General features: G+C 49.3%; 3 protein-coding genes and 1 long non-coding RNA gene across 7 annotated transcripts; 3 read left to right on the top strand and 1 right to left on the bottom strand.

Moving 5' to 3' along the window:
- Positions 1-9,410: 9,410 nt before the first annotated feature.
- On the top strand, positions 9,411-36,281 carry PTTG1IP (PTTG1 interacting protein). Of its 2 annotated transcripts, XM_054468582.2 has the most exons (6): positions 9,411-11,586; positions 19,753-19,805; positions 24,340-24,448; positions 29,514-29,685; positions 30,616-30,662; positions 34,254-36,281. In XM_054468582.2, exons 1-6 carry the CDS (start codon positions 11,472-11,474, stop codon positions 34,298-34,300), a joined length of 543 nt encoding a protein of 180 aa, XP_054324557.1. In that variant the 5' UTR covers positions 9,411-11,471; the 3' UTR covers positions 34,301-36,281. The 2 variants fall into 2 exon arrangements, with proteins under 2 accessions (XP_054324557.1, XP_054324558.1); XM_054468583.2 differs by lacking the exons at positions 24,340-24,448; positions 29,514-29,685; positions 30,616-30,662.
- A 22,129-nt stretch (positions 36,282-58,410) lies between these two features.
- SUMO3 (small ubiquitin like modifier 3) lies at positions 58,411-79,703 on the top strand. The gene is made up of 4 exons (XM_054468539.1): positions 58,411-67,241; positions 71,208-71,336; positions 76,203-76,274; positions 78,278-79,703. The coding sequence occupies exons 1-4, from the start codon at positions 67,221-67,223 to the stop codon at positions 78,365-78,367; spliced, it is 312 nt and encodes a 103-aa protein (XP_054324514.1). The 5' UTR covers positions 58,411-67,220; the 3' UTR covers positions 78,368-79,703.
- An 895-nt stretch (positions 79,704-80,598) lies between these two features.
- On the bottom strand, positions 80,599-83,435 carry LOC129022406 (uncharacterized). The gene is made up of 2 exons (XR_008496406.1): positions 82,662-83,435; positions 80,599-81,562 (listed from the first exon to the last, which is right to left on the bottom strand). It is a non-coding gene; the product is annotated as an uncharacterized LOC129022406 (long non-coding RNA).
- UBE2G2 (ubiquitin conjugating enzyme E2 G2) lies at positions 83,388-118,549 on the top strand. 3 transcript variants are annotated; one of them, XM_054468537.2, is made up of 6 exons: positions 83,388-83,606; positions 99,532-99,567; positions 99,662-99,707; positions 110,177-110,295; positions 113,921-114,061; positions 116,113-118,549. In XM_054468537.2, exons 1-6 carry the CDS (start codon positions 83,564-83,566, stop codon positions 116,223-116,225), a joined length of 498 nt encoding a protein of 165 aa, XP_054324512.1. In that variant the 5' UTR covers positions 83,388-83,563; the 3' UTR covers positions 116,226-118,549. The 3 variants fall into 3 exon arrangements, with proteins under 3 accessions (XP_054324512.1, XP_054324513.1, XP_063515709.1); XM_063659639.1 differs by lacking the exon at positions 83,388-83,606 and adding an exon at positions 93,706-95,283; XM_054468538.2 differs by lacking the exons at positions 99,532-99,567; positions 99,662-99,707 and having other exon boundaries at positions 83,483-83,606.
- The last annotated feature ends 416 nt before the right edge of the window (positions 118,550-118,965 follow it).

The raw sequence follows: 118,965 nt of genomic DNA, 5'->3' as shown, positions 1-118,965 counted from the left end.
GTCTACACCTCCCCTTCAGCCGTCTACACCTCCCTTCCAGACGTCTACACCTCCTCCTCCAGCCGTCTACACCTCCCCTCCAGCCATCTACACCTCCCTTCCAGCCGTCTACATCTCCTCTCCAGCCGTCTACCCCCCTTCTCCAGCCATCTACACCTCCTTCTGTCTGTATCTACACCTCCCCTCCAGCCATCTACACCTCCCCTCCAGCCATCTACACTTCCTCTCCAGCCATCTATACCTCCCCTCCAGCCATCTATATGTCCTCTCCAGCCATCTACACCTCCTCTCCAGCCGTCTACACCTCCTTTCCAGCCGTCTACACCTCCCCTTCAGCTGTCTACACCTCCTCTCCAGCCATCTACACCTCCCCTCCAGCTGTGTCTATACCTCCCCTCCAGCTGTCTACACCTCCCTTCCAACTGTGTCTACACCTCCCCTCCAGCTGTATCTACACCTCACCTCCGGCTGTGCCTACACCTTCCCTCCAGCTGTCTGCACCTTCCCTCCAGCCATCTACACCTCCCCTCCAGCTGTCTACACCTCCCCTCCAGCCATCTACACCTCCCCTCTGGCTGTGCCTACACTTCCCCTCCAGCTGTGTCTACGCCTTCCCTTCAGCCATCTACTCCTTCCCTCCAGCTGTCTACATCTCCCCCCCAGCTGTCTATACCTCTCCTCCAACTGTGTCTACACCTCCCCTCTGGCTGTCTACAGAGCCCCCTCTGCCTCCCACTGGGGTACTCAGAGGGGAGGGAGCCAGTACCGCTTTAGTGGAAGTGTGGAAACAGCCCTGGGCTGTGCCAAAGCTGCTCACAGCCCCAGAGCAGAATTCAGCACCAAGCTCCACACAGATCCTGCCTGAGAGCTCTGGACACAATCAGGCTGCTGGCCATGGCTGCAGTTGGTGAATGTCTCAGTGTTAGCACAGGAAGGCCCTTGTCCTGGGAAACCCCTTACTTTGTCTGGGCAAGCAACACAGCTGGCCACACTGCCAGGGCCACTGCAGACCTGCAAATGGGCACATGTGGGTGGCATCTGCTTTAGGTCCCCTACTTTAAAATTCTAACTGTGGCCAGGCACGGTGGTTCACGCCTGTAATCCCAGCACGTTGGGAGACCCAGGTGGGAGGATTGGTTGAGCTTAGCAGTTCGAGATCGGCCTTGAACCTGAGGCTGTTAAGTTAGCAGCTGTTAACAAGAGTCACACAGCACACCTGGTGACCCAGCCTTGAACAGTGAGACTCCATCTCTACTAAACATTAAAAAAAAATTAGTAGTGTGGTGGCACATGCCTGTAGTCCCAGCTACTCGGGAGGATGAGTTAGGAGGACGGCTTAGGCCTGGGAGTTGGGGGTTGCAGTGAGCTGTGATTGCACCACTGCACTCCAGCCTGGGTGACGGAGAAAGACCCTATCTTAAAAAACAAACAAACAAACAAACAAACCAAAAACAAACTTCTAACCGCGTGATAACCTCTTACTGTACAGGCCTGGGAGCCTTTACCTGTGCAGGTGGGAGGAGCTAGAAATGGCCAGATGCCCCATCACTGCCCACTTCCCAGCTCAGGGTCCTCCACCCAGCCTGTGCCTGGGGCTTTAAATGCCCCTGCCCTGTCAGAGAAGGGCTGCCGTGACTGGTGTTCAGTGTTCCTCAGGGAGGCTGCTGTGCAGCCAGGGTGGACACCCGCTGGCCTCGAGCCTCAGTTCCCCAAGGTTGGCCTGGGCAGCAGAACAAGCCTCACCTAGAAGCCTGTCAGAGGCGCATTCTCGGCCTGGCCCCAGACCAGCTAGCAGCACTCCGGGTGGGCTCAGCAATCTGGGCTTTGCAGGTCCTCCAGGGATACTGATGCATGCTGTAGTTCGAGAACCACTAGACAAAGCTAGGAGATGGAGGTCAAATTGTTGGCATTTGCTGGGCGCAGTGGCTCACGCCTGTAATCCCAGCACTTTGGGAGGCCGAGGTGGGCAGATCATGAAGTCAGGAGATCAAGACCACCCTGGCCAACATGGTGAAACCCCATCTCTACTAAAAATACAAAAATTAGCTGGGTATGGTGGCGCGTGCCTGTAATCCCAGCTACTCAGGAGGCTGAGGCAGGAGAATCACTTGAACCTAGGAGGTGGAGGTTGTGGTGAGCCGAGATCGCGCCACTGCACTCCAGCCTGGCAACAAAGCTAGACTCCATCTCAAAAAAAAAAAAAATTGACATCAAGGTATGGTCTACAGGGGTGAGTGCAGGGTGGTGATGCCCTCTCAGGAAGGAGGGATGGGGGAGGGTGACCTCAGGTGACCCAGGCAATCAGAGGGCCTGGCCCAGAGCACGTCCAGCAGAGATCAGATGCCAGCCCTGCGTGAAACCCTCCTCACAGGGTTACTGAGAACTCTAAGGTAGGCTTTGGGCAGAATTGGAGTTAGGCACTGACCAGGGTGTGGCAGGCACCACCACCCAACTCACTGCAGCTGCTAACTTAACAAGAGTCACGCGGCACACGGACCACCTGCTCCCCGTTGTTCCTACAGGTGGAATCTCTGAGCCTGGACCTTTTAAGCCTAGAATTGCTTAAGGTGTTTCCCACACCCTGAATACCAGCAGAACAGCTGACGCCAACCGGTCTGAAGGCCCCACCAAAGAACCGACTCAGCTCAGCAATGTGGTTTCTTCATCCCCCATCCTGTGACTTCACCCCTCATATTCACCAATCAGCGATCCCCACGCTTCAGACCCCATCACCTGCCCAGACCCCGGAAAAACACCATCCCCAAGCCCCTCGGGAGGTGGGTTTGAGGTTTCCTCCCGTCTCCTCGCTTGGCTGCCCCATGCGTCTTAGACCCTTTCTCTGCGGCAACTCCCTCTGTTTCAGTGTGTTGGTATATCACCGCACAGTTGGCAATAGGCCCTGAGCCAGGGTCCTAGGACACATGTGCCCCAGCTCGAGATCCATCTCGGTGATTGCAGCAAGGGCCTGGATCACCCCCAGACGTGCCTCTAGCAAGACAAACTGTCAGATGCCCTCAATCCATTTTGTGGTTTTTCTGACATTTTCCTGCCAGTTTTCAGAAGGTCTTTTTGACGTTCCAACCTTGTTCCAGGGAATTCAGGGGAGCTCCTGAGACACGGGAAAGAAGCACGGACTCCAAGGGTGAGCCCCCAGTCCACGTCCAGCTCTACTTCTTCCTGGCTGCCTGACCTGGAACAAGCTGTGTTTTGTCTTGTCAAAAGTACAGGTGGAGGGATCACTAAAGTCTGGCCCTGGAAGGATGCAGAGAGGCTGGCACAGGAAGTGCTTTGAGAATCGTAACTGCTTGCAAGGGATTGGCAACCGGAACTGTCTGTGCCTTGGTCAAGGACAAACTCCTGAGCACAAGAGACCCTGCGTGGCACAGACCAGCTCTGAAGCCATGAAGCTGCCAACCGTGTGCAGCTGCACAGGAGTCCTCCCACATACCAGGGGTGCAGTTTCCACATCATTGCTTAGTCCCATCATGGGAAATGAGCTCTGGCCTGTGGGCCCAGCCCTCTCTCCCTCCCTCCATGCCTCACCCCAGACCCTGCTGATCCCTGCCTGTCCAAGGCTCCGCACTGTCTAGCCCCTTCCAAAGTGAGTCCAAAGTCTGGGACCTTCAGGTGCTCTCCTTGTTCTCCCCCGTGTTAAGCACCTGGTGGTTTAATGGGTTGCCAGAAGCTTCACTCTTTTTATGCAGCCTCTCTGGAAGTAACTCTTTCACCCACTAAGGAATGTACTCATGATGACCAAAAAAAAAAATTCCAACTGCACAGACACTTAACCACCAAATAAACCCGCTGGTGGAAATCCCCGGCAGGTGACTCCAATATGCACAACTAGGTGGGGACCCTGGAATTTCCCCTCTCTGGCCCCAGTCCACTGTGGCTGTCTGTGCCTGTGGACAGTCCTCTCCATGGCTCTGGGGCTCGGCTGTCATTTCTCCTAAGTTGATACCATTGTGATTGTATCAGTTTAATTCCCTAACCATCTTTCTTCATGGAAAGACACATGCACTTTTAATTCCAGACTGCTCTAAGTAATCATCCTGTTTCTCTAAAGAGTCATTACGGTTGTACTTCCTGTACAATGTGCCGTTTGGTCATTCCTCTGAGCTTGAAGCTCTATGACAATTGAATATGTATCTTTGGATTGCAGACATGTTAAATTACACAATGCCCCCCATTTCCTCTTTTTAAATCTTGACTTCTATGTGGTTAAAACAGGAACTGGGGTTATACCACGCATTTTTTGAACTTCTGCATTGTTAAGTTGTCCCAAAACTTAGCTATATTTTAAAATGCCAGTGTGCATTGTTTAAAATGTGGTGATTCACCGAGTTTCGGTTAATGTTTACAAACACCTAATGTCCTTCAAATACCATTAAATTAGCATTGTGTGGTTGTATTGTTTCAGGGGCATAGTTCTAAACTAGACTTGTGTTTATTCTGTTTCTGCAAATTGATTTTTTTTTTTTTTTTTTTGAGACGTAGTCTCACTCTGTGGCCCAGGCTGGAGTGCAGTGGTGCGATCTCAGCTCACTGCAACCTCCGTCTCCTGGGTTCAAGAGATTCTCCTGCCTTGGCCTCCGAGTAGCTGAGACTACAGGTGTGTGCCACCATACCCGGCTAATTTTTGGATTTTTACTAGAGACAGGGTTTCACCATGTTGGCCATGCTGGTCTCCTGACCTCAAGTGATCCACCTGCCTTGGCCTCCCACTGTTGGGATTACAAGCATGAGCCACTGTGCCTGGCCTGCAAATGGATTTTTAAACATCTTCTGATATAATAGAAGATCCCAATGAAGATGTAAAGTATTTGAACTGGAAGACGTGGGTCAGAGACAGTTTGCTGTCACTAAGGTCCCTTTGCATCCACTTTATCCCTTTACGCTGAGCCTGAGCAAACAGGACAAACATAAAAAATGATTGTAATTTCTAGAATAAGTTAACAGTTTTTGTCACTAATTTTGCCAAGATCCCAACCAGCTATTTAGCCAGTTGTTTAGAGGAGGTTTTGGCTCTGAAAGGTTGGTTTATGTGGGTTTCACATCGGCCATGAATTTAGTGATGTTATTTGGTTTATCTGGGATATAGACACAGCTTCTAGTTTTATGATAGCACAGGTTACCCTCGAGCTGCAGTGAGTACGTCTAAAGCCATATGGTTTTATAATACAGATTTTCTCCGGTAAGTTTATCATTTAATCATGAGATACCTGGCTATATCTTAAGGCCTTTTGTGTATAACTGGTGAGGGCCTCTACATGTCAAGTAATGCCTTCAATACCCAGTTATGGCAGAAAGATGGAAGCTAAATGATGATACCAATGGAATACAGGATGAATCTGACGAGACTGTAGATGAGGAAGATTGGTGAGTGTGAAACGGTAGGAAATATTTGACCTTGTGACCAGCATAACCCAAAGAACACTGTCCTAGCTGTCCCAGGGTATCACCTTCTGGTACAAGAGCCCATTTAGGGGGCTCAGTTTTCTTTGTTTTTGAGATGGAGTCTCACTCTGTCACCAAGGCTGGAGGGCAGTGGCGCAATCTTGGCTCACTGCAACCTCTGCCCCCCGGGTTCAAGCAATTCTCCTGCCTCAGCCACCTGAGTAGCTGGGATTACAGGCGCACCACGATGCCTGGCTAATTTTTATATTTTTAGTAGAGATGGGGTTTCACCATGTTGGCCAGGCTGGTCTCAAACTCCTGATCTCAGGTGATCCACCTGCCTCGGCCTCCCAAAGTGGTGGGATTATAGGTGTGAGCCACCGCGCCCAGCCGAGGCTCAGATTTCTTTAGACGGGAGATGTGAATTCAAGGGTTGTCTTCTAATTTTATGGTGAAGGCTGGTCAGGAGTACCTGATAAGGTCCATAGCAGGTTGCAGAGACTTTTTTAAAAATGTCATTTCCAATAGACAAAATCTGGTTGAAGTCTGCGGTCCTTGAAATTTTTGTTTCCCAGGAGCTCACTGTGAAAAGATTATTTTTGCCAATTATAATTTTTCATTAATTGTTTTGCAAGGGCACTGCAATAGCTGAATATGTCTCCCTTTAATATCATAGACGTACAGTTTCTTGGAGATAATTTCATGGGTCTGCCTAATTTTGAACAGTGATAACTGGTGTTTACCTAAAGGGGTCAACCTCTGATTAAGCAGAACCAGTAGAAGAACTTCTGACCAAGGAATTTAAAAAGACTTGGTTAATTTTGCCAATTGCGTTTTGATTATTCCATTGGTGCATTTCACTAACCCAGATGACGGGGCGTGGTAAACGCAATGGAAATGCTGGAGGGTGGGCCAAAGTTTACACACTGATTGAATCATCCATCCAGTGAAGTGAGTTCCTCTGTTGCTACAAGTTCCAGAGGAACTCCCCAGATTGCAATACCTTTTTCTACAGCAATTTTACTCACTGCTAAGGCCATTGCTCTTCTGCATGGAAATGCCTCTGCCCAGTGAGAAAACACGTACATTGTTACCAGAACATGTTTGTATGTTTCTGAGGGTGGCAACAGCATGGAATCTAATGGTCATACCTCACAAGGGCCTCGGGTAAAGGGAAATGTCCTTATAATGGTTTTCCTGGATTATATTTCAGGGAACTGGGGCAATGATTGTCTATTTAGATCTTTGTGTTTGTAGAAAGCAAAAAGTTCCTCTTCCAAGTTTCCCTTCTTGTTAAAGAATAAATCGTAAGTGTTAAAAATAATAGTTTCTTTTAAAAACTAACTTCCTTCAAGCCTCCTGGCTTTGTGCTAGTAACTGCTTGTTAAGCCCTATCCTGTGTAGCTGTTACACATGCTCATGGGCACGTAGTACATTCTATGTCGTTGAACCTGAACCAGGATATTTGTGCTGGACCTGCTCACAGGCACATTCCAGCTCGCAGCCTATGCCCCTTCCCTATTTGTCATAAGCAACTTCCTCTTTTCCTTTGTCTTTCCATTACTTTTACCTATTTAGAAAAGTTTTAAACTGTTAGCCAATCGGGTTTTAGTTTAGATTGTGAGGTCTGGCTCCAGCCTATGGAGACAGAACACAGTAGCAGGGCCAAACTGCGGCAGGGATAAAAATTGCTTCCCTCCTTTGTTCAGGTGTGCTCTCGCCATTGTTCTATCTGTGATGAGCACCCTTTCTGCAGGAAGTAAAAATGGCCTTGCTGAGAGAATTAAATTTATGTTCGAGTGCTGTTTCTTTGCAGCACTGGGGAACAAGCATTCTGTTTCTAAATAAAAATTTTTACATATAACAGTGTTTTAGGAACCCCTAAAGCATCTACACCACTTTCGTGTATTATACAAATAATAGAATGGAAGGTTATAATTTGTATGCCCCAAAGGCAGAGCATTAGCAAGGTCACGTTTGATCATTCCGAATGTTGGTGGATTTTCTTCTGCCGACTCTAAAGTCCTGGCATGTCCTGTTTTAAGAGAGCATATAAGGACTGAGCTTTAAAGAAAAGTTTGGGATCCAATTTCTATAATATCCTGCCAGTCCCCCACACCCTTTTGTTTCTTGGTTGTTGGTGGTGGAAGGCTAAAATTCCTTTTGGTCTATCTAGATTAATAGAAAGTCTTTCTTTAGATATTAAGTGGTCCAAGTACTTTGTTTTTTATAAAATTGAGGTTTTTCTTTAGGAATTTTATGTCCCCTTAGGGCTGTTGTAATGAATGTATCCCATCTTCTATAAAAGCTTGCTTATCTTCTGAGCAAAGGAGTAAACTGCCCATGTATTGTAATAAAAAAATTTTTTTAAGAACAAGTCAAAAGACTGGGCCCAGTGCCTCGCGCCTGTAATTCCAACACTTTCGGAGGTCGAGGTGGGTGGATCACCTGGGGTCGGGAGTTTGAGACCAGGCTGACCAACATGGAGAAACTCTGTCTCTACTAAAAATATGAAATTAGCCAGGCGTGGTGGCGCATGCCTGTAATCCCAGCTACTTGGGAGGCTGAGGTGGGAGAATTGCTTGAACCCGGGAGGCAGAGGTTGCAGTGAGCCAAGGTAGCGCCATTGCACTCCAGCCGGAACAACAAGAGCGAAACTCCATCAAAAATAAAAAAAAAAAAGAACAAGTCAGTATGTAAGAGAACTGTCTTTGCACCAGTTGGGCTCTCAGTGTAGCCCTGAGCATGGCTGTCTGTGTGTATTGTCTGCCTTCCCAAGTAAAGGTAAAGAGAAATCAACACTTTCATCCACAGAACTACTAAAGGATGTGCTAATGAGTCCACTACACTGAAGGACTTTGATCAGGGTAGCCAAGAGGATTCTTCCAGTATCAGTGGAAGACTGAGCATATTTGATCAAGTACTGCCTTTAGTAGGTTTTGTAATTCTTCATTATTCAATAATTCAGTGTCTTTTAAGGCAATATGGATTGCAATTGGGTTAGATTTTGAAACTTTTTTTATGTCTAGTAACTCAGCTTTCTCATCTAATTCTAAATACGTCTTCCCCCTTTGGGAGAAAGAAACATGGGTATTATAATTCTAAGAAGTCTCTTTTTATAAGATGGATAGCAGCTGATAGAACCAGAAGGAAAATGTGAGTCCCTTGTAAAGGACCTAGTTGAAAAGCTATAGGCTGAGACTTATGTGTCATTACAGGAGTATTAGTGACACCTACACTTTGAATTTTTTTTTGACTCCAAGGAGTGGAACCTTGTAACAAGATGGGATTTATTACAGACAACACGGCTGCTGTATCAGCAAAAGCTTATGTCAGCAATGAGAACTTGTGTTAACTATTTTAAATAATTTATATAGCCAGGCGCAGTGGCTCACGCCTGTAATCCCAGCACTTTGGGAGGCTGAGGCAGGTGGATCACAAGGTCAGGAGTTCGAGACCAGCCTGGCCAATATGGTGAAACCCCGTCTCTACTAAAAATAGAAAAATTAGCTGGGCATGGTGGCGCATGCCTGTGGTTCGGGAGGCTGAGGAAGAGGAGTCGCTTGAACCTGGGAGGCGGAGGTTGCAGTGAGCCAAGATTGTGCCATTGCACTCCAGCCTGCGCAACAGAGCGAGACTCTGTCTCAAAAAAAAAAAAAAAAAAAAAAAAAAATTTTCCCAAAGTAGAGGCAGGGTCACACACTCAGGTATTTAAATTCTCTGGAAAAACCAGTAGGGTCCTGGTGAGCATCAGGAAATTCCTTGATTATACTTTTAAGTTCTACCTTTGACCATAACTCATGAGCTAGGGCACGTAGTTGTCCCCTATGAGAGACACTGGCTGTTTGAGAAACGGCCCCAGAACAGGAGAAGGAGGAGGAAGAAAGGCGGGTCTGGGCGAGGTAACTCAGACAACAAAGGATAAAGAGAATGAGCTGAGGGAGGAGGGGCAGAAATTTCAGTAGTCTTTTTAAATTCAGAAATTATTTTAGATAATTTTTGTTTTTCTCTCATAAATACCTTTATTAGAACTTCTTTTGGATGCTTCCAAATACCATAAAAAATAACTCTCCCAAAGATTCTGTTTTATCCTGGAGCCAGCGTTTTCCAATTGAGCAAACAAGTAAATTAGCTTGGTATTCCAATGGTACCCGGCTTTGGTCACTGAAATGTTTTTTCTCAAGTTATGTGAGACCATTTTTCTAAATACGACAAGAGGTGGCGCCATAAGCACTGCACATGAATCCAGCCGGAGTTTCCAAAGATGGGTCCTTCCTGAAGGAGAAAGACTTGTTTTGGATGGACGATTGTCTATGAGTTCTCTTAAGTGACAGAAGACTGTAAGGGAAAATCTGGTTACTCAAGAAGAAAGTTTAGACATGTCAATTGAACTCAGCTCCAGAGCCTGGCCAGTTTTAAGGATTACAAATTTTGCTTAAACCACGATTCGCTTCTTCTTTTCAAAGAGAAACTACCTTCCCCTTCTCCAAATTTGAAGGAGAAAAAAGGTTGCAAACTTTAGCAAGTAAGACGAACAAAACCGTAACCTCGAAGGATAGTGTAACCATACACCTGCAAACAGCTGACTCTTTGGAGAAATAACAAACGAAACTCTTGCCTTAAAACCAAGCTTCACTTCCAGCCCCATCAGGTGTGGACCTGGGTAGGCGGAACAGAGTCTGAACCTCAGCCCTGGGAGGCTGCCAGAGACCCCGGCCAGTTCCCAGGCGGTCGGGTGAACCAGTGCCAGAGAAGTGGCTCGGATCACAAGAGGCTGGCCTCGGGGCCATCTGCAGGCGCCCAAATCCCAACCTAAAATCACCACAGGGTCAGAATCTAATGTAAGGGGGGTTTATTGAAAGGCAGTTGGAGGCTGGCCCACCCGGAAACACCAGCTCCAGAGGAACGGAGTGCGCCCTCGGAAGCAGGGAGGGGAAGGGTGCCTTCGGGCAGGCAGAGGCGGAGGCTTTTAGCAGGACCGCGGTGTCTTTCCTACGAGGTGGGCGCAGTCCCAGCATTTGATGGATGACGGGCAGTGCCTGTTTCGGGGAAGGGTACATTTAACCTGTCAGAGGGTGCGGAAGTCACGGTTTCCCGTCTTTTGGTCTAAGCAGTGCAGAAAACAGGGGAAGTTCATCTACAAGGGTCATGAACTAAGAAGGCAGGAGGTTTCTGTCCCCGGCACCGGCGAATCCCGGACCCGAGAAAGGAGCTACGGGCGCACGGAAGCGGGCGGCCCCGGCTCTCGCGGGGCTTAAAGCGCGCAATGTGTTCAGGTTCACACCTCTAAATGTATTTTTGCCATTTCTTAAGTAGACTTAAAAATGTCCGTCACTATTTAGTCCTTTTATCAACCGAGGGGCCCGGAAGGCCGCAGCGAGGGCGTCGGCGAGAAGCCAGGGAGGAGAAACGGCGCTTCTCTCGGGAATTTAGGTGGCAGCTTCAGCAGCACACATTTCAGCCCATTCTGGGGCCGTTTCTAGTGTGGTTAACGTACAAAAATAAACAAATCCTCGAAAAGCCCCACGCGGACATCGGCCGGAGCCCAGGGCCGGACGCCGCGGTGTGGAGCGAGGGCGCCGGCGCGGACTATGAGGGCCCACCCGCACTTCGTCCAGGGCTCACTTAAGAGCAGCGTGAGCAGCGCTTGGGGCCGCCGTCCAGGACGCCCGCAGCCCTTTAGGATGGAGGCCACCGTGACCTCCGCTACCGAAGCACCGCGCTCCCCTAGTCCCCTCGGCCGGTCGCCCTTCCCCGCCGTGCATGCGCAGGAGCCGCGGCGAGCCCCTCGGTCACTCCTCGCCCATCCGCGCCGCGCAGGCGCAGTGAGCCTCAGCCGCGCTCTCCTCACTATCAGGCGCCTTTCCTCCATCGCGCAGGCGCACTGAGCCTCAGCCGCGGCGGGAGGGGAGCCGGTGGCGAGGGGGCGGGGCGAGCTGCTTTTTGAGGCTGCGCACTCGCATGGCCCCGCCCCTCAGGTCCACTTCCGGCGCCGCGGCTGTTCCGGGCGGAGACCACTTGTGCTAGAGTCGGAGTTGTAACGCTTCACTGACTGATAGAGCGACCGGCCGACCATGGCGCCCGGAGTGGCCCGCGGGCCGACGCCGTACTGGAGGTTGCGCCTCGGTGGCGCCGCGCTGCTCCTGCTGCTCATCCCGGTGGCCGCCGCGCAGGAGCCTCCCGGAGCGGGTGAGGGCGCCGGGGTTTGGCGGCCGCGGGAGCTGCCGTCGCGGCTGGGGCGCGGGCCGGGGAAGAGCCGTCTTTGTCTTTGTCTTTGTTTTGTCCAGTCGCTGCGGCAGCTCCTCGCGCGTGGCCGCGGGTTGGCCCTCCCCTAGCAGGCGGGACGCTTGGCACCTGCGGCCTCCCTTAGCCTCACTGCGACCCCAAACAGCTCTCCTCGGGTTCGATCTCGAGCCGGGAAGCCGGCTCACGACGTGCTCGAGGTCTCACAGCTGGTCGGGGGCAGGCCGGGATGGCGGCCGCAGGCCCTTGGAGGGTGATGGGGGCCGCGGCCGGTGTGTCTACAGCCCCCGGCGTTCACGCCGCCACTCCCTCCCGGCCTCAGTTCCATGCACAGCAGCGAACGCTCGCACTTATGCCTTAGAAAGGAAGGCGTCCCCAAAACCAGGCTGTAGCATCTGATTTTGAAGTAAGATGATTGCGGTTCTACGCTGTCCAGACCCGCAGGTGGCATTCTTCATCGTTTATCCCGTCTGCGCCAGGCCCTGCGGCCACAGTGGTGACCGACAGACAGAGCTCCTGTCCAAGAGGAGCTGAGTCCCCGGGAGGCTGACCAAGAAAGAAGCAGTGAGGGCGCGGGGGCTGGGGGAGGAAAGTGCATGACAGGAGACTCAGAGTTCCAGAAACCGGGAGTGTTTATAGAGGGTGGCTTCCTGTGGGGCTGGGCCTCCAGGGCCTGGTGGGCTGCGGGAAAATCCAGCAGGTTCTAAGCTGGAGAGTGTCATGGTTGGACCTGTTTCAGAATGTCATGCTGGCTTCCGTGTGTGGAGTTTCCAAGTGACCACTAGTGGTGGGGAATAGTGCCGCCTTAACTTCAGTTTCCTGACCCTTACGATTAGGGTTGACCTGGGCCCAGCTTGAGAGGCTAATACTTTTCTCAACTCTTGCTAGCCCAGGCTCTGTCAGGGTCTGTTTAGCATAGTAGAGCACCTTTTCTTTTTGTGACCTTATGGAATGTTTATTCCGATGCAGGATTATTTGTGTTTCTTCTTCCCTGCCTCCAAGTGTACTTAGGGTTTGTGACGTTAGCAATGCAGCTGCCTTGAAGTTTGTTAGTCAAGGAGGCCGGTGGTACCGTACTGGGAACTTTCGGCCCAGATTGAGTTCTAAGCGCAAATGTGCAGTGAATACATTTCCACAAACAGAATGGGCGTCTGCAGGCAGAGTGTGTGATTCACTGGAAACTGTATCAGTGGCTCGGGGGTGTGTTTGCTTGCATTGTTAAAGTGGGAGTGTCAGGAAAACAACCATGAGGTTTTGTTTGACTGTGATTCCTCCTGCTCTGCACTGCTGAAGGGTGCAGAGATGGGTGTGGACAAGTGGAGTGGACAGTGTGGGAATTAATCCGGAACTGCCATTCGGTGTGTCAGCTGAAAAGCACTTCCTTCTCCACTTGGAGGCTGCACTTGGTTGCTTCCACTTACGGTCATCACCAAGTCCTGGTGGTGGACTGTTGTTTCTCTCACTGGGGACCCCTTGGAATAGGAAGAATGGTGCCGTGTCATGTTGCATTCACTGCCCAGGTGCCCTTGGTGTCTGCGTGCCCCTTGTCCTTGGAGAGAGGGGCTATTTATAGCCTGGAGAACTCCCCTCTTCCCACAGAGTACTTGTTTAGTGTGAGATTTTTACTGCTTGTCATGGTTACAGGAATGTGACCACAGTACTGATGTTTAAAACGTTTTGTCTCCTTTACAAGGACACTGTGTGAATTTAAAGAATACATTATACCAATCCAAATCCAACACTTTTAAGCATCTTTTTATGTGTTTTGATGGAGGAGAGACATTAAGAACCCATGGTGTATTGAAGATCTTTAGAGCAAGATTCTTGAAGTTAAACCTGGATAGGGCTTTTGGACCCCACTTTATTTGTGTATGGGGTCAGACTCAATCCAAGAGCTTCATCTGGTGGAAAGACGACCCCGAAAAGGAGCTCAGACTGCTGTGTGAGGGCTGGCGCAGTGGTGGCCAGTGCAGGTCCCCGAGGTGGTGGGTCCCACTCAGCTGCTCCTTACAGTGGGGACTCCTGATGTGGAGGGGGTATCTGTAGTTCTGCCCCTGTCACCCTGAGAAGCGTGGCTTTCTAACTGTACAGAGTGCTACAGTGTACATAGGGTTCACAGTGTTGATATATACTACTTGTCTTCAAGTCTTTCTTTTGAAATAGTGGAGTTCCCAAGAACATTTTTTGGTCTCCATATCTGCCCTCTTTTCTCACCTGGAATTGACAATGTTCTCCATGGCTCTGTGACAGTGCAGAGTGGGCACCATGCCCCTTTGGCCGCTCGTTCTGCTGATGAGCATGGAGACTGCAGCCTGTGGCCTGCAGTGTGACAGGAGCATGACGAGGAAATACGTACACTTGCTGGTGTGTTCCTTTGTGCTTAGTTTATTGACTCACCTGAAACTTCAGGAAAGCACTCAAATGGGTCATGGAGGGTTGGTGTATCCTGACAGAAGAAAACGTTATTTGTTGTTGTTGTTTTTTTCCTTTAATTTCTGAAACAAATGAGACTGAAAGGTCTTTAAAAATTGATAAATGGAGTCTAAGTTGAAGCCTTGCAGTCATAGGACCCAGAAGTCAGGGCAGTCACAGTCAGTGTTAGACTTAAGCAACACAAGGGCAGTTTTTATCTCTGGTTTTCTAGCACATGGTTTTTCTGTATCTTGTGATGAGATAAGAGATAGTGATCTCTTAGAGAAATAAACACTGCTTGTCTCTGAAGCAGTAACAAATGATTCATGCCTTTCTTTTTTTTTTTTTTTTTGAGATGGAGTCTTGCCCTGTTGCCCAGGCTGGAGTGCAGTGGCGTGATGTCAGGTCACTGCAACCTCCGCCTCCCAGGTTCAAGTGATTCTCCTGCCTCAGGGATTACAGGCGCGTGCCATCACACCTGGCTAATTTTCGTATTTTTAGTAGAAATGGGGTTTCTCCATGTTGGCCAGGCTGGTCTCGAACTCCTGACCTCAGGTGATCTGCCCACCTCGGCCTCCCAAAGTTTTGGGATTACAGGTGTGAGCCACTGCACCCGGCCTTTCTTTTCTTACTATGCAAGATGATGTGTTTTCAAAGAATAGAATAGAATGACCTTTTTTCATCTTTGATGTTATTTTCATGAGGACTGTAAACGTTGGTGTTTTCCCCCTTATTGAAAGCCCGCTCTGTTCTTGGCCTGCTGGGAGCAGGAGGAATGTTGGGCGGTTTTTCTCTCCCTCTTCCTCTCATGCCTGTCCGCTGACTCAGACTGACCGGTAATCCAGAGGTCTGGGGGTAGATGGAGTTGATGGTGTGTGTTTTGGAGCTCAGTTCTTTTAGTTCACATAAGACCTGGTTATCAGAAAGAAGCTTTAAAAATGAAAATCCCCATGGACGAGAACGGCATCATCCCTGTCACTTGTAGCCACTGTTGGGCTGAGGAGAGGAAGCACACGCACCCTTCCTCATAGATGACTTTTCAGAAAGGACTGGAGTGGGTGTGTTGGGCATACCCTGTGTCTCCTTGCCCAGACTGTATTTAGAAAGACCTCAGAGGTGCAGAAAGTTGAAGGAATAGTGCAGTGAAGTCCTGGATGCCCTTCCGTTCTCAACATTGGCTCTGTTTGCCTTAGCACTCTCTCTCTAGATCTTGTTATTTTTTAAATTTATAATACAATTGTTTGTGTTTTATTTATTTTTAAAAATTGATTCAGCTGGGCACAGTCGCTCACACCTGTAATCCCAGCACTTTCGGAGGCTGAGGTGGGAGGATTGCTGGAGGCCAGGAGTTCAAGACCAGCCTGGGTGACATAGCAAGACTCTATCTCTACTTATATTTTAAAAATGTATTGTAAATTGACAATCACAATTGTATTGCCTGTTGTTATTTTGACCAAACCATTTGAGAGTAAGTTACTATTGTGACCCTTTATCCCTACATTCTTCAGAGTCTATCTCCTAAGAAGGAGGCTGTTCTACATAACTGAAATTTATATAATTATCAAAATCTGGACATGTAACATTGAATACCTGATTTAACTTACAATCCGTATACAAATTTTACCAGTTACCCCAACAGTGTCCTGTTCCCCTACCCCCTGAAATCCAGAATCACAAGTTGCATTTAATTGTTGTGTTTCTTTAATCTCCGTTGATCTAGAATAGTTCCTCTTTGTTTTCAGAAAGTCAGTTTGTGGAAGGACCCTCAGTGGGTCTTACCGGATGTTTCCTTTGATTCGATTCAGGTGCGCTTTGGCAGGAGCACGGCACAGTGATTCTGTCCTCTCAGTGTCCTCCGTGGGAGGCACATGCTGTCACTTTGTCCCATCATCATGTTTTTCTGGGTTATGGTGGAGATAACTGATCTCTTGAAAGGTGCCACCTTCTCTCCATGAGTAATGACTCACCTGTGGGGAGGTGCTTTGAGACTGTCTTGTCAGTCCACAGGCAGACCCAGTGGTCTTGGCATCTTCGGGGGCAGACCCAGTGGTGTTGGCATCTTCGGGGGCAGACCCAGTGGACTTGGCATCTTCGGGGGCAGACCCAGTGGACTTGGCATCTTCGCGGGTAGACCCAGTGGACTTGGCATCTTCGGGGAATTCTTTCCTGCATTAGTGTTGGCTGTGATGATTGTAAAATGGAGGCTTCTCAACTCATCATTTCTTCAGCATTTGCCACTCGGCCTTCTCTTTATTTCATGTCAGTATGGCTTCTAGGGGTTAGAGTTCATGACTGTTACCATTTATTTTGATGTTCAGTTGGCCTAGATTTGGCCAGAAAGACTCCCTCCAGGCTGGCTTCTGGGTCCTCTTGCCATTCGTTCATGTGTGTGCCACTCTTGGGAACTGCACACTGTCTGTGGCTCATCTTGTCCACTTTCTGCCCCACTTCTGGAATCAGCCATTTCTCTGAGGAGCCCTGCTTCCAGCTGATGGGGAACAGCATCTAGAAACCACGACCTGGGCACCAAGAATACACCTCTGCTGCTGGGTGTTGACCTTTCTAGGCCCTTTCAGTGGACAGAGCTAGGAGTTGAATTTTAAAACCAAGAGTTCATCATGGTGCCCGTCACATCGCAACACCACGGGGGTCTTTGCCCACCATCAGCCCACAGTTGCTCCTTCCTCCCACAGTGCCAAGTCGCTGGGGACTTCGGAACGTCAGCAGTGCTGTTCTTATCAAGGTTTCCTATAACCCTGCCTCTCAGCAGTGATTTAAGAAATTAAGGCTTTTCACTCAGCAGTGCTGTTCTTATCAAGGTTTCCTATAACCCTGCCTCTCAGCAGTGATTTAAGAAATTAAGGCTTTTCACTCAGCAGTGCTGTTCTTATCAAGGTTTCCTATAACCCTGCCTCTCAGCAGTGATTTAAGAAATTAAGGCTTTTCACTGGTTGTCAATTTTCTTTGCCTCCCTGGGGCTGAATGCAGCCTGTTGTTTCAAGTATCTAAAGCAGCTTAAAAGAAACTTCTCCATAAACTGAATAGCACATCACTAGAGACTCTGAGAAAAGTACTACTTAGTGATAATTGCTATAGAACATGTGACAAAATGTGCTTTCATTTCAAATAAAGTGGAGATTTATTTAGAAAAGTGGAGTGTAGAACTACACTGTTAAATAGAAGGATCACAACAATGTACTCGATGTATTATTAGTCCCTCTTGGTAAACGTAATGAGTGAAATTGTAAAAGCTGAAGCTCTTTTCCCTCCATTTCATCATGAAGCTCTTCACATGTACAGCAAAGCTGAAGGATTTTGTGGTGCGCACTTGTATACCCGCTACTTCATCCGTGTCGCCATGCTTTGCTATGTTGCATTTGTCCAGGTGTCCCCCACAGCCTTCCATGCCTGCATGAATGTCAGTCACAGACGTGAGCATCAGTCACAGACATGAGCGTGCTCTCCTGCATTCACCATGCCTGTCAGGGACCAGAGTTCAGCAGTTGTCTTGTTTTTTCTTTTGAGATACATTTTTCATACAGGGAAATGTGGGAAACTTAATTGTGCTGTTCAGGGAGTTACACCCACATAGCCGCGATCGAGACAGACCCTCGATCTGGAAGATTCAGCCTCCCCCACGCATGGCCGCCCCCCAGGCAGCCATTGCCCCCCTCCCTCCATAGGTGAGTCTCACCTTTTCTAGAGCGGCATGGCCACGAAATTACACGGTCGGGTCTTTTGTGGAAGGCGTCTTTCACTCACATGATGTGCTTTAGACTCATCCATGTTTTACATAGACCAGTTCATTTCTTTTTATCGCTGAACAGTGTTAGTGATTGCACAGCCACATAGCTCACCTCTAAAGGAGAGACACATAAAACAGCCTTTTGTGTTTGGAATGCCTTTTCCAGAAGATCCCTTCATACGAGAGCCTCCATGTTTGCTATTCTTGATGCCCTGCTGATATCGTGTGAGTGTTCCCGCCTGTCCACCCTCCTACAGAGTGACATCTGGGCTGTTTTCAGCTTGGGGCTGTCACAGAGCGTTCCTGCGCAGGTCCGTCTGTGGATGCAGGCTCCCTCTCTCCTGGATGAAATACTAAGAGTGGAATTGCTGAGTCATAGGTGGTCGCATGTTTGTTTAGGAGCAGCTGCCAGACCTTCTTTGCAAATGGTTGAGCCATTTACACTTCCACCAACACTGTGTGAGAGTTCTGTTGCTGTACATCCTTGCCAACATTTGGTATTGTCATTCTCTTTAATTTTAGCCATTCTGGTAGGTGTGTAGTCATCTCTCATTGGAGTTTTAATTTGCATTTCTCTGGTGACTGGTGATGAGCACAGAGCTCTTTTCAGCGTGCACTGTGTGTGTGTGTGTGTGTGTGTGTGTGATGGGATTGGAGTAGGCAGTCTGTGTGTGTGTGTGTATGTGTGATGGGATTGGGGGAGTAGGCAGTCTGTGTGTGTGTGTGTGTGTGTGTGAAGGGATTCGGGGAGTAGGCAGTCGTGTGTGTGTGTGTGTGTGTGTTACGGGATTGGGAGAGTAGGCAGTCAGCGTGTGTGTGTGTGTGTTATGGGATTGGGGGAGTAGGCAGTCAGCGTGTGTGTGTGTGTTTGTGTGTGTTACGGGATTGGGGGAGTAGGCAGTCAGCGTGTGTATGTGTGTGTGTGTGTTATGGGATTGGGAGAGTAGGCAGTCAGCGTGTGTGTGTGTGTGTGTGTGTGTTACGGGATTGGGGGAGTAGGCAGTCAGCGTGTGTGTGTGTGTGTGTTATGGGATTGGGGGAGTAGGCAGTCAGCATGTGTGTGTGTGTGTTTGTGTGTGTTACGGGATTGGGGGAGTAGGCAGTCAGCGTGTGTATGTGTGTGTGTGTGTTACGGGATTGGGGGAGTAGGCAGTCAGCGTGTGTGTGTGTGTGTGTGTGTGTGTGTGTGTGTGTTACGGGATTGGGGGAGTAGGCAGTCAGCTTGGTTGCATGTTGGAAGTTATTCATGCAGTCGCTCTTGCTTCTGATTGGCTTGAGTTTCAGAGCTGTTGGCTGCGTGGAGTTTGACCCCTTCCTTAGTAGCAGCGCTTTGAGTAGTGGGCAGAGTCTCAGGGTGTTCTGCGTGGTTGGAGCAGGCTGGTGCGCCGGGCCTCTCCCTTGGTACAGGTTGGTACAGGGAGCATAGCCCAGTCTGGGGTGAGGCTACCAGGGGACTGAGACCTTGCTTTGTCACATGAGATCTGTAGGTGAGTCCGAAGACACAAGTGTGCTGCGTAGCAGTGTCGCTGGCGTTGCTGTGGCCTTGGATGCAGGCTCTTGGGTTCCCAAAAGAGTGCCTGCTGATGAGCGGAAGTTCTGAGCAGGTTCGTGGTTAGTGATTACACAGCCGCAGGGCACACCTTCTCTCACAGAGAGATCTGAAACACAGCCTTCTTTGTTGGGACTCTTCTCTCCCAGAAGAGCCCTTGTGGATAGGAGCCGCGTGTTTATGCTTTTGGTGCCCTGCCTGCAGCGGGATTCCTGAACACTCGTTCTACGTGTCTTGAAGAAGGCTTGTTATCAGCAGGGCTCAGGAAGAGGACCTTCATTTGGTAATTCCACATCAGAGGTTCTTGGTGCCACACCCCTCACTGGTGCCCACCCTGCCCTGCTGGACTAATATTTACACTGCCTGATTCTCAGTGACTGACTTGTATCTTGCCTCTTTCCTGCAGCTTGTTCTCAGAACACAAACAAAACCTGTGAAGAGTGCCTGAAGAACGTCTCCGTAAGTAGCACGCGGACTAGAGACTAGAGTGCCGTCCAAACCGTCCAAAGGCACACGGGCTTTCTCTAGGTCCAGGGAGTCGCCGGGATGTGTAGAGGGCTCTGTTGTTTGGGATTTGGGGGGATGTTTTTTGGAATTGTTATCAAATGTTATTTTAGCCATTTCAGGTATATTAAACTTCCTCATGAAAACTGCAGTTACTGTCTGAGCATGGTCAGTATCCATGATTTCACTCCTGTGCAGACGGGGCCAGCACTGCGGGGCCAGCCTTTCTAACGAGTTCCATAGCGAGAAATTGGGCTGTCCGTAAAGCTACACCCTAAGGCTGTGAGCCCATGTTTTCCCAGGCTGTCAGGGGCTGCAGCAGAGGCTGCTTTCTGAGCTCGTCACACAGGATTGGAAGGGGCAGAGCAAGGAGAGAGAGACACCAGCCCTCTGGGCCGGTGGGCCAGGCTGTCCATAGCACTGTCTGGTCGTGACCTGGGGCTCAGGTTTGGATTTTGTCCCCAGGTCTTTTAAATACCTGTGTGACTTTCAACAAGAGGGTAGTGGTCTGGAGCAAAGTTCCCTAAGCCTCCACAGCATGAGGTGGGGCCCGAGACTCCCCGGGGTGCCTTCCCGATGGAGTCTGATTCAGATGCCCACCTGGGAGAAGGAGCACCCGTGGTGGGGAAGCAGCGCCACAGTGCAGGTCTTGTTAAAGATGTGTGAACAGGGCAGGGTGCGGTGGCTCACGCCTGTAATCCCAGCACTTTGGGAGGCTGAGGCAGGTGGATCACGAGGTCAGCAGTTCGAGATCAGCCTGACCAACATGGTGAAACCCCGTCTCTACTAAAAATACAAAAAAATTAGCTAGGCGTGGTGGCGGGTGCCTGTAATCCCAGCTACTTGGGAGGCTGAGGCAGGAGAATCTCCTGAAAGCAGAAGTCGGAGGTTGCAGTGAGCCGAGATTGTGCCACTGCACTCTAGCCTGGGCAATGAGAGCAAAAAACTGTCTTTAAAAAAAAAAAAAAAAAAACGTGTGCACAGGGTCCTTTGGCTTTCTCTGCGTGGTGACCTGCTCCCGGGCCAGCCTGGCTGGCACCTCTTGGGCTTGCCTTGCCACGCAGCTCTTGGTTCGGCAGCACCCAAGTCTCCTCGCAGCACTGTGAGATCAGCGCGGGAAACCTGAGGGAAGGCCCACGGCAGCGGGAAGTGGTTAGGCAGAAAACAGCATCCTGTGGGGCCTTTTTCTTAGGATTCCTGAGAGGCCACCCCTTGCCCCTTCCAGTCAGGAGTTTACCAGGTGTTGAGAACTGCAGGGCCAGAGGCTTCCTTTCCCCGGCAATGAGGTTTCATGGTATGAGGAGGCTGGGAAAGATGTATTTGATGATTTCTGTTCTAAGGCATGAGCCATGTTCTTAAAAAACTGTTCTTCCTCCACGAGACAGTAGTGTAGGTTTGAGACACACCTTGTCAGTTTGTGGGACTTAAGTGGATACTTGCATTTGCTGATTAAAAATTGAGAGACGCTGTTTCTGTGGTTTCAGATCTTGACATTGGTGACGTTGAACTTGCTCTAACGCGCCTGGTCCTGGTGCATTTTCTAGATGGTGCTTCTTTTTAGTCTCTGGATTTTTCTATTGGAAGTCATTTCAGCCTTAAACATAGCTCACTATTGTATGTGGCTTTGTAGCCTAGAGTGCGTTTTTGCTGTAGTACCCTGCGTAACCCTCACCACCCTGGGCAGGGTGTGGTGATGACAGCCATCTCGTGGATGAGGCGGCCGAGGGACTTGCCCAGGTCATTGTGGATGGGGTCAGTCCAGAAGGGCTGAAGGCCTGACTCCAGTTCTGAACCCAGACAGGGCGGTGAAGAGGGCCGCTTGCCTTACAGCTAGCTCCAGGCGTGTGTGGGTGTGCTCTTGGGCGCACAGGAGGTTTCTGGAAGGAGGTGTCAGTGCCTGGGAGGCCTCAAGAGGACCCTGCGTGTTGGAACAGAGGCTGTGGTGGGCTGTGTCCATGCTCCTGAGGCTGTGGTGGGCTGTGTGTCTCTCCGCTGCTGAGGCTGTAGCGGGCTGTGTGTCTCCACTTTGCTGAGGCTCTGGTGGGCTGTGTGTCTCTGTGCTGCTGAGGCCGAGTGGGCTGTGTGTCTCCACTTTGCTGAGGCCGAGGTGGGCTGTGTGTCTCCACTTTGCTGAGGCCGAGGTGGGCTGTGTGTCTCTGCGCTGCTGAGGCTGTGGCGGGCTGTGTGTCTCTGCGCTGCTGAGGCTGTGGCGGGCTGTGTGTCTCTGTGCTGCTGAGGTTGTGGCGGGCTGTGTGTCTCTGCGCTGCTGAGGCTGTGGCGGGCTGTGTGTCTCTGCGCTGCTGAGGCTGTGGCGGGCTGTGTGTCTCTGTGCTGCTGAGGCTGTGGCGGGCTGTGTGTCTCCACTTTGCTGAGGCTGTGGCGGGCTGTGTGTGTCTGTGAGGTGGGCTGTGTGTCTCTGTGCTGCTGAGGCCGTGGCGGGCTGTGTGTCTCCACTTTGCTGAGGCTGTGGCGGGCTGTGTGTCTCTGTGCTGCTGAGGCCGTGGCGGGCTGTGTGTGTCTGTGAGGTGGGCTGTGTGTCTCTGTGCTGCTGAGGCCGTGGCGGGCTGTGTGTCTCCACTTTGCTGAGGCTGTGGCGGGCTGTGTGTCTCTGTGCTGCTGAGGCCGAGGTGGGCTGTGTGTCTCTGTGCTGCTGAGGTTGTGGCGGGCTGTGTGTCTCTGTGCTGCTGAGGCCGAGGTGGGCTGTGTGTCTCCGCGCTGCTGCCTGAGCTGCTTGCTGTGTGCATATGACTTCATCGATCAGAAAAGCAGCACAACCAGCAGAGAATGCCGCATCCGCTCAATGCGCTCCTGTGGTTCATGGTGCCGCTGTCGTGGAAAATGGAAAATCAGACATTTACAACTTGAGCCACTTGAAAAGGGAGGGTTAGCCAAAAATCGTTAATTGTAAGCAAAACCCCTGAAATGGAAGATACTCCCAAATGACCAGAATAAACAGGGCTTAACTGTTAATTGTTACATTATGCTGGAAACCACTTAAACACAACACTAGAGTGGTCACTGTATAAGTAGCCCTGGGAAAGAAGGCCTAAGGGACATTGTAATTAATATTTTTTTGTCATAGACTTTCGCCCTAACCTGGGCCAAAAACGCCATGACTTTCTATCCTATTAAAAAGTCAGTAGCACTGTTAATGTGGAGATTTGGAGTAACAGGCAGTCTGGACTTGGGTCTGGACTTGAGCTGGCACATGAGGTGCTGCTGAACGGCAGTTTTTTTTTTTTCCTTTTGAGATGGAGTTTTGCTCTCGTTGCCCAGGCTGGAGTGCAATGGCGCGATCCCGGCTCACTGCAACCTGTGCCTCCTGGGCTCAGGTGATTCTCCTGGCTCAGCTTCTGGAGTAGCTGGGATTACGGGCGTGCGCCACCACGCCTGGCTTATTTTGTATTTTTAACAGAGATGGGGTTTCTCCATGTTGGTCAGGCTGATCTCGAACTTCTGACCTCCGGTGATCCGCCCGCCCGGCCTCCCAAAGTGCTGGGATTACAGGCGTGAGCCACTGCGCCCGGCCCAAACGGCAGTTCTTTTACCCCTTCCTGTGCCATCTGCCTGCGCGCTAGGCTGTTCCCTGTCGCGCTCAGTGCCTGGCTCACAGACCGTTTTCGGGCCTCGTTGTGTACTGCTGTGGCATGGGCTGGGCCCAGCTCTGGGCTCTTACACACACACACAGGGGTGTGATGGTGTTGTCTCCACACCACTGCGGCCTCACACCTGACGTTCGAGGGGCTCAGACAAGAGCGTCCATGAGGTTCTTTCCAGCTCTCGGTTTAGGGCAGGCTGAGCCATAGTTGAATCATCTTTCAAGCTGTGCAACTTAGTGCATTTGTGAAGGTCAGAGGTAGGAAGCATGGTCCTTTCTACAAATGGTGACCATGCTCACCCAAGTCCATTCAGCACAAACTCAGTGAGTGCCTGTGATGGGCCAGGCTGTGTCCTATGTTCTTGGGATACTTCAGCCAGTGAAGTGCACAGGTGCCCAGCATGTGGGGAGGAGAGGTCTACGGAAGCAAACCTCACAGGAGGTGAGGAGGCAGTGGAGGCGGGTGGTTGTGTCTGGTCGGTTGATCGAGGCAGGGCTCATCCAGTCAGTGGGGAGCCACACAGATGTGGGGAGAGTACTCCAGGCAGAACAGGCAGGCTGAGCTGAGGCTGTGAGCAGGAGGTGGGGTTGGCAGCACTCAGGAGCAGCACAGAGGCCCCGTGGCCTCAGCAGGGTGAGTTGTGGAAGAGGTCTGAGTGACGCGGACCTTGGATGAGTCCGTGGAGAGCTGACAGGGCTGCTGGCCGCTGTGCTGGGTGTGGACTGAAGGGTGGTGAGGGTGAAGGCAGAGACGAGGTGTGGGGGGGAGGCTGAGCCTTTACAGCCATCCACAGAGCGATGGCAGCACTGGTGGGCTGTGGGCAGAGCCTGGACAGTTCTTTGGTTTTTCTGTTGTGTTTCTAACGCTTGCTTAATGTTGGTCTCTTTCAGTGTCTTTGGTGCAACACTAACAAGGCTTGTCTGGACTACCCAGTTACAAGCGTCTTGCCACCTGCTTCCCTTTGTAAATTGAGCTCTGCACGCTGGGGAGTTTGTTGGGGTAAGTCATTGTTTTCATTACCTGCTTGCAAAATCGATGCTTCTTTGAAAATAGTAGTATGGGCCGGGCGCGGTGGCTCATGTCTGTAATCCCAGCACTTTGGGAGGCGGAGGTGGGTGGATCATGAGGTCAGGAGATTGAGACCATCCTGGCCAACATGGTGAAGCCCCATCTCTATTAAAAATACAAAAATTAGGTGGGCGTGATGGTGCGCACTTGTAATTCCAGCTACTTGGGAGGCTGAGACAGGAGAATTGCTTGAACCCGGGAGGCGGAGATTGCAGTGAGCCGAGATCGTGCCACTGCACTCCAGCCTGGCGACAGAGCGAGACTGCGTCTCAAAAAAAAGAAAATAGTATTCTGTGCTCAGTTAGCAGAAGTTGCTAGAAAATGTGCTGCCAATAGCTCTGTGACTTCCAGGGAGAGGTTGGGAAGCCAGGGGTGATCTGGTGACCGGGAAAGCAGCCCTGGGGCTCCCTGGGGAACCTGGAGGACCTCCTTCAAGGTCGTCAGCCCCAGCACTGAGCTCTATCTCACCACGTTACAGAAGGTGTGAGGGAAAGGGCGAGTTTGAAGGCAACGTGTTTGACTTCTCTGCTTAGTATATTTTGTTCATGTGTCACCCCTGAAACTCACCTGTGAATTCCCCTAGAATCTCCAGTTTTCCAGCTTAAGAATCCCCGCTTAGTGTAGACACAGCCCTCTTTTTTTGTGTGCATATCTTTGTATATTTGATTTTGCAGGCGTTTTTAAATTAGGGAAATCAGATCTTGTGAGATTCAAATTGTTTCCTAGTTTGCCTTTATTTATTTATTTATTTATTTTTATTTATTTATTTTTTTGAGACGGAGTCTCGCTCTGTTGCCCAGGCTGGAATGCAATGGCACTATCTTGGCTCACTGCAAGCTCCACCTCCCAGGTTCACGCCATTCTCCTGCCTCAGCCTCCTGAGTAGCTGGGACTACAGGCATCCGCCATGTCCGGCTAATTTCTTGTATTTTTTAGTAGAGACGGGGTTTCACCGTGTTAGCCAGGATGGTCTCAATCTCCTGACCTCATGATCTGCCCACCTCGGCCTCCCAAAGTGCTGGGATTACAGGTGTGAGCCACTGCGCCCAGCCCCCTAGTTTGCCTTTTAAATCAGTTTGTGGTGTGTTTTGTAACCTGGAACTCATTATTATGTAGTTGAATGTATTAATCTTTTAGGCTTCAGGTTTTGGGGTAATACATAGGGTTCCTAAGCTTTGTAAAGGAGCAATATTTTCTTAAGGTGTTTTGATGATTCTTTTTGTTTATTTGCATCTTGGATCCCTCTGCAACTTACGTCTTACTTATCGCTCTTCTAATTGATTTCCATTTCAAAATCTATCAGCCTCCATCTGAAACAACTTGTTGCTGGTGTTGAGGCCCTAGAGAATTCAAAAGTTTGTGTGGTGGTGGTGGTTGTAGTGTGGGATGTCTGGCAGGGGGTGGTGGTGGTGTGTGTGCACCTTCATGTGTGATGTGTGTACTGTGTGATGCATGTGTGTTTGTGAACATGCATGTGCCCATCATGTCTTGTGTGTTCCTGTCATGTCTGCCCAGGGCCTGGTCATGCCTGCCTCCACTTTGCCTCATCCCTTCCATGGAACTTCTCTTAATGACCACTCTGGAGAGACAGCTCCTGGACCTGGGGAGCCTTGCCCTTTGGAGCACCTGTTCTGGAGGTGTTTTTAATGGCACGTAGCTTCTGATGAAGTGCACACATCTGAAGTCTCTCTCTGCATGGACTTTATAGCCTACATAATGCACACGTGTGTGCGTACATATATTCAGTGCATTTTTGCATACGTATACAGGTTATCACCACTCACAGCAAAGTAGGTAGGACTTCCAGGACTCTCAGAAGACCCAATTCCTGTCAGGATCCCCACGGGAGCCACTGACTGGACTTCCTGTCACCACAGATTAATGTTACTGATCCCACCTTTATGTGGAGGAAATCCTGTGCTTTATTGGATGTTTTGTTCAACATGTGCCCGAGATTCATGTCAGTTGCCTGCACCAGTTTTCTGTCTCGTGCAGTGTTCTACAGCTGTTCAGCCATGCTGCCACTCAGGGACGCCTGAGTCCTTCTGGTGCTGCCGCTCAGGGACGCCCGGATCCTTCTAGTGCTGCTGCTAAGGGACGCCTGGGTCCTTCTGGTGCTGTTGTTCAGAGATGCCTGGGTCCTTCTAGTGCTACTGTTCAGCTATGTCTGGGTCTTTCTGGTGCTGCTGTTCAGGGACGCCTGAGTCCTTCTAGCGCTGCTGTTCAGCTGTGTCTGGGTCTTTCTGGTGCTGCTGTGAGCGGTCTTGTGTTGGCGCCGGGACAGGCGCTCACTTCTGGAGGAGCATAGGAGTGGAGTTGCTGTGTCAGGGAGCATATTTGTGTTTAGCCTTAGTACGTCTGCCAAATGTTTTTGGAGCGGCTGTACCAGTTTGGCCTCCCCCAGGCAATGTGGGACTTGTTGCTCCACATCCTTCCCAACGTTTAGGGTAACCAGTCACCCTAAGTTCAGTCCATCTAGTGGGTGTGTAGTGGCGTCTTGTGCTTCTCATCTGCATTTCTGCAGTGACTAGCCGATCATGCTGAGCACCTTTACAAGTGGTGGGTGTTTTTGACAATTCTCTTGTGAAATGACATTCCCACACTAGGCTGCAGAAGTGGATGGACAAACAACACCCAGCCCTGCATATGAGAGCGACAGCAGGTGACTAGTCACAGTCACAGCGGGGACGGGGCACCACACGCCACACAGGGTCCCGCAGGGGAACAGGGCTTGGGGAGGCAGCCATTTCATGACAGGAGGGTGGGGTGCGATGGGCTTGTTTGGTTAATTCTGAGGCTGAGAGGGAACTGACACCTGCTCCTCCGGGAGAAACAGGAAGTATACCTGGCCCTGCCAGGAGGAGGAAGAGGCTATCTGAGCTGGAACCTCGTCCAGCCTTGTCCGTGGGAGCAGAGTGGGGAGGAGAAGTTGTGGCTGGGCCCTCAGGGCTCTCCTGGTTTCACCAGATGCCACGGCGCACATGATACCAGTTTTAGATCTTGCACCACCGGTCCTTGTTTATTTTTACAAATAACCTTAGAACCATTTTATCCAGTTCTAGGCAAAATTATTTTGGAGCTTTAATTGTAATGACCTGAAAAACACGCTTACTTGAAGGAAAATGAAATGTCTACAGCGTTGGCCGTTTGTCCAGAGGCAAAGATGCCTCTCTTTGCCAGGCCTCTCCTGCATCCTTTGGTTCAAGTTCATGGGTTTTATCCTGTAGAATCAGCAAAAAGGAGCCCACAGTTTGTTTCCCATTGTGACAGGATTTCTGTTTGTTTTTTTAACTAGTTTTAGCTGCTAATCAGAAAAGCTGTCTGAGGGGTAGATGTTTTAGGGCCAGCCATCTTGTTGATCCCCTTGGGTTTTTTAGTTGATTTTTCTGGAATTCTCCAGTCAAAAAATGACATCTTCTGCCAATGAAGGTCCCCTTTGTAGTTCTCCCTATTGCTATAATTTTTGCAATTCTACACTTCCAGAACAGGTCAGAGGAGGAAAAAACACATGATTAAAAGCTCAAAAGGCATTTGATCAGATGTAACCTCCTATTCCTGATTTTCAAACTATTTTAATAAACTAAGAAATGAGTTCCGTTAAATGAGTAGCCCACTAGAAGCAGATCTCAGGGTCCGGGGCAGCAGGTGGGTGAGGCTGCGGGAGCCCAGAGGCCTGGCCATCGGCTTCCTTGCCAGGGCCCAGGCATGCAGCAAGTGTTCAACTCCCAGCCCCTGGAGGCCAGAAGGTGTCACCTATGGTGGTGGCACAGCTATTAACTGTAGTTAAAAACAGTGAATCATGCGGTAATCTACTGCCTAGGGGAGTTTGCTTATAAAGCCATCTTCAGGAGGCTGGCTGGGTGTTTTTTTTTTTTTCGAGATAGTGTCTTGCCGTGTTGCCCAGGCTGGAGTGCAATAGTGCAGGCATGGCTCACGGCAGCCTCAACCTCCCGAGCTCAAGCGATTCTCCCACCTCAGCCTCCCATGTCGCTGGGACCAGAGGTGGATGCACCACACCCAGCTAATTTGTTAAACAGTTTTGTAGAGATGGGCAGGGGTGGGTCTCACTTTGTTGGCGAGGCGGGTGTTGAACTCCTGGGCTCAAGCAATCCTCCCGATTTGGCCTCCCAAAGTGCTGGGATTATAGGTGTGAGCCACTGTGTCCAGCCAAGGAGGCTGTTTGAACTGCATGATTGAAAACACATTTGCAAAAGTAGTTTTAGGGTATTTTTTAATTGGCTCTGGTTTGAACTGAATGGAAAAATCTTGGTTGATTTTAATGTATAGATCTTCAAAAGAAGTTTGAAAGAATAGTAAGATCTGTTTTAAATGTGCATGTGTGTCTGAAGGCTGGTTAAGGAAATCATAACAGGGTTTGGGACTGATTAGTCAGCCGTTCTTCAACCCCAAGGTCCTCAAAATACTCAGATTTGAAGATGATCCCGTCTCGTTCCGCGGCCTCGTCCGCTCCTGCACGGTCATTCCTTTCAAATCTGGCCGCCAGTTTGTGCCCTGAGAGTCTATTTCTCTTGTAAATCATTGTAGTATTCTTGACTTTGGCTTCAATAAAAAACAAAGCTGCATCAGGCTTAACCTCCATTTCTGTGGGTTTAGAATGTCTTATGAGAGTCTGAATATGTAGCTTGGAATTTTGGTTAGTAAACTTTTCTCAGGCTTGAAATACCTTTTCAAACTCAACTGAGACAGACTACCCTGTCATTTCAGTTCATTATGGTTAGTATTATAAATTGTTAATAAATTCTAAGTCACAGATAGGAACATGTGGCTGAAAGGAGACTCGGAGAGGGCGGGACCCTGTGGGGTGGAGGCAGGGCCACAGGCTCTCCACACTCCAGGAGCCAGCAGCCTGGCCGAGGCGGCTTTCCTACTTATGCTCCCGTGTCCTGAGGTTGTTCCCCAGGGACGAGGGAAGGCTGCTGTGCTGGGTCGGTTCTGTGTCTAGGGCGGCCCTAACTCCAGGTGCTTGAATCTCCAGTGAACTTTGAGGCGTTGATCATCACCATGTCAGTGGTCGGGGGAACCCTCCTCCTGGGCATTGCCATCTGCTGCTGCTGCTGCTGCAGGAGGAAGAGGAGCCGGAAGCCAGACAGGAGTGAGGAGAAGGCCATGCGCGAGCGGGAGGAGAGGCGGATACGGCAGGAGGAACGGTGAGGTCGCGGTGATGGCCGCTGGGAAGGAGGTTACTTCGAGGGGATTCAGATCTGCAAGGCCATGGAAACCACATGGCTACATCCTGAGTTTTCCTCAGTTTTTAGAAATTAAGAATGTGTGTAGTGCCCCGGGGATCTTCTAGGTCGTGGTAGAGAGGGAGAGACTGTGATGGGAACCTAGCAGTGGCTGCGAACCTTGCTTGCATAGGCTTCTTCGCCCGGTCTCCTCCCATCGGCGTAGTAAGGCTGAGTCTGTGCGTGGTGCCACGGGTGTGTGATGGCTGCTAGGGCGGCTCGTCCAGGCCCAGCATTTGCCAAGAGCAAGCTGAGGCTCAGAGGGGACAGCGTCTGACTGTGGCTGGGTCAGCTCTCCTGTCGTCCTTTCCCTGGTGACACAGCACTCTCCTGAGTGTGTGCCGGGGCTCTGGGGTAGGCCCAGGAGGAGGTGGTGTAATCCACTCCTGGCAAAGGAGAGGACCTGAGGGGCCAACTCTCAGGTTGGCGGCAGGCGAGGGTGGAAGCGGGACAGATCTTCCGTGTAGTCACCTTGAAGTCACATGCTACTAAGCTGACAATCGCATTTTCCTAACCATCTTCAGAACCTGGTGTGTGATTTTTACTGTGTTTTCTTTGTATGAAAAAAGTTTTTTAAAAATCACGGTATTGGGCATTCGAATTGCTTTTATTGAAAAGAGTAGAATAATACATTGGAACCGCCTTTGAAGACTGGGTTCCTTGTCACCTTGCCTGTCCTGGTGGGTATGTGGCCTGATGACCAAGCTTGTCCTCACCCTGGTTTCACTCTGGGAACTGGAGGGAAGCCACCAGAAGAAACCTGGAGCCCCCACTGAGGGGCACGGAAGGGCGTGTCTAGCAGTTACACCGTGCGCTGTCGTTTGGTGCTAATAATGTTCCTCTGTGTTTTAGGAGAGCAGAGATGAAGACAAGACATGATGAAATCAGAAAAAAATATGGTAAGGACTGGTCATGCCTCCTTTTTGACTGGTTGGGAGGCGATGGCATGCTGTCTTGGTCCTCGTTAGTGCCAGTGGGGCCTGAGATTGGGCTGTGGGTTCACCCATCGGAACAGAAGGACGTCTCTCCAGAGAGGAGCAGCTGGCAGTTGTCACTAGTGGTGCTGTGGTGAACTCACTCCTAAGAATATTTTTATCTCAGCCAGTCGTCTTCATGAAGTCTGTTTTCTCAGATACCTGTTTGCTTATCGAGTTCCAAGACTTCTGGGCTGGAAGTCTGCAGCTGTTCTGCCGTCGTGTTTGGCTTCCTGTGGGCGCGCCTGCGTAGCTGAGGTGCTGCGAGTTTCAGGGCGGCCCCCTCATCCTCGGGAGCGTTGCTCGTCTCCATCTTCTGAGTGTGGCAGGCGCTCCTTCCAGGCACTTCCCAGCACTGGCCCTGCTCCTTGCCCAGCCTCGGTGTTCTGTTCTTGTTTGGTTGTGTCTGGAGAGATTTTGGAGAGGAGCTTTGAAGGAGCCAGAATGAATGTATTTGCCAAGTGTAAACCTTTTATTTAGTTGGAGTGAATTGGAAATACACATTACATTATCTATACTCCCCCAAACCACGTGATGTTCACTGCTTAACACTGAACACCACCACCCAGCCGTGCTTCGTTGATTCTGTATGATTTTAAAGTCCGCAAAGAGTCTAGTGTCTCCCGGGCTGGGTTTGTGGTTGTGTGGCATCATGGGCGTCTCCCACGCTGGGTTTGTGGTTGTGTGGTGTCACGGACATGGTGGGAACTGACTCCTCGCCTGTGCGAGGTGCATGGTCCTGGGTTCACGGCAGCCGTGGGCCTCAGGAATCTGTTGTCCTGCGCCCACGGTGCTTTCCTCGAAGCAGTGTATTAAAGGCCAAACCTAATTGGAAAATTTCAGAGCCTTTTCTGACTAATGCACGTGTTTTGAGTCTTCTGTTTGTTTTAGGAAATATCATATATTTGTGCTATTTTAGGATCCCACCCATTGGGGGCATGATGACATCACTGTGGTTGTTTCGGTCAGCGGGTGGGGGATGGACTGCAAAGCCCAGCAGCCACTGTGAGCAGTGCCTCCGTCAGGTGCAGGTGATTGGTGTTGTAGCCCCCAGAAGCTTGGTTCCCTCTCATGGGAGCTGCAGAGGCCCCATGCTGGTGCCCTGGGCTGTAAACGCTGGGTAGCTTTGCCCACTGGCCAGGACGTCCGCTCCCTGTCAGTTCTGGCCTCCTTGGAAAGTCACCTCCGTGTGACTGTTCTGTGACCTGAGGCCATGTGAGTCCTGCCAGTCTCGAAGTGTCGGCTTGGGGGCGTGAGGCTGCCTTGGCTGCTGGCCTCGAGATGCCCAGTGGCTGATGGAGGCTTTTTCCTATGTGTTCCCGCCCATCAGTCACCTGAGTGCTGCGTGCTTGGGTGCTGACTTCCTGGGTTCTCTTCACTGCTGCCTTGTCCTTGCCCCACCCCCTCCGTCGCCTGTGTTTCCTGGTGTGTGTCTGGAGTGGGTGGTGACCGGGTGCCTGCATGTGACTGTCACAGGAGCAGCACCAGGGTTGCCCTCCTCAGCGAGTGCATGGCTGTGTACGTGGAGCGTGGGCCCAGCAGCGTCTGTGCAGGCCTTGGCTGGAGGCAGTGTGCTTTCCCTGAAATGGAAGAGTCAAAAAGACCTTTTTGGCACCTAATTTTTTTTTTTTTTTTGAGACAGAGTCTTGCTTTGTCGCCCAGGCTGGAGTGCAGTGGCGCGATCTCAGCTCACTGTAAGCTCCGCCTCCCAGGTTCACACCATTCTCCTGCTTCAGCCTCCGGAGTAGCTGGGACTACAGGTGCCCACCCCTACGCCCGGCTAATGTTTTGTATTTTTTAGTAGAGACGGGGTTTCACCGTGTTAGCCAGGATGGTCTCAATGTCCTGACCTCATGATCTGCCCGCCTCGGCCTCCCAGAGTGCTGGGATTATAGGCGTGAGCCACCGCGCCCGGCCAGACTAATGTTAATGTAAATAAAAGACAAGGTGGATACACACACACACACACACACACACACGCACACACTGCCCAGCACCTGTTATCACCAAGCGCAAGCTGTGTGTAAGTTGCTGGACCTTTACTGTGCTCCGACTCCCAGCGGGTGTGAGGCTGTGGGCGGCCGGCCAGGCTCTTGGTGGAACGGTGTCTTCTGTGTCAGGGCCCTGAGTGACTTGCACCTGCCGTTTTGGGGGTGAATTTGGCCCTTTAATTGCATTGATGAAATGAGCTTCTTGTGCCAGTTTGTAATACAGCCATTGAACGGCCTATGCTGGGGAACGCCTCGGCTAATTAGAAGAATTCCCAGGAATTCCTGATGGGGGAGTGGGAGAAAGCATGTGAGTCCACCTGGTGCAGTTATATAAAATACCAGCACGCATGCAAAAACCCTTCTTTTGCCTTTGCTTTTTCCCTCTAAACTGGAAGTAGACTCAGGAGCGAGTTTTTCAGTAAGACCTTAACCAGTCTCCTTGCTGGTATCTGATGACTCTTTCCCAAAACCGACTTTGAGCCTCATCTCCCAAAGCCTGATGCCTGTGGCCCTCCTTGACAGGCAAGAAAGAAGCATGGCTAGGCCCTTCCTTACCATCCCTCTGCTTCCCCGCCTCCTCTTCCACCCAGCCCCCAGAATACATGCAGTGAGTAGCTTTGTTGTAATTGCTGCAGATAATTTTAGTGTACAATACAGATTTTTAAAGGGAGAGAGAGGCCAGGCACGGTGGCTCTCGCCTGTAATCCCAGCACTTTGGGAGACCGAGGTAGGTGGATCACCTGAGGTTGGGAGTTCGAGACCAGCCTGACCAACATGGTGAAACCCCTAAAAATACAAAATTTAGCCAAGTATGGTGGTGGGTGTCTGCAATTCTAGCTACCCAGAGGCTGAGGCAGGAGAATTCCTTGAACCCAGGAGGCAGAGGTTGCAGTGAGCCGAGACTGCGCCATCGCACTCTGTCCTGGGCAACAAGAGCAAAACTCTGTCTCAAAAAAAAAATAAAAAATAAAGGGAGAGAGTGTGTGTGTATGTGCGTGTGTTTCTGTAGTTTGAAGGGAAAACTCCTGGTCTTTGGGTAAGTACCACGGGTTTACCCTTATGGTTAAATACACATTTTATCCCAGTTCTGTCAGAGTACTCGAGAGTTAGATTGATGGTCATCTTAGTTCTTTCTGTAGCCTTAATTCCAAAGGTTTAAGAGCAGCTATAAGCACAAAGCAAGGTTATTTTGTTTAATGCTAGCCATCCACTGTGGAACTAGTAGCCAACCACTGTGGAAAGAAATATTTGCCTTAAATTTCTTTTCTTTGCCGAGCATCAGGAAATAAGTGCTTATCTCTTAGGATCTGTTAGAGTTCTTGTTTCTAGTAAATTTTATTTCAGTTTTAAAGTTTAAAGTGGTTTGACTTCAAAAAAGGTCAAGCACGGTATGAGAGCCTGCTTACAACACCCGTTGTTGCTGTAGCCTCAGTAATCTTCTGATAAAACCTGGTCTGTATGGCTTTCTGAGATTTTGTTTCTGGTTGAATGAATGAAGTTATGATTCAAGTTTATTTTGTTTCAGGCCTGTTTAAAGAAGAAAACCCGTATGCTAGATTTGAAAACAACTAAAGCGCTCCAGCATATCAGTCCCGACGCTTCCTGTGAGGTGCACACTCCGCAGCACAGCCCAGCCGGGGGACCACGTGGCCATTGCGGTCTCCTGACCTTGACCAGTGAACCTGCCAGCCTTCCAGGACAGGCGGCCAGAGAGCTGCCCCTGAAGGACAGTCCTCTCGTCTTGCAGACTGGTGACCTTCTATTCCCTGTTCATCTCTGTTCCTAGATTTAGTCACTTGAAATAAGAAATCTTTGGGGTTTGGGCTTTTTTATACTCTTCTCAGTTTGTAAAACGCTAACTGCACACGAAGCCACGTGACGGCACCCAGCGCTGTGGCTGTCATTCTCCCGCAGCAGAACCCTGCGTTCCTCTCTGTCCACTAACAAGCTTCACACGCGACACAGGGAAGTCGGTTTGACTTTTGTCGTGAGGAGAACTGGCCAGCCCTCATCATTCCCCATAAAACCACGGATGCGTCTGTGTGCTCATCTTGAGTCTTCACACCTGTTGACTCACACGGCTTTTGCTGATGACACGGGGCTCCAGTACACAGTGTGATAAGGACTTACTTCCTAACCTCAATTGTATTAAATAGCATTGGGGAATAGCTAAACCTTTTAAAAAAATATTATTGGATTTTCCTCCCTACTTAAAAGATTTCACCAGAGAACTTTCATATAAAAATTCAGGCCCTTTTTCGACAATTTTTAAAATTTGTATCTTTACTAGAACATGAGAATCTTTTTCCCTTGGAAGCTTGAATTATAAATGTGGTGTTTGGCCTGCCTCTGCAGCACCAGTTGACTGCTCGTGTGCCAGCGGTGTGGGGAGGACGGGGCAGGACGCTGCAGCTCTCTCCAGCCCTGTTGGCATCCTCAGTGCCTGCAGGCCTCTCCCTGCCTGTTGGGCTGTCTGGGGGGTGGGGCCATTTAGGGATCGTGGGGACAGGGTCCACCCCAAGAAGAAAGAAAGGCCCGTCCACAGGCCTGGCTCTGGGCCGTGTGCCCCGGAAGCAGGTGTGTCCAGAGCCAGCTGAGGGCTCTCCCCACACCACCCAGCAGGCGCCGGTGCTCCTTCTGCCTCACGGGACCAGTCCAGCTTCCAGCCGCTCTGGCTCAAGGGTGGTCTGAGCACTTCCTTCCGAGTGGGCTTCTCTGGGAGCTCTCCAGTGGCACTGCTGGACCTGCCCATGTTTCTGTAAAATCAGGATACGTGGCTTTAGTAAGCAGACCAAGCGCTTTGTGGCAGGGAGAGCAGCGTGCAGGGAAGTCACTGAAAAGTGCTGCCTAAGGAAGTTTGAAAATAGTCCCCGTTCCAGATTGCCTTGAATTTTAAAACATTTTGCTTTGGGAAAGTAGGTCAGCAGCACCTAAGATCAATGATGCCATTTTCACACTTCACGGTCATGAAAACTGAGAAGACTGTCTTCAGCATGAACTAAAGTTCACAGGCAGATCACTGATCCAGAACACTTTAAGAACTCGTCAAACAGCTTGATAAGCCTTTTTGACTGTGTACATCTGTACCGGGAATAACATTCCTAGGCTGAAATTTTCACAAAGAATAGAACCTGTACCCAGTTCTTCAGGCTGATTTCCCTGACCTCTTGGGCATTTGTATTTGTAGTAAAGTATTGCAGAGATTCCTAAGTATTTTATAGCAGCCATCAAAATTGGACTTTGTATTGTTTATTCATAAAAGAAACTTTGTAGTAGACTTTAATGAACTTTGTATGAATACAGTAGTGTGTATGCAAAATCAGTTTCCTGAATGTAGGTTGCTGAGCTGAAGCTAGAGCTTGGTTGTTAAATACAGTGTAGTTAATCCTTGCGTTCAGTGTAGAAACCCACGTCTATAAGGTTGGTCTTAGTCCATCTGCTTTTTTCTGAAATACACTAAGAGCAGCCACAAAACTGTAACCTCAAGGAAACCATAAAGCTTGGAGTGCCTTAATTTTTAACCAGTTTCCAATAAAATGGTTTAATACCTGAATTTGTTTAGTATGCTGTGTGTTCCTGTGTTTCATCTCAGTGGTGTCGACACGACTGCTTGGAATGCTGGGAGGCAGGTAGGCTTTTTTGGGTAAAGTGGGCCTCTGACCCATCATGGGATGCCTGGGCAGTCTCCAGACTAAATGCCTGTGGCTGTCAGAATGGACCAGGCTGTGTCCTAAAACTGTGCCCACAGGCCTGCCCTGTGTGCCCACAGGCCTGCCCTGCAGGGGAGGTCTTGGCCGTCTCTGCCCTCCACAGCTGCCCTGCCCGCCGCGTGCTCTCCACTCGCACTGGGTGCTGAGGGCCCGGGGAGGAAGCAGGGCTGCCTTCGAGAAGGGCGACCTTGGCCCCGCTGTGTGAAATGCACACCTGCATGAGGCTCCCGCGCTCCGTGCTCCCCTCCCGTCCTTCCCCGGGTGTCTTCCGTGCCGGGTTTTTAGGGAGTGCCCCCCCCACCCCGGCCCCCTTCTGTGTTGCTCCTGTCACTTCAGTCCTCTGGGACTGAGACACAGGGTTTAGTCCGAGCAGCAGAGTATTGGTGTGTCTGTCTGTCCTGTGGACCTGCCCAGCAGGGCCCAGTGTTTGTGGCTGCGAGCACCAGCCCGTCTGCAGCAGAAACCCCCTGTGCTCGACCCACTTCCAGCTCATTCAGGAATGTGTGGCAGCTGCAAACTTGCATCTGGAATGGGGAGACGTGAGGCCGCGACTCCTGCCCCCAGACGCACTGCTGTGGTGTGTGGTCTTAGTGCCCAGTATCTCATTTGAGAGGCTCATCCTTGTCAGAAACATTAGGCTTAGAATCGTTTAAGAAGTTGCAAATTTTCTGGCCAGGCACAGTGCTCACGCCTGTAATCCCAGCACTTTGGGAGGCTGAGGCTTGTGGATCACTGAGGTCAGGAGTTCAAGACCAGCCTGACCAACATGGTGAAACCCCGTCTCTACTAAAAATAGAAAAAATTAGCCAGGTGTGGTGGTGCACACCTGTAATCCCAGCCACTCGGGAGGCTGAGGCAGTAGAATCACTTGAACCCAGGAGGTGGAGGTTGCAGTGAGCTGAGACCATGCCATTGCACTCCAGCCTGGGTGACAAGAGCAAAAACACTGTCTCAAAAAAAAAAAAAATGAAGTTGGAAATTTTCTGATTATGCTGAGACTTCTGCTTTGAAAGGAATGGTTGGTGAGTAAAATACTTCCTCTTTGATGTCTGCTCTTCAAACAAAAAAAATATTGTGCAGGTTAAAAATACAGTCACTGGCCAGGCGCGGTGGCTCACACCTGTAATTCCAGCACTTTGGGAGGCCGAGGCGGGCGGATCACCTGAGGTCAGGAGTTTTGAGACCAGCCTGGCCAACATGGTGAAACCTCGTTTCTGCTAAAAATACAAAAATTAGCCGAGTGTAGTGGTGCGCACCTGTAATCCCAGCTACTCGGGAGGCTGAGGCTGGTGAACTGCTTGAACCCAGGAGGTGGAGGCTGCAGTGAGCTGAGACCATCCCATTGCACTCCAACCTGGGCAACAGAGTGAGACTCTGTCTCAATAAAAATGAAAATGCAGTCACTGTGGGTGCCCAGGCCAGCGTCCCTGTTAGCTGGTCTTGTGTGCCTTCCAAAGCCAGTCTGTCCTTTGGCCTCCGTGGGGCACCAGGTGCCGGGCTTCTCAGGGCCGTCAGGGTCCTCACCCGGTCCCACCCATCTGCTTTGGGAGGCGTAGCTTCCACCTGCAGTCCAGTTCGTGCTGCCTCGGTGTGGCATTTGAGTCAGCTGTGAGGTCAGCTTCTAGAAGTAGAATTCTGGATCAAAGGGTGTGTGATGTGTACTTAAAATGTTGAATAGAATCTGCCAAATTTCCCTCCAAAGAAGACGCCTGACTGTGGGGATCTGACCCCTGGCAGGACAGATGGAGGGGAGTGGGGTTGTCCAGTGTGTTCAGCACACTCGACAGACAGACTGGGGCTGGCCTGGGCAGAGGCGAGAACGTGGGGACCTCAGCGGCTGAAGCAAGGACGGCCTGGATGTGAAGCAGGGAGGCCAGAAGACTGGGCAGGATGTCGACTCCATCCTGTCACTGACTTTGTGCCAAGGACAGACACAGCTGCTTCGAAGGCAGAAGGAGGGTGGTGAGACACGCTGTTGTCCTGCTGCAGGTGGTCCTGGGGCTCCCCTGACCCCCAGCCTGGCAGCACGCCTGCAGTCCCCCCTCTGCCGAATGGTGCCGCGTGCAGGCTGCAGTCAGGCGGTGGCCGTAGCAGTTCAGTTCTCGGTGCTCACTCGACAGGTGGTCCCAGCAGGTACCCAGTGCACCCCCAGCATTCCGGACTAGCTCTGCGAGGCCCGTGTTACAGAAGCCGTGTGCCCCAGAGTCATCACGAAGGCCACCGTGCAGCTGGTGTCCACCGTGCATCCACCGTGAGCCCAGAGTGACCTGGGCAGCCGCCTCTTCAGGAGGAGCCCTCATTGCGATACAAAGGTGTCTGCTTGAGCCTGACGGGGGTGGTCAGGTCATTGTGACACAAAGGTGTCCCTGAGTGGACTGCCTGCTGCCCCCTAGTCTGCGGTCCGATGCATTCGCTGGGGAACAGCCCCCACAAAACAGCCTTTGAATCAGAGCCGGCCATGTCCAGAAGGATGGAAGCAGCCCATGAGCCACGTGGACTTCGGCGGCACGTCTGTCACCCTCGGGTCCTCATGTGGATGGACTCCCACACGCACAGTGGCTCACACCCCAGAGCCAGACTCCGGGCCCTCATCTGTGGCTCTGCCTCCCCAGGGCTCTTGGAGCCCATCCCTCCAGCAGATGGGGAGAAGCCCCCGGTTGGAAGTGACTGTCCCCTCAACTCATTCCACTGGCAAGAGCTGGTCACCCCTGGGACCTAGGCAGTCGCTTCCCACGTGGGTGGGGGCACCTCTGGGGCCGTCTCTGCATGGAGATGACTCCTGTCTAACAGGATCTCCACTTCCTCCTCAAAGCCGTTTTAACGAAGCCGCAATGGAACCTCTCGGTACAGGCAGAGCCCGACACGTGTGCAGAATAAAAGCCCGTGTCACAGAGGAACGTCACAGCTGCCAGCTCAGCCAGTACTTACTTAGTCTGATGGTTTTCCACTCTCCAAAGCTACAGAATGTTACTTAACCCACCATCAGGCTGCAGATTTTTTGTTCTTTTAAACCTTGATTACCAAGAAACAATTTCTAACTAGAGATAATCGTAAAATACAGCCAATAGCAGTATTCTTCAGTACTCTCTTCCACAAATCCTGTTTCTCTGAGCTTCCATGTAGTGGCACTTAGTAAACAATGAAAAGGATTTTTTTGAGAGTGGGCTTTGCTGATGAGGCTGCAGGGACCTGCATGAGGCAGGGCTGGCCTGGCCGGAGGCGTCTGGTTCATGGAATTTTCTCCAAGAGGGCGCCATTGAGTAGTCGCCGTCTCTCCAGAACAGACTGGTGATCACCGCCGCCGCCTCCAGGCTGCCAGGGCCAGAGCACGGGGCACGGCTGTGGAGAACCCTGCTGTGCTGCTAGATGCAAAGAATCCCAGGAGCCCAGCCACGGTGCTCCGGCCCACGACACGCCCTTCCTTCCTGGCCACAGGGACTTTTGGAAGCCCGGCCCCGCCCCCGCTCCGTTTGCTGGTGCTGGGTGTGGAAAAAGCAGGAGGACCCTGCGGAGTCTCTGGGGGGAGGAGCCTTGGGGTCCGTGGTCCCGCCCTCACCCGGGGCCTGGGTGGTGCCTAGCGGTTGTTTCCACTTTCGCTTGTTGGGTGCACTGCCGGGGACCTAAGATGGGAAGCCCCAGCCCTGTGAGGACCAGATGGGACCCTGAGCCCAGCGAGGCGTGGGGGGCCCCCCTCCCCCGTCCACTCCTCCCAGCCTCCCTCCTGAGCAGGCGGGAACAGCCGTCCTGCGTCCACAGAAGCCAGACAGAATGCGGATGAAATGCAGACTCGGGAGGAAAGGGGTTGGAGGGGTTGCACAAGATGCAAAACATCTTGGCAGAATTTCATCTATGCATTGGACACATCTGTCAGAGGCGTTCGAACCAGAGTGACTCCATCTTGAGTAGGGTCTGGGACTTGGTGGGCCGCATTCTCAGAAAGTCCGGCATTCCTGGCCTCTAGATGTTTACGGTTAAGGGAACAGATGACTAATGTTTACGACACAGACTCAGACTTGGGAGTGTCCAGATAGCCCGTATCTGGAGAGCAAAGGCATTCCCAATTTTGCTTTAAAGATAATAATATCGATTCTGGCAAAATATAGTCATTAAGAAAATAGGCTGGGTGCAGTGGCTCACATCTGTAATCCCAGCACTTTGAGAGGCCGAGATGGGTGGATCACCTGAGGTCAGGAGTTCGAGACCAGCCTGGCCAACATGGCGAAACCCCGTCTCTACTAAAAATACAAAAATCAGCCGGCGTGGTGGCTTGCGCCTGTTTTCCCAGCTACTCAGGAGGTTGAGACACGAGAAGCGCTTGAAGCGGGGAGGCGGAGAGGTTGCAGTGAGCTGAGATCACGCCACTGCATTCCAGCCTGGGCAACAGAGTGAGACTCTGTCTCAAAAAAAAAAAAGAAAGAAAGAAAAGAAAATTAATCCTTTATCACAAACCCTTGCATCCGAGCACATCTCCCCATATACACCAGCACCATACCTACGGTGGACGCGTTCCCCCTCTTACTTTCGGGAACGCCCTGCTCTGTCTATGGAGAAGCTATTCTTTCACCACTTGACTTTTGCAATAAACTTGCTATTGCTTTGCACTGTGGACTTGTCCTGAATTCTTTCTTGCACAAGATCCAAGAGCCCTCTCTTGGGGTTTGGAGCCAAACCTCATTCCTGTAACACATTTCTAGTGACCACAGAAGGGACTCTAGTGCAGAAAATCCTGATCTGATGGCTGCCTCTGGGTAAGTGTTAGGGTCCTGTAACAAATCTGCAAAGGAGAAACGGTTGTGTATCAGGCTGGGCATGGGGTGGGTACAGAGACCTGAGCCACCCAGAGTCGGGGGCTGCACGTCGCCCGCCCCAGGAATGAGTGTGACCCTGCTGATGTTTCCAGACGGGAAGCGCTCAGAGGGACTCCCGGCGTTAGGAGCCCAGGCCAGAGTAGGGTTTGACCCAGTCAGGAGTCAGGCAGGGCCTGGTTCAGGGGCTGAGATTTCGGCCGAGGAGGAATGGGAAGCGGAGAGGAGCTCAGGGGCTGCAGGGGAGGGGGTCCTGGGTCAGACTCGGCCTGATTCGGTGACGGTGGTGGGAGGCCACCTGTGCCCTGTGGGTGGTGAGGGGTTTTCCTTGTCTTTCTTTTTTTTTTTTTGAGATGGAGTCTCGCTCTGTCCCCCAGGCTGGAGTGCAATGGCACGATCTTGGCTCACTGCAACCTCCACCTCCCGGGTTCACGCCATTCTCCTGCCTCAGCCTCCTGAGTAGCTGGGACTACAGGTGCCCGCCACCACGCCCGGCTAATTTTTTTGTATTTTTTTTTCAGTAGAGACGGGGTTTCATCGTGTTAGCCAGGATGGTCTTGATCTCCTGACCTCGTGATCCTCCCGCCTCGGCCTCCCAAAGTGCTGGGATTACAGGCATGAGCCACCGTGCCCGGCCAAGGGTTTTCCTTGTCTTATCAGCTGGGCCTGCCTTAGCAAAATACCCCAGGCTGGGGCGCTTCAGCCACAGACACTGAATTCTAGCTGCCCAGGAGGCTGGAAGCCAAGCTCAGGGTTCTGGAAGTTTCTGTCCCTGGCTTGCAGCCCTTCTCACTGTGTGCCCAGGGGTGCACTTTCGGAGGCGCATGGGGAGAGAGAGAGAAAAAGAGAGAGAGAGAGCAAGCGAGCAAGCAAGCCTCACTCTTCTCCTGAGGACACAGTGAGAGATGGAGAGAAAGAGACAGAGAGAGAGCCTCACTCTTTCTTCTCCTGAGGACACAGTCCCCTCGGCAAGGCCCCATCTCCAGCTACAGTCACTTGGGGGGTTGGGGCTTCAACCTGTGGGTTTTGGCGGGGGACACAGTTTAGTCCATAGCACGCTCTTTTAATGTTATTTAAAGCAGTAACGTTTTCTACTTAAAAAAACACCCGACATCATTCAAAGAAAAACTACGCAGTAAATAATTGCAGAGAGGCTTGGGATGAGGCAGAGGCTTGAAGGCGGCGATGTGTGTCGGCCTCACAGCCGCCCAGGTGCGGATCCCGAGGTGCTGCCCGAGGTGCTGCCCGAGGGCCTTGCAGCCCTGAGCTCACTGCCAGGTCCAGAAAGCTCCAGGGAGCCCAGACTCGCCCTGGAGGTGGCTACCCAGGGCCACAGCCATGGAGCTGAGGAAAACTGCCACTTGCAGGGCAGAAGACACAGAAACAGACTCGGGGAGTCAGGCAGACATACCTCGCTGTCAGGAAACACCAAATTAGGGCATTGGTAGAGTCTAAAAGGCCCTAGAGTGAGAACCTGGGGACTCAAACACTTCTGTACCCCTCATATAAGGCTCGTGTGGCACCTGTCCCAAATCCGAAGGCTGAGAACGTGGAGCTGACTTCCAGACGCCGTCCTCCAGGCTGCAGTGCTGAAGCCGACTGCTTGCCAAGCTGGGCCCTCCGTGGCAAGGGGTGCCCCCGCAAGGCTAGTGGGGCTCTGTGGGGGCTGGCCTCCATCTGGGAGGTGAGGGCTCCCGTCTTTCCTTCGCTCCCTCATTGGGAATTGGGAAGGGACCTGTTCAGATTGATGATGGGGAGCCCGCTGACCTATGGCACATTCCCAGGACCATGCCTGCTTCCAGGGCGCGTGCCCTAGGATGAAACCATCAATAAAATGTCCGGGAAACCCCAGAGCAGACCCCAAGAGCAAAGCCCCTTCGCGGGTACAAATTGCCCATGGAGGGCAAGGAGAGCAGAAAGGTAGGAGCAGGTGGGCCCCTGCTTGCCCAGCCCTGTTCTGGGTTTGTACGGAGGTAGTAAAGTGTTTGCCTTTCAAGATAGGCTGGCACAACAGTTCCTGCCTGTAATCCTAGTGCCTTGGGAGGCCAAAGTGGGAGGAGCACTTGAACCCAGGAGTTCAAGACCAGCCTGGACAACATAGTGAGAGCCCGTCTCTCCAAAAAAAAAAAAAAAAATAGAACAAAAAGAGCATCTGGTGGGCCCTGCCCCTAAAGGAGAGCCTCAGGAGGGGAAAAGGCACCCACATTTCTCAGGCCACCTGTGTCCCTGACGCCGGCGCCTGCAGGTTGCTCTGGGAATCGATGTTGGCAATTCTCCGAAGTCGTGATGGGGGTGAGGGGCTGTTGCTGGGCTGGGCAAGTTTAGTCACACAGGAAACCAGGTCTGGGGTCTGTTGCACGTGATGTGCGGGGGAGACGGAGCTGTACTGCACCCTGGGAAGCTGCGGGTGGTAAATGTTCTGTGTTTCCCAAGGGATCTGGAAAGTGCGTTAAATCTCACTGAAATCCTCAATTTGGGCTTTAATCATGTGGAAAAATGAATCAGAAAATAGTCTGTAATGATCTAGAAAGGTAAACAGTCACACACCACATAAGATTTTGGTGGGCTGGGCGCGGTGGCTCACGCCTGTAATCCCAGCACTTTGGGAGGCCGAGGCGAACAGATCACAAGGTCAGGAGATCAAGACCACGGTGAAACCCCGTCTCCACTAAAAATACAAAAAATTAGCCAGGCGTGGTGGTGGATGCCTATAGTCCCAGCTACTCGGGAGGCTGAGGCAGGAGAATGGTGTGAACCGGGGAGGCGGAGCTTGCAGTGAGCTGAGATCGCGCCACTGCACTCCAGCCTGGGCGACAGAGTGAGACTCCATCTCAAAAAAAAAAACAACAAGATTTTGGTGGACTGACCACATGCACAACGGTGGTTCCATAAGGTTCTAATACTGTAGGTTTACGGTACCTTCTCTGTGTCCAGATACATAAATTCTGGCCACTGCGTTATGGTTGCCTGCAGTTCTCACACAGTAACATGCTGTAAAGTTTGCAGCCCAGAGTGATCCCCTCCATCAGGCACCCTGAGCACACAGTCTTTCCCACCTAGGTGTGTGTGTGTGTGCACTCTGTGATGTGTGCACAGGGACCAAACCACCCAACGCCGCACTCCTCAATCCCTGTACCTAAGCGACTCGCGGCTGTGTTTAATGATGTACAGCCTCTGCAAACTAAACGTTCAATCTGAGAACAGGAGAAAATTTGGTGGAGATTCCACAGTCTCCCCTCTTGCCCCTCACCCCAGCCCTTTACTTTTAAGGATGGAACACCACGCACAACCGAAGTGGCAGCAATCCCTTACTGCCTGCCTGCTGATGTCGGGGCCTCACTCGCAACCTTGTTTAATCCCCAGGTGCTCCTGCAGACCAGCAGTAGGGGAGGAATGCCACCCCCATTACACACGTGGAATTGGAGCTTGGCCGATTCTGGCGACAGCACCAAGAACAAGAACATCACTGACGCTGCTGACGTCGCCCTTGTGAGGGTCGCCAGGAGGAGGCTGGAGACTCGAGACGTGGACCCAGGTCTGCTCCCCGGGATACTTTCTCCCTGCCATTGTCTCTTGCTCCATAATCTCAATGCCAGGGACGGGTGGAGACATTATCAGCAAGGGGACACTGTCCCAGAGACACCTGAGCCACCCCACAGAACCATGCACCTCTCAGAAGCCCTGCATGTGGCCAGCTGGGGAGATGCTGTGAGCTGCCGCTTCCGGTTTCTCTATGGGTAACCGGATTCAGGGAGGCATCCACCTGGGAGAAGAGAATCTCGTTAACTGTGGCTGGATCAGCGGCAGAGGCGGCCACAGCTGTGCCCAGGGCAGGGCCCCACAGCCAGGCCTGACCGTCCAGGGCTCTCTGCTTTGGGGCTCCGTCCTCACAGGAGGGGCTGCCCCAGCCTCTGGGCCTGGTTCCTCGAGGGTCCCAGTGGCAATGAGCCCCGGCCCCACCTGCAGCCCACAGCTCTGTGCTCACCCTTCCTGATGCTTCTTCCCAGCCCGACTCACACTCCCCACCCCCACACTCCTACCTCGATAGACCACCCCCCAGGGAAACTACTTCCAAGGCCTTGTCCCAGGCTCTGCTTTCTGGAGACCCCCGGAAGTCACCACGTGAGTCGTGTGCAGCGGAGCCCCCAGTGATGGTTAATTTTATGTGTCAATCGACTGGGCTGCAGGATGCCTGATAGCTGGTTAAATGTGTTTCTGGGTGTGTCTGTGAGGGTGCTGACAGGTCAGCATTGGATTTGGTGGACCCAGGAAAGCCAACCCTCTCCCCAGCACAGATGGGATCATCCAACCTATTGAGGGCCCAGACAGAGCCGATAGGTGGAGGGGGTGGTCAGCCTTCCCTCGGCCAGTCTGCTGAGCTGGGGCAGTGAAGGCGCCAGAATGAACAACTATTTTAATACACGGGTAATTCTTCTTTTAAAATTTGTAGAGATGGGTTTTGCTATGGGTTCGCCAGGTGAGTCTTGAACTTCTGGCCTCAGGTGATCCTCCCGCCTCTGCCTTCCGAGTAGCTGAGACCACAGGTGCACGTCAGTGAATTTGATTCGCACACGTTTTATTTAATGGTTTTGCGCCCTATAGTCATGGGGCTGGCGTATGTTTCTGTTTTTTGTGCTGTCCTTGTAGGTTTGGACATCAGGGTCATGCTAGAGTTGTAGTGGAAAGTTTCCATGGTTTTCTATGGAAGAAGATCTTTAAAGAATCTGGAGGCGCTGTCTTTTTTAGGGGAGTTGAGTATTTTAATACTGCCTCAGTTTCTTGCATGGTTATTGGTCTATTCAGGTTGTCTAACTTTTTTTTTTTTTTTGAGATGAGTCTCCCTCTGTCGCCCAGGCTGGAGTGCAGTGGTGCAATCTCAGCTCACTGCAAGCTCTGCCTCCCGGGCTCACGCCATTCTCCTGCCTCAGCCTCCCAAGTAGCTGGGACTACAGGTGCCCGCCACCACGCCTAGCTAATTTTTTTTATGTTTTTAGTAGAGACAGGGTTTCACCATGTTAGCCATGATGGTCTCGAACTCCTGACGTCGTGATCAGCCCTCGAACTCCTGACTTCGTGATCAGCCCACTTGGCCTCCCAAAGTGCTAGGATTACAGGTGTGAGCCACCACACCCGGCCAACATCTTTTTTTTTTTTTTTCAGAGGCAGGGTCTTACTCTATCACCCAGGCTGAGTGCAGTGGCGTGATCGTAGCTCACTGTGGTCTTGAACTCCCAGGCTCAAGCAATCCTCCTGCTTCAGCCTCCTGAGTAGCAGGGTCTACAAGTGTGCACCACCATGCCTGGTTAATTTTTTTTGTAGAGATAGGGTCTCACTATGTTGCCCAGGCTGGTCTTGAACTCCTGGGCTCAGGTGATCCTCCTGCCTCACTGGGATTACAGGTGTAGCGACCCCACTGCACCCAGCCTCCCCGTTTAAAATTCCTACTGCTTTTTCCATTCTTTCTTTTTCAGACTTGTGAACTTTTCCATTTTTATTCACTTTTCATAGGAGCAGAGTCAGATCTACTGATGGAGTCTCTTTTTTTCTATGTTATTACCGTGGTCGGTGGCTGTGTGATGGCCGTCAGGGAATCTCGTCTCTTGGTCCCCTCCCATGCTGGTTGGCTGGCTGTGTGTGGCTCACACAGGATGTGGTGTAAGGGACTTTCCTGGGCCCCAAGAGGCCTTGGGTCTCTCCTCTCCCCTCTGGGAATGCTGCTGGGTGGAGAAGCCCAGGCTCTCTTGCTGGAGATGGGAGCCCAGTTGCAGCCAGCACCACACACCAGACATGTGGCCGAGGTCATCTCAGACTGTCCAGCTCTCATTGGGCCAGCAGCTGACCACGGCCATGTCAGTGAGCCTGGGCAAAGCCAGCAAAGGAACCACCTGGCTCAGTCCAGGCGAAATTGTTGACCACAAAAAGCACAGGCAAATCTAATCACGGAGTTCCTTACAGAGGTGTGGGTGGGGTTGAGCATGGCGGATGGCAGCCCCTGATGGCACAGTGGGAGCCTTCGCCACCGCTGGGCCTGAAGGGGCACGGGGAGGGGGCAGTCGCTGGCAGCTGCCACTACCCCACCAGTCGAGAGGAGTGGCCAGCTCACAGTGACCGGGCAGGAGGGCCGACGACAGTGCCGTGCCGGGCCTTGGGAGAGCAGCTGGAGCAGGCTTGGGAAGGGGGTGTCGGTGCAGAGCCCCCTCGAGTCACTGTGCTCACCTTGTACATGGACCCATTGACAAGGGCGGATGGGGGGCCTGGGGACATCTAGGGGACAGACCATCTTCCACTTGAGCAGGGGCCTCCTCTGCAGTGGGTGCCCCCGGTGGCCTTTGGTGGGGCTGGAAGTTTGTCACACTCTGATGGCTCTGAGAGGCCCAGCCACACAGCCTACCCAGGTCCCTGCTCAGCGACCCTCCAGCCCTGCTGTGTGCATGCCCCTGGCCTTGGGCTCCTGACAGCCACTGCCCAAGAGGCTGTTCAGGCCCACGCCTCAGCTGTCTTCCTTCCACGTGAGGTGGAAGCCCATGTTCAACCTGAAGTTCTGCTCCGGGGATCCCCTGCCCGCTCCGGCCGCCTGGCCAGGCTTTGAGGCAGCAGCTGCCCAGCTGGGCGGGACCAGCAGCCCCAGGGTTGAGCCTAGGAGGAGTGGGCGGGGCCAGCAGCCCCAGGGGTGAGCCTAGGAGGGGTGAGCGGGGCCAGCAGCCCCAGGGGTGAGCCTAGGAGGGGTGGGCGGGGCCAGCAGCCCCAGGGGTGAGCCTAGGAGGGGTGAGCGGGGCCAGCAGCCCCAGGGTTGAGCCTAGGAGGGGTGAGTGGGGCCAGCAGCCCCAGGGGTGAGTCTGGGACGGGTGAGCCTGGGAGGGGTAGGCAGGGCGTACCCTGGCGCTGGTGCCCTGCGTGCCGTGTGCACCTTCTGGGACCTGGTCCCTATTTATGATTCCCCTTTATGGTAGCGCTGCGAGGCTCCTGGCTGTGGGCCACGATGTGTGCGGGGGGCGGGGGGGGGGGGCCAGGAACCTGCAGCTCAGCCCCCAGTGCCACATGCACAGTGAGCGCTTTCCAAACTGAGAACAGCTGCCATCAAAGGTGCGCACAACTTGGCCCCAAACACCCTGGAGGGTCTCACCCAGCGCCTCCTCTAGGAAGGGCAGATTCCTGCACCACAGGCAGGTTCCCAGGCCCCAGGACCACTGGTGCCGCAGCCTGGCCCTATACCCCACCTGCTCCTGCTCCAAGCCGGGCTCCAACAGGCAAAGGCACGGCCCTGCCGCTGGGTCAGAGCCACACACCCACACGAGGAATAGGCCGGCCCCAACCTTAGAGAGGCCCCCCAGCCCACAGCCACCCTGTGCGGTGGCCACAGGGAACTACAGCAGCCCTGTCCCCCCTCTCTCTCTCCACCCCACCCTCTCCTTCTCTACCTTTCTTTCTTTCCTTCTCTGCCCGTCTCTCCCTTTCTCCCTCTCCTTCTCTCTCTCTCGCCCCATCCTCAGACATCCCAACACGTCCAGAGAGCATGGCAGCCCCTGGGCTGGGCAGGGTCTGTCCCCCGGGACACATGGGCACCCAGGCCACATCCAGGCTTCTCCAGCCTCCTGTCTACCAGGCTAATTCATGTGCTGCGAGTCACACGATTGTCTCTGCAGAGTCGTAAGGTAAGAACGAGGGCCCAGCCCTAAGGAGATGGCGCCCGTGCTCTGCTCCTCATCCCACAAGGACAGAGGCCCTGCGATCTTTGCTGCTAGGACTGGAAGCAACTGGCAAAGCAGAGGCCGGGCCAGGAGCTGCACCCTGGGTGCCGGGGGCTACACGGATGTGCCCCTGAAACCTGCTGCCTCGGAGCCTCGTGTGACTGGCATCACCACCTGACTGAGCGCGTGACAATCCAGTTCTCCTCCAAGCCCCACCTGGCTCTGGTGACAGCTGTGAAGGGGGTTAGTGGACCGTGGGATGTGTGTGCTGCAGCTGCCACGACAGACGCCACAGCCAGGTGGCTCACACAGACACTGGCTCCCTCTCAGCCCTGAACACTGCAAGTCTGAGGTCCTGGAGCGGCAGGGCCAGTTCCTCCTGAGGCGTCTCTCCTTGGCGTGCAGATGGCGTCTCCTCCGCCGGTCCTCAGGTGGTCTGTGTCCTCATCTGCTCTTACAAGGACATCAGTCAGATGTGGCCAGGAACCAGCCTAGTGACCTACTTTAACATAATCACCTCTGTAAGGAGCCTGTCTCCAAACAATCCCACTGAGGTCCTGGGGGTTTGGATCTCAACACTGGAATTTAGGGAGACACGATTCTGCTCAGAACATGGGCACTGCGTGTCATGCAAGCCTTGACTGGCACCTTGACCTCCACAGCTCCCAGGCTGTGGCAATGTCTCTAGTTCCCTCTCTCTGGGACAGGGGTGGGGACGGGGGGGGTGGGGGCTGCAGGGGGGTGGGGTCAGGGGTGGGGTGGGGGCTGCAGGGGTGGGGATGGGGTGGGGTGGGGTCAGGGGTGGGGTGGGGCTGCAGGGGTGGGGTGGAGTGGGGACGGGGTGGAGTGGGGATGGGGTGGGGTGGGGGCTGCAGGGGTGGGGTGGGGTGGGGTCAGGGGTGGGGTGGGGGCTGCAGGGGTGGGGTGGGGGCTGCAGGGGTGGGGTGGGGCTGCAGGGGTGGGGTGGGGGCTGCAGGGGTGGGGTGGGGATGGGGTGGGGTGGGGTCAGGGGTGGGGTGGGGCTGCAGGGGTGGGGTGGGGCTGCAGGGGTGGGGTGGAGTGAGGACGGGGTGGGGTGGGGGCTGCAGGGGTAGGGTGGGGACAGGGGTGGGGTGGGGGCTGCAGGAGTGGGGTGGGGTGGGGGCTGCAGGGGTGGGGTGGGGACAGGGGTGGGGTGGGGGCTGCAGGGGTGGGGTGGGGTGGGGGCTGCAGGGGTGGGGTGGGGTCAGGGGTGGGGTGGGGGCTGCAGGGGTGGGGTGGGGTCAGGGGTGGGGTGGGGGCTGCAGGGGTGGGTTGGGGTGGGGACGGGGTGGGGTGGGGGCTGCAGGGGAGGGGTGGGGTCAGTGGTGGGGTGGGGGCTGCAGGGGTGGGGTGGGGTCAGGGGAGGGGTGGGGTGGGGTCAGGGGAGGGGTGGGGTGGGGACCGGGTGGGGTGGGGGCTGCAGGGGTGGGGTGGGGTCGGGGTGGGGTGGGGGCTGCAGGGGTGGGGTGGGGTCGGGGTGGGGTGGGGGCTGCAGGGGTGGGGTGGGGACCGGGTGGGGTGGGGGCTGCAGGGGTAGGGTGGGGACCGGGTGGGGTGGGGGCTGCAGGGGTGGGGTGGGGTCAGGGGAGGGGTGGGGGCTGCAGGTGCACGTGGTCTCACTCAGCCCTTCCTGCAACGACAGTGAAGAGAGGAGACTCTGCCAGTTGCTAAATGTGTGTGTTCCTGCTGGGCCCACTGTATGGTTGACTGTGGGGAGACCCCACTCCAACCAGGGACCCTGCTGGCTGGCCAGGCCCTGCAGAACCAGCACCTAATAACCCCGGAGGGTGCTGTCCTTCTCTGGAACTCCGTGACCCTTGAAAATGGCCACGGGGCTTTGGAAGGAGCAGGGGCTGATCTGTGGCCCTCACCCATGGGAGGCTCCCCCTCAAAGTCCCAGGCACCTCAGGAAGATGCTCAGGAGGCCCCACTGTGGTGATTCCAGTTGGGTTTTGACCAACAGACCTAGAGTTTTCCTGCCTGTAGATGTCAGGCAATAGCTTGGTAGCTTTGCCTCTGTCTCCTTGTGATGGATTCGCCACCACCAGCATCGCTGTGGCTCAGGCAGCTCTGAGTTCCTCCCCCTCCGTGGCTGACAGCGGTGCCCGCTCCCACTGTCTCTCACGTTCAGTGCTGACACCTGGCATCCTGACAGCGGTGCCCGCTCCCACTGTCTCTCACGTTCAGTGCTGACACCTGGCATCCTGACAGCGGTGCCCGCTCCCACTGTCTCTCACGTTCAGTGCTGACACCTGGCATCCGGCACACCGGGTTCCGGCCGTCGCCCCTGAGATCTGGGAGCCTGTCTCCCTTGCAACGTCTTGGGCCTCAGAAGTCTCACCAGGGGGCTGCGTGCCTTCCCACGCCTTAATGACCTGATGCAGGGAGTATCCAGATGTGGCTGGGAGAGAGCAGGCAGGCTGCACCCAAACTGCCCAGCGCCTATCTCCGTGAGCCTTCCGCTTCACCCTCTGCGGCAGCGACTCCGCCTTGGCTACACGATGGAATCACCGAGGAGTGTTTATACCTGCACTGCCAGACCCTGCACCAACGCACTGACTTCGTGAGCCTGGCACGAGTGTTTCTTTTTACTCTCCAGGTGACTCCAATGTCTAGCCAGAGCTGAGAACCCTGCTCCAGAGGCTCCTCAAAGGCACCCCCTCCAGCAGCAGCAGCGCTGGCAGCACCTGGAGCACCTGGAGTACCTAGTGTCCATCCCCACCCAGGACCTGCTGGGTCAGAGGCTGCGTGTCGGCAGGATTCCTAAAGAATTCACACATAACTCGCATCTCACACTCACAGCATGGGAACCCTCTGGAGGGCTCGCCAGGACACAGGTCCGCGAGGCTCTGATTTGGCAAGCCTGGGAAGGGGCCCAAGAATCCACATTTGGAACCAGTCCCCGAGTGACGTAGATGCCGCTGGTGCAGGGGCCACACACGGAGGATGCCAGGAAGGCCATCCGGTCAAGCTAACTGGCCACAGTGCAGCCTGAGAGCCTATCAGCCAGACGAGGAGCTCATTTCCAAGTACCTGATGCAACACAGTAATCCCTATGTCCTAGGTCAGTGCCCCTGGCCTGATCCAGCCTTATTTCACCTACTAGGCTTGGAATCGCTATAGATTTCTCCAACCCTGGCCTGAACACGTTGGCGAGGGCTTGCAATCCTGCAGCATTCCGTCTTGGGAGGTGACCTTGTTTGGGGTCAGGAAGCAGCGGGAGGTGGCGGGAGCATCATGAGGAAAATGGGCCTCGCGTCATCAGGGACCGGGCCTGATGTCAGTGTGGAGGTCTGTCTATGTACAGAAAGGCGTCTTCTCTCCACCAATGTCGGCGTGGAGGTCTCTCCGTGCACGGAAAGGCATCTTCTCCCCACTGAGGTCGGCGTGGAGGTCTCTGCAGGCACGGAAAGGCGTCTTCTCCCCACTGAGGTCGGCGTGGAGGTCTCTCCGTGCATGGAAAGGCGTCTTCTCCCCACTGAGGTCGGCGTGGAGGTCTCTCCGTGCATGGAAAGGCATCTTTCCTTCACCAGTGTTGGCGTGGAGGTCTCTCCTTGCACGAAAAGGCATATTCTCGCCACTGAGGTCGGCGTGGAGGTCTCTCCATGCACAGAAAAACGTCTTCTGTCCAGTGCATTGTCGCTGCACCTGTGTCAAAAATCAACAGGCCATTTGTGTGTGCGTCCACCTCTGATCTGTCAGTGTGTTCAGGGATAGTGATTTGTGTGCCTGTCACTTCACATTTGATGACTGTGACTTTATATTAAGACTTCAAGTCAGGTATGGTGAGTTCTCTGATTCTGTTCTTTGCAAAACTGTTTGGCTATTCTAGTTCCTTAAATTTCCCTGAACTTTTCTAGTACCTTTGCCTTTCCCTAGAACTTTTAGAATCAGAGTGTTGATTTCTACAAAAAATCCTGCTGAGATTTTGGTTGGGGTTATGTTGAATCTATAGATGATGTCATAACCAATGACGACGTCATCACCATAACAATGCTGAGTTGTGATTGACGTTTACAAATGCTGTAAACCCACTAGATGGCAACTGTCTGTTTTAGACCAAGGGTTGGCAAACGATGGCCCATGAATGAAGTGCAGTCTACCTACGAGCTAAGAATGGTTTTTACATTTTATTTTATTTATTTATTTATTTTTTCGGTTTTTACATTTTAAACATTTTAAATGTAAAATGTCAAAAGGGGCCGGGCACGGTGGCTCATGCCTGTAATCCCAGCACTTTGGGAGGCCGAGGCGGGCAGATCACGAGGTCAGGAGATCGAGACCATCCTGGCTAACACGGTGAAACCCTGTCTCTACTAAAAATACAAAAAATTAGCTGGGCATGGTGGCGGGCGCCTGTAGTCCCAGCTACTCTGGAGGCTGAGGCAGGAGAATGGCGTGAACCCGGGAGGCAGAGCTTGCAGTGAGCCGAGATCGCGCCACTGCACTCCAGCCTGGGTGACAGAGTAATAGAGAGAGCCTCCGTCCCCCCCACAAAAAAAAAAAAAGTCCAAAGGACTCTGTAGGGTCCAGCCCTACAGGGCTTAGTGGGTGTTCTCCCCACATGGTGAGACGAGAGAGTGTAATAAATAAATAAAGACACAGGACAGAGATAAGGAGAAAGCAGCTGGGCCCGGGGGACCACTACCACCAAGACACGGAGACCGATAGTGGCCCCGAACGGCTGGGTGCACTGATATTTATTGCATGCAAGACAAGGGGGCAGGGTAAGGAGGGTCAATCTTCTAAGTGATTGACAAGGTGAAGCAAGTCACGTGATCATAGGACAGGGGGCCCTTCCCTCTTAGGTCGCCGAAGCAGAGAGAGAAGGCAGCATACGTCAGCGTTTTCTTGTCTGCACTTACAAGAAAGATTAAAGACTTCAAGACTTTCACCATTTCTTCTACTGCTATCTACTACGAACTCCAAAGAGAAACCAGGAGTACGGGAGGAACGTGAAAGTGGACAAGGAGCGTGACCACTGAAGCACCACAGGGAGGGGTTAGGCCTCTGGATGACTGCAGGCAGGCCTGGATAATATCCAGCCTTCCACAAGAAGCTGGTGGAGCGGAGTGTTCCCTGACTCCTCCAAGGAAAGGAGACTCCCTTCGCGGTCTGCTAAGTAACAGGTGCCTTCCCAGACACTGACGTTACCACTTGACCAAGGAGCCCTCAAGGGGCCCTTATGCGGGTGTGACAGAGGGCTCACCTCTTGCCTTCTAGGTCACTTCTCACAATGTCCCTTCAGCATCTGAGCCTATACCGGCCGGTTATTCCTTGGTTATATTAGTAATACGACAGAGTAATATTAAAAGCTAATGATTAATAATGTTTATAATAATGATTGATAATTGTCCATGATCATCTCTATATCTAATTTGTATTATGACTATTCTTATTCTAACTCTTTTCTTTATTATACTGAAACAGTTTGTGCCTTCAGTCTCTTGCCTCGGCACCTAGGTACCCTTTCTCCCACAGGACTTTGCCTTTCTTTTTTTAAATTATATTATTTCTAGGCCGGGCACGGTGGCTTATGCCTGTAATCCCAGCACTTTGGGAGGCTGACGCGGGCGGATCATGAGGTCAGGAGTTCAAGACCAGCCTGGCCAATATAGTGAAACCCCGTCTCTACTAAAAATACAAAAATTAGCCAGGCATGGTGGCACACACCTGTAGTCCCAGCTACTCAGGAGGCTGAGGCAGGAGAATTGCTTGAACCCAGGAGGTAGAGGTTATAGTGAGCTGAGATTGTGCCACTGCACTCCAGCCTAGGTGACACAGCAATCCTCCATCTCAAAAAATAAAATAAAATAATATGATTTCTTTGTAGAGATGGGGGTCTCACTATGTTGCCCAGGTTGGTCTTGAACTCCTGGTCTCAAGTGATCCTCCTATCTTGGCCTCCCGAAGTGCTGGGATTACAGGCGTGAGTCCTCATCCTCGTGCTGGGCCATTTCTGTGATGAGAGTTGTTTAAAGAGTTGAGGAGTCTCCCAGCCTTTGGCTAGGAAAGCATTAAATATTTACTGTCTGTTCTTTTGCAGAAAAAGTTTGTTGGTTCCTGTTTTAAACAGTTAATTATCTTTTAGGTGATTAAAAATCTGGAACAAATGTTTTTTATATTTAGTTAATTTTAACCATTCTGGAGTTCTTCGCTTCCTCGTCTGGTTATCACATACCCTTCTGCCTCAAGAACTTCCTTATCATTTCTTAAAACATAGCCTGCTGGCTATAAATTCTCTTTATTTTCTTTCATCTGAGAATGTCTTTTCACTGCCTTTCCTGAAGAGCATTTTCACTAGATATTAAATTCTGAACTGAATTGCCTTCGGCGCTTTCACAAGGTCATTTCTGCCTCCTGGCCTGCGCGGTTTCGATGAGGAGTGTGCGGTGGCTTGAACTGCTTCCCGTGAAGGTAAGGTATTGTCCTCCTCTGGCTGACTGCAAAACTTTTTATCTTTGATTATCATGTTCCTGATTGTGGTTTTGAGTTTATCTTCTTTGGGGTTTGCTGAAGTTCTTGAATCTATACATTTATCTTTTTTCATTAAATTTGTGATTTTTTTTTGTCTTTAGTTCTTCAAACAGTTTTTCTTTACCAATCTTTCTGGGACTCCAAAATGACATGAAAATTAGACCTTTTGTTTTTCCCCCCAGGTGTCTGGGGCTCAGTTTAGTTTAGTTTTAATATTTTCTGTTCTTCACATCGGATCATTTCTACAGACCTCCCTTCAGGTTCGCTGAATCTTTCCTCTGACAACTCCATTCTGCTTTTGAGGCCAGTCAGGGGATTAAAAAGTTCCTATTACTATTTTTAAATTCTAAGTTTCTTTAAAAAATATATTTTCGGCCGGGCGCGGTGGCTCACGCCTGTAATCCCAGCACTTTGGGAGGCTGAGGTGGGTGGATCACGAGGTCAGGAGATCAAGACCATCCTGGCTAACACGGTGAAACCCCGTCTCTACTAAAAATACAAAAAATTAGCCGGGTGTGGTGGCAGGTGCCTGTAGTCCCAGCTACTTGGGAGCCTGAGGCAGGAGAATCGCTTGAACCCGGGAGTCGGAGGTTGCAGTGAGCCAAGATCGCACCACTGCACTCTAGCCTGGGTGAAGGAGTGAGACACCTTCTCAAAAAAAAAAAAAAAAAAAAAAAAAAAAATATATATATATATATATATATATATATTTTTTTTTTTTCTACTTCTCTGCTGAGAACCTTGGTCTTTCTAATGATTTCAAGAGAGTTTAACTTTTACTTAAATAAGCAATCAGCAGAGCTGGGCGTGGCGGCACACGTCTGTAGTCCCAGTGACTTGGAAGCCTGAGGCAGGAGAATCGCTTTGAGCCCAGGAGTTTGAGGCTGCAGCGAGCTATGATTTTGACACTGCACTCCAGCCAGGGCCATGGAGCAAGACCCCACTGAGGCAGGAGAATAGGGTCTGGAAGCAGGGAACCTAAGGCCAATTCATGCTGACTTCCTAGAACTAAATCAAAAGGAAAACGCCAACTTTCCACACCTAAGTAACAAAAGAACCGGAGGCTGCCTTTGCAAATCCTCCCACCCCCACCCCCACCCCCACCCCCACCCCCACCCCCACCCCCACCCCCACCCCCACCCCTTTTCTGTGTGGCAGATGGAAAATTGAAGGTATCTCTGCTTGGTTGCTTCCTGCAACCAATCAGACGTTTGCATAGGAGTGTAACTTTGTAACTTCACTTCAGCCTCTGATTGGCAACCAGTCAGACTGACTGCAGGCCAAGTCTTTGTTTGCATAGAAGCGTAACTGTAATTTCACTTTAGCCTCTGACTGGTTGCTTTCCACAACCAATCATACACTTGCATAGGGCATAATCTTTGTAACTTCACTTCAGCCTCTGATTGGTTGCTTTCCACAACCAATCAGAATGTTTGCAGGCCACTACTTCATTTACATAGGGTGGACACCAAGTAACCAATGGGAAGTCTCTAAAGGGTATCAAAACCCCTGAGAATTCTGTAAGGGGTCTTGAGCCTCTATGCTCTGGCGGCTCCCACCCTGTGGAGTGTACTTTCATTTGCAATAAATCTCTGCTTTTGTTGCTCCATTCTTTCCTTGCTTTGTGTGCTTCATCCAATTCATTGTTCAAAACGCCAAGAACCTGGACATGCTCCACTGGTAACACCATCTCTAAAAAAATTAAACAGCAACAAAAAGCAACCCGCAAAAGTTTTTGTCTGGTTGTCTTAACACCCACGTCATTTTGGGTTGACATATGTTGGTGTCATTTCCCTTGATAATTAATCACATTTTCCTTGGTTCTTTATATACCAAGTAAATAAATCTTATATTGGCCACTTTGATATGCTGTGAGACTCTGGGTCCTGTTAAAATCCTTTGGAGGATGATGATTTTTTTCTTTTTTTCTTTGTTTTGTCAAGCACCCTGTCCTGTGAGTTTCAGAATGCAAGCTCTGTCCCACCTCCCAGGGGCCAAGATTTCACTCTCAGTTCTTTCTCAAAGCTGTTGCTGTGTCGCTTTGAATCGCCACACCATGCCCAGCTCAGGGATGATTCATTCACAGAGTCAGGGGACCCCTGTCTTCAATTCTCTCTTGCTGAGATTTCTACCACATTCACCAGCCCCCATGAGCCCCCTTTACCAGTCCTCTGGTTACAAGCAAGGGATTTCTCTGGGAACTTTAACCACCCACACTCCACCACAGTTTCAGGGAGGTTGCCCATGGACTAAGCAGCAAGAGAAAAGAGAGGGGAAAATAACAGGAACATCCCTAATGCTCTTTGGATCGCAAGGCTCCTTTCTTCTAGGGTCTGTGGCCAGAAGATGTATATTTCTCTTGAGGTTTGGGGTCCATTCTGCCACCCTAGTGTAGCACTATGACGGGACACTCTTGGGAGAGGGCTGGGAAAGATTAAAAAAGTGAAAAACCAAACCAAACAAAAAATCTGAATTCAATCCACATGCTTTGACTTGCAAGGTCTCTTTTCCTCTGGCCAGAAAAAAAAACAGAATTTCTTTTGGAGTTTTTTCTGTCTGCACATGTTGTGCAGTTCCACACAGGGGTCAGCCTGTGGTCTCAGCTGGGTGATGAAGGATGAAAAATACTTGGAATCACTCACCAGCTTTTTCTTTGTGTTTCAGTCTCATTCCCTAATTTGCTTCCTACTGTTAACTTTTCCGAGTCCTCAGATAGTTTTTTATGTGTTATCCAGAGCTTTCCTTGTCTTTAATAAGAATGTAGGCTGGAGAGGGCTTGCTCCATATTGTCAGCATTGGAAGTCTCTTCTTCATTTTTGAAAGGTGTTTTGCTGGGTATAGAAATCTGGGTTTATAGTCTTGAAAGATGTCACTTCATTGTCTTCTGGCTTGCATAGTTTCTACTAACAAGTGTGTTGTACTTCTTATCCTTGTTCCTCTGGGTGTAATATGTATCTTTTTTTTTTTTTGTATTTGCCTTCAAGATGTTTTCTTTGTCTTTGATTTTGAGCAGCTGAATATGGTGTTTTCTTTCTAAAAAAGATTTTTAATCCTGGCTATGGTTTTCTGAACCTGGATGTGTCATGTGGTGTCTTTCATTATACCTGAAAAAAAATTTGCCATTGTTTTTAAAATATTTCTTCTCCCTCATTCTCTCTTCTTCTTCTGTTACTCCAATTACACATATGTTAGACCATTTGAAATCACTCCAGGGCTTCTGCTTGCTCTTTTACGTCTGATGTTTCATTTGTTTGTTTTCCACTTTTTCCTCATGTTTTTTAGCTTGGATAATTTCTGTGGACTTATCTGGAAGCTCACTGCTTCTTTTCTTAGATGTGTTGAGCCTACTCATGAGCCTGTTGGAGGTAGCCTTCCTCTCTAGCATTTTCATTGGACTCTTTCTTAGCATTTCAATCTCTGTGCTGAAGATCCTCACCTTTCCATTCATATTGTTTACTGTTTCCACTAGAACCTTTAACATAAATTTCTCTCTGACAATCCTTGCATCTGAGTCATATCTGAATCTGGTTCTACTGATTTTTGTCTCCTGGTTGTGGTTTTTGTTTTCTTTTTCTTTTTTGTGCCTCATAATTATTTACTGAAAGCCAGTCATTGTATGTGAGACAACAGTATTTCTATCTGGAAATGAACATTCCCCATTAGGTTGTCGTCATGGGGGTTTGAGTCAATCGAGCTAGGAGTTGAGCTGGATTTGAGTTTTGCTGTTGCTGTGGTCACCTTGAGGGTAGCACGACCTTGAACTTGGGGTTAAGGATGGTTTGCTGCAGGACTTTTCTCAATGTGCCTCCTCTGCACCTTTAACTTAGGTCTTCTTTGCATGTCTGCCCTTGAGACAGGGCCTGTTGGTGCCTCTCACTCAGGAGGGCTGCTCTTGCTTGTTTCTCTCTGCCCTGGTCCAGCTCAGTCTCAGGCAGGACTCACATCCTTCAGTCTCGGAGTGGGATTTTTTTCAGTAATCCTGTTCCTTCCCTGGAGATGGAAGACCTCTGAAGGGCTGAGTGTACATATGTTTGAACCCCTCCCTTAGAGGTGGAATTATATTCTTGTTGTTTTCCCCAGCCACAGGTCCCTAGGTGACAGGATTTTCTGCTCCTCTGTCCCTGGCATCTCCAGGCATCTGTTCCATAAGGAAGAACTGTGTGGTGGGGTTTTTTCCCCTACTCCCTACCACAGTGGTGACTGCTCCCCTCCCAGGGTCTCTGCCATCACATATTGCTTCCTCTGGCCTCCTACCTGCTCCAGCCTTTCCTGTGAGTGCCCAGGGTGTGATGTGTGGAAGAGCCTATAAGCAGGGTGAGCCTCCATTGTGTCTCCAGTTCTTGGGGTTCTGTATTCGCACAGAAGCCCACACTTGGTCTTAAGCAATTTTCTAATAAGGTTGTCTGATTCTTCTCGTCCACTTTTACAGCAGCTCCATCTTCCTCCTGTTCCTTGTCAAGGGTGAGCCAATTACCCTGTCTATCCTTGGATTTCAGACTGGTTGATTACATCGCAATTTCAGCTCCCTGATAGATTTAAGAACAGTGATGATTTTGTAGGTCATTCGACGTTTCTGTTTTTAGGTTAGGGGCAATGCTCTTCCCAGATTGCTACATGCTAGGCGGAACCTTACCCTTGTATGATTTTGCCTCAGCTCCCACATCTGTAAAATGGCATGATAATAGTAGCTACCTCCTATCATTAATACATATAAAGGTATAGGGGAATGCAGTTCACATAAGTGCTATGCATTGTCTTCCATTATTATTTTTATTGTTTATATCTCTTTTAATGAATTTGTTACATTGGTTGATTTTTGCTGTATTGCTTTTCTCCCAGTGGTTTGAAAGTTACTTCTAATTTTCTTCAGATTATCCTAATTTTTTTTTCTTTTTTTTTTTGTTGAGACAAAGTCTTGCTCTTGTTGCCCAGGCTGGAGTGCAGTAGCACAATCTAGGCTCACTGAAACCTCCACCTCCTGGGTTCAAGCGATTCTCCTGCCTCAGCCTCCTGAGTAGCTGGGATTACAGACGCCTGCCACCATGCCTGGCTAATTTTTGTATTTTTAGTAGAGACAAGGTTTTACCATGTTGGCCAGGTGGGTAAATTTTTTTCCTTATAAACCACTTTTTCATTGAAATGAAACATACATAGAGAAAAGTGCATACATAATTCGAGCATTTTCATATGTGTTTAAACTCCCATTATTCTATCAACAAATATTAATATCTTTATCTATGTTTTCACCTTGAACCAGACAAGAACTGTAGTGTGCTTGTACTTCCCTTCTTCTTGTCTCCTCCTCCATCTACCCCTTACATCCACTGTGTTACAATCTGCTGGGATTTTAATCCCAGATACTGTATTTTTTTTTTTTTTTACAGTATGCAGTACAAAGTATTTAGTATTAAAATTGACTTTTGCTGGTTTCTTTGCTTACTTTTTTTTTCCAGCCAGGAAACAATACAGAACTCTCAAAGAACTCATCAATCACACTGTAGTTTAAAACCAGTGATGTTCCTGGAGTTGGGTTCCAGATGTTCCTGGAGTTGTGCAGTGCACGGTCCACTCAACAGCACACACTGATCCTGCTTGAATGTCCCTGTCATGAGTTCCATTTGCATTTTGCTGCAGTGAATCCATGATGATTCTTTCAATAAGGATCCGTGGATGGAAAACCCAGTGAATATTTGCATTTCTGAAAATATCTTAAACTTGTCTGTCCTCCCCTTTACCACTTTTTAGACACTGCAAGAACCCTAGAACATGTTAATTCCTCCCACCTCATGCTGTCATTATCACTTATTCTAATTCCACATCTATTTAGAACTCCAGAAGACATTATTATTGTTGTTCTATGCAGTCAGTGTCCATTTAGATTTACCCGGATATGCAGCCTTTTTATTGTTCTTCATTCCTTCCTGTACTTCATACTATCGTCTGGGACCACTTTTCCTCTGCTGAAGAAATCCTTTTAGTATTTATTTTAGTGTATGCTTTCTGGCAGTTAATTCCGCAAACCAAAAAGTGTCTGAGACAGGTCTCAATCAATTTAGAAGTTTACTTTGCCAAGGTTAAGAACAATTCCCGGGAGAAAAAAGCATGGAATCACAGAAACAGCCTGTGGTCTGTGCCTTTCTCCAAAGATGACTCTGAGGGCTTCAGTATTTAAAGAGGAAAAGTGGGCTAGAGGGGAAAGAGGAAGGGTGTGGTCACATGACTGAATGTACATGATGCAAGAGAAAAGGAGCCGGTGGGGAGGAGTCAATTGTGTATTCATCTTATGCCCAGCAAATTGGCGCTTTCCATAAGATAAGGTGAACTTACAGCAGCTACTTGTGGTGATGTTTAACCTTTTATCTCTAGCTATCTGCTTAGAAACTAAAGGAAAGGCAGCTTCTTGGATGATTCAGCTTTCAGCTTAATTTTTTCCTTTTGGCAGAGTGAATTGGGATCCCAAGTTTTTATTTGCCTTTCACATTTCTCTATGATTTGCTTTTTCTGAAATATCTTTATTTCACTTCTGCCTTTATATGATGTTTTCATTCGGTATAAAATTCTATGTAGATTAACTGTTTTCTTTCAGCACTTTGAAGATGTGAATTCCATTGTCACCTGGCTTCCATGGTTCTGTCACAAAGTCAGGTGTAAGTCCTTTAGTTTCTCCTGTATATGTCTAGCTTCTATTCTCTTTGTCTTCGGTTTTCAGCAGCTTTAGTATGTAACCACGTGTTTTTTTAATCTATTCTGATTGACGTTGATAGTATATTTGTAATTTAATCTATTCTGATTGATGTTGATAGTATATTTGTAATCTGTGTTTTGTTACCTTTGATCAACTTTCTTTTTTGAGACAGAGTCTTGCTCTGTTGCCCAGGCTACAGTACAATGGCGTGATCTCAGCTCACTGCAACTTCCATCTCTTGGGTTCAAGCAATTACAGGCACCCACCACCATGCCTGGCTAATGTTTTGTATTTTTAGTAGAGATGGGGTTTCGCCATATTGGCCAGGCTGGTCTTAAACTCCTGACCTCAGATGATCCACCCACCTCGGCCTCCCAAAGTGCTGGGATTACACTGCACCCAGCCTGAATATTTTCTTCTGACCTATCGTTCAGTTCATTAATCATCTCTTTCACTGTGTCTAATCTGTTTCAAACCCATCCATTGAATTTATAACTTCAGCTATTTTTTTTAAATTTCCATTAAATTCTTTATATACCCCACTTCTCTGCTGAACATTTCCATCTTATAATCTATTTTCTTGAACATATTAATCACATTATCTTAAAGTCTGTGTATGATAATGTCAATATCCTGTTGACATGATAATCCCATGGAATTACTCCTACTATATTTATATATATATTTTTTGGTTTTGGATCATTTGTCTCCTGGTTTTCTTTGTACACTTTAAATCTGGATATTGTATATGGAAATATTTTAGTTAATTTGAGGCCCTGGATGATGCTATTTTCCTCTGCATATTTCCTTTTGCTTCGGGCTGGCTGTGGGAAAGAGGGCAGATCAACTTAGTCTGGGATTGAGCCCTTTGGAAGCTTGGTTTCAGACACTGAGAGGGAGGATCTACTCACCCCTCAGCCTTCCTCCCCTATTGCAGCCCTCAGTGCTCTCAGCTGAACGTCTGGGTCACTCATCAGAGTCTCCCTATCTTGTGGGCTGTCACCAATTATTGTCTCTTCAACCCTAGAAGATGCAAAAGCTCTGCTCAGTGTGTCAACCTCTTTCCACTGTGTATGTGAGACTGAATTGTGTCCCCCAGCATTCACATGTTGAAGCCCTGATCTCCAATGTGATTTCATTTGGAGACAGGACCTTTAAAGAGGTGATTAAAGTTAATTGAGGTGATAAGGGTGGGGCCCTAATCCCAGAGGACTGGTGTCCTTGTAAAAGGAGGAAGATACACCAGAGATCTCTCCCTCTCTGCACACACAGCAGAAAGGCCATTGTGAGAACATGCCAAGTTGGCCGCATACAAGCTGGGAGGACAGGCTTCACTGGACACCAACCCTGATGGCTCACTGATTTTGGGCTTCCAGTCTCTAGAACTGTCTGGAGGCTGGGAAATAACTATCAGTGGTTTAAGCTGCCCCGTCTGTATTATTTATTATTATTTTTTTGAGACAGAGTTTCGCTCTTGCTGCCCAGGCTGCAGTGCAATGGTGCTATCTTGGCTCACCACAGCCTCCGCCTCCCAGGTTCAAGCCATTCTCCTGCCTCAGCCTCCCCAGTAGCTGGGATTACAGGCATGCGCCACCACACCTGGCTGATTTTGTATTTTCAGTAGAGATGGGGTTCCTCCACGTTGTTCAGGCTGGTCTCAAACTCCCAACCTCAGGTGATTTGCCTGGCTCAGCCTCTCAAAGTGCTGGGATTACAGGCGTGAGCCACTGCGTCCGGCCCCCAGTCTGTATCTTTTTATGGAAGTCTAGGCTAACACAGGATACTAATCACCAAGTGCCTCAAACGAAAAAAACACTTCCCTTTTTTTTTTGAGGTGGGGGAAGGTCTTTGCCCCTCACAGAAAGACTTGTTTTGGTAGCTATCTGATAGCCTTAAACAGATTTAAAAAATATTTTATACTGATTTTTGGGCTATTTTTGTTGGGTTTGTCTGAGGCAACCAGTCCTCTCTAACTGTAAGCAGAAACGTCTCTGAACGCCTCAGGGATTTCTCCTCACATGCCACGCATCTGTGTCAGTCTTCTCACTCAGCCATTTGATACTCAGGCGCCCTTTCCATTTATGGAGTCAAATATTTCTTTAGTTCAGAGAAATTTCTTATTTTTATTTTTTCTTTGAGATAGGGTCTTGCTCTGTTGCCCAGGCTGGAGTGCAGTGGTGCGACCTTGGCTCACTGCAGCTTCTGCCTCCTGAGTTCAAGCTGATTGTCCAGCCTCAGCCTTCCAAGGAGCCGGAATTACAAGCACACACAATAACACCCAGCTAATTTTTGTATTTTTAGTAGAGACGGGGTTTCACCATGTTGCTCAGGCTGGTTCAACTCCCGACCTCAGTTGGTGATCCGCCTGCCTCAGCCTCCCAAAGTGCTGGGATTACAAGTGTGAGCCACCGTGCCTGGCCTCAGAGATATTTTCTTCAATTCTGTCTTTGATTTTGTCCTGCTTTCCTTTTTTCCACCTTCTCTTGCAGCTCCTGTCAGGTGGATGTAGCCCTTCCTGTACTGATGCCCGGTGTCTTGGCCTTCTGACCTTCCCTCTTTTTTTTTTTTTTTGAAATGGAGTCTCGCCCTGTTGCCCAGGCTGGAGTGCAATGGCACGATCTTAGCTCACTGCAACCTCCGCCTCCTGGGTTTAAGCGATTCTCCTGCCTCAGCCTCCCAAGTAGCTGGGATTACAGGCATGCGCCACCAGGCCCAGCTAATTTTTTTGTGGAGACGGGGTTTCACCATGTTGACCAGGCTGGTCTCGAACTCCTGACCTTGTGATCCACCAGCCTCAGCCTCCCAAAGTGCTGGGATTACAGGCATGAGCCACTGAGCCCAGCCCCGACCTTTCCTCTCTTAACTTCTCCATCATAGGAGAGTCCTGTGAGTTTGTCTCACGGTTCTTTGTGTCCTCAGCCAGGACCCCTCTCCTAGTCAGCACGTGGGTCGAGCTTTCATGTCAGCAATCCTGTCACTCATTTGCCAGTTCCCTGCCTTCTCGTGAGTCTTCTTGTTGGGACCATCGCCAGGTGTGGCGACCCTCTGGAGGGGCTCTGGCCATCTGGGTTCTTTACCCTGTGCTCGTGGTAGGCCACGGTTTTTCCTGAGCTCTGGTTCCTCCGTCCATTCGATCCCCTTTGGCTGTGTCCTTCAGAAACCTCTTGGTGTTCGGTCCACCAGCGGTGCCCTTTGTGTTCCCACAGCTGCGATGGAGCCTTTTTGCATCTTTGCTGTCACATGAAGCATTCGGGGCAGGTCAGAGTGTGGGAGACAGACACAGCATGAATTGAATTCAGACCACCATTGTCTTATAGCCTGGCTTTTTAAAACCTAATGTCATCTGAGCCTCTTTTTCCCTTATCCATGACTGTAGTCACGCATCACTTCGTGACACACCAACTGGCTTAATTTCGAGTGGTAACACATTTGGGTTCTGTGTCTCATGACTTCTAAGCTGTGTGTTTGTCACTTCCACAACACTGAAGCGGGCTGCCATCATCCACAGCCTGCCGGAGTTTACTGTGTGTGTGTGCTACCTACGGTCGTGTTGTTCTATGATTAACGGTGTCTTGGAGTCGATAACTCTCTGAACCCTGCCTGCCCTAGGGCACTTCCAGGGCCAGCAATCTGTGGGCTCTGGGGCGCCACGTCCTCTCGCAAGGGGCTGGTTGCGGAGCCCCCTCCCAGGACAGTCTGAGCTGGCCGCCCACCTCCACATCCTCTGCTGAGGCCCTGGGCTCCAGGTTCCAGAAGGAAGGGACCACACCTTATGACCTGCCTGGGACTGGGGCTGACTCTCAGACCCTCTCCCCGAGAGACTTCAGCCGCCTTCCCCCTCTGAAGTGGGGGCTCTAGCCAAGAAAGTGAATTTTTGAGTAGAAGACGGTTTGTGAAGTTATGGTCCATGAAGACTTGTCTCCATGGCTTTGCGACGTTGCTCAGTTGGCTAAGCCTTTCCCAGGCAGGACAGATACGGCTCAGACGCTTAGGTTCAAATCCAGGCCCTGCCATTTCCCAGCTGAGCCTGTCAAGTGCGGCCTCCCCCGCCTTCGGCCGGGCTCACCATCAGATGAGACCTCCGCCACGCCCCGGTTGGCACCACCCTGGCACTCCTGAGGGACGCAGGGGTGTCTGCCCGCAGGTCCGTTCCATCCGAGGCCCTGGGATCACAGACATGGAGGCCGGGGCGGGCCGGGCATCCCAGGAATGGCGCCCGCAAGTCCTGGGAGGCCGTCCTGCCGGCCCAGCGCTCCAGCGCGTTTCCCGCGTTCCACGCGGTCCCCGTTCCGCCGGCACTGGCGGCGTCCAGCCTGGGTTTGCCCGCGCTCGGCGACGTGGCGGCCTGGCCAAGCTCGGCGCCGCTCACCAGCGCTGACCTGGGGGTGGTTTGACCTCCCAGTGCCTCAGTTTCTTCATAGGTAAAAGGGGTCTTCTTGAGGACGGGTTTGGATGGCCCGGGGCAGCCCCGTAGGACCGATGGCCAAAGGAGCCCGGCCTGGGGCTGACAGGAAACCGCGGCTGCAGGGAGGCGGGTGGCGCCCCCAATCGTCTAGGGTGCTGGCCCGATTCGCGCGGCCTCCGCGGACGGGACCCCGAGGGCCGCCTTCTCCGCTCTGTCCGCGGCTCCTGAGAGGGAACGTCACCCACAGGGTCCTCCCTTCTCCGCCCCAGGTCCCTGCGGCCATGGGCGGCGGCCCCGGCCTCACTTCCCGGCGCCCCAGGAACGCGGTCCCCAGGAAAGGAGTCGGGGCCCGGGCGACGCGGGGAGGCGGGCAGGGGTCCCCAGGGCCCAGACTCCCCGTAAACGCTCCTGGCCCGCGCCCCACAGCGCCCTAGAGCGTCCGCACCCGCCGGGGTCGCGCGGGACCCGCCCCGTGACGCATCTCCAACCGCCCGGAGCCGCGGCCCAGCCTGCGCGCGCCCGACGCCCCGGGGAGCGCGCCTCGTGCACGCGCGCAGCCACGTGACCCCGTGCCGGCCAACGGGAGCGCCGGGATTTGGGGGATAAAGCGCGGCCCCGCGCACAGTTGCGGCGGGAGAACGGCGGGGCCGAGAGCGTGACTCGCCCGCTCCGCGTTGCCTGCCCGCGCCGCTCGCGCAGCCATGTCCGAAGAGAAGCCCAAGGTAAGCGCGGCGCCCCCGCCCGCACGCGCGTCCATCGCGGGCGTCCCGGGCGCCTCCGCCGCCGCGCGCCGCTCCCGCGGCCCTAGGAGACCGCGGCGCCCACGGGGACCCGCGCTCAGGCCTGCGGCGCCGCCCGCGCCCCCGCCCCTCCCCCGCTCCCGTCCGGCCGCGCAGCTCCCCTCCCCCGCCCGGCGGCGCTCGGCGGCGCGCCCCGCCCCCAGCCCGGCTCCGCCCCCAGCCCGGCTCCGCCCCGCTCCCCGCCCCCGCCAGGCTCCGCCCCCGCCCTCTAGCGCCCCGCCCCTAGGTGGGCCTGCCCAAGGCGCGCCCCCCTCCCCCCCGCGAAGCGCGCTGTGCCGCGAGCTCCGCCCCCTCCGGGCTTGGCCACGCCTCCGCTCCACGCCCGTCTCCTCCCCAGCTGGGACGGCGCGCGCCTAGTGCCTCCTTGACCGCCGGGTGTCGGGTGTCGGGCGCCGCGCTGCTGCTCCTGCCGAGCGCGGCGCCCTCGGATCCCGCCCCGGCAGTGTCCCCGAAGCGTCTTTGCGTGGTCTTCTCCTGAGTCATTGCGGGGTGGGGTCGCCCTCTCCCCCGGCATCGCTCTGGGTGCGGGATCCCGTGTCGAGTGCACGGAGTCGTCTCAGGAACAAGCGTCTGTGGTTACCCCCGAGGGGCGCGCTCTGAGGGGCCTGGCTCCTGTGAGCAGCACTGCCGTCCTTCCAGGGCGCCCATCGCGCCCCCGGTATTCACCCACTTCGCATCGCGTCCCGGCCATCGCGTCCGCCAGTGTGCGCCCACCCCTCTCCTTCGTGTCTCCCCAATCGTGCCCCCAGTGTGCACCCACTCCCACCCATCGCGCCCAGTGTGCGCCTCCATCGCGTCCCCCGGTGTGCGCCCACTCCTCCCCATCGCGCCCCCTGGTGTGCGCCCACGCCTCCCAATGGTGTGTGCCCGCTCCTCCCCATCATGCCGCCTGGTGTGCGCACACCCTTCCCCATCATCGCGTCCCTGGTGTGCGCCCACCCCTCCCTATTAAGTCGCCCTCTCCATCACACCCCCAGTGTGTGCCCACCACCCCCGTCGCGTCCCCCAGTGTGCGCCCACCCCCTCCATCGCGTCCCCCTTTCCATCACACCCCCAGTGTGCGCCCACCCCTCCCCGTCACCCCCTCCACGATGTGCGCCCACCCCTCCCCATCACGCCCCTTAGTGTGCCCACCCCTCCTTATCATGCCCCATGGTGTGCGCCCACCTCTCTGCATTGCGCCTTCCCCGCCATGCGCGCCCACCCCTCCTTATCCAGCCTTGGGTGGGCTTTAGTCTCCCCCATTGCTACGCTGGGGTGTGCCTCTCTCCAGTCTCAGTCCTGGGGTATGCACCCTGCGTTCAGGTGCACTGGCCATTCCTTCTCGGGAGGGTCTGTAGTCGCGTTCTCCAGTGTTCATAAAAAGAGAACCTTTCCGAAGCCCTTGGTGTGCACTGTTGTCCTCTATGTTACATCCCAGTGGAAGATAGAGCTAAAGGCTCTGTAAGGAGGTTGTCTCTGATACTGGCCTGGTCCTGGAGGTGACCACTCTCCCTTTACAGATGAGGGTGGAGGCTCAGTGCCAGACACTGGCGGGAAGTGGGATGGAACCGTCCGGAACCATGGTCGCGGCCTGTGTGGAAGTCTGCACTCTGCTTGCTGTGGTCAGACTCCAGGGAAACCTGCCCTATCCAGATGGCATTTGGAGTGACCTTTGCTTTTTACATTTTGACTCCAGTGAAATCAAAGTTCTCCCACTCTGGAGTTGTTTGAATATTTAAATACTTGTTAAAACTAGGCCAAATATAAATGTCCTTTCTTTATGTTTTTGTAGGTGGCTTCCTCTTAATGAAGAGTAAATGTAATAAAATACATATGATATTCATTTTCTCAGCAGTATTTACACTTAGCTCTGCCATGTGGTCAATTTCAGGCTCCAATTCCGTTGAAAACAGTTGTTTAATTCCAGAATGACTGAGTGGCTGCCACCTCACAGGCCCCACTCCTGGTGGGTCCCCTCTGAGCCCATGTGGGAGCAGCTCTGCCCTCTGGGGCTCTGAGGAAGGGGAAGAAGTGGACTCTGGGGCCCAGTGGTGCTGGAAAGAAGAGCTTTTGGGTCAGGCAGGAGAATGGTTCTGACTTCCCTGGGTAGCTGAGGTGGAGGATTGACTGTAGCAAACTGAGGCCCATGTTTTTAGGGCTTCACTTTTTAACTCACGAGTTCACTTGCTTATTAGGAATTCACCAGGGGTCTGGGACAGATCGTCATTCCTGGTGTCCATCTGTTTGGAGCAGAGGCACTGTGGCCGGCCCTGCTCTGCCCCAGCCTCTCCCGGGGCTGCAGCCATTACCCTGTGGGGGCACGTCTGGGCCCTGCATCTGTGCCTTTGAACACACTCATACCTTCCTTCCCTAAAGAAGCCAGTGCATTCTCATGCTTGGGGAAGTGAAGGGGGCTCATGCAGGGGTCCCCACTTCCATCCTGCCTGGAGCTGTTTGCATGCTCTTCCTTCCTAGGCCAGTTTTCCCTGCGCTGGAGGCCACATTCGGGATGCGGGGATGGGGATGTGCCAGCTCACCACTCAGGCTGCTGCCAAGCCACTGGCATCCCAGGAGTGGGCAGGGGTGTCTGGCCCAAGACTGGAGTTGGGGGGTGAGTGCCGCCCCAGGACACGCACCTTCAGGCTCGCAGCTGGAGGCCCTCACTGCCGAGGCCCCTTGCCGGCCACTCTAGCTACCTTGACAGAGCACCATACCTCCCCAGGGTCTCCAGGAACCAAGCATGGGTGCAGTCCCCGGGTTCACCCTCAGGCGAGCCTTCTACATCCCACTCCCTGTATTTAGGCATCGCTGGGACAGCTGTCCCTCTCCCAGCCAGGGAAGGAAAGGAGAAGTGGAGAGAAAAGGCATGTGATGTACAGTGCTCCCTGAGGGCAGCAGCTCAGCATGGGATGAAAGGGTACCAGGACGCTCCAGACTTGACTTTCAGAGTGAGCCGGAGGGCCCTGCCTCATTGCTTCACTCACAAACGACTTTATCCCAGCAGTGCAGGCCGGCAGAGGGGTGCCCCACTTTTCTGCTCAGACTGAGCTGCCCCGAAGTTGGCTCCCAGTCTCTTGACGTCAACTTTTTGCCTCAACTCAAAATGCATTTTCAGGCAACAAGACACCCCGATTGTGCCATTGTTGAGTAGCTTCAAGTATGGCATGAATTAAAAAATAAAATAGTACCACCTACTGCCGCTCAGATAGGACAGTTTGAAACCAGAAAGTACTCGGAGGTGGCTTCCCTCACATTAGCCGATGTCAGGGCAGTGAGAAGGAGCCTGGCCACCTGCTGTGGGGAGTGGCTGTCCTCATTTGGATTCCCGAAGTCACCACTTGAATGTCCCATAGGGTTCCTCTGAGTCACATGTTTTCTTCTGTTTTTGGTTTCTTTTACTAGTGCTGTATAGCTGCATGACTTTTGGATATGTATTTTTACTGGTTTCATGAGAATTTTTTTAAAAAGAGGTGGGGTCTTGCTATGTTGCCCAGGCTGGTCTCAAACTCCTGGGCTTAAGCCATCCTCCCACGTCACTTCCCAAAGTGCTAGGATAACAGGTGTGAGCCACCGTGCCCAGCCCACAAGAATAACTTTAAAATAAAGATGGATTTTCTCTTATTTTTCCCTAGACTTACTAAACAGGTTTTTTTCTTTGAATTAACAATGTCAGAGAACCATAGACTTGCATTGTTTTACACATGGATGCTTAACAAATGGAAGTTAAAAGTAAATTCTGTGTAAAAAATAAAACCATCACAAGTGACTCTGAATTGCTGGAGAATTTTAAGAATTAGGTTGGTTTTAATGACTTTGAAAAGCCAACAATTACCTAAAGACTTGCCCTTTCAAGTCACGGTTATTTTGAGACACGGTTTTGAGGCGAGTCTCTGGTGTCTTCTGCAGGAGGGCGTGAAGACAGAGAATGACCACATCAACCTGAAGGTGGCCGGGCAGGACGGCTCCGTGGTGCAGTTCAAGATCAAGAGGCACACACCGCTGAGCAAGCTGATGAAGGCCTACTGCGAGAGGCAGGTGCGGCGCCTCGCTCCCCCGCAGGGCCTCCCCATGTGCGCGCTGGTCCTGTGCGTTCCAGGCATCCCCAGAGCACGAGCGTCGGGGCTGGACCCAGATGCAGCTGCTCGAGGCACCCTCTTCATGGATGGGCAGGCGGGGGCTTGTGCTGTAAACTTGGTCCAGGCTGGGCTTGCCCCCCATGGCCTTTTATAAGGTGGAGAGACCTAGAGGCTCAGAGAAGTGTGGTGGGTTTTTCTTCCTGACAGGGCGGCTGCCCAGGGTGCTGTGTTCTCCATGGGGTACTAACATCTGTGAAGTCTGTGATGCTGAAGGCTCTTGGGGGCCCTGCTCAGGTCTGGCCATTCTGGGGCTGCTGGTGGCATGTGCCTCATGCCGCTGTCACCCCGTCCTCGCGTATGAGCTGGCGTGACCCTGGAGAGACACCGCCCTCATCTGCAGTGTGGTTTTTCCATTTTGTTAGGAAAGTCAAGAAAGTGCGTGATTCTTTCCCCTTCTTCCCCAGTTTCAGGATAATGAGCTGCCTCACTGGCAGTGCCCAGCTGGGTGGATGCCTTCTGGCTGCTGTGTGTGACGTGGTGTGTGTGTGTGTCTGTTGTTCTTGGTAATGCTGTGGAGGACTCACCCTGGGCCAGGGGGTCCCTCTCTAGGCCACTTTTATGGGCTTTGCCCACCAGCTGCTGCCTGGTGTGTCGGGGGCCCGGCCGTGCAGCCAGGTGCCCTTCCCCAGGGAGCCCTGCTTGCCTGAGTGGGACCTAGAGGCTGCTTTTCTTCAGCCGCTTTGAAAATACAGCAACTCGTTGCCCTTTTATTTTACTCTTTTGCCTGTGGATTTTCAGTTAGATTTCCTCCTCTTTCCCTCCCACTTTGGGTACCCTGCTCCTAGGGGCAGTCACTGGCGACCGCCTTGCATTCTTTATTGGCACGTAGCCCCTCTGACTTCCTTTCTTCGTGTTTGCTGATGGCAGATCTTATTTTCACCTGCAAAAGGTGAGACTGAGCTTCCAGACATGCAGGTCCCGGTCTTCCCAGCAGAGTCAGTGGCCTGGCGCCGTGCAGGCCCCGTGATCCAGCCTCTGCCTGGTGCTGGACCCTAGCCCTTGTTGGAGTTTGTGCTGCCTGGGCTCATGGCCACTGTGTGTGTGACTTCCCGGGTGCCCACGTTCTCTGCACTGCGGGATGGCAGGTGTGTGGGGCTGTGTACATGTGGTGGGGGCTCTGCCGTTCCCCCTGCTCTCCCGGAGCTCCCCTCCTGCCCCACCTGCACTGCTGCTTGTGAGGCTGGCTGCTCAGCCGTGGTCCAGGGCCTCCTGTTCAAATCCTTCTAGAAACTTGGGTTCTCTCTTGGGTGTTTCCTGGATTAGTCCTCCTCCCTTTTGTGTTTTGTGGCGGAGCACATCCTTCAGGGTCTTGTCAGAACGGGCACAGAAGGGCAACGTCTTTGAGACACTGCATGGCTGAACGTGACTTTTGCTTTTATAAACCTTCACACTTCAGTATGTGGCTGCACGTAATATTCTCGGTTGAAACTCTTTTTTTTTTTCTTTTTTCTTTCAGAGGTCAGCCATGAGAATAGCTCCCAGTGTTAAAAGTGAAAAGCTCACCAGGCATGGTGGCTTACGCCTGTAATCCCAGCACTTTGGGAGGCTGATGTGGGAGGATCACTTGAGGTCAGGAGTTCAGTGCCAAGCCTGGGCAACACAGGGAGACCCTGTCTCTATGAAACATTAAAAAAAAATTAGCCAGGTGTGGTGGTGCACGCCTATAGTCCCAGCTACTCAGGAGGCTGAGGTGGGAGGATTGTTTGAGCCCAGGAGGTGGAGGCTGCAGGGAGCTGAGGTCATATCAGTCATATCACTGCTCCAGCCTGGGTGACAGAGCAAGACCCTGTCTCAAAAAAAAAAAAAAAATGGTGAGAAGTTCAGTGGATTCTGATTCTCTGTGCTTTGTTTGTAACTTGGTTTTTCCCTAGAAGTATCTGGGACCATATTCTGGCATTCCAGTGTTCCCTTATGTGCCTCAGAGGTGGGTGATTTTCTCACTCATGCTGCTGGGTACTTTATGGGTCTGGACGTTTATTTTTATTCAGGAAATATGCCTTATGTTAGTTCTCTGATAATTTGTGTCCTTCTCCAGACTCTGTTCCCTCTTTTTGGAGTTCCTGTTCCTCCTGCTGCTCATTGTCCTAGGTATTTTAAATTTGATAATTTTTCTCCCATTTTGCTTTGGGCTTTATTGTTGTATTTGGGCTCATTTCCGGGAGGTCATTTCAACTTTATCTTTCCACTTTCTGTGGACATTCTCATCTCTGTCATGATTTTTAATTTCCAAAAGTTCTTTTTTCTTTCTGTTCTTTGAGTGTTCTTTTTTTCTCAGTAGCAATTTATTTATTTTTTTGAGACAGGGTCTCACTCTGTCCCCCAAGCTGGAGCGCAGTGGTGTGATCATGGTTCACTGCAGCCTTGAGCCCTGGGGCTCAAGTGATCCTCCCACCTCAGCCTTCCGAGTAGGTGGGACTCCAGGTACACGCCACCACGCCTGGCTCATTTTTTTATTTTGTGGAGATGGGGTCTCCTTATGTGGTCCAGGCTGGTCTCGAATTCCTGGGCTCAAGCGATCCTTCTGCCTCGGTCTCCCAAAGTGCTGGGATTACAGGTGTGAGCCACCACACCCATCCTAAGTAGCAATTGATTGTTTTCTGAAGGTAGTAGTATTTTTTACTTCCCATAGAATTTGAATCGTGAGTGTAGGTGTGTGTGGTGTATGTCTGTGTCTTTGTGCATGTGTGTGTATGTGTGGGTGTGTGCATGTGTGTGCATGTGTATGTGTGGGTGTGTGCATGTGTGTATGTGCATGTGTGTGCATGTGTGGGTGTGTGCATGTGTGTGTATGGGTGTGTGCATGTGTGTATGGGTGTGTGCATGTGTGTGCACATGGGTGTGTGCATGTGTGGGTGTGTGGGTGTGCATGTGTGTGCATGTGTATGTGTGTATGGGTGTGTGCGTGTGTGTGGGTGTGTGCATGTGTGCATGTGTGTGCACATGTGTGTGTATGTGTGTGCATGTGTGGGTGTGTGCATGTGTGGGTATGGGTGTGTGCATTTGTGTGTGTGGGTGTGTGCATGTGTATGTATGTGTGGGTGTGTGCATGTGTGGGCCTGTGTTGGGAGTGTTCTCCTGCCTCCTTCCTGTCCGTTCTCCTCTGCACTCCTCCCCTCCTCTCTGGGCTGCTGCACAGTGAGCCTTTCCCTAACTGCTGTCACGCAGGCTGACTTCTGTGCAAGCATGGAGCACCGAGAAGCTGCTGAAAAGCTGTGTACATGGATGGCTGTGCTGCCAGGGCTGTGCATCCACATGGGGTGATCTGTCTGGATTGCAGGTTCTGGAGGCACCCAGATGCTACAGTTTGAGAGTTGAGTCCTCCAGGCTCCGGCCAGCCTCCTGGGGGCACATCTGGAGGGGAGAGGGGGCTTGGCGCACAGTGTTGAGGGCACGTGCTTTCATAGGCCTGTTTCTGCTCTGCGCCTGGATCTCTGCACCCACCTCTTCAGAAAGCAGATCTCCTGTGTGCTGCTGTGGGAGGCACAGGGTTGTGGGGGTCCTGCCTGAGGGGTCTGCATGTGAACTTCCAGGCAGCTGTTCAGAATCAGCCGCCTGCCACAGCTCTGCCTCACAGGTCGGGGTGTGCCCAGTCCCTCCGCCGTAGGATCCTAGTCTAGTGTCCATCAGACCACCAGTGTCCATGCCTCAGTAGCCTCTGGCTCAGCCCAGCATTGACATCTCTGCCCATCCCCGCTCCCATTTTCTTTGTCCTTCCTGTTTGTGCCTTTTTCATTTACGTCATTCAGTGGGGTTTCAGGAGGGAGCAGAGATGCACGTTTTAACCCCGTCTGTCCTGTTTCAGTTAAATCAGAACTGCTCGTTGAGTAAATGTTTCTGCCCCTTACCACATTTCTCCGTTCCCTCAGGACGCAGAAAGGCTGCGTGCTCTCCTTTCTGCTGCCCTCCTCAAGGCCAAAGTCACGGTGGTGACTGCTCCCCGGCCTCACGCAGCCTTCTTATCTGTCCCTCATTGGCACACAACCTGTTCCTTGCTGAGAACTTTGTAAAGGGGGGAAGGGGGGAAGTAGTGGTGCCAGCATTGTAGAAGTTCTACCCGGCTTCTGGAAGAAGTGGGAGGGATGACCCAGGGCAGGTCAGGGCACCAGGACAGAGGAGATTCAGTGTTTGAATTGACCATTCCACGCGGCCACTGCACTGAGAAACTTCGATTGAAAAGCTAGCCACTGGAAGGTTAGTATTCACCGGGCGGCTGATTTACCCTCCTCTGGCACATCACCAATGCTGGTCCAGCTTGTTTCCTGCTCCTCAGAGACCTCCTGGCTGACAGCTGTCTGAGCTAGCATCACTGTGACACGTTACCCTTCCTCACCTGGGTTTCGTATGTAAAGAAAGGGTGGATTTTAGAGGCAGATGAGTTTGGATGTTAGTCTAGGACATCTCTTGTTTTCTGGTGTTTGAAGGAAAGTCAGCTTTCCTTCTGCCATGGACAACTTACCTATCTGCTTTGAAACTGAACTGCCACTGATTTGGCTTTAAGAAGTTCCCAGTATGCAATGGTGTAACAAAACCTGGGTTGAAAATGAGCTGTTTTAGCTGATCAGAGAGAAGATGGTAGAAAAGTGGGTTCTGAAAGCAGTGGTGTCAGGCACCGTGTGAAAGAGATTGTAGGCCCACTGGTGAGTTTTTAATACTGAGCTGGATCATAAATCTGCATATCAGAATGCTGATACTTGGATTAAAATATTTGATTTTTGAATTAAGCTGTATCTGGAAATATTTAATGGCCACTGCTTTTCCTTTTCAGGGCTTGTCAATGAGACAGATTAGATTCAGGTTCGACGGGCAGCCAATTAATGAAACTGACACTCCAGCACAGGTATGGAGCTGGCTTCGCATGGTTGCAGGGCGACTTCGGATTTGCATGGGGTAACTGCCATTTGGGATACGCTTGTTTGAGAATCGTAGATGGGAGCTCATACAGAATGCCTTCCTTTTTTTCCTTAATGATATTATTAGATTATTTATTTTTCAAATTTTAAATTTAAATTTTCAAATGAGAAACTGCTTTGCAGACATCACTTGCTGTTTGGAGATGGAGCCAAGTGCTGGGCCCATCCTCACTGTAAGGGAAGTGGGGGTGCAAGGACCACTCAGTGGCCCCTTCCCACTCATTGTCTGGACACTTGCTGTTGTAGCCCGTGTGCAGCTCAGGGGCCAGCTGGATGCTTGTGTCCTTTAAGCATCTTGCACAAGTGACGTGGGTGGGCAGAATGTGCCATAACACCTGATTATCAGTCTGCACAGCTTGTTTCTCTCAGGCACATGCAGAAATGAATGAGATTTCATCTGTCATGTTGCAGGGCATCATACTGTCGTGGAAAGAGCTTTGGACTTGGAAACAGACTTTTTTTTTTTTTGGAGACGGAGTCTCGCTTTGTTGCCCAGGCTAGAGTGCAGTGGCGCGGTCTCGGCTCACTGTGCAAGCTCTGCCTCCCGGGTTCACGCCATTCTTCTGCCTCAGCCTCCCGAGTAGCTGGGACTATAGGTGCCCGCCACCACTCCTGGCTAATTTTTTTGTATTTTTAGTAGAGACGGGGTTTCACCATGTTAGCCAGGATGGTCTCAATCTCCTGCCTCGGCCTCCCAAAGTGCTGGGATTACAGGCATGAGCCACCGCGCCTGGCCGAAACAGACTTTTTTAAAAAACTTGGTTCAAGTTGCAGCTCTTGTCATTTGTCAGCTGATGGCCCCGTGACCAAGCGTCACTTCATTTTGTGGAGTCTCAGTTTTGTCTGTCCATAAATGAAAGCAATACCTGCTTTTTCTCCCTTTCAAGGTTGTGAGAATCCACTGGAATGTTTTATGTGGAAATATTTTTGCAAAACATTTAAGATTTTAAATATTTAATATTCAGTATTTAATAAATATTGAAAACATCTTTGCAATAAGTATCCATTTCTAGCTACTTTAGGAAATCTACACACCGCTGAGACAGTGGCAGCTCTGGGAGTGTTCACCAGGGAGAAGCTGCTGAGAGCAGCTGAGCAGGGAGGGCCTCGTGGAGTCTCCGGGGCCTGACTGGGGGTCAGGGGGCAGGCTGTGGACAGGTGGACTGAGAGGCAGAGGGAGCCCTGCCTGGGGGCTCTCCCTCCAGCCCATAGTGTCGGTGGCAGGGTGAGGGTGGCCGACAGCCCTGATGGGACTCCTTTCCATCTGGGAGCATGACTGCTTCCGGCCTTGCTGAGTCTGTGTAGGAACTGGCAGACAGAAGCTTCCTCTTGCTTAGAGGATGGAAGAAGATCAGGGTGGGTGTTTTGTGCCCACTGTGTCGGGAGGAGAGAAGTGAGCGGTGGTGTTTCACTACCTTGCCTGGGCTTTGAATGGGGAGGGGCGGGGAGAAGCCGGCAATGGACCCTTACTTGACGGGCCCTTCTGTGAGCTGGGGGCTTTGGCTTTCATGGCATGGTCCCCCGCACTTGGTATAAAGCGCAAGTCTCCTGTGGGTCCTAGGACTCAGTGCTGCTAATCAGATGTTCTTAATTAGAATCTGATTTTGTGTAATTTTCAGTAAGAATTTTAGACATTTCAGTTTATCTTCTAGACTCAGTTTTTCTCTCAGTTAACATTTTAGCTTTGAATCTGCTTTTGTGAGTTTTGTTAGGGGAAGCTTGCTGAACTGTAAGGGCTGTAGTGAGCATACAACAATGCCTCTTCCATGCATGCTGAGCTGCAGTGAGGGGACGGACAAGAGCCAAGGTGTGACCAGGTGATGTCGCTAGTGTCAGGGGACACTCATGCCAGCGAGGATCTTCCCACTCTCTGATGAAAACTAACAGGCTCCCCTCTCTCTCGCTGTGCCTATTGTGACAACCATGACAGCTGGAGATGGAGGACGAGGACACCATCGACGTGTTCCAGCAGCAGACAGGAGGTGCGCCGGAGAGCAGCCTGGCAGGGCACAGTTTCTAGGGGGCCTGTCCCCATCCCAGGCCGTCCGTCCTCGCTTTGCTGTTGAATGGTGAGCACGTGACCATGCCGACCACAAAGGCGTCTGCGGAAACTCGAGGACATTCACCACAATGATTTTCCTCTCTTTGATGTACTTCAAGTGCAACTCAAAACTATATCTGCAGGGATGAATCTGTAACTTAAATTGGGCCAATCAGAATTGTTATCTTTGTTCAGGTAAAATGAGTTGCAAGATATTTTGGGTTTTTTTGTGTGCTCATTTGTGTTTTTCCCCCCCTCCTAAAACATTTTTTTAACCCCAAAATTATAGCCTGAATGTTCGCTTTTAGTCTGGCCAGGGATCTGACTCCTGAGTTGGTTGCCTCTCCCCTGCTCACTCCAGTCACATAGAGAATTGGTGTTTCCTGCAGTGGGGATGCAGCTGTTGGACAGGTATTGGGGGCAAGGTTGGTAGGGAGGGCAGACTGTCACTTGCTGTTACAGGCACAGGTGATTAAAATGCTAAATATTGCAAATTTAAGCTTTGTCAGTATATGGAAAAGTTGAAGGGAAAATACTGGAATGCTTCTTCGAAGGTTAAAAAATAACCGAGTCTTTTGGTAATTTGACCCCACATGCTCTCTGGCCCTCAAGCATGTAACCTCGGGGTCTGAGGCCCAGGACCCACCCCCCTGCCACCCCTCCCACCCCACTCCCTGCTCAGTACCTGGCGTTGGTACACAGGCAAGGATTGGCACAACCAAAATTGGCCTTTTTCTCCCTCTTAATATTGAAGAAATTCCCACATTTCTCATTTGGTAATGGTGTTGTGGCCTCAGATTTCTTCTAGTATTTGCTTCTGATGAATAATTATGGTCTATACATAAAAAACTAAGATTAAGTATTGCTGAATTTGCAGTTAACGTTGTCGTATATACGAGCTACTTCCAAGTGTGGTTACAAATGAACCCATGGAATGATGACTTCATGTTCTTCTCGTGGGTTTGTGCCGTGCTGCTTTCCAAATATGTATTGAATTTATGCATTAGTCTGGTGATTTCAGTTCTGTGAAATATTTTGGGATCTATACCAATTAAACATTTTCATAGTTCTGCCTATTGTCCTTCCCTGAGGCTCCATTGCTGCTTGGTGGCCATTCTCTGCCTTTTTATAGTCACCTGAACAACGACCCATCATCTCTTGCTTGCTTGAAATCTTGCTGAAATGTTCTCATTTCCTGTTTGCTGTATGGGCTCGGGTGGGATGTTTGTTGGCTCTGTTGTGTTTATTCACCAATTTGTACATTATTTGTTGTCCTTTACTACTGTAAACAGTAAATATAGTTTGGTATTCTGTCTCTTGGCTTCTACTAAACACTGCATTTGAAGGTTGGGGCATGCTGGTACAATTCAGTGTTTGAATTGACCATTCCACGCGGCCACTGCACTGAGAAACTGATTGAAAAGCTAGCCACTGGAAGGTTAGTATTCACCTGGCAGCTCATTTCCCCTCCCCTGGCACATCACCGATGCTAGTGCAGCCTTCTTCCTGCTGAGGGATGCATCCTCTCCTCAGAGACCTCCTGGCTGACAGCTATCTGAGCTAGCATCACTGTGACATGTTACGCTCCCTCTCCTGGGTTTCGTACGTAAAGAAAGGATGGATTTTAGAGGCAGATGAGCTTGGGTGTTAGTCTAGGACATCTCTCATTTTCTGGTGTTTGAATGTAAGTCGGCTTTCCTTCTGCCATGGACAACTTACCTATCTGCTTTGAAACTGAACTGACATTGATTTGGCTTTAAGAATTTCCCAGTATGCAATGGTGTAACAAAACCCAGGTTGAAAATGAGCTGTTTTAGCCCATCAGTTGAGTGAACCCAAGGTGAAGAAAGATGGGCAGCTGTGGAGATGGAACACGTGATTCACTTGCACCAGGAAGAGTGCACGGATTAAGGCACAATACAGAGATGGGGACATCTGCCAGATTCCCTAGGCAGCCTGGGGCAAAGCGGCTGCCAAAATCCATGAGGAAAGGGATGTGTCCCAGGCACCGTAGGTTAGATGAGAATAATGGCCAGGAGCGTATGTGGATGTATTAGGGCAGCGCTGCTTGAACTTCCACCCACAACACCTCACAGCAGAACCAGCAGGATGTCCTTTCTTTCTAAAAAAGATTTGTAGAGATGGAGGTCTCACTATATGGCTGTATTAGTGCATCCTCATATTACTATAAAGAACTACCTGAGACTGGGTAATTTATAAAGAAAAGAGGTTTAATTGACTCATAGTTCTGTAGGCTGTACAGGAAGCATGGCTAGGGAGGCCTCAGGAAACTTATAATCATGGCAGAAGAAGAAGGGCATGGACACAAATCCAAACCATAAATCAGTTGCCCAAGCTGATCTCAGACTCCTGGCCTCAAGTGATCCTCCTGCCTCAGCCTCCCAAGTAGTTGGGATTACAGGCGTGAGCCACGGTGCCCAGCAAAGGTATGTTCTTGAAGTTGTCTTTTTTCTGAGATTTATGCAAATGGTGCATTTGGAAAAATAGATCTGTTGGGATTACTATTTTTAACAACATTACTTATGTGAAACTGACTCCAAGAATCTTTGGGTTAAATTGATGCTCCTGGAGGAGAGAGGCCCTATTTATCCTGGTATCTATGCCTGAGGTCCCAACTGGAACTTCTCCAGTTTTTGCACCGAAAGGTTCACATCCCAGGAACCCCCACTCCCAGGAAACTTGAGTTGTCATCTTAGCCATGCTGCAGGAGTGTCCAGCTGGAAACGCGTGATGTTCATGGGAAAACCCCACCATATAACATGGGTTAAGCTGTGAGGTCCTTTTTATATTTCAGAACTTTAGTTGCTAAAGATAGAAAGCATTAATTTTATTCTGTACAGTTGGCCTCCCCAGGGTGTGCTGCCAGGCAGTATTACACACTGGCTGCTCAGAATCCCTGGGACTCCAGTGCCACTTGATCCAAGTTGAGAGTTCCACGAGTTAGCCAATTAAAATACAGGATGCCCAGCTAAACTTGAATTTCACATAAGGTACTGAACGATGACCATGAAATGTTGCAGAGAGCCTGGTTCTCTGAAGATAATGTGTTGTAACAGTCCTGTTGAGGGGAGAGACTTGTTTCAGCAACTCATATTTTGGACTTTTGTCACTTGAAGCTGAAGCTAATCCTGATAGAAGCTGTAAACCACATTTCTGAAAAATAGTAATTGGAGAACATACATTGTTCTACAGTAAGATGTCTGGAAAAGATTGATAAAATTATGAAAACAAGCATATGATGTTACAGTGAGCATCACGGCATTGACAGTAATGCTTTATTGCCCACATTTCCCATAACTGGAAAAGGGGAGCTGCTTTCCTTTAGTAGCACTGGACAGTCTGCCTTGGGGTGTGGGGTGCTGTCTGATTAGAGAGAGAGCAGCTCTTGAATGGGGGAGGAAACGCCTCCACTGTGACTTTTTGCACATTGCATTTGCACAAATTACTCTGAAACAGTCTCAAAGGACCATGTCATTTTTATAAAGCACTGTGGTCATTTGAAAAGATAGAGGTAGACTGAAATTTTGAATTTTGGGGAATTTTCCTACACTATGCATACTTGTGAAGTTTGTATTGTTAAATTTCATTTGATTTGACAAATCCGTGTTAAGAGTATACGGTATCCAGGTACAGAGGCTGCCCCAGAAACAAGACAAGTAGGCAGGGACCCATGGCTCTCATGGAACACGCTTTTGGTTAGAGGCAACAGATAAGGGTAATACATTTATAGCATGCTAGTAAGTTCTATAGTACGGTGTGTTGAGTAGGTGTTGCAGAGAAAAAGGTATGCGGTGAAGGCCGGGTGGTGATGGCCTAGGCCACACTGAAGAGGCAACATTTGAGCAAAGACTGAAAGAGGGTAGGAAGGGTCGGGGACAAGAGCCGCCAGAAAGTGTTTCCGGGGAGGGAAGAGTCAGGGACTCTGAACCAGGCCAGGGCAGCTGGAGTGGAGTGAGAGGGAGGGAGGGTCTGGGAGGACGGCGGGGTGGCCGGAGGCAGAGCAAAGCACTGCAGGACTTCAGCTTTACTGAGTGAAATGGGCGGAGCAGCGTGTGAATGTGATCAGACTTCTTTTAAAGGGATCATCTGCAATGCTGGAAAAGAAAAGACAAATGATAGATTATTGCAACAAACAGCCAGGCAAGAGATGCAAACTTTTGGCAAAGGTGTGTGTGTATATACATCCTTGCACTGGACAGCCACGAAGCACTTACTGTGCTGTGAAGTAAGGATGTGGGTTAAAATGGCTCACCTACTCCCAGCGGGTCAATCGGGAAAGCACATCCACTCACTACAGCCATCACGGGAAAAGGGCTCGCTCTTTACAGGATCCTCAACTGTGGAGAGGCCGGGAGCCCACGCGGGGCGCTGGGGAGTCTCAGCACCCCAGGGGTTCGGGCAGGAACCTGAGCCGCGCCCTCCCTCCCGGGGGTGCCCTGGGGTCGAGGCTGCTCTGCAGAGCCGGCGGTCAGTTCGAGCCTCGGGCCCGAACATGGCTCTCCCCGCGGCTCTCTCCCTCGGAGTAGAAGGTGCTGGACCCGAACTCCAGCGGAGCCGCACAACACGTGGAGGAAAAGCGCCAGGACAGCTAACCTTCCCACCTTTTCAAACCTGAAACCCGGCCGGCCGGGGACGGTTGGAACGTTCAGTGCGTACCCGCGCCTCAGGCCCATCGTCCCCAGCCCCGGACCGCCCCGCGACCATCCTCCCCACCCCCGAGCTCCTATCTCGTCCCCGCCCTCTCTCCCCAACTTCCATCCTCCCCTCCACAACCCCCGTCCTCCCGCCCTTGGCCGCGCGCGGCTGGCACAGAACAGACAGTTAGCGCACACACACTAGAACAGGCGCCACCGTTCAGGAAGTCTCTACAAGACCAGGACCCTGAGGCCTCTGGAAGTGCCGGGACCGAACCAACCCCGCAGAGCGACTAAGGCGGGGGCAGGAGCCAAGAGAACGGTAGCCGCGGCTGCGGGTTGAGCTCCCACCACCCAGACAGCGCGCCTCGGCGATCGCGCACGCGCGCTACGCGCTACGCGCCACGCCCCGGAAGAGTTCCTGGGCCCGCGACGGTGGCCCGGAAGCAGTCCCCGGTGTCGGGGCAGGAGGGACGCGCGCGGCTGAGGCGAGGTCGCTCAGCGCAGCTGTTGCGGGGCCATGGCGGGGACGGCGCTCAAGAGGCTGATGGCCGAGTACAAACGTGAGTTCGGGGACCCGGGCCGTCAGCAGCGTCCCGCGTTCCTGCTCCCGGGCCCGCGTCGTCCGGCGGGGCTGGGGCAGGGAGCCTGGCCGGGGAGCCGGGCCCGGGGCCTCCACCGCGAGCCCCGCTGTGGGTCCCGCGGAGTGCCGCGCTCTGCGCCGGCTGCCCGCTCTTACGCGTGAAGTCGTGAAGAGAAGCCTTCCCAGCATCAGTAAAGGCAGCGCCGGCGCCGTGTTAGTTGAGAGCACACACAGTTGAGTCTTTGCGGGCTTTTTTTTTTCTCTTCTATTTTTTCTTTTCTTCGCAGCCTTGAGAACGTGCAGTGAGAGCTTGAGGAAGAAGGCCTGACTTGCTGCTGCGGAATTAGGAGGGAATAGTGTATGCGTTAAAAGGGGAAAGGCTCGTTGGTGGAGCTTTGAAAGGTCAGATTTTGGCTTTCCCTCTAATGAAGGAAAAGGGTTTTTGAACAGTGCCACCTGTCACTCCTCCTAGGTAGTGTTGAGAAAACCTCTTGAGTGCTTTCCTACCCGGTAAATTAGATATTTCTAATGTCTGAGGAGAGCGAAGGGAGAAATGAGAACCTAGGAGCACTCGGCATTCCACCGAGTTTTACACCGGTTTTACACCGAATGCCCGCTTGGAAGAACTGCTGCGAGAAGTCTTGGAATGCCATTGTGTTGAAAGCGCCAGGAACCTGACTCGCCGGTGGAGACAAGATAGTAGCCGGCTAAGAGCAGGGCCTGAGTTCAGACCCGGCCTCTCTGCTTGTTAACTCTTTGACCTTGTTCCTCTCTCTGTCTCTGCAGTTACCTTATCTTAAAAGGTTAAACTTGATACTGCAGGTGAAGTGCTTAGCAAAATACCTGCTGTGTAACTCTTAATAAAGTTAGCTGCTGCTTTTGTAATTAGATTGAGGGTAATTTTGGAAGAAAGTTAAGCTAAAAGAATGAATGTGATAAAAAAAAAAGTGGTGAATATACATGTAGCTTGATTTCGTAAAACTATTGGTGACACCGCACAGTGAGAGTTGATGTTTGGCTTAAGCAGACCAAAACATTGCAAATACAGGCTCACTCACGTATGGTCATTCTTCCCTTGGTATCTGGAGGGAATTGGTTCCAGGCCCCCCTGCAGATACCAGAATCCTCGAATGCTCAAGTCCCTACTATAAAGTGGCGTGGTATTGCATTTAATGTATGCATATCGTCTCATAACTTTTAAATCATCTCAAGGTTACTTATAGTACCTAATGCAATGTAAATGCTGCGCAAATAGTTACACTGATTTTTTTTTACTTGTATTTTTAAATCGTCATTTTTTATTGTTATTTTTTTCAAATATTTTGTATTCCTGGTTGGTCGAATCCATGGATATGCAGCCGCAGATACACAGGGCCTCCTGTAAACGTTCAAATAACGCTCGCCACCTAGTGTCTGCTAAAGCAGAACATAGAGGCACACCTCACTTTCCCGCGCGCTTTGCTTTATTGAGCTTCACTTCGCAGATCTTGCATTTTTTACAAGTTTACAGGTTTTTTACAAGCAACCCTGCATGGGAGCAAGTCTGTTGGCACCATTTTTGCTTGCTTCGTGTCTCTGTCACATTTTAATCTATTACTGTGATCTGTGATCAGTAATCTTTGATGTTACTATTGTAATTATTTTGGGGCATCACGAACTATGCCCGTAAAAGATGGTAGTCCGAATAAATGTTGTGTGTGCTTCACTGACTGGCTGTTTCCCCATCTCTCTCCTGGCCTCTCTCTTCCTGAGACAAAACAACATTGAAATTAGGCCAATAGTAACTGTACAGTGGGCTCAAGTGTTCAAGAGTTGCACTCTACCCACTTCAAATCAAAAGCTAGAAATGATTAAGTTTAGTGAGGAAGGAATATTGAAAGTCAAGATAGGCTGAAAGCTGGGTCTCTTGTTAGCCAAGTTGTGACTGCAAAGGAAAAGTTCTTGAAGGAAATCAGAAGTGCTGCTCTGTTGAACACAATGAATGATAAAGTGAAAAAGCCTTACTGCTGATATGGAGAAAGTTTTAGTGGTTTGGATAGAAGATGAAACCAGCCATAACATTCCCTTAAGCCAAAGCCTAATCCAGAGCAAGGTCCTAACTCTTCAGTTTTATGAAGGCTGAGAGCAGTGAGGAAGCTGCAGAAGAAAAATTGGGAGCTAACAGAGGTTGATTCATGAGATTGAAGTAAATAACCTGTCTCCATAACATAAAAGCACAAGGTGAAGCAGCAAGTTCTCCAGAAGATCTAGCTAAGATCAAGATGGAAGTGGCTCCTAAATTAAGCAATAGATTTACAAGGTACGTAAAATAGCCTTATACAGTATTGGGAGGAGATGCCATACACAACGTAAACAGCTAGAGAGAAGTCAATGACTGGCTTCAAAGGACAGGGCGACTCTCTTGTTAGGGGCTAATGTTGGTCACTTTAAGTTGACTGAGTTGAAGCCAGTGCTCATTTATCATTCAGAAAATCTTAGGGCCCTTAAAAATTATGCTAAATCTACTCTGAGCTCTAGAGATGGAAAAACAGCCTGGATGACAGCACATCTGTGTACAGCATGGTTTACTGAGTATAAGCCCACTGTTGAGACCTACTGCTCAGAAAAAAAGATTATTTTCAAAATATTATTCCTGACAGTGCACCTGGTCACTCAAGAGCTCTGATGGAGATGTATAAGGAGATAAATGTTTTTGTGCCTGCTAACACAACACCCATTCTGCAGCCCATGGATCCAGGAGCAATTTTGACTTATTTAAGAAATACATTTCATAAGGCCATAGCTGCCGTGAAAAGTGATTTCTTTGATGGATCTGGGCAAAGAAAATCAAAAGTCTTCTGGAAAGGATTTATCATTCTAGATGGCATTAAGAACATCTGTGATTCATGGGAGGTCACCATATCAACAACAGGCGTTTGAAAAAGTTGATTTCAACCCTCATGGATGACTTTAAGGGGAGGAAGCAACTGCAGGTGTGGTAGAAATAGCAAGGGAACTGGAATTAGAGGTGGAGCCTGAAGATGTCACTCAGTTGCTACAATCTCATGATCAAACTTGAACAGATGGGGAGTTGAGTCTTATAGATGAGCAAAGAAGTGATTTCTTGAGATGGAATCTACTCCTGGTGAAAATGCTGTGAACATTGTTGAAATGACAAAAGATTGATACTATTCCATAAATTTAGTTGATAAAGCAGCCACAGGGTTTGAGGGTATTGACTCCAGTTTTGGCTGAAGTTCCACTATAGGTAAAATGCTGTCAAACAACATCACAGACTACAGAGCAATCTTTTGTGAAAGTAAGAGTCAGTCCCTGTGGCAAACTCAATTGTTGTCTTATTTTCAAAAACTGCCACAGCCACTCCTGCCTTCAGCAACTACCACCCTGATCAGTCAGCAGTCATCAATATCTGGGCAAGACTGCACCGGCAAAAAGATTATGACCTGCTGAAGGCTCATATGATTGTTAGCATTTTTGAGCAATAGAAATTAAGCATATTTTGACAAATAATAATAATAATAATTATTATTATTTATTTTTTTTGAGACAGGGTCTTGCTCTGTCACCCAGGCTGGAGTGCAGTGGCACAACCACAGCTCATTGCAAGCCTTGACCTGGGTTCAAGCTATCCTTTCACTTAATCCTCCTGAGTAGCTGAGACTACAGGCACGTGCCCCTACACCTGGCTGATTTTTCTGTCTTCATCTTGACCTCCCTCCGTGTTGTCAGGGTTTGGTGAAAGTGACTCCATTTTGATTCTGACAACGTTCATACTCAAACAGAGGGTTGGATGTGGGGGACTGTTACTTCTGTGTCCTCATGGGAAACCTGGCTGGTGGGTCAGATGTGTGAACACCTACCATTTCTTGGTATCCTGGTTTGTGTTTGTGTCTCTGTTTTAGTTTTATTTTAGCCCTATTTCTAGGGTTAGGCTAGACTGTGAGCAGGTATTTTCTCATTTTTATTGAGAAGAAAATCATTAAACCCCTGCATAGGAAATTAAGTTCAGGCTGCTGCTTCAGGCCAGTCTTTGCATTGTTGAACTTGCATTTTCTAAGGATATTTGCATTAGCAAAGATATGTTCTCCCTTTTACTGTCGTGACAGAAGCTTCATCTGTTATTTCAATTATATTGTCAATTAGTTTGCAGTAATAAGACCTAAATAATGGTTGATTTCCGAAGGTTTGTCACAGAAGTGTATTGTGTGTTTTTACATGTTAACATGAAATTTTGGACTATGTGTGGAAGGTAGAACTCTAAACATACCTCCCTAAGATTCCCATGCCCTAGTTATTCAAGCACTTTCTAGTACTGCGGTGGAGGGACTTTGGAGATGTAAGTCAGGTTACTAATCAGCAGACCTAAAGAGAGGGAGATTATTCTGGATTACCGTGGAGGATCAAATAATAACATAAGGCTCAAAAGCAGTCAGTGAAGGCAGGATGGGGCGGTCAGAGAGATTCAACATATAACAAGATCTCTACCTTCTGTGGCTGGCTGTGAAGATGGAAGAAGGAGCCATGACCTAAGGAAGGTGGGCAGCCTCAAGAAGCTGAGAATGACCCCAGACCAACAGCCCCGTGGAAATGAATTCTGTCAGCAACGTCAATGAACTTGGAGTGGCAGCCCTGGTGAGACTCTGAGCAGAGAACTAGCTGGCCCATGCTGTGTCCAGACTTCTGACACTTGGAAACTCTGAGATCATCAATGAGTATTGTTTTAAATCACTAAATTTGTGGTAATTTGTTACAGCAGTGACAGAAGATGAATACAGTGTGTTATTGAGGGGACTTTGTTTTTCCTGTATCTTAATAATGTAATAAAATTTAGTGTTTATTTTTTGCATATCATTTAGTGTTTTTTTTGTGTGTGTATCTTATCTAGTTTGTCCTCATAACATATTTTAAGGTAGCACATTCCAGTGTAAAGGTGGACTTGACAGAATCAATCTGTACATAGAAGGGGTTTAGATAGATTTGGATAGGTGTTCAGGCACACTTTATTGTATTTGGGAGTAGTGATAGAACTGCAGAAATTCAGAGGTGGTGGGACCTTGGCTATGATTCTGTTCAAGCCCCCTAATTTTACAGATTTTTTGGAATTGAGCGACAGACAAGATGATTTTGCCTAGGTTCATAAACAGGAAAAAAGGAGAGCCAGGAAAGAACTCAATTGTTGTAAACTGCTGTCTTGTCTTGATGTTCTGTCTTCATTCATCATCCAGCCTTTCCTAGGAGTGTCAGAGATAGACCCAGGTAGAAGTGGGCTGCCCATGGGAGGCTTAGCACAACAGAAATTTATTCTTTTACAGTTCTGGAGGCCAGACATCTAAAATAAAGGTGTTGATGGGGTCATTCTTCCTCTTGAGGGCTCGAGGGGAGAACCCTTACTTGCCTCTTCCAGCTAATGGTGATTGTTGGTCATCCTTGGCGTTTATTGTCATTCTCTTGCTTGGGATAGTGTAATCCTAATCTCTGCTTCCATCTTCATCTGGCCATCTTCCCCCTGTGTGCATTGGTGCCCATATTCTCTCTTACAAGAACACCAGTAATTGGGTTTAGGGCCCACCTAATTGATGTGACCTCATTTTAACTCAATTACATCTGCAAAGACCCAGTCTGGTCTAAATAAGGTCACAGTCACAGAGCCTGGGTGTACTTGAATTTTCAGGGGACACTAACCCAGTACAGTACCTAATAGGAACCCAAAACTTACATGTATGAAACTGAGCTCTAGAACTGAGCTCCTGCGTTTTCCGCTGTCATTGTTCACACAACCTTCCCCCTCTGCACTGACAGCAGCCTCGTTCTTCCAGTTGTTGGGCTAAAATCCTTAGGATGTCCTTAACACCTCACTTTCTTTTATAGCCACATATAATCTGGTGTCCTTCCTTTAGACTTCATCCCAGACTTAACTCACTGCTCGCTGCTGGTCCAAGCACCTCTCACCTCTGGCCCAGATTCTTGCGTAGAATCCTGCTGGTCCTCTACCTCCTGCTCTTGACACATTTTCCTCTGCCCTTAGCGTGGCAGAGAGTGATCATGCCGCCCTGCTCAGGACCCTTGTCACAGCAGAGCCAGAGTTCTCATGGTGCCCTGTGTGGCTCTGCATGCTCTGCCCTGGCTCCCTCTCTTCCAGCCCTCCTGGCCTCATTGCTGTCCACCGACTCTCCAGGCTTGCTGTGCTCCTCTCCTGGACTCCTGGGTGCAGTGACACTTCCTTCCCTGGCTGGTTTCATCACTTGTGCCCTCCCCACTAGAGGGAGGAGCCCTCCCCGAACCACCAGACTCAGTCTGTCCTTCCTATTACTGTCACGTTTCCCCATGATTGCCCCTTTTTAGTTTTTAAAAGCTTTATTTTTGTACAGACAGGGTCTTGCCCAGTTTTAAAACTTTTTGTTGTGAAGAATATTGTATACGTAGAAGTATAGAAAAGGTGTATGTTCAGATTAAATGATAAAATGAATATCTGTGTCCATGGCACCAGTTTCAATGGAACAGTGGCAGCAACTTGGAAGTCTTTGTGCTCCTTCCTACCACCACCAAAACTTAACTGCCCTTCTGAATTTTGTGTAAGTCTTTCTTTTCTTTATATATACCACTTAACATATTGTTTACTTTTACCTGTTTTTGAACTTAGTAGAGATGGAATTATACAATATGTGTTCTGTGAATCAAATCTTTTTGTTAGCCTTGTTTCTGAAATTCATGTATGTTGAAGCATTTATGGTCGTGTCACTTAATGCCAGGGTAGTGAGAAACGTGTTGTTAGATGATTTCGTCATTGTATAAACATCCTAGAGTGTACTTACACAAACCCAGATGGTAGTGCCTACTACACACCTGGGCTATATGGTAGAGCCTGTTGCTTCCAGGCTACAAACCTGTGCAGCATGTGACTGTACTGAATACTGCAGGCAAAATGTAACACACATCATTAGTGATTGGAATCTCTCAGCTCCATTATAATCTTAGGGGACCCTCTTCGTATATGCAGCCTATCCTCTACTGAAATGGCATTATGTTGTGCATAACTGTAGCCATAGTTTATGTTCACTGTTGAGTAGTATTTCATTTTGTGAATAAGCCAGAATTCATCCATTCAATCTATGGACATTTGAGTTATTTCCAATTTTTTATTTTTACAGATAATGCTTCTGTGAATGTTTTTGAATATGTGTCTTGGTGAACACATTTGGGTCGTAACACAGGGTCACAGAACACTCATAATCAGCTTTACTAGGTAATGCCAAACTGCTTTTCAGTGTGGTTGTCCAGTATGTATTGCTGTCAGCAGCAGCTGAACATTCCCAGTGCTGATCATGGTTGTTCACACCTTGGTGGTGTGCTGTGTTTCGTTTTTAATGATCTGATGAGTATGATGCGGTATCTTGAGGTTTTAATTTGTACATCTGTGATTCTGAATGAAGTCGAGCATCCTTTCATGTAGATAGGCCATTCATATTTTTTCCTTTGTGAAATGTCTGTTCATGTTTTTTTTTAAAACCAATTTTACGTGAATTGTCTTTTTCTTATTGACTTGTAGGAGTTCTTTATATATTCCCATTCCTTTATGTACCCCTAATCTTGTGTTGGTTGTATATACTATAATTATTTTATCCCTGTTTGTGCTTCGTCTTTTTAGCCTTTATACTGTCTTTTTCCCCAGCCACCTTAAAAAAAAGGCTTTGAGGTACTATTGATGTACAGTAAACTGACATATTGAAGCATAGAATTTTGTGAGTTGTGATATGTGTGTATTCCCATGAAACCATCACCACAGTCAAGGTGATGAATGTGTCTATTATCCCCAAAAGTTTCCTCCTGCCCCCTTTTTAATTCATCTCTCCCTTCCTCCCTTCTTCTGCCCGGTTCTCGGGTGGTGACCCATCTACTTTCACCTACTATGAAGGTTGTTTTGTACCTTCCTTTTGTCAGACTTATTTCATTCAGCATTATTATATTGAGATTCATCTGTGTTGTTGTCAGTATTTTGTTCTTTTTTATTGCGGAGTAGTAGCCCATTGCATGGATAGACTACAATTTGTGTATGTATTTACCTGTCGGTGGACACTTGGATTGTTTCCAGGTCTAGGCTATTAGAAATAAACCTGCTGTGAACATTTGTGTACATGTCTTTCTGTGGATATATGCTTTTATTTCTCCTGTGTAAATAACCAGGGTTATAATGGGAAGTGTATGTTTAATTTTTAAAGAAATGGCCAAACTGTTTTCCTCTAGTTCACATTTCCCAGCAGTGTATTAAGTGTTCCCATTGCCCCACCTCCTTGCTGACACTTGGCGTGGCCAGTTGTTTTTTGTTTTCTTTTTTCTTTCTTTTTTTTTTTTTTTGAGACAGGTTCTCACTCTGTCACTCAGGCTAGAGTGCAGTGGTGTAGTCATGGCTCACGGCAGCCTCTGCCTCCTAGGCTCAAGCAATCCTGCCACCTCAGCCTCCCAAGAAGCTGGGATTACAGTCGCATGCCACCTCACTTAGCTAATTTTTGTATTTTTGGTAGTGATAGGGTTTCACCATGTTGCCCAGGCTTGTCTCGAACTCGTGGGCCCAAGCAATCTGCCTGTCTTGGCCTCCCAAAGTGTTGGAATTACAGCTGTGAGCCACTGCGCCCTTCCAGTTTTAAAAATTTTAGCCATTCTATTGGGTGTATAGCAGTCTTACTGAGGTTTTGTTTTATTTATTTATTTATTTTTTATTTTTTATTTTTGAGGTGCTCTCGCTCTGTCATCCTGGCTGGAGTGCAATGGCATGATCTCGGCTCACTGCAACATCTGCCTCCTGGCTTCAAGTAATTCTCCTGCCTCAGCTTCCCAAGTAGCTGGGGCTATAGGCGCGTGCCACCACACCTGGCTAATTTTTGTATTTTTAGTAGAAACGGGGTTTCACTATGTTGGCTAGGCTGGTCTCTAACTCCTGACCTCAGGAGTTTGCCTTGCCTCCCAAAGTGCTGGGATTTACAGGCGTGAGCCACCGCCCCCGGGCCCTTACTGAGGTTTTCATTTGCATTTCCATAAGACTCGTGATGTTGAGCATCATTTCATGTGTTTATTTGCCATCCATATGTCTTTTTTGATGAAGTGACTTGAGTCTTTGCTTCTTTCAGAATTGTGTTGATTTTCTTAAGTTTTAGTTCTTTGGCGGGGCGCAGTGGCTCACGCCTGTAATCCCAGCACTTTGTGGGCTGAGGTGGGCGGATCACGAGGTCAGGAGATCGAGACTATCCTGGCTAACACGGTGAAACTCCCTCTCTTCTAAAAATACAAAAAATTAGCTGGGCATGGTGGTGGACACCTGTAGTCCCAGCTACTCAGGAGGCTGAGGCAGGAGAGTGTTGTGAACCCAGGAGGTGGCGCTTGCAGTGAGCCGAGATCGCGCCACTGCACTCCAGCCTGGGTGACAGAGCGAGACTCCATCTCAAAAAAAAAAAAAAACAAAAAAAGGAGGGTTTTTATTATTTCAATGAAATTCAATTATTGACTTTTAAAATATTTCTTGCTATTGTGTTATGTTTAAGAAATAACTGCCAAACGTCAGGTGGCAGTAGGATTTTCTCCTATGATTTCTTCTAGATGTTTTATAGTTTCAGCTCTTGTATTTAGGTTTGGGATCCATATCAAAGTTTTCCATATGGCGTGAGATAAAGGCCAAGGTTGATTTGTAAATTATTTGTAAACGGCAGTGCAGTTGTTTCAGCACTGTGTTTGCTAGGGCTGCTCTACCACACAGGCTGGGCGCAGCTTAAACAACAGAAATGTATTTCCTCATAGTCCTGGAGGCTGGAAGTCCAAGATCAAGGATAGGGCAGGGCTGGTTTCTTCTGAGGCCCTGTCCTCTATGCCTGTGTCCTCATCTCTTCTTAAAAGGACATTAGATTGGATTAAGGTCCATCCTAATGACCACATTAATTTTAATTACCTCATTAAAGGCCCTAGTTACACACTTTTCTCCACCTTGTTTTTTTTCATGTAATATGTCCTGAAGTTTGTTCTGTACTAGCATGTAGAGGTATTTATAGCTGCAAAGTACCCCACTGGTATATGTATCATAATTTGACTGGTCCTCTGTTGATAGACATTTGAGTCCTTTTTAATTTCTTTTTGTTTTTACAAATAGTCCTGAAATGAATAGCCTGTGTATACATCTTTTATCTTTGCCAGTGTTATCTGTGGGATGGATTCCTAGAAGTGGAATTGCTGGGTCAAAGGTTAAATTTATATTTCACTTTGTGTGGTAGCTATTTGTTAAGCCACTATTTTAAGTGGCAAGGAATGGCCTCTGAAAATTTCCCTGATACCAAGATTCGTCTCTTTTTTTGAACTTGTTTCTTATCAGTAAACATGAAACTGTATATTATTTTGTGTACGCGTGTATATGCTTTGGAAGCAAAAAACAAAATGGAAAAAATCAAGTGTCCAGAACCATTCTCTCCAGCCTCTGAACTCATTTGCTGCAATTCTTTATTGACCAGTAGAGGCCACTGTTGAATAACAAAGCTGGCGGGAAGGCCAGCGCACACCCGGGCAGGTCTCTGTGCAGAGCCTGCATCGCCAGGAGCAGGTCTGGAGCTGCAGTTTTTAGACCACCCTTTCCCCTCCCTAAGGGAGGGTGTCACACAGGGGAGTGCCAAAGGGGAACTCCAGATGAAGAATAAAGCCAGCTCTCTTTGGTACGAGCTCTTCTTCATGGTCCCACGAAAGTGATTTGTAAAACTTTTGTGTGTTCTGCTGCCAGGCCTCTACTTAGTTGCCCACTGACATTGTGTTTCTCCCGCACCCCACCTGCTTAGCAGTTTACAGTCTATCTGCCTTAATCTGTTATTTTTTTCTTATAATTAGGCGGTTTGGCTGGAGACACAAGAATGGGACTAGATTTGAGATGACTGGGTGTAGGAAGCCTGGCAAATTAGGTTCTGTGGTTACTTCTCCTGATCTACTACTCCACATGGAGAGACACAGAGGGAGACCATCAGGGGGTGTCTGTGAAACCCAAGGTCTTAGTCGGCTTGGTACTCGACCTCATTCACATGCAGTTCCCACCCGCCCCTGAAATGTTTAATGCACTTGGCCCTTGGGGCCAGCACTTGCCTTTGGCCTGCCTTGCTGGCCCCTCCTTGCCACTCTGCCTCCTCTCACTGCTGGGTGTCAGTACACCCTTGTGACAGCACTTAGGTCTCTTCAGGACCTCTGTTCCCTGGATCAGGGCTTCTCAGCAGGTGTTAGTGGCATTTTGAGTGAAATAATTTTTCCTTGGGTAGGCTTTGTTCTACACAAGGTTGTGGGTTCATTAAATGATTAATTGATATATTAGTCCTTTCTTATACTGCTATAAAGATACTACCTGAGACTGGGTAATTACAAAGGAAAGAGATTTAGTTGACTCACAGTTCTGCATAACTGGCGAGGCCTCAGGAAATTTATAATCATGGCAGAAGGGGAAACAGACCTCTTCTCAAGGTGGCAGGAGAGAGAAGAGCAGGAGAGAGAAGAGCAAGCCAAGGAAGAACTTGCCACACACTTATAGAACCATCATATCTCCTGAGAACTCACTATCACGAGAACAGCATGAGGGAAACTGCCGCCATGATCCAGTCACCTCCTACCAGGTTCCTCGCTCAACACTTTGGGGATTACAAGTCAAGGTGAGATTTGGGTAGGGACACAAAGCCAAACAATATCATTTCTCCCCTGACCCCTCCCAAATCTCATGTTCCTTTCAAAACCATTCCATTTCAAAACAAATCATGCCTTCCCAGCAAGGCCCCCAAAGTCTTAACTCATTTTGTCATTAACTGAAAAGTCCAAGTCCAAAGTCTCATCTGTGACAAGGTAAGTCCCTTCTGCCTAGCAGCCTGTAAAATCAAAAGCAAGTTAGTTACTTTCAAGATACAATGGAAATACAGGCATTGGCTAAATACTCCCATTACCAATGGAAGAAATTGGCCAAAACAAAGGGCTACAGGCCCCCATGCAAGTCCGAAATCCAGCTGGGCAGTCATTAAGTCTTAAAGCTCAAAATGGTCTCCTTTGTGACCCTGTGTCTCACATCCAGGGCACACTGATACAAGGAGTGGCTTTCATGGTCTTGGGCAGCTCTGCCCCTGTGGCTTTGTAGGGTACAGCCCTCCCGCACCCACCCCCTTCAGCTACTTTCATGGTGGGCATTGAGTGTCTTCGGCTTCTCTAGGTGCACAGTGCAAAGCTCTTGGTGGATCTACCGTTCTGGGGTCTGGAGGATGGTTGTCCTTTTCTCACAGCTCCACTAGGCAGTGCCCCAGTGGGGACTCTGGGAGCTCCAACCCCACATTTCCCTTCTGCAATGCCCTAGCAGAGGTTCTCCATGAGGGCCCTGCCCCTGTAGCAGATTTCTGTCTGGACATCCAGGTGTTTCCGTACATCCTCTGAAATGTAGGTGAAGGTTCCCAAACATCAGTTATTGAATTCTTTGCACCCACAGGCCCAACACCACGTGGAAGCTGCCAAAGCTTGGGGTTTGCACCCTCTGAAGCAACAGCCTGAGCTGTACCTTGGCCCTTTTTAGCCATGGCTGGAGCTGGAACAGCTGGGACACAGGGCACCAAGTACCAAGGCTGCACAGAGTAGCGGTGGGGCTGGGCCTGGCCCACAAAACCATTTTTCCCTCCTAGGCCTCCCTGCTTGTGATGGGAAGGGTTGCTGCCAAGATCTCTGACACGCTCTGGAGACATTTACCCCATTGTCTTGGTGATTAATATTTGGCTCCTTGTTACTTATGTGAATTTCTGCAGCTGCCTTGAATTTCTCTCCAAAAAATGGGTTTTTCTTTTTTTATTGCACCATCATGCTGCAAAGTTTTCAAACTTTTATTCCCTGCTTTCGTTTTAAACACAAGTTCCAATTTCAGATCATCTCTCTCAAGTTCAAAGTTCCACAGATCTCTAGGGCAGGGGCAAAATCTCACCATTCTCTTTGTTGAAACATAGCAAGAGTGACCTTTGCCCCAGTTCCCAAGAAGTTCCTCATCTCTTTTTCAGACCACCTCAGCCTGGGCTTCATTGTCCATGTCACTATCAGCATTTTGGTCAAAAGCATTCAGCAAATCTCTAGGAAGTTCCAGACTTTCCCACATCTTCCTTCTTCTTCTAAGCCCTCCAAACTGTTCCAACCTGTGCCTGCTACCCAGTTCTGAAGTTGCTTCCACATTTTCAGGTTATCTTTATAGCAGTACCCCTGGTACCAATTTACTGTATTCGTCTGTTTTCACACTCCTATAAGAACTTTCCTGAGACTGGGTAATTTATAAAGGAAAGAGGTTTAATTGACTCACAGTTCCACATGGCTAGGGAGGCCTCAGGAAACTTATCATGACAGAAGCCGAAGGGGAAGCAAGCACCTTCTTCACAAGGTGGCAAGAAAGACAGAAGAGCGAAGGAGGAACTTTCAAACACTTACAAAACCACCAGATCTCATGAGAACTCACTGTCATGAGAACAGCATGGAGGAAATTGCCCCCATGATCCAGTCACCTCCCACTAGGTTCCTCCCTCGACACCTGGAGATTATAATTCAAGATGAAATTTGGGTGGGGACACAAAGCCAAACCATAGCAATGGACATTTGGGTTGTTTCCAGTTTGGGACTATTACGAATTTATCTGCTACGAACATTCACACAAAAGTCTATGGCAACATAAGACCCAGTAGAATTGCTGGGTCTTAGAGTCAATATATATTTAATTTTAGTAGAAATGGTCAAACTTCTTTCCCAAAGGGTAACCAAACCATTTTGCGTTCCCATCAGTGGTGCATGAGAGATCTACTTGCTAAACTTGCCAGCAGTTTAAGTCTTTAATTTTGGCCATTCTTCTGTGACTAAAGATATTGATAATGCTGAAGCTATTGAGCTGTATCTTATTGTGGTTTTAATTTGCATTACCCTTATGATTCACAATGTTGAGCATTTTCTCATGGGCTTATTTGCCATCTGTTTTAGTCAGTTTAGGCTGCTGTAAAAAAATACCAAAGACCAGGGAGCTTAAACAACAAACATTTATTGCTCCCAATTCTGGAGGCTGGGAAGTCCGGTGAGGGCTGTCTTCCTGGTTTGCAGATGACTGTCCTCTCCTTGTGCCCTTACATGGCCAAGAGGCAAATCTCTCGTTTCTTCTTACTAACTCCATTCATGAGAGTTCTGCCCTCCTGACCTAATCTCCTCCCAAAGGCCCCACCTCCCAATACCACATACATTAGGATTCAACAGGAATTTTGGGGGGACGCAAGCGTTTGGACCACAGCACCATCCGTGTTGACTCTGGCAGTGGCTCTTTTCAACTCTGCCTCCATTTTTCTTCTTACCTATTTTGATTTTTATATGTGGTGTGAGATGGGGAAGGGTTGATTTTTTTGGTCTTAGAGATGAGCATCATTCATGGAAAAGACTGCCCTTTGCCTCTGGGCCATAGCTCTGTGTTCCCTCGAGTCAGGGTCTGTGTTGGCACAGGTATGCTTCTGGGCTCTCTCTTCTGCCCCATTGTTCAATTTAACTTTGAGCCAGTGCTGCGTTGCCTTAATTTCCATAGCTCTGTAAGGAAGGCTTGGTAACTCATAGATGAAGCTTTCTGTTTATTCTTTTTCTTTTTTTGAGACGGAGTCTCGCTCTGTCACCCAGGCTGGAGTGCAGTGGCATGATCTCGGCTCATTGCAACCTCTACCTCCCGGGTTCAAGTGATTCTTCTGCCTCAGCCTCCCAAGTACCTGGGACTACAGGTGCATGCCACCATGCCAGGCTAATTTTTCTATTTTTAGTAGAGACGGGGTTTCGCCATGTTGGCCAGGCTGGTCTTGAATTCCTGACCTCAGGTGATCCACCCGCCTCGGCCTCCCAAAGCGCTGGGATTACAGGCGTGAACCACCGCGCCCGGCCCTCTGTTTATTCTTTTTAAAGATAGTGTCTTGGCTATTCTTGTTTGCATTTTTATATATCTTTTAGAAAGATATATATATGCCTCATATTCAGCAACTGTGCCAAACTCACTTTTACTAATTAGATTCTTTTGGGCTTTCCTGTGTATATGGACATAGCATCTGTGAATAATGAGTTTTATTTCTTTTTCAGTCCTTATACCTTATATTTATTTGGCAAGGATTTATTAATTTTCTGTCTCTTCAAAGAACCACCTTTTGGTTTCATTGTTTTTTTTTTTCTGTATGTTTGCTTACTGTTTTATTAATTTCCCCAGTACTATGCCCACTGCACTCCAGCCTGGGCAACCAGAGTGAGACCCTGTCTCAAAACTAAACAACAAAGTAACCAGCGGGAACAGTTTGGAAAGACAGTTTACCCCTTATGTTTGCTTTTGCATTTGTAAAAATAAAAATAAAAAGAAAAGTCTATGTTTTGTTGGTATAAAGAAATATTTGGGCCAGCGCGGTGGCTCATGCCTGTAATCCCAGCACTTTGGGAGGCCAAGGCTGGCGGATCACGAGGTCAGGAGATCTAGACCATCCTGGCTAACACGGTGAAACCCCGTCTCTACTAAAAATACAAAAAATTAGCCGGGCATGGTGGTGGGCGCCTGTAGTCCCAGCTACTTGGGAGGCTGAGGCAGGAGAATGGCGTGAACCCGGGAGGCGGAGCTTGCAGTGAGCTGAGATCACACCACTGCACTTCAGCCTAGGCGACAGAGTGAGACTCCGTCTCAAAAAAAAAAAAAAAAAAATACAAACTGTTGTGTGTAGTCGTTATCAGAACCGTTATTGTACTAGGTATTCACTTTGGGCAAACAGAATTTTCACTTGTTAATACACATATTCTGTGGTTTATAGGCTTATATATTTTGTAAAGGTGTTTTGTTAAAATGACAATGTAACATTTATTCTGTTTGGTAATGGTTTTACTTATTAATTTTATAGAATTAACACTGAATCCTCCGGAAGGAATTGTAGCAGGTAAGGTACCAAAGTTAACTTCCTTATAATTTACTTTTAATTGTCAAAGTTCCTTCAAAGTTAAAATGTTGTGAAATTTTTTCTCACCCTACAGGCCCCATGAATGAAGAGAATTTTTTTGAATGGGAGGCATTGATCATGTAAGTTAATCTTAGGTGTACTAGTTTTTAGGGCTTTGCTGGAAGTCAGATGTAAGAATAACATCAGCAGTGTGACTGTGTCCAAAAGCATCAGCTGGAAAAAAGACTAAGTTCTCCATTAATGCCCAGCTCTCTTCTAGGCTGCTGGTCTGAAAGCAGAGAACCTGAGCGTTGATCCAAAAGAAATGAGTGTTTCCTTAGAGCCAATCAAAGGTTTAGTTATAATTATGTAATAAATGTATTATATATTTGAGAGTTTTAAGGTGGCTATTTTGGAATGTTGTATGATCGTGGTTAAAATAACCTCAAATGGTATAGGTGGCTTTGGCTTCCAGAAGTAGTCCCTTCAGGTCTGAAATTTTGACGAGAAAAGGGTCCTCAAAGATGTGTCTGACCACACCAGGCATGTTAGCGCAGCCTTGCCTGTCCTGCCTTTGGGCCAGGACTTCTTTTTCTTCTCCTTTCCTCCCAGTTCGTATCTTCCTGTGCTGCATCTCCTTTTTCTGTTGCCTTGTGTGGGCTTGTTGGCCTTGCGTTCTTTCTGACCCAAGACATGGCTTAGTAAGTGAGCAGTGTGGTTCTGGGATTCATGGCATTTAACTTAGGGTGACGTTGCTTGGAAAGAGAAACACACGGACCCCTGATTTTAGAGTGTTCTGTGGCCTTGACTGACTTTGCTTTTTCTTCTTTCTACCTTCAATGTGCAATTTTTGGCCATTCTTAGTGTATTTTCAGCAAAGTGAGGTTAAATAAAATTTAGGAAGTTGAAACTTGTAATCAGTTTCTGTTTTTTTTCTTTTCTTTTTCTTTCTTTCTTTTTTTTTTTTTTGAGATGGAGTTTCGCTCTTGTTGCCCAGGCTGGAGTGCGGTGGCACGACCTTGGCTCACTGCAACTTCTGCCCCCTGGGTTCAAGCGATTCTCCTGCCTCAGCCTCCCTAGTAGCTGGGATTACAGGTACCCGCCACCGTGCCCGGCTAATTTTCGTATTTTTAGTAGAGACAGGGTTTCCCCATGTTGGCCAGGCTGGTCTCGATCTCCTGACCTCAGGTGTTCCGCCTGCCTTGGCCTCCCAAAGTGCTGGGATAACAGGTGTGAGCCACCGTGCCAAGCCCAGTCTTTGTTTTCTCATTAGTGAGGTCTTTTAATTTGCAGCAAGGTCTCGGGTTGGATTTTGTTGCATTGAGAAGTGCTCTAGAGGGCAAGGACCGGAAAAGTGAGGGCTGTGAAACAAGTGTGAGCGCTGGCTTGATGTGACCTTAAACTTCATTATGCTTTTGGAATTTGCCAGTTGCTTGGATCACATTAATTCTTAATGCTCTATGGGTTGGTCTGAGAAACAGATTGCAGCTAAGTGTTGTCTGTGGAGGTTAAATTGTTATGAAAATTAGTATTTTGGATAAACAAAATGTTTTTAAAAAATCATCAAACACTATTCAGATGGTACAGCACGCCTGCCATTTCCTGATCATTTGTAATATCCTAATTGCTTGAGCCTATGGCACACATTTTTTCTGTGTCTGAAGGTTTCTGGAATCTGTGTTTGTGTGTAATGTGGCCCCCAAGGCAGTTATGAGATGGATGGTGAGTCCCACAGTCTGGGCTGTCCTCATTAGTGGACTGTGGGGCTGTGTATTTGTATCGGGGCAGCTCTTTTTATTTTTGTAGAAGCAGGAGATCATATACATGAACTGATGTGTAACCTGCTTGTTTCATGTGTTAACGCAGGCGCACCTGCACTCATGCCAGTGGGGCAGCACGCCTGCTGCAGGGGCCCAGAGTGGCGAGAGGCCTGTCTATGCATAGAGGTTGAAGGCGCCTGTCGCGTCTGCAGTATTTGGGGAGTGTTGGCTCCTCAGTAGGCCTATTTGGAAGATCATTAAAGGAACAGTTGAGCCGTCCAGTGTGGTTTTAAAAAAATGTTCATTGTTAAAAATCGATTAGGGTAACTATTACCAATTTTAAATAAACAGTATAAAATTAAACCAATATTTTGAAAACCTGTCTTAAGTAATTAGAACTATTTTTAGGTAGAGCACTTCTATGTTTGAACAAGGCTTTTTGCATTAGTTTGGAATTCCCCTGCTTGAAGATCCTAATGAGTTTGTGGGTTTTGGTCCTGTTCCAGACCCTTCACAAACAAGAGGCCGTTTACAAGTGCACTTAAAACGCCTATTAGGGAATTAACTGTCCTCCCATTGATTTGTCTCACCCTGCTATTTTGGCAGCCATCTGGCTAAGTCTTTGCTCCTTGGTGATAAGTTTCTTCTTTTTCTCTTTATTCTTCGATGGCTTCCAGGGCTGCCTCTCTACCCTAGTATTTCTAAAACCCGGGCTTGCCTCACAGAAGTCGAATGGCTGTTGGTTTTTGCTGTTGTGCTTGCCTTAAGGGCCAGTGAAGAAAATGTCATTTTAGATATCTAAGCAACAAATACTAAGTGCCTTTTATATATTAGGGCCCTTGTCTGAGGATACAGACATGTCAAAGATGCACTGAAATCTTTACCTTGGAAGATCAGGGTTGAGGGATTAGGATGGAGAATAGAACAGATTAGTGAATGAGAGGACTAAATAATGAGAGTCTGCAGGCTGCGTCTTTAAACACTGGAAATAACTCTGTTGACCCTGCCAAGCTCATGGTGGAGTCTGAGCCTGCGATCAAATCGAGCGTGGCTGGGATGGCGGCACACCAGGGGATGTGGCCACCGTGGCTGTGGTTGCTAACATGGCCTGCTGCTCTTGGCCCAGTCACTTTGCCTCTCTTTGACTTATTTGGATCAAAACAGAGAGGTTTATCAGCATCTTCTAGACAGATGGTTACAGGTCTTGCCCAGCTCTAGGGTCCATGGCCTGTGACCCCATTGCCACTAAGCCACGGTGATGGGGGTGTAGCTGCAGAGAGGGTGAGTGCCCTCTTTCGTTGATGCACTATGTGGGACAGAAGGAGTCCTAGACAGCTGTTCATCCCCAGTGGCCAGACAAGGCGTGGAGTCCCTTGGCCCTTGCTGTCCTCTCTTTCCTGCCCCAGCATTCCCAAATCAGCTGGCTTGGTGACCTTCTTGTCTGGTTCATGCCTGACTGCTGTCACCTCCCCAGACCAGTGGTTCTAGAGGCTGTGGTGAAATAAGAAGGACTTTCCTTTACTGAATGGTGTGTTTGAGGCCCAGTTGGTGGATGGATGCCCCCAGGTTCTCCAGCTGGCTCATGGCAGCCAGCTTGAGGGTTCCCAGGCTGCCACTTCTTCTACCAGGAGCCCTTCTCACACTGGGGGCAAGTGTCAGGGGCACAGCAGCCTCCCTTTATGTCCAGGTTTCTTGTTGACTGAAGACTGTCACAGAGCATCTCTTGGCAGTATTATGCCTTGCTAAAATAAACCCGAGATAATAAAATAGGTGTTTATAATTTGTATTGTATGTAATCTCACCATAGCATTTTCTTCAACAAAAGTGTTACAAAGATCCCTATGTGAAGAAGTTATTGCCACATTCATTGCAGTAATAATAATAAAAAAGGAAACATCACTGTTCCACATAATTTATGGAGCATCTATATAGAGTAATGCCATGTAGCTGTAAAACAGTTCAGGTGGAATTTTCATCCTGGCATGGAAAGATGTACACAATATAAATGGAAAAGGCGGATTCTAGAATAACAGGTCTGGAACCGTCTGTCCGTCCTTCCTTCCTCTCCTCTCCTCTCTCCTCTCTCTCTTCCTTTCTCCACTCCTTTCTTCCCTTCCCTCCCCTCTCTTTCTTATGGAGACATGGTTGAAGGTCAGTGGCCTGGTCACAGCTCACTGCAGCCTCAAACTCCCAGGCTCAAAGAATCCTCCCACCTCAGCCGCACAAGTAGCTGGGACCACAGGTGTACACCACCGCGCCCAGCTAGTTTTTAAAATGCTTTGTAGAGATGGGGTCTTGCTCTGTTTCCCAGGCGGATCTCGAACTCCTGGCCTCAAGCAGTCCTTCTGCCTCAGCCTCCCAAAGTGATGGGATTACAGGCAGGAGCCAAAGCACCCAGCCTAAACAACTTTATTGAGATAATTTACATACTGTAAGTTTTACCTGCGTTAAGTATAAAAGTTAGTGGTTTTAGTAAATTTCTAGAGTTTTGTAGTCATCACCACACTCCAGTTTTAGAACATTTCCAAAAAGATTCTTATGCCTATTTGCAGTCAGTTCCCATTCCAACCCACAGGCAATCCCTGCTCTTTCCTCTGACTATAGATTTGCCTTTTCTGACTTTTCCTATGTGTGGAATCATACACTGTCTAATCATCTGTGCCTGGCTTCTTGTACTTGGCAGAACGTGTTTGTGATTCATCCATGTTAAACCAGGTATCAGCAGCTCCTTCCTTTTCCATTCCCCAGTTGATGGACATTTGGGCTTCCTACTTTTTGGCTCTTTTGAGCAATGCTGCTGTAAACACTTGTCATGTCACACTGTGTGGACATGGAGTTCATTTCTCTAGACCAGATACAGAGGTGTGGAATTGCTGGGGTGTGGAGTAAATTTGCGTTTAATGTTTTAAGAAACTATCAGACTATCTTCCTAGAGTAGCTCACCATTTTGCATTCCCAGCAGCAGTGTATGAGCATTCCAGTTTCTCCACTTCCACACCAACACTGCTGTTGTCTGATAACAGCTGTTCTTGTGGGTGTAAAGTGGGGTCTCCTTACAGATTTGACTTGGATTTCCTTGACGTCTAATGATGTTGAGCATCTCTTAATGGGCTTATTGGCCATTCATGTGTCTTCTTTGGTGAACTTCAGAACTTTTCCCCATTTTTATATTAGGTTGTTTTCTTGTTGGTGGGACGTAAGAGTTTTTTAAATATATTTTGATACAAGTCCTTCATTAGACATAGGATTTTTAAATATTTTCTTCCAATCTGCAACTCTCCATTTTGTTTTCTTAATAGAGTCTTTTGAAACTAAAAAGTTGTTAATTTTGATGAAGTGTGATTTTGCATTTTTTTCTTATATAGAGCATGCTTTTGGTGTTGTATGTAACCCAAGGTTGCAAGGATTTTCTCTTATGTTTTCTTGTAGAAGTTTTGTGTTTTTTCACTTTTACATTTAGGCCTTTGATCTATTTTGAGTTAATGTCATGTATAGAGTTAGGTGGGAGTCTGTTTCATTCTTTTGTATGTGGTTATCCAGTTGTCTCAGCACCATTTGTTGAAAAGACAGTTCTTTCCCTGTTGCAGAATTTTGGCACCTTTGTCAAAAATCAGTTGACTATAAATGCAAGGATTTATTTTTGGACTCTGAATTGCATTCCATTGATCTATGCCTATCCTTAGGCCATTACTACACTGTCTTGATTACTGTAGCTTCATGGTAAGTTTTAAAATTGGGAAATTTAAGTCCGCCAACTTTGTTCTTTTTCAAGATTGTTTACTGGGCCATTGCATTTCCATTACATTTTAGGGTCAGCTTGTCAATTTCTACAACATGCCTGGTGGGATTTTGATTGAGACTACGCTGAATCTTTAGATAAGTTTGAGGGATATTGCCATCTTATCAATACTGAGTGCTCTAATCCATGAACATGGACTGTCTCTATTTAGGTGTTTTAAAATTCTCAGCAATGCCATGATACATTTGAATTTTTAGAAATCCAGTTTTGTAGATTAGAGTATGTGAATTTATACACACACAGAGAAAAGCTGGAACAATAACCAAAGTTAACTCTGGTTACCTCAAGGAGGTGATTTTGGGAAGGGGCGTGAGGGAGGTATTTGCTTTTTATTTTGTATACTTCTATATTTGAATATTTTCCAACATTCTTATATTTTCCTAGTTAAATAAGGTCAAAGTTTATGTTGTAAAAGTGATTGTCTATGTTAGAATATACTATAAAGTTCTTATAATTGATGAACTTATTTAGTACACTTTATAGTTCAAATATATTGGATTTAAAAATTTTAAGAAACATCTATATTGCAAAAAATAATTAGGGTATGGCTGTAGATGCCTTTTGGACAGGTTTAACTATGAAAATAATTATATGGAGCAAAAGCTATATTTGCCCCTACTATGATTTCATAAAATGGAAATGTTCCCCCTTTTCTTCCCAGCAGTTCTTAGCATTGGTTATCTACCTGAGCATCGCCTGGGGTGCTTAGAACACCACAAAACAGAAAGGAAACACAGGAGATCTCTGGGTTTAAACCAGAGCCAGGGCCCTGCTGTGGGGGTGTGAGGGTCAAATATGTCATCCTGGTGGAGACCAAGTGCTGGAGGAAAGTGCAGGAAGGCACTTCCCCCGAATCATGGCTTCTTACAGCCTCGTCCTCTTGCTATGAGGGTATTGGGATCAGTTTCTGTTTAACTCCTCACTGCCTGGCACAGCAACAAGCACAACCTGGCATAGCAGAGCCGGTGTCCTAGGGCTTTTAAAGTGCCCAGTGTAGGGGCTGTGTGTGCAGCCCACCTTGGTCCTGCTGTCCCGGGCATTAGTGGGGTGGGAACATTGGCAAGAAGCTTTTGCTGAACTGCAGAGCAGGGACTGACGGAAGGAGATGCACCCAAGCTCAGATGCCAGGCACCCTTATGCCCTTCCTGCTGGGTGCCCTCTGTCGATTCTGTAGTGTAAGGGAGGTGCGGATCCTTCCCCCAGAGTGGAGGGTGCCCGTGAAGCAGTTTGCCCTTTCTGTCTCCAGCTGAGCTGGCTCCAGCTGTTGGAGGGCCATCGTCCCTTAGTTATCCACTTCAGGTTTTAAATACTGATGGATGAGTATGCATTCTCTGTTATTTTAATTCTTTGTCACATGTGCATTGGAGACTTTTTGTCTATGTGCTGTGACAAACTTGATAAAGAGAACAGCAGCAAAAGCAGTCGGCTTTCCCAACACTCGCGTGCAGCTGAAGTGGCGAGCGCACCAGTTCCTGGAACACCGCTTGCTGGCGAAGCTCAGGGCACCCACTTGCCCTGGGTGCTCCGTAAGGCACTCTGACCTGCCTGCTGCTTCTCTTATCTAGAAAGTAAAAAGTGTTAGAAAGGCAATGCAAAGAAGAACAATCTCTCCCTTGAGTTGAGTGTGGAAAGACAGAAGAGGCTGATCTTCGCTTTTCTCTGGCTTTATTAGTGACCCACACTGTTGCTGAGGAATGGTCACAGCTCTGGGGGAGGACAGTGACAAGGCAGTTGTCCTTTGTGAGGAGGGAGAATTGCTAGTCAGTTAGGAGTAGGCCATGGGTGTTTTCAATATTTGCTTTTGTATCTAATTCACCCACAAGACAGCAAGCCAGTCTGAGCTGTTGCGAGCGTGCCTCCTGTGTAGAGAGCAGGGTCGTCATGATGCTTAATCCAATGCTTGTCCTTAGCTCAGCTCCGAAAGAGTAGGTCATGATTTCAATCAATAAGGCAGCATAATTTGCAGGCTTTGAAAAATTTACATTTGCTTTGGATATATTTGTGTCCTCCTTGTTCTTGTTTCTTTTGAAGTTTCCCAGGTGAGGCCATCTTCGGTGAAAGAGAAGTGAGGTTGTCTGGGAGTATGGCAATAAAACTTGTCCAAAAACAGCACTGTGGCGTCTCCCACTCCTGGCTGGGGAGTTGCCTGGAAGGCATGTTCCATAGGGTCAGGCATGCTGCTGCACACCACTGCCCACCTGCCCTCCTGTCTGGGTGCCAGGTGTTCTAGAAAAGAGAAAGAAACCCCAGTTTCAAACCAGTAGTAAACCGGAGCATTTGCAAATAACTTTGATATTTAAGATGTGGGCGCACTTCAGGAAATGTTTGGTCATGCTTCTGAGGCTAGGAACGACCTGGTGGATTAAAAAAAAATTTTTTTTAAAGAAAGCCCTATTATGAGAAACAAAGAACTGTTATCAAAGTATTGAGCAAATACCATTTGGCTCATTCCAAAAACACTACCCAGACATTTTTTCTTATTCTAGACTCAGAGGTGCCAGAAATATTGAGTGCTGGCAAGCATTCCTGACATATGAACAGTGTTACTTTTAAAGATAGTATCTTTATGTGCCTGACTTCTGATTTCGCAGTTTGAACTGTGTTCTCTTAACTCTAATACTAAATTGATCTAGGACCTTGACTAAGTCATTTCATCGTTGGATTTTCCAGCCTTGCTTTACAGTAAAATGAAAACCACAGTCCTTGGTGCCCTTTCATCAGAGGGCGTGTGGAGAGTGAATGGGTGGCGGTTATCGTTTGCTCTGAGCTCTTGTACTGGACAGGAGGCTCGGGGTGGCCACGCCTCACTCTGATACATGGTGTGTGCCCACCCTGTGTTAAGAAGGCGGGGCTTCAGGAATGTGTTTGTTCAGGCCATTGCTGGGGGAGCAGAGTAACCCAGGCTTGAGGTGTCCCCAGGCTGCTGGGCGCTGGGTGCCAGTGTGGGCCGGGGGGGTACTCATCCGAGCACTGCCCTTTCCAGCGCAGCTGTTGTACCAGTAGCAAGAGCTCATGCTCGTACCTCCCTCGGTGGTGTTCCCTGTGCTGGTCATGCTGAGGCTCTGGGGACTGTCACACGGTAACCCCCCACCCCCACCCCAGCTCCCCAAAACAAAGTGGCCATATTCACTATCTTCTTCCGAAAAGGTAGCAAAGACAGTTTTCAGAATCAAAATTTGTCTTTTAGATTGAAAAATCTTGTCTCCATGAAGCAATCACTGCTTTGTTCTCTTCTGACTGTTGCCCGTAGATCAGCCCCACCAGGGCCATGAGCCATGCTGGCATCTGCTGTTGCTGCTGACAGCCCTGAGTGCCACCTCCAGGTGAAAGCTAAAGCTCTTCGTTCAGTTTCTTTTTGATTTTTGTCTTTTTCCTTTAATTATAGAGATAAATATTTCCAAATCTGTTGTTATTAATTTCACTGTACCAAGATAATTTTAAGATTTTTAAAACAAATTTTTACTTTTAAGAAATCTATTTTTTAACTGAAGATATAAAATGTATATTTTTTAAATTGTTTTTTTCCTGTGCCATATCCTGGATTCTTTCTGAAGGCAGGAGGTCTGGTGTGGACTGTCCTCTGCTCATCCAGGCCTTGGCCCCTGCACAACTGTTCTTTCTGCCTTAGCCTTTATTGTTAGAGGAGCAGAGCTGTTTATGAAGGGACTTGTTCTTTCAGTTCATAGAAGTAGAACGGATTTACTGACGGATTTGTTGATCTGATGAGTCACACCCAATGCAATTTCCACTGTTTCAGTGTCTGTCGCTGTCATTCGGCAGTCCTGCTTTCTTATCAAAGAAAGATGGTGCAAGATCTTTTAGAACTCCTCGAATGTGTGTTTTATTAATGTGATTTGTAGGAGAAGAGGAGTTCGTCCCTGGTGTGAAGGTACAGGCATGGTGGCTGACACTCTTCCTCTCCTGTGGCCATCATGCCTTGAACTGTTGGTCAAGATAGTGTTAATTTATACTTGTTGGGTTTTAAACCTTAAGCAGGATTTCTGAAATGGTTTCGTCTATTTCTTCCATTTACGCTTGAGGAAAGTATAGGTCCAGGGAGACTCAACGTGCCTGTGTCTGTGCCCATGAGAGGGAGTTGCTCCAATGTTGCATCAGTGGGATGAGGCACAGCACGTGGGCCTGCAGGTGCAGCCTGGAGTGGTGGTGCCTGTGTGCCTAGCCTTTTACCGAGTATGCAGCATTGATCACATGTGCTCTTCATCTGCTTCTTGAAGGTTGCAAAGATGCCTTCTTGGGCACGTTTAAAAATTAAAAATCACCTTTGAAATACAACTCTTAGCCCCACATCTGTTGAAATACAATGGAATCTTGCTATACCCTGTGCCGTAATTCATATCCTTATCCTAAAATGTGATGGTACCACATCTGCAGAAAAAACTCCCAGATCTTAGAGCATTGACATTAGTTCTTTTCTCTGATCCCCTTCTTATCAAGAGGTTCTGCTGCTTGACTCTTAACCTTTATAAATGTGAAAACTGCCTGGAATTCAGTCTTTGTACTTGTACCTAAGATTTAGACCAGATTGAACCAGGAGAATGGGACATTGCTTTCCATTGAGAAAAAAGTACCAATTCATTGTTACTTAGATAATCTTTTCGTGTGCATTTTTATTATTTATTTTTATTTTTGTTTATTTTTTGAGATGGAGTCTTGCTCTATCACCCAGGCTTGAGTGCGGTGGCGAGATCTTGGCTCACTGCAACCTCCCCCTCCCGGGCCCAGACGATTCTCCTGCCCCAGCCTCCCAAGTAGCTGGGATTACAGGCATGTGCCACCACACCCAGCTAATTTTTGTATTTTTAGTAGAGACAGGGTTTCACCATGTTGGCCAGGCTGGTCTCGAACTCCTGACCTCAGATGATCTGCCTGTCTCGGCCTCCCAAAGTGCTGGGATTACAGGCGTGAGCCACCGCACCCGGCCTCACGTGCAGTTTTAAAGTGGTAAAAATGTTCTTAACCCATTTATCAATTGTGGTCAACGTTGTAAAATGTACTTTGAAGTTCAGTCTACGTATTTTATATCTTCTAGGGGCCCAGAAGACACCTGCTTTGAGTTTGGTGTTTTTCCTGCCATCCTGAGTTTCCCACTTGATTACCCGTTAAGTCCCCCAAAGATGAGATTTACCTGTGAGATGTTTCATCCCAACAGTAAGTGCTTTTGGAAGTAGTTTTTGTGGTACCAGGATAGGTACGGAGATAATATTATCAGCCACCTGAAATGTGGTATATTCTATATGTCTATGATGTAGATCTTTAGAAAATACTTCTTATGTTTTGAAATTCAGCCAAGTAAGCATGGTGGTATTAAGCACATGATTTCAATTTTGAAGGTCAGTTTAATGTAGATAAAAGACAACAGGCACCTAAAAATGGATGCCATTTGACCCAACCACCCTACTTCACTGGGGAGGAAGTTTTACACATGGGTGTGTGCTCAGAAGGGGTTATGCTAATCTTTGTCATAGTGTTATTTGTAATGGTGAAAATTTTGACTTAACCTAGGTTTTTAACACAAGAATAAATTAAGTTATATATTGTATTAGTCTGTTGTCACGCTGCTAATAAAGACATATTCAAGTCTGGGTAATTTATAAAGGAAAGAGATTTAATGGACTCACAGTTCCACATGGCTGGGGAGACCTCACAATCATGGCAGAAGGCAAAGGAGAAGCAAAGGCACATCTTAGTGGCGGCAGGCAAGAGAGTGTGTGCAGGGGAACTGCCCTTTACAGAACCATCAGATCTCGTGAGACTTATACACTATCACGAGAACAGCATGGGAAAGATGTGCCTCCATGATTCAGTACTTCCCACTGGGTCCCTCCCATGACATGTGGGAATTATGGGAGCTACAATTCAAGATGAGATTTGGGTGGGGACACAGCCAAACTATATCATATTTGTTAGAATGTGATGTAGATTTTTAAAATGGTCTAAAATAAGAATCAATGATACAAAGTAATATTTGTGTTATATTGACTGGGAAAAGCAGTAGGACTGTTATAATTTCCTCTTGAAAAATAAATTCACATGTAAATGTATATATAACTGGAAAAGTAAGCACAAAAATGTTAAAAGTGATTCTTTTTTCGGATTGAAATTTTTTTTCCTTTTTGTAAATCTTTTTTTGCCCTAAAATTAATATATATTAATTTTAAGAGGAGGAAAAAAATAAGGTCATTTAAGTGAATCGTACTGTAGCTTATTTGAAAATGTGTCCAGTAGTAGGAATTGGAATTCCTGAACAGCTGTAGTTTTAATTTTTTCCTTTTACATTCCTTTTACATTCTTCCTTTTACATCCTTGCTATAGGGGTTTTCAGAACTGCCCCCCGACCCCCGGTCACTTCCCTGGTGGAAATGCCATCTGCTGTTAGACTTGCTGTCCTAACCCTCGTTTAGGACTTCTCATTTACTGCAGATATTGGTACACATAGGTAGTGGGCAGCCGCCTGAGAGAGACCATTCGGTACTTCTTTTCTTATCTCAAAGCTGCTTCAGTCTTGTGTGCACAGGAGATGCTCAGAAGCGTGCCTTCTTTCAGGGAGACTGGCCATGAGCCTGAGTTAGATGATAACATGGGGGTTCATCATACGCTATCTACTTGAGTGTGTTTTTGGAATTCTCCATAATAAAAAGTTAAAAAATACAATTGATAGGTAAGAGTAATTGAAGTAGTCAGTTTCAAGTTGGTTAGCTATAAAATGCAACTATGAAGAGGATTGTAGGTAATTAAAATACTAAGATTGTATTGAGGATAAATATATTATTCAGAACAATACCTGTGACATGGCATTAGTGACAAATATGACCAATAAACTGATTACCTTATGTGACTATGTACTACAGGTGGTCTGATTATTATTTTTAATGTTCTGGTAATTATTTTTAATGCTCAGATAATATAGTTTTAAATTTTTGCCTTACTGTAATTGGATTATTTTGATTTTTTTAAAATTATGTTTGAGAACTGTAGGTCTACCAATATCATAAAAATTAGTCAATAAATACTTTAAAAACAATTCAACACATTTACTGAAAGTTGCTGGTATACAGTGGTGAGCAAATAATAACAGACTTTCAGGAGCTTATATTCCAAGGACAGGGATGGACATTGATAGGAGAATCACACAAAACGCAAAGTCACATCAGGAACTTCCAGGCAGCACCTTGCAGAGGTGGTGGTTGGATGGACCATCTGTAGGGAGTGAAGCAGGAGTTACCTGAGCGATTCGGGGAGGAGGGGCCCTTCACATGTGCAAAGGCCTAGCGCAGGAAGTGACGGGAGAGGAAGGCCGGGGCCAAACTACCTCAGGCCTTTTGGTCAATACTGAAGGTTTTGATGTTTTCTCCTGGGAGTGGCGGAACTCCATTGAAAGACTCCAAGGGAGTGGCATGACCAGAATGATCTCTGATGGCTCGCTCTGGGTACAGTGCAAAGGACAGGTGGGAGGAAGCCAGGCAGGCCCTCGGCCGTAGTGGTCTAGGGTAGAGACACCAGCAACTTGGGAACTAAATGTGAGCACTAAAGATAAAGAGATGTGGGTGGATCCACAAGAGGTTTAGGACATGGCACTGCTGGGACTTGGTGAAGGAGGGGCTGTGGCAGGGACACAGGTGCTTTTGGTGCTTCTGTGGATGCAGTGTCACCCTATGGGACCAACTCCTGGAGAAGGCAACACAGAAGTGGGAAACTTCCTGATTTTGTGGATGTGGATCTTAGGTGGACAGCCTGATGTCCAGGGCAAGTATGCATCTAGTTTCTTACACTCTGCTTGAATGAGAAGTTGTGGTTCAGTTCCTGGATAGTAGAGTGTTCACCACTGAACGTCCACCGCTGAAACAGTGGATGAGTGGAAACACATAGGACCAGGTATGAAAGACAAGACTGTTTGAAGGTAAATGATCACCATTAACATTTGTAAATGTTCATGAAATTCAGAGCTTATTAATTCAGGTGAGTTAAATAAATGTATTTTAAAATTGCTATTTCTATTATAACTTTAATGGCTTTATAATTTTACAGTTGAGTCTATCTAGATGGGTTACTGGATATCTGAGTATATACGGAGCCATCTGAGAATTCCTCCCAATTATATGTAAAAGAGGACTGATTACATGCTGTGAATTGAAAATTTATTTCTCTTTATCAGACCTTGTGTATCTTTTTAATGATGATATTTGGTGGAAAGGGATTTGATTTAGACACATTGACCTACATTCCAGGTTGTACTGATGATAATTTACTTATTATTAGAGTAAGCTACCAAGAGAAATCCTGGTGCCTTTCTTTTTGTAGATATTTAAATAATTCCAGTTGCCTTTATCATGGCCATGTGAACATATATTTTACACAGACCAGTTCAGGGATTTAATGATAGAATTAGAAATATCTAAGGAACTAGCTCTGAAAAGTATTGTAAATAATCCTAATCACATTAGATATTTTGATAAAATATTTGCCAGATAACCTTTCATTTACTCTTTTTGTATATATTGCTTGAAAAAAATTCATATGAAAGTGGATTAGACTACTACAGCTGATTAGAACTGGCTGGCTCAGCCTGGAGCCTGTCAGTGAGTGAGCAGGCCCCACCGGGATTCCTGCAGACATGAAGCATGACACTCAGGGCCCCAGGCTATGCCCCAGCTGTGCAAACAGCTTGGTTGCTGTGTCTGCAGTCTTTGTTCTCGTTGTCTGTGGAGCCTGCCCAAGTGCGGTGACGCCTCGGGCACCATTCCTGGGCTCACCTGGCTGCCTCTGACCCTTGCAGTCTACCCTGATGGGAGAGTCTGCATTTCCATCCTCCATGCGCCAGGCGACGACCCCATGGGCTACGAGAGCAGCGCGGAGCGGTGGAGTCCTGTACAGAGCGTGGAGAAGATCCTGCTGTCGGTGGTGAGCATGCTGGCAGGTAAGGCCCGAGCCTCCTGGCAGGAGCTGCTGTGGACACCCAGGCTGCAGGTGTTCTCCTGCCTTGTGTCATCCTGTCTTTATAATGTACTTTTACTCATTTGCAGTTAGTTTACACATGTTATTGCCATTTAATGTTATCTGCCTATACTTTTCCAATTGTAAGCATACCTTCTAGCACAGCCTGGTGTTGTATATTGTATTGTCAGCCATAATTAACTGGTTTCTGGCCCTTGATCGTCTTTTTCCCTCAGTAGGTGTTTATTGAGGACCTACTACATGCCACACACTGGACTGGGGGTGTAAAGCTTCGTGTGACAAAGACCCCAACTCTGTGTTCCTATGTTCTAGGGAACTGTCCAAGCCTCCCAGCAGTTAGAGGCCAGTGGGATGCACCCTGAGATCAGAAACATGCAGGGACTCTCGGGCCACTTCCTGGTGGGGCTGTCTGGGGTGTGTTTAGGACATGTAGGTGTTGATGAGGTAGGAGGGAGGGAATGACCTTTTGGGGCAAAGGAAGCAGCCTGGGCTGAGGCCCAGAGGCAGGAGGTGGCTGACTTGATGGGGGCACTGCCAGCTCATTTTGGCTGGAGCCAAGGCTGCAGGGAGAGGAGCCCCAGCAGACCCTGGGGATTGGAGTTGGGGGCGTGACGTCCTGTGAGCTGTGCCTTCGAAGGGCCATCCTTGCAGCAGTTACCAATAGTGTGATGGAAGACAGACTTCGTGGTGTTGCAGTAGCCTGGAGAAAAAAGAGAAGGGCTGAGTGGTCCCAGGGCTAAGAGGAAGGGGTGGGTTTGGGAGACCTTGAAGGTACAGGCTCTGGGACTCATGGTTCTTTGTCTACCAGAGGTGCTGCTCTGGGTTCAGGAGACAGCAGGATTTGGGGAATAGTTTGAGGTGTGTGGGACAAGGGGCCTCCATCCACAAAAGGGGGTCAGACATGGGAGTGAAGATGTGGGGTCATATCTGGATGAGGCAGTAGGTGATGGAGTAGGTCAGAGGGTGACAGCATAGCAGGGAGGAGTCTTCCAGGGCAGGCAGGAGGAAGGGTGTGGGAAAGGAAGGTGGCGAGTCCGAAAGGAAAGAGCAGACCTAGCAGAGGGCCAGGGGTCGATGCCAGAGTGAGGCCACTCAGCTGTTCTCTGCAGAGCCTTTGGGTGCCGTGGAGTGGGGTCTAGAGGGACGTGAGGTCAGGGCCTGTGATGCGAGTGTGCATCCTGAGAGGGCTGAGGCGGAACCCTCTTCATGTGCTGAGTGGAGGGAGCCAGGCCAGGGGATTGGAGATTGGGAGGGAGGCAGTGGCTCAGGCTGTCCTCAGATGTCAGCTGTGGGTTTTATCCTCATCAACTCTGCTCTGAACCGGTCCCCACGTGCATTCTGAGCGGCGCCGCCGCCACACTGCACAGCTGCTGCTTCAGCACATGTCATCCAGTTCTGGTGGTCTCTCTCCTTTCTGTCTTCCAGCAGGCCCTGGCTACTCCCTCTGTGCCTCCTAACTGCAGTCTGCGGTGACTGCCAGTGTCGCTGGCTGGGGGGTGGGTCAAGTATCCTGGGGTCAGGTGTCTACCTTAGGCTGCACATTTGCTTGGGATTGTCTTGGTAGGAGCTGTGAGGGGCAGTTTTGCTGAGAGGGCACTCTGTGAGAGAGAAGCCACACTGCAGAGTGTCTTGAGAAAGGTGAAATAAGCAGCATGTGGGCCCCGTGTAGCTTGTCTGGGTGCCAGAAGTGCAGTGGCCCAGGAGGCTGCTGTGGGAGGCCGTGTGGGCCTGTGCTTAGGTGGTTGTCGCATGTTCACAGCAAGACAGATGACAGCTTGTCCTGGTGTCTTCAGACACTCAGAGCGCAGGAGTCATGAGAGTGGCTTTTGATGAGACCTGCGTGGCCAGCACTCTAGAGGCGGGGCCGACCCTATACAGTTCTCGGGTTCTTATTTGTTTCTGGGACACAGCTCTTGAAAGCCCCCTCCGGTATTTTAAATAAATGGGAGACCTTGCCAGGCTGCTTACGTATAAGACTCCCTTTTACATGGAGGGTGTTCCCTTTTCTTTCAGAGCCCAATGACGAAAGTGGAGCTAACGTGGATGCGTCCAAAATGTGGCGCGATGACCGGGAGCAGTTCTATAAGATTGCCAAGCAGATCGTCCAGAAGTCTCTGGGACTGTGAGACCTGGCCTTGCACAGGCGTACACACACCGCCAAGCAGCTCAGCATTCTCCCCTGGAGCGCTTAGTGACAGTGATACTCTGTGCTGGCACCAAACAAGGCAGACTTGCAAGAACCACAGCATCTTTTTTTTTTTTTTTAAACCTTTCCCACTTCAAACAGGCTTCTCTTCTGAAATGATGACTTAATGTCGAATATTGACAGCTTACTGCAGTTTTACAGTATTCCTCACAAAGGGCTTCAGGTAGATTATCAGAGCTGTCAGCACTACCTCTCCCCGCTGAAACCAGCAGTTCATGGCTTCCTGTGGATTCCCTCCCTCCCTGGAGTGTTGAGGGGGTTGTACCTGCCAGACTTCCAGGGGACGATGGAATACCCAGAACGCTCCTTCTGAAGAAATGGGGCCCTGTAGCTGCAGCACAGGGGAAGGGCCCGGCACCCTTTCTGGGTCCCTCCTGGTTCCCTGTGGGCCCCATGAGGAGTCCATTACTTCCTTTCTTCTTTCATATTTTACAGGCAGATGCTTTTCTTATAATCTAATTACATCTTTTTCATTTGTTACATATTACAAACCATTACACTTAGAAATACTTCCAGGAAATGCTTTTTTAAAGTGTGAATTAATAAGAAATGGGGTAAATAGAAAAGAAATTTATGGCTGATTGGCCAGGCGCGGTGGTTCATGCCTGTAATCCCAGCACTTTGGGAGGCCAAGGCAGGTAGATCACAAGGTCAGGAAATTGAGACCATCCTGGCTAATACAGTGAGACCCCATGTCTACTAAAATTACAAAAAATTAGCTGGGCGTGGTGGTGCACGCCTGTAGTCTCAGCTACTCAGGAGGCTGAGGCAGGAGAATCGCTTGAACCCGGGAGGCAGAGGTAGCAGTGAGCTGAGGTCCCGCCACTGCACTCCAGCCTGGGCAACAGAGCGAGACTGAGTCTCAAAAAGAAAAAAGAAATTTATTGCTGATCACAAGGACAGACAGTTTTTTTCCTGACCATACTCGTCAAAGATTTACATTTGTATATTAGTAACTAGTGCATTACTAGAGCAGGTGCAGGTGAGGTCTTTAAAGTTTCAATGAAAGTTTCTTCTGGATCTACAGAAAAAATTTTTTTTTTTTTCAATCTAAAAACTGGAAATTCTAGGGTTTTTGTACATTCTGGATGCACTGGGAATTTATTAGTACAAAATCATTCTTTGCAACTCAAAAGTCAGAAGGGACTCTACCATATCTTAGCTCAGAGCACAGAGGAGTGCCTTATCCCCACACTTGACTGGGCTGTGGAGGTGGGCATGTGGGCCCCTGGGCCCAGGCTGGGGACAGAGCCCTTGTTTTGTGACTTAGGATTTTGATGTGGTTCCCATGTTCTGTAACAGGGCCAGCTGAGCAGCACAGGCCAGGAGGCCACAGTGTAAGCAATAACAGATCTGCCACATGCAGAAGCAAATATCAGGCCTGTTGCACACAGGCGGCATTTAAATAGGAATTTATATTTTTGAAATAAGGGATGGTCTATGAGGCATACAGTAGATTTGATGTGATCCTTTTCTCCCTCCCTTCCATAATGGATTGTGGTCTGTGTGACTGAACCCACACAGAGTGTCATGGGTGACAGTTTCTGGTTGAAGTAGCTCCATGTTGGGCTTCTGTGGACAGCACATTCTTTTCCTTCTCACAAGGGGCTCATTTAAAATTTGGAGGCTGGGTACTGTGGCTCACGCCTGCAATCCCAGCACTTTGGGAGACTGAGGCGGGCGGATCATGAGGTCAGGAGATCGAGACCATCCTGGCTAACAGGGAAACCCTGTCTCCACTAAAAATACAAAAATTAGCTGGGCGTGGTGGCGGGCGCCTGTAGTCCCAGCTACTCCGGAGACTGAGGCAGGAGAATGGCGTGAACCTGGGAGGCGGAGCTTGCAGTGAGCTGAGATTGCGCCACTGCACTCCAGCCTGGGCGACAGAGTGAGACTCCGTCTCAAAAAAAAAAATAGAACGCAGGGCAAGAACTCGTATTTGGAAGGAGATGGGGGAAAGGAGCGGTATTGTACCTAAGTAGTATTTGCAGGCAAATGAGGTGGAGCCCTCTTTGTAAAGAAGAGTCATTTGTGCAAGTAGATGGGGTCTGTGGGTGCAGGCCCTGGAGGGGCACACAATTGCCTGGAGGCTTCTGTGAGATCGGGAGAGGGAGGAGAGGCAGTCTCTTGACAAAGTATTTTTATTCATTTGTATTTATTAAATGAAAAAACAATCCCATGGTGTCCCTGTTGTGTGGTGGAACCTAATCACTCTGTTGAAATAAAGTTCTGTGTTTTCCCTGCCCTGCAGTGTGTGTCCCTTTGTCGTATTGTCAGGTCAGAGGAGCCTGTGGCCGCTGCCCCCAGGGAGCACACCAGATCATCCCAGCTGGGATTCCTCACGGCGGGGGCTTTTCTGCAGACTTGGGTTAGCTCTGGCACATTTTCTTCTGTTTCTCCTCTCCCTTCCGTCATTCTGTAGTCTTCCTCTGGAATTCTCAGGTTAGTTGAGGTCTGTGAGGCAGACGTGTTCACTAACCTGTAAGTGACATTTTGCAGCTTTTTCAGCAGATGCCATCGTGTGAGTGGCACATTTGGCCACTAGAAGCCAGCAGGCTGTTCCAACCGCCTTTCCCTCCTGCACTTGCGTAGAAGCACAGCTCCCTGTCGTCACTCCTCTGTGGTCCTCTGTGGTCACGGTCGGTTGCGATGAGACCTGC

The sequence above is a fragment of the Pongo pygmaeus genome, chromosome 22 (assembly GCF_028885625.2).
Source record: "Pongo pygmaeus isolate AG05252 chromosome 22, NHGRI_mPonPyg2-v2.0_pri, whole genome shotgun sequence".
NCBI lineage: Eukaryota > Metazoa > Chordata > Mammalia > Primates > Hominidae > Pongo > Pongo pygmaeus.
This window is presented reverse-complemented; position numbering and strand designations above follow the sequence as displayed.

What these genes read in the sequence shown, in the direction of transcription:
- PTTG1IP (XM_054468582.2), top strand. Translation starts at nt 11,472, where the DNA reads ATGGCGCCCGGAGTGGCCCGCGGGCCGACGCCGTACTGGAGGTTGCGC. An exon ending in AGTGCCTGAAGAACGTCTCC is followed by an intron (nt 19,806 to 24,339) that starts GTAAGTAGCACG and finishes GGTCTCTTTCAG; the next exon opens with TGTCTTTGGTGCAACACTAA. An exon ending in CGGATACGGCAGGAGGAACG is followed by an intron (nt 29,686 to 30,615) that starts GTGAGGTCGCGG and finishes TCTGTGTTTTAG; the next exon opens with GAGAGCAGAGATGAAGACAA.
- SUMO3 (XM_054468539.1), top strand. Translation starts at nt 67,221, where the DNA reads ATGTCCGAAGAGAAGCCCAAG. An exon ending in AGGCCTACTGCGAGAGGCAG is followed by an intron (nt 71,337 to 76,202) that starts GTGCGGCGCCTC and finishes TTTCCTTTTCAG; the next exon opens with GGCTTGTCAATGAGACAGAT. An exon ending in AAACTGACACTCCAGCACAG is followed by an intron (nt 76,275 to 78,277) that starts GTATGGAGCTGG and finishes CAACCATGACAG; the next exon opens with CTGGAGATGGAGGACGAGGA.
- UBE2G2 (XM_054468537.2), top strand. Translation starts at nt 83,564, where the DNA reads ATGGCGGGGACGGCGCTCAAGAGGCTGATGGCCGAGTACAAAC. An exon ending in GAATGGGAGGCATTGATCAT is followed by an intron (nt 99,708 to 110,176) that starts GTAAGTTAATCT and finishes TATATCTTCTAG; the next exon opens with GGGCCCAGAAGACACCTGCT. An exon ending in GGTGGTGAGCATGCTGGCAG is followed by an intron (nt 114,062 to 116,112) that starts GTAAGGCCCGAG and finishes CTTTTCTTTCAG; the next exon opens with AGCCCAATGACGAAAGTGGA.